Below are 141,231 nucleotides of genomic sequence, written 5' to 3' on the forward strand. Positions count from 1 at the left end.
TTGAAATGAATGGCTAGAAGGCTAAAACTTGTAGTCCTGAATATTCAGTTCTCCAGGGAGAGATTTGCAAAACCAAATCCCAGGGTCTTATGCCAGACCTATGGAACCAAGTGGATCTGGGTATTTCAAAAGCTGCTCCAGGTTGTCTTTTGAAGCTTGTTGAGAGATAAAACCAAAAGCCCTCTGTGTTTTGGGTAATCTCTTCTCCCATTTTGAGTTCTAAGAAATGGTTCATCTTAAAGGACTCCCATGCTCTAGACTATTCCAAGATAAGACCCATGCTTTCTTCAGTGACTCAGGTAAGACCTTCTCCCCTCTGAAACTCCAGACTGCTTCCTTTTCCTTGGTTGTCAAGGAGTGTTCTCCCTATCTTGGTCCATTTTCTGCCTCTGTGACAGAGTACTGGAGATTGGGAAATGTATCAAGAGCTGAGAGTTGTTTGGGTCTTGGCTCTGGAGAGAGAGGGACCAAACTGACTTTTATAACCAATCTACTTTTGCAATATTGACCCCACTCCTGGGACAACACCATGAATCCATCCATGAAGACAGAGTCCTGCTTGTCAACACGTTTGCATTAGGGATTTAGTTTCCAACACGTGAAGTTCAGGGTGCACATTCAAAGAATTGTACTTACAATTCTAAAGTCTGACACCATCGTCTGTTTGTCTCTCATGTTTCACTTATCCACTCTTCCTGGTGATTCTTTTTCTGTCATTAAGCATTTCACTGCGAGAGATCTGCTTCTCATAATCTATCAGAAATCCGGCTGACAGGTGGACAAGTGTGCACTTACACTTAATGCCTTTAAATTGTGTACTTAAAAGTGGTACAATTTATATGTATTTTGTTTTCATGAAGAAACCCAACTGACAGAGAAATACAAAGGAAATTATTCTAGTCAATACAATTATAGCCCCTACTACAGTCTATGGGTTAGGGATGGAGAATTGGGTGGAACCTAGGATAGGAAATGACTAAGACCTGCTTCCTGCGGTCCAGGAGCTCCCAGCCTTGCTAAGGAGACAAACACATAATCTGCTAATTGAGATCCAGAATTTCAGTGACACACATGCTAATAGATATGTGCACACCTGATTTGAGTCAGGCTGTGAAGGACCTCAAATGCCACATTAATAAGTTTGGATTGTATCTTATAGTAATTGGGGGTCATGGGTTATGCCATTTTTTTTTCCCCCCAAACACAGAGTGAGAAACTATGCTACTGTCTACTGCTTTGCTACTCAAATGTCAAGCTGGGGCTGGGCCACGTGGAAGCCAAGAGCTGGTAACTCCATTCAGGTCTCTTATGGCAGTGGCAGGGACCAACCTCTTGAACCATTACTCCTACCTCTCAGGGTATGTATGCATCAGCGGCAAGCTGAATGGGAAGTAGAGTCAGGACTCCATCCAGGCACTCCAATACGGGATGTGGGTATTCCATCAGTCAGTGTAAACACCGCCACGCATGTTGATCCTTCTGAATGTTGTCAGAACAGGCTGTAACACGAATAGATTCATTACAGTGCCTTGTTTCTTGTCACATGCATCTGCTTTGTGTGGAGTGTGTAAGAAACCAATGGCTGTGACAATTTTAATTTTATAAAGCCGATTCCTATGAAACCTGAAGCCATTCGTATTTAGATCTTTTACTACATATATTTTCTTTCCAGGAGAGAAACAATGTGATTACTCTGATCAAGCCGCTTGGGAAGACATAAACACAGATCTGGCATCTGTAAGGAATGTTCTAGAACTCAGAGAGCAGCATCTACGTGAGAAAGCAGGGACACCCTTAAACAGGTGGAGGAAGGGAGTCTCTGAGAGTCAGGCCAAGGGTGGATCAGGGTTAGATGGCAGAGGTCTTTGGGAGTCCAGCTGAAGGGCCTGAACCTCCTCCCAGGGGTGACAGCAAGCCTGCAAAGCCCTGTTAATAACAACAATGTTGTAACAGTGCTTCCCTACACACCCCACACTGTTGTCAGAAGCTTAACAAGATTGACCCAGTTATAACTTGCCACCAGCCGTGGTTGAACTTTGGTGAACATGTGTAAGAAACTGATCAGCAACACACATGTTGTGGTGTGAACAGCAAAGCAAGGGATGGAAATTTGGGCTCCTTCCATACTTTTGCACTCATCATGGTTTGTCTTATGGCCCAGACTATCACGGGAAATGTTTCCTTTGCAAGAGGAGATTGTCTCCCGTTGTCATTGGGTGGAGTTCCTATGAAATTGGCTGCTAGTACTGCTTGAGGATTTATAAATTCAATCATTTCCCAGCTACTGTAATTATTCAATTGTCTATTTCTCTCTCTCTTTTGTTTTTAATTGGAAAGGTATATCAGATTTACGGAGAGAAGAAGAGACAACAAGAAAGATCTTTCATCTGCTGATTTACTCTCCAAATGGCCTCAATAGCTGGAGCTGAGCTAACCTGAAGCCAGGAGCTTTTTCCAGGTCTCCCACGTGGGTGCAGGGTCCCAAGGCCTTTGGCTGTCCTCAATTGCTTTCCCAGGCCACAAAAGGAGCTGGATGGGAAGCGGAGCAGCCAGGACACCAACTGGCATCCATATGGGATACACTGGCACTTGTAAGGTGAGAGTTAGCCACTTGGCCATTGCACCAGGCCCCTCTTTTCAGTTCTGAATCCTGCAGACTGATAGCTCGGCAAAGACAAGGAGGTATGGGCCCGGCCCGATGGCGCAGTGGCTAAGTCCTCACCCTGCACGCCCAGGATCCCATATGGGCGCCGGTTCTATCCCAGCAGCCCCGCTTCCCTTCCAGCTCCCTGCCTGTGGCCCGGGAAAGCAGTCGAGGACGGCCCAGGGTTTTGGGACCCTGCACCCGCGTGGGAGACCCGGAAGAGGCTCCTGGCTTCGGATCGGCATAGCATTGGCCGTTGCACTCACTTGGGGAGTGAATCATCGGATGGAAGATCTTCCTCTCTGTCTCTCCTCTCTGTATATCCGCCTTTCCAATAAAAATAAAAAAATAAATCTTTAAAAAAAGAAAGACAAGGAGGTATTATGATAGAGAAGATGGAACGTTTGCTTGGGAATGGAAGAAACGCTCTATCTCTTTAAATTTACTCTACAAGGGAGGAACAGCAAGCTCCGAGCAGCTCAGGACAAATGCAAATAAGGAAGAGTGGTCATTCGCCACGCCCCTCTCCTTGGTTGGCACGGCAACTGATACACAAGCCAGCCAATCGGTGAGAAGCTCACCTGTCGGGGCGGGAGCTCGATGAGAACCAATGGGACTCTGGGTAAGTGATTCTACGGGCCAATGGGCAGGGCGACGGGGCGGGCTTTGGATGAAGGGACGGCGGTGGGAAAGATGGCGGCGACTTTGCGGGCCTCCGGCTGGTGGCACCGGTGGCTATGTCGTTTGTCGGCTCGGGATGGGTCCAGGATGTTACTCCTTTTCTTTTTGTTGGGGTCTGGGCAGGGGCCACGACAAGTCGGGGCGGGTCAGACGTTCGAATATTTGAAGCGGGAGCATTCGCTGTCGAAGCCCTACCAGGGTGAGGCACCCGGGGCGAGGTGGTCTTCCCGGGAGGTGGGGAGGGTTTGGGGACCTCTTGGCTATGGTCCAGGGGGGATGTAGCCTGGAAGAAACCGCCGGCACTTGGTGGAGGCGCTCGGGGACTCTCGGCCGCGCTTGGGAAGCCACAGGTCCAGAGGGCATTGCCCCTCCCGCCCCCCAAGAGCTTGGAAGTTTCCAGTAGGTCGAGGCGGAGCTCGCAGGTGCTTGTAGCGCCAGGTTGGGACCGGGTGGAGGTCGGAGTTACCTCTGGGGGAGTGTGAGGGGAGGAGAAGTGGAAGGCAGCTGGAAATGAGCCCCCCTTCTCGGGATGGAGCTGTGGAAAGCAAGCTGGAAGAACAGGGACGGAATTCAGTCGCGGTGAGACGACGGGAAGCCGTTATCCGTTAGAACACCGGCACCTCTCCAGTTCAGGAACCCTAGGGGTGAGAGGCTGGGCTCTGTTGAAGGTGTCATGGACCTGCTGATGATAGCTAATCTATCAGAAAGTTGATGCCAGTCAATGGGAATGGAGGACCAATCAGGGCAGATGGCTTCACTAACAGAAGTCTGTTTCCTCACCGAGGTGTGGATAGGGAGACGACAGTCAAAACCCCTCAAAGTGCACAAGAGCACCTCTGGACACGATTACTAGTAAAGGGGTTTATTCACTTAGCGGGTTCCTCCAGCTTGGCGTCACTGCTAATTACCAGGGCTTGCATAGGCACACACGGTTTGCACTCTGGAGGTGTTGGTAGTGTGAGGGGCACGGAAAGGGGTAGCCTCTGCTTGAAGGATTGTTTTAAAAAGAACATGGTGGAGACCTCCCTCCGACCTTAGAGTCAAGTTCTTTTGGGGATCACAGGAGAGTCCCTCCCTCCCCGCTCCTCCCCGAGTGTGCTAAAGTATGCTCACATTTAAGATGGAGAGGGCTGGATTTGAGCTCTAGTCCCTCCGGCAAACTGGCTGTGTCAGTGGGTTACTCTGATAGGCTGTAGCAGGTTCCAGCATTAAAAATGGTAAGAATAGAAAATCTGTTAAAGAAAAGGTGAGAGTTGAGCGCTGTGAGTGGGGAACACAGATGGAAATGATTGTCTTTCTGGTTCCTCTCCACAGGTGTGGGCACGAGCAGTTCCTCCCTGTGGAATCTGATGGGCAATGCCATGGTGATGACCCAGTATATCCGCCTTACCCCAGATATGCAAAGTAAACAAGGGGCCTTGTGGAACCGGGTGGTAAGAATCTCTTCCTCCTCTCTGGATGACCTAGAAAGTTGTTCAAGATTTCAGCAGCAGACTGTTCCTGTCAGTCCCCATGTGGCCAGTCTTCTGTAAATACCAAGGATCTCGCTGAGATTTATTGCTGACCCTCATTTTAAGTCAGAAATTTAGGATGCTTCAAGTTGCCCTAATTATAACAAGCAGTTCCTCTTAAATCTGTTTCTGAAATGTCTTTAATTCCTGATTTACCTGCTAGTGCTGCTTGTGGAGTTTAATAACAACCCCTGTTTAAATTACTTTGATTTGTGAAGCAGAAGACTATTAAGTTCTTCCCAGTCTCCATTTTGGTAGCCCTCCCTTTTATTTCACTTTCACTTTAATGAGTCTTTTTTTTTTAAAATCTGGGTGACTGGAGACTTGATGTTGACTGTGTCAGCCGATGGACATTGGGAGGGTTGCCTCATACTTGGATTGACGAAAATGACAACATTTCAGAACTATCCAAACCACCTGGTCAGAACCTTCAGAACATGCACTGCAACAGAATCCTGGGTTGATACTGGTTGGAGGTTCCCCATCCCTGGGTACTGGGACACCTTTATCTCTCCCCTTCCCCCAGAGACAGAAAGAAATAGAATTTGGAAACAATGATTTCACCCACCTTTTCCTATCGTTTAATCGTTCCCACCACTGTAATCATCATCATCAAAAAGGAAAAAAAAATATATATTTCTATTGGAAAGGGAGATTTACAGAGAGAAGGAGAGATGGAGATTAAGGATTTTCCATCCACTGGTTTACTTCTCAAATGGCTGCAGTGGCCAGAGGTGAGCTGATCCAAAGCCAGGAGCCAAGAGCTTCTTCCGAACCTGCCAAGTGGATGCAGGGACCCCAGAACTTGAGCCATCCTCCGCTGCTTTACCAGGCCGTAAGCAGGGAGCTGAATGAGAAGTAGCGCAGCTAGGACATGAACTGGTGCCCATATGGTATACAGGTGCTTGTAGGTGAAGGATTAGCCGGCTAAGTAACCACACTGGCCCCTGCAGAGTCTACCTCTGTTTCATTTCCAAGTGAAAGGCACTATAAACCGTTTGTTCCCCTCTGGACCTTTTTAAGCTAAATCTGTCTTCTTGGAGGTACCGGCAGTAAGAAGTGAGTGCAGCGTTTCGGATGTGGCTGCACTGTGTTTTTGTGTGAGTGTAAGATGATCCTTTCTTTTTGGTTTCCAGAAGTCTTTCTAAATCTTTTATGACCACCTTACTTTAGATGATGGCCTTGGCATCCTTTGCTGCTTATTCTTGGGCTTTCAGATGTAAAAAACATTTTTCCTCATTTGTTGTAACTAAGCTTCAGAAAAAACTTGTTTTCTTTTCCCTATTTGTTTTCTGTGGCAGAAAAGGAGCAGAGAGGAAAGAGAAGTTTCCATGGGAGCTATCTGCATATGCTGGCCTCTTAACCCAGATTGTATTGCTGAGCCCTAGTTCTGACAGAGTGGAACTTTGCCTGCACTCTGGTGGAAGGCGTAGAGGCCAGTCAGGACTAGCCGTCCAGCTCTGTTGTGGTCCCTGTGAGCTCGCTGGTTATTCAGCTTCTTGGTTTTTAGTTTTTCCTTCTGTCAGATGAACTTCCTGTTTTATTTGCCCCCTCAGGGTTTTTGTTGTGAAAATAAAATAATAGACCTGAAAAGACTTAGGCAAGTTAAAGTAGTTACAGAAACGTGTCTGTTATTGTACTTGAAAGTTTCATTGATGGGCCCTTGGGGCTTGCCAAGTGAGCTTTGCCATGTTGTTGTTGTCTTAACTCGATAAATTAGGAGTCATTAGAGGATCCAGTTCAGCCTCTTGTCACGTTTTCTGACATTTATATTCCAAGTTATCTGACCATCAGAATGAGCCATGAAGTTGTTAAGTCATGGAATAGAATGCATTTCTTTGAGCAGTTCTCGTATTGCTGCCTGTTGGAGTTCTATCCCTTTTTGGGCTTTTGAGGAGTGAGCTGGCAGATGGGAACGTTTGTTTTCAAATCGGTAGTTAAATGTGGCTTCTTGTTTGATTGGCTTGGTCATTGGGAGTTTTAGAAGCTCCCTAGGTAACTCTCCAGTAAAGTTTCAGATTGACTGGTCTGGTGCAGAGGCCAGAGTTGTGCCACCGTGGGCTAAGCTGCTACCTGTGATGTTAGCATCACATCTCAGAGCTCTGGTTTGAATCCAGGCTGTTCTACTTCTCTTCCAGCTCCTTGTTAATGTACCTGGGAAAGCAGCAGAAAATGTCCAAGGTTGAGTCCTTATTGTACCTGTGAGAGACCCAGATAGAATTTTTGGCTTTGGTCTGGTCCGGCCCTGGCTGTTGTGGCTATTAGAATAGAAGTCTAATAGATGGAAGTTCTCCTCCCCTCTTGTCTTTCCCTTTCTATCATTTTGCCTTTAAAAAAAATAAACAAATCTCTAAAAAAATATTTCACATAAAAATGAAACTCAAAAACTGAGTTTAAAAAAATAGCCCTGTATAAAGCTATGTCATTACCCTGTCCTGGGCCAAGACTTAGTGGCGGACACTTCTTGGTTCAGTGGCCGTGTCCTGGTCTGTGGATTTTACTGCTCATCTGCTGGAGACTGGGCACTTCCTGCCACTGTTTACTCTTGCCCTGAAATCTAAATGAAATAGCAGAGCAGTAAGTATTCAGAATGACAAGACAAGGACTGGACTCATCAAAGTAAGATGGAACTTCAGGGCTTGCAGAGGTACCCACCCTCTTTCATTTTTAAAAGAATTAATGATTTGAAGGGTCAGATAATGGAGAGAAAGGGAAAGAGGAGGGGAGATCTTCCATCTGCTGGTTCACTCCGCAAGTGCTAACAGCAGACAGGCCAAGTTAACACCAGGTGCCAGTAATTCCATCTGGGTGTCTCAGGGGGTGGCAGGACTCAAAGCACTTGAGCCATCACCTGCTGCTCCCACGTGTGTTGACAAGGAACTGGATTGGAAGTGAAGGAGTGGGGCTTGAAGCGGCTTTTCAGTGTGGATCTGGGCTACGCAGGGAGCAGTGTAACATACTGCAACATAACCCCTGCCTCGCCAGCCTCTTTTCATCTTGATGATGTATCCTAAATATTAACACTTTTGGAAAATATGCAAGAAAAGCAAAATTGGAAAATGGTATAGCAGTGTGTTGCTCAAAAGCCAAAAGGATCTGTTTGAAGAGTCTTTGGCTGAACCCAGCAGGTCAACCTGCTCCTGCCTGCCTTCTTTCTACACAGTCGCCTCCCTAAACCAAATACTGTACCTTCTCTGGTTTCTTTGAGAAACTCAACTATTCAGAGCACTCGGTGGTCTACCTATCTCCTCCATTTTTTTTGGTTACCACCCTCCTTTTTTCCCTCCAGAGGCTGTCCCTATGGGGGAGCTGGTAGTTTCTTCTGGTGTACTTAGGCTTCCTGGCCATGGCCATGAGCATCTGGGGGACTGTAACTTGCCCTACTTACTGGAACTCAGTGGCTGGCCCTTTAGCTTGGCGAGGAGCCAAGTTTAACTCATTAGAGTTGTTTGTAGCACCTGCTAATTATTCCTGGAAACCTTTGCATAAGGATTTTGCATTTCTTATTCTTTTGTAATGAATGAAGGTTTGACCTTTGAATCTAAGCTTTTTTAGAGTCATTCTGGTGGAGGAGTGATGAGAGATGTAAATGAGTATTGTTCAGCTGTCTGGATGCTATGGCTGAGCTGCCTGCTTGGCTGGATGCAGGATCCAGTAGTCTAATTGGTGTTCCCTTGTCCTTTGCATCTTGGGACTGCTATCCTGTTTCTGTTGGGAGGTCCTGAAGACAATCAGGTTATTCTCTTTTCATATTAAATCGTTTAAGCAGTTAAATATCTCAACCCATTTAATTTTGTGACATAAATAATTAGCAAGTCTTAGATTTCAGTTTTAACCCTTACCTTTTTGTTACCTGCATTTATTTTTTCCAAATCTGAAAACTCTTGGCAGCAAGCTCGCAGCATTTTACATTTTGTGTTGTTTATCAGTTTCTATGTCTTTTCCCCTGCAGCCGTGTTTCCTGAGAGACTGGGAGTTGCAGGTGCACTTCAAAATCCATGGGCAAGGAAAGAAGAATCTGCATGGGGATGGTCTGGCGATCTGGTACACGAAGGATCGGATGCAGCCAGGTATTGGGACCGTGGGTTGCTGTGGTAAGGGTGTGACAGGCCTTCCTGACAGTGACAGCAGTCTTCCTTCTGCTTGGTGTTTGAGGGTGAGCACTGGGACTGAGTCCTCCTAAACAGACACACTTTTCAGGGGGCAATTTCTTGCTTGCTAATTTTCTTCCGTGTTTCCCTGTGATATGTGGCCTCTTGGCCACGTGAAAGCACTGGCTGTCCCAAGCACTGATGATTGGTGAACTGGTTTCTTCTGGGTCTGTCCAGGGAATGATCTCAGCACATCTGAGTCAAGAGAAGAAGCACCCATTTTTCCTTGTGGTGTAGGAGCCACCGCTTCCAGTCGATGGCAGCCTCAGCCTGATTTGAGCTGAATCTCTTATGCAACACGAAATAGAGCTTGGGAATTCAGTTCTCTCTTGGGGGTGTAGTCCTTGCCTGGTGTTTGTAAAGCAGAATTCTGTAGGGGCTCCTTAGCAACCAGCTTGGATCAGGGAGCTGCCATAGTGCTAAGATGAGGTTACTGTGGCCTTCTGTCTCTTGCCCTGCCTTCAGCAACCAACCACAGGTGTTGCCTGGGCACTAGCTGCAGGCCATGTACTGTGCTGGGGCCTTTGATGTAAGTTTTCTCCTCTTAAGAGAAGCCTGGGAGTCATTTGAATTTCACTTTTTCCTCCATCATAGTGATATAGTATTCCTTTATCAACTCTTGGCTTTATTTCATTGTTCGTCATCTGTTCTCTCTCTCTAGGGCCTGTGTTTGGAAACATGGACAAATTTGTGGGGCTGGGAGTATTTGTAGACACGTACCCCAATGAGGAGAAGCAGCAAGAGGTAATGGCAAGTGTCAGAGCTTAGGTCAGCTGCACTGATGTCACACACTTTTTGTTCTCAGGAATGCTGTGCTGGAGGGAACAGGGGACAGGCAGGGGTGTTCATCCATTGAACTGAAGGCTAACGTCCCCATCAGTATTTTTTTTCTCCTAGCGACAGCTGTTCATGATCGCACAGTTCATTAGGAACGGCTGTCATGAACAGGACCTTTTTCCTGAGTGCTAACAATCTTCTCTCTTGGCGCACGTTAGGTAGCTACTGAAATTGAGCACGCTTGGCTGGTTAGTAGTTTGGCTGCTCGACCAGCACCAGGGAAGCTGGGGTTATGTAACTCAGCTCCCTTGACTTTGATTGCGTCACTGCTGTGTTCTCTTCTGCACCTTGCTCACCCTTTCCAGGCCCTTTTCTTCTTCCTCTTCTCAGACCTGAATGATAGCAGTTCTCCTGCCCTATTAAAGGCTATGACTAAAAGGAAATGGATGAAATCCATCATGTGGTTGGAACCTTGTTCCTTGGCAGAGCTTCTTGCCTTTTCTTAGCTGACCCCTCAGGATTCTTTAGTTTGACCTTCCACCGGGATGGATGACCAGGTTGCACTCTGTATCTTACAGTGTTGTCAGGTGATGAGATGATTGTGGCATGGTGTCAATGGTTATCTTGTAGCTAAAGAATTTTTAACAAGGCAGAATTAGTAATTGAGACAGAGGTCACATTGTCCATTGCCTCCCCACCCCACGAAGTTTATTGTGAAGAATTTTCAACTTGTAAAAAGAAATTTATATGCAATACCCTCATTTGACAGTTAACTTCTCCCACAAAGGAGAGGAAAGTGAGACCAGAGATAGGAAAATAACCTTTTGTCGTGGGTCTGTTGAGTTTCTTCTCCGTTTTTTTTCCTCTGCATCCATCAAGGTAGCAGGCATCTGAGTCAAGAGAAGAAGCACCCAGTAAGCATTCAGAAGAACTGAAAATGTTGGTAGGGGATTGTGGGGTGCTGTGGGAGAACTCAGCAGGGGCATTTAACATGGAGGGGGATGGCGTGGCAATGGCACCACTGGCCAGAGAGGGCTTCATACAACAAGTGACATCTCCATTGAGGTCTGTAGGATGAGGGAAAAGCATGTATTAGGGTGGTAAGTGAGAGATGAGTGCGAGGAATGGAAAGGGGATTTGGAGAAGAAGAAGGCTAGAAACAAGCAAGGCCAGCAGTCTTGCCTGGCTGGACAACGCCAGGAGCCATTGTTCCTGCTGCTTTCCTCAGTGTTAGCACTCTGTCCTCCTGGGTACTTGAGCTAGCCGCCGAGACTCAGCAGAGTCTGCTTGGTTTGCTAGTAGTTTCTTTAGACCAATACTAAAGTGTTCTGTCTGTATGTTTCATTCCTCATTCTTGCTGTGCCATGTAGGGCCAACCTTTGCAGGCTTGGGTTCCTGTTGAAGAGCCTGAACTTGATTCCAAGGGGGTGAATGCACTAAAGGATATAAGGAGAGGAGGGAGAGTCATGTCTGGATCTGCAGTCCTACTTAGGAATGGTGGTAGTTAGAAATGCCTTGAAGGGGTTGTGGCAGGTTTAAGTGGCCGTCGCAGTGCTAACATCCCATAGAAGCTCCAGTTCAAATCGCAACTGCTCCACTTCCAATCCAGCTTCCTGCTAATGTGCCTTAAAGAGCAGCCGAGGATGACCCCAGGCCTTGGGCCTCTGCATCCAAGTGGGAAACCTGGAAGAAGCTCCTGACTGCTGACTTTGGCCTAGCCCAGTCTCAGCATTGTGGCCATTTGGGGCCACAATCTTCCAGTAAGGAAGATCTGTCTCCTCTCTGTCTCCTTTGCTTTTCAAATAAATAAATAAATCTTAAAAACAAAAACAAAAAACATTTCAATAAGAGATGTAGGCTTCATGGCTTGAGCAGAAATTTATTTTAGATTTTTATTAAATCTAAATCAGAATTTGTATTAAAGATTTATTTATTTTTATTGGAAAGGCAGACTTACATAGAGATACAAAAAGATCTTGCATCTTCTGGTTCATTCCCCAAATGGCTGCAATGCCCGGAACTGAGCTGATATGAAGTTGGGAACCAGGAGCCTTCTCTGGTCCTCCCACACTGGCGTGGAATCCCAAGGTCTTGGATATTCCTCCACTGCTTTCCCAGACCACAGGCAGAGAGCTAGATGGGAAGTAGAGCAGCTGGGACATGAACCAGTACCAGTATGGATCTCGGTGGATGCAAGGTGAGGATTTAGGTACTAAGCTACTGCACCGGCCCCAAACTAGTTTTTATTTATTTTTTTTTTTTAAGATTTATTTGTTCTGTTGGGAAGGCAAATATACAGAGAGAAAAAAAGACAGAGAGGAAGATTCTCCACCCACTGATTCACTCCCCAAACATTTCTTCAGTTTCTTTTTTTCAGAGAACATGTGACTCTTGCTCAGGTTAACTCTGTGCAGTTGTTATGAGGAAATACTAGGGAAATAATGCAAACCAGTAATTTATCTAAGGAAGGGGCAAGAAAATTCAGTTTATGGTGGATCTTCAAAAAGTTAATGGAAAATACCTCTAATGAAACATTGCACAGACTTCAAAAATGTGTTCACTAAAATAAAGATAATTCCATCTCCATAAACTTTTTGACGTACCCTATTGTAAATTAAGTTTAAATCTGGAACTCTGAAATCAGGAGAGGTTTTTCACAGATATGTATCCTCAGTTTTCCATCAACAGTATAGCATTTGTGGTTGAGGTGGGTAAGTTAAGATCTTTAGTATTTGAAATATGAAGTATCACCTTGCCACAGTGCACTTGCTGGATCATAAACTGTTGTTGGAGTGCTAATTAAAGACACAACAGAGCATCTGAAAGGAAAAGAGGTTGAATTCATAGTAAAGAAAAGCTGGGGCTTAGATGGCTTCACTAGTGAACTTTACCAAATGTATAAGGAGTGGAGTTAGTACAGATAATTCTCAGACTCTTACTAAAATAAGAAGGAAGAGTAACCAGCTCATTCTGTGAGGTCATATTCAGATACCAAAGCCAGGCAGACAATCACAAGAAAACTGCAGACCTCTACAGATGTAAGCCGAGAAGTCTTTACTAAGATACTGATGAACCAGATCCAGCATCAGGAATTATATATTATAGTCAAGTGTGTTTATTCTAGAAATTCAAGTTTGGTTTAATTTCTGAAAATTAAAAAGATATACTGTAGACTAAAGGACAAAATATCAGTTGATAATCTTTTTTTTAAAGATTTATTTTTATTATTTTTTTATTGGAAAGGTGGATATACAGAGAGGAGAGACAGAGAGGAAGATCCTCCGTCCGATGATTCACTCCCCAAGTGAGTGCAACGGTCGATACTATGCCGATCCGAAGCCAGGAGCCTCTTCCGGGTCTCCCACGCAGGTGCAGGGTCCCAAAGCCTTGGGCCGTCCTTGACTGCTTTCCCAGGCCACAGGCAGGGAGCTGGAAGGGAAGCGGGGCTGCCGGGATAGAACTGGCGCCCATATGGGATCCCGGGCGTGCAAGATGAAGACCTTAACCACTTGAGCCACCACGCCGAGCCCTCAGTTGATAATCTTAACAAAGTGATAGAATTTAGTATCTCTGATTAGGAAAACACTCAATAAATTGGGAACATCTAATCTGATTGAAGTCATTCATTTAGAAAAACTGACGACTAACAGCATATATGGTGGCAAAATGGATGCTCTGTTCCTAAGGTCAGAAAAAAGGCACAGCTATACACACTTGGCGCTTCTATTGAATACTGTTTTGCAGGTTATAGCTAGGGCATGTAGATATGAAATGAAAGGCATCTGGATTGCAAAGGAAGTATTTATATCTTTAAAAAAGTTTCTATCTTTAAAAGAAAGGAATAGAAAATCCTAAATTAATCGCTTCTCGGCCTTTTGGCTAAGAGCAAGTGAAAATCCTAAATTATCCACACATTAAAAAAAAAAAAAAACTCCATAAGAATAACTGAAGTTGTCAGAGTTGCAGGGTACAGATACTATATAAAAAGTAGTTTCTGGGGCCTGATATGGTAGCCTAGTAGCTGAAGTCCTCGCCTTGCATGCACTGGGATTCCACGTGGGCACTAGTTCAAGTCTCGGCTGTTCCACTTGCCATCCAGCTCCCTATTTGTGGCCTAGGAGGGCAGTGGAGGACAGCCCAAAGCCTTGGGATCCTGCACCCAAGTTAGAAATCTGGGAAAAGCTCCTGGCTTCAGATTGGCTCAGCTCTGGCCATTGCAGCCACTTGAGGAGTGAACCAGCATATGAAAGACCTTTTTCTCTGTCTCTTCTGTAAATCTGACTTTCCAATAGTAACAATAAAAAATTGTTTCTGTGATTGGTGCCATTGGTAAATAGGTTAAGCCCTGACCTGCAGGGCTGGCATCCCATATGCCCACCAGTTTGAATTCCTGCTGCTCCACTTCCAATCCAGCTTCCTGCTAATGGTCTGGGAAGGCAGTAGAGAATTGTCCAAGTGCTCATGTCCCTACACCCATGTGGGAGACCTAGAGGAGGCTCCTGGGTCCTGGCTTTGGTTCAGACCAGTCCTAGCCATTGTGGCCGTTAGAGAAGTAATCCGGTAGATGGAAGATTGATTTCTTCTGTCTCTGTTGTAACTCTGTCTTTCTTTTCTTCCTTTCTTTTTTAAAGACTATTGTTATTGGAAAGTCAGATATACAGAAAGGAGGAGAAATAGAGAAGAAGATCTTCTGTTGCTGAATCATTCCACAAGCGACCGCCATGGTCGGAGCTGAGCCGATCCAGAGCCAGGAACCACGAGCTTTTTCCGGGTCTCCCATGCAGTGCAGGGTCCCAAGGGTTTGGGCCATCCTCTACTGCTTTCCCAGGCCACAAGCAGGGAGCTAGAAGGGAATTAGAGTAGCCAGGACTTGAGTTAGTGCCCATATGAGATCCCAGTGTGTGCAAGGTAAAGACTTTAGCTGCTAAGCTACCACATTGGGCCCATCAAAATCACCTTGAAGAAAGAATGAAATTGGAAAGCAAATCTTCTGGTTTCGAAGCTTTTAGCAAAGCAACACTAATTTAAAAAAATAGTAATAATGTGCTATTGGCATAAACTCTTACCTTTAATTTAACATTTTAAAAAATCTTATATTTGAGAGACAGTTTCTTTCACTGATTCATTCCCCAAACAGCAGGCAGGTCAGAGGCCAAAGCTTGGAATCAGGAACACCACTCGGATCTCCCATGTGGCTAGCAGCAACCCAGTAACTTTAACCAAAACTGCTGCCTTCCAGAATGTGTGCGAGTAAGAAGCTGAAATGAGGGACTATAGTCAGAAACTGAACCAAGGCACTCCAGTGGCTTAGCCAACATCTTAAGTGCTAGACTAAAGGACTCCCCTGTCAGTTGAATTTTTTAGAAAGGGTACCAAGGCATTTCAGGGAGGAGATAATCTTTTTTCTTTTTGTTTAGGATTTATTTATTTTTTTATTTGAAAGGCAGAGTTACAGAGAGGAGAGACTGAGATTTCCCAGTTGCTGGTTCACTCCCCAAATGGCCACAGTGGCCACAGCTGGGCTGGTGTGAAGCCAGGAGATGGGAACTTCTTTTGGGTCTTCCATAGTGGGTGCAGGAGCCTAAGCACTTGGACCATCCTCCTCTCCTTTCCCAGGTGCATTAGCAGGGAGCTGGATCTGAAGTGGAGCAGCTGGAAATCAAACCGGGAATTCCACAGGCAGAGGCCTTATGTGCTACACCAAAGCACCAGCCTCAATAATCGTTCTTTTAAACACATAGAGCAAGAACAACTGGTTATGCACATGCAAAATTATAGTTATCTGCTATCTTACCTTATTCAAGAATTTTAACCAAACTGGATCAAAAACTTAAAGTAAGAATTGAAACCATAAAATTCTGACTTAATTCTTTATGAATTTGAATTTGGCAGTGTTTCCTGTGATGCCAAAAGCAAAAATAACAAAGGAAAAAAAAGACCCTTAGGCCTCATCAAATATTTACAGGTTTCCAAGAACACCATACGAACATGAAAAGGGAATGCATAGATTGGAGAAAATGTATGCAAGACGTGTATCCTATTGGGAACTTGTTTCTTACATAGTTGAGGAACTCTTAACAGCTCACTTGTAATAAGCTATCCCAATTAAGAATGATCATAGGTCTGAGTAAAGACTTTTTTTTCAAGAAGATAAAACAAATGACCCACGTGTCATTTGAAATGAAAGCATGCTTAGCCATTAGGGAAAAAGCAAGTTGAAATGGCCATCAGACACCACTTCATACCCCCTGGGATGGCTAAAACAAACAGATAAGTGCTTGCAAGGTTGTATAGTGATTGAAACCTGCATACACTTCTGTTGGGAATGTAAAATTAGAAAAATAGTTTGGCACTTCTTCAAATGGTTGGATTTAATATGATCCAGCGATTCCACTTGTAGGTACAAAGCCAAGAGAAACAAGTCTACACAAATACTTCTATATAAATAATCATAGCAGCAGTGTTCACTGGAGCCAAAAAGATGAGCACAGCTCAATATTCTTCAGCTGGCTAGTGGATCAATGAAATACACATTTACACATGTAAGATTGTAGGCAAAGAAGTCGTGCAAGGTATATGACCCCATGCATATGCCTATGAAATGTCCAGAATAGGTAAATGCATAGAGATGCCTGAGTGTGGAGAGAGTGCTAGTGAACACCGGATTTCTTTCTGTGCTACAAAGCCTACCCAAGAGAGAACTTGGTTTTTGGGGAAAGTATGGAAATGTGTGACTTTCTGCATTTTATGAGAATGTCTCAAATTGACTTGTGCTAATCATGGTGTTAACTCCGAATGCACTGAAAGCCCCTGAAGATGGATTGTGTGGGATGTGAGCGTTCTTGGTTTTCTCCTGTGCATGCAGACAGTGGTGAGCAGTCTCAGGGAGCTCAGCAGCAGTGCTGGAGCAGGAACGTCTTCTCTCAGTTGAAACTGGAGTTCAGTGACAAGAATCCTTCCTGGAGCAAGAGCACAGAGGTGCAGTGCTTGGCAGGCGTGGCCCTCATTCTCTGTGAGGTATTTGGGCCTCACCCTGTGGAGGTGGTTGCAATGGAGGATGGAGAATGCGGAGAACAGCTCTCAGCTTCCTGGATGAAGCCAAACTGGCGGCTTGTTGGAGATACTCCCCATATATCTCTATATGCATATTCTGATGTTTTTTTTTCTTCTTTTGAATGAAAGTTAATACTGTGTGATCCAGTTTAAAAAGATACTGCCTGAAGTTATTATCTTGATGAAGATACGGGTCTCTTTACTATTAGTGGAGTCTTATGACTTCTTGGACATTTGCCTGGGTTTTTTCCTCAGTCCTGTGTTGGGTAGTGTTTTCCAAGAGAGAGACTTATCACCCACGCTTATGGTGTACATGTTTACAGCCTCTCTAGATGTGATTAAAAATTGAGACTGAGTTTCACTGAGGAATTTTTTTTTTTTTAATTTGGAAAACCAGAGTAAGAAGGAGTGCATACACTGCAGCTGTTTCCCAAAGTTGGTAACAGCTGGCCAGACCAGCCAAATCAGGAATCGGGGGGCTCCATCTGGGTCTCCTGTGTGGGTGGCAGGAACCCAAGGGCTAGAGTCAGTATCTGATGGCTCCCAGGCGTAACAGTAGGAAGCTGGGTTGGAAGTGTGGGCAGGACTTAATGCAGCTGGAACTTAAACTGCCACTCATGTGGTATACATACAGGATTGCACATAATGGCTTAGACCTGTTGTTTTACATACTCGGTCCTAAGGAACTTTTAAGTTTGAATATTTTTAAATAAGAAAATTGGGAGTATAGTGAATGCTAGTTAAGATGAATCTTTAAAAATTATTTTTTACAATCCTAGTTTCAGACTTAAGAAAGAATAGAAGGACCATGACTGAGGGTCTGGTATGTGTCTCACTCAGATTCCCTAGACTGTCCATGTGTGATTGTGTTTGTATTGCTGTGTGTCTGCTCAGGTGTTTCTGAACTTGCTGAATTACCTTCAGGGTGTCTCTTTTGTCCTAAATACTTACGCGTGGTTTCCTTCAAATCAGAGGATTATCTTATGCAGCCACAACAAGCACGTTGATCAAATCAGGGGCATCAGTGTTGATAAGTACACTATTATTTCATCTATGGACATCACTCAGATTTCAGCATTGTTCCACCATGTCCTTTCTAGCCAAAGAAGATCTGAAAGCCCATCTTGTACTCAGTTGATCTCTCTTTCCATTAGTTGGGACCATTCTGCCATATTCCGTGTTTCAGGGTACACACTGTGTAGATACCTGCATTTTTAAAAATAGTACTTAGGAAACCTGGTTTCTTATTTGTAGAGACTGAGGGCAATGAGCACATGATCAAGTGAAGCCTCTGCAGCCAGAGGGCCTGGTTTCGAACCCGATCTCACTGCTTAGTACCTGTGCTATTTTGGACAAGTGAAATAGGCATTCTACTACTACTGCCTCTTGGGGTATGAGAATCACGTGAATGCAGATGTGTTCAATCCTGAGTACCAGGCCTCATGTGGAGTAAGGAAACAGCTGCTGGCTGTTTCTGGCACCATTGAATAGGTTGCCAAGGGACATTTTGCAGCCATCTTGTCAGTAGCTACTGTGCCTCTCTTTTTGTCTTTGCCTGCCCATTTTTTTTCTTTTTAAGATTTGTTTATTTTTGTTGGAAAGGCAGGTATACAGAGAGGAGGAGAGGAAGCTCTTCCGTATGATGGTTCACTTCCCAAGTGGCAGCAACAGCTAGAGCTGAGCCAATCCAAAGCCAGGAGCCTCTTCCAGGTCTCCCAGCGGGTGCAGGGTCACACGGCTTTGTGCTACCCTCTGCTGCATTCCCAGGACACAAGCAGGGAGCTGGATGGGAAGTGGAGCAGCTGGGATTAGAACCTGCATCTATATGAAATCCTTGCACGTTCAAGGCAAGGACTTTAGCTGCTACACTATTGCGCCAGGCCCTGCCCATCTTTTTTCTCTTATGTTGTTTACATATTTGAGAGGGATGCATGCTCATGTGGCCCACCAATTATGGTGGGGAGGATTAATGAGTGGGAAAAAGTGGATGAGACAACTGTTTCCAATCTTTTTTCTTGTAGTGTTTAGGGAAAGTGGGGAGAGAAGGAAAGAGGGCCATTACCAGCAACCCAACTGCATCAGTACCCAGGAATGGGGGAAGGCCACCCAATATGCCAGGGTCCCCAAAGTGGCGCATTTTCCAAGGATACTGCTTAAGTGGTTTTGAGAGTTTTGAGGTGCTGTTGATTTCGTTGCTCCAAGGTTGAGGAAATCCTTCCAAGATCCATTGGCTAGCATATTCCACCTCAGAGTCTCAGTTTGCCCAGATGCTTGTCCAGGAGAGCTGTCTAGTTTGTTGTGCCCTCTATTGTACTAAATGTCCTCTGCAGGTATCAATGAACTGGTTGTCATGCCCCCCATGAGCATCTGGGCGTATTGTCTACTGCACATGCCTCAGCAGCCATGGAGACCTAGTTCTGATAGATGCACTCCATGGTCAGACAACATATCCTGTGATGTTCACCATGGTAGAGTTCTGAGTCCAGTGATCCAGTTGGAGGATCCACAAAGGAACCTCACCAGAGGTGACCTCAACCTGACTCCTGTGTCTGCCAGCCAGGGCAGGCTCTGACTCAGTCCATCACCCACATCAGCCTACACACAAACTGGTGGTTGCAGTCACCTGATCAGTTCTGTCCATAGCCCCATCTCATATGCAAACCAAAAGATGATGTGGTCCAGCCTAACCCTGCCCACTATACACTCTGCCCTCACATACATTAGTGGGAACTGCAGCCTAGTTGGAGCGGCCCCCAATAATCCCCACTAGGCCCACCTCCAGCCCTGGTTCCTGTGCATGCTGGCATGTGCGTAAGACAGGTGCAGTCTGTCCCATATCCCATTCAGGTCTTGTGCACATCAGTCTGCCCATCTTTTTTATACCTAGGTTCCAGGGAGCAGTTGGGGGGCTCACCAAGTTAGTATGATTTGGTTTGCAGAACAGCTCTGATAGTGGCTTCCACATGCTGGTTCATGAACACATATTAACAGAGAGTTTTCACTGATCTGAGAGAACAGTCAAGTCATCTTTTAGTAAGTGCTAAATGTGTTCAATTATTTTATTTTGAAATCACATAATAATTCTCATTCTTTTAGAATGCTGTTTATTGATTATTTTATCATTATTGCCTATAATGTATTTGGTAGGCAACAAAAAAAGAAAAAGAAATCAAATTCCTAATCCCCTATTTCTTTAGAAATTTATCTGTGAGGCCCGGTGGTGTGGCCTAGCAGCTAAAGTCCTCGCCTTGAACGCGCCAGGATCCCATATGGGCGCCGGTTCTAATCCTGGCAGCTCCACTTCCCATCCAGCTCCCTGCTTGTGGCCTGGGAAAGCAGTGGAGGACGATCCAAAGCCTTGGGACCCTGCACCCATGCGGGATACCTGGAAGAAGTTCCTGGATCCTGGCTTCGGATCTGCATAGCACCGGCCGTTGCGCTCACTTGAGGAGTGAATCATTGGACGAAAGATCTTCCTCTCTGTCTCTTCTCCTCTCTGTATATCTGACTTTGCAATAAAAATAAATAAATTAATTAAATAAATAAATAAAAGAAATTTATCTGTGACAATCAGAGCCCTAGGAATTACAGCTCTAATAGATACATGTTTGGCTTTGTGTTCATGTATGAGTGCCTGTAACCAGTATTTGTATCTAGAAACTAGTGTAGTTTAACCATTGACTCCTTCCTGAGTGCCAGATACTGTACTAAATGCTTTACATATCTCATTTCATCTTCATAATTAACCTTGTGAACTGTATATTCTCTCTGTGTATCTCAAAGAGGTGATATCATTTCCATCCAAAGTTATCCTGATTCAAATGGTGCAACTGCAGTTGGATTACAGGCTCCCTAAGGACAGTGGATGGTTGATCTTTTTTGTCTTGTTTATAACCTGTCAGCTTTTGACCTGTGGAATTTTAGCCTAGATTCTGTGCATACATGAGCTAATGATATTTTTTCCTTACTTTTTTTTTTCTTTTTAAAGGCATATTTATTTATTTGAAGGGCAGAGTGTCAGAGAGAGGGAGAGTTACAGACGTGAGAAAGACTGGTTCACTCCCCAAAGTGCTCCAACAGTCAACACTGAACCAAACCAAAGCCAGGAGCTTGAAGCACTCTCCTGGTCTCTTCTATCAGTTGCAGAGGCCAAAGCACCTGGTTTGTCTTCTGCTGCCTCCCCCAACCCACCTACCTCAGGAGACTGGATTGGTAGTGGAGCAACTGGGATTTGAACCAGCACTTCAGTATGACTGCTAGAGTCGCCAACAGTGGCCTGACCCAATGCTACACAGTGCCAGCTGCTATGGGTGTTTAAAATCAAGTTGCGCTGAAGGTGTATTTCTTGGGTAGGGAGTCCTTAATTTTTTTAAAAATTCATTTCCACTGGTTCACTCACCAAGTGGCTGCAATGGCCAGAGCCAAACCTATCTGAAGCCAAGAGCCCAGATCCTCTTCTGGGTCTCCCACGTGGGTGCAGGGTCCCAAAGCTTTGGGTTGTCCTCTACTGCTTTCCCAGGCCACAAGTAGGAAGGCAAGTGGAGCAGCCAGGGTATGAACTGGTGCCCATATGGGATTCTGGGCATGCAAGGTGAGGACTTTAGCCACTAGGCTTCCTTGTTGGGCCTGTAGTGTTAAAAAGTTTAAAACATTTCTTTATCCAGCAATACTAATAATCATTTGGATTCATTTCTGGTAACTCTTAAATTAAGAATCCAACTTGCCTGAATCATATTCTTCAATTTTGGTTCTAGTGTTGGCTGCTTTCCAGAGGTAGAAGATTTTTTGCTGCAGTGTGCAATTAGTGGCTATCCAAGAAACACTTCAAAAACTCCTGACTAAGAATAGAAAATAAGATGGCATTTAAAGACTTACTGCTAATGTGAGGTTAAAAGTTGAAGGCCAAGTCATGAGTTGCTGAAGTAGACAAATTGCAGTTGGAAAGTCGTGGGGCTCTGTGTCTGCTGCAGTGTTGCTGAAGTTGGCCACACATACTCGTGCTAGACCCGCTGACCGAGACTCCTGACCGAGGGACCCACACGTGCAGCTGGGGTGCTTTGCCAGGTGGTCCTGGACAATTGGATGTCATACCAGCTTTGGGTCTGGTCAGGCACCCTTAGGCTTGGGTTTGCTGTGCTCAGCACTCTGTGAAGTTAGAGCATCATCCTCTGATTACAGTTAGTGGACGTGATAAACGAAGCACACCTCGGGGTCATCAGAGCTCCCAAAGACATTTTGTCTGTTTGATTTTTTAAAAATTGATACATAATATACTCCCAGGACATTTTTTTTAGTCTCTTGCCAAAATGTTAACTAGAATAATGAGTTTTCTCTCAGAATCCCATTGCTCTAAATTGCTGCCCAGAATCCCCTAGCTATAATTTCCAGTTAAAGAAGAGTAAGTTCACAGCAATTTGATTATCTGCTGGTTGTGTCTTGTCCTTGGCTCGTACATGTGCTGCTGGTGTCATAGGAGACACACAGCTGGGGAACTGCTCAGAGGCTCCTGACTGGGGCTCCTGCTCACCTCACACCAGTTTTGTCCTCACCAGCTGCCTTCTAGTTCCTTGACTGGCCCAACTTCCTGCATCTTGTGTCCCAGATGTTTTGGTGGACTTCCTCAGTCTGTCATATTACCTATCTTATTTCCATTCTAGTGGAAATAAGTAATTTTTAGTAATCTGATGGTTTGTCACTCCCACCCCACTGTCCACTCTGGAAATGGACACATCCCTCCCTGTCTGTCTCATTTGCCGCTGGACCCCCAGCCTCTGGACCAGTACCTGACATGGTAGGTGCTGAGAATCAGAGGAGTGAATGCCTGGAGGTCTACCCTCTTGCTCACCCTTTCCTATAGTACAGACCCAAGCTGCATTGTGTGGCTAGTGTCTCTGGATGGTAGCTGAGAACTGTGGTAATTTTCTGAAGCATAGTTAATTACCTGTGAATTTGATGTTTTTTATGAATTTATGCTGCAAGGCTCCACGGAACTCCTTCCTTGGCCATGTGTTTTAGGTGAGAGTGACAGCAGTGATTTGGAAATATATGTCCATAAGACTTAGTTGGAGGGGTATATGATCTCTTTGGATTGGAGTTAATTTCATGGTCTTGTTAAGTAGTAGGGTTTTTGTCTTTGGGCAAGAGCTGGGTCCTGAGATCATGGGTATTAGAAAGCATCTTTAACTTGGGAGAATTTGGCCCTGATTATCTACCTCATCTCTCCATTTGCTATGGAAATATAGGTGTAGACCAAACTTGTTTCCTGAGCTGACTCCCAGAGACCCTAGCGGGCCCTGCCTATTGGGGTTTGTGAAGCTCCTTCAAGCTTCAGGGGCCTTCCGCAGGTTGAAGAGGTCTTCCTGTGGGCTGTTTGAGAATCTGCAGTACCTACCCTCAGAAAATGTATTAGCACCTGTGCATTCTATTTTGCATGATTTTAAGGGGTCCAGGGACTTGCTAAATGCTCCTTCTGGGCTATTTGGGGATTTAAGTTGGGAAGTTAGAGTTGTTCGCTTGTCCGTCACAGCTGGGTTGCAGATCTTCCATTGCTGTTTCTTTCTGACTTGGTCTTCTGTCTTCTGTGCCTTTTCTTGTTTTGTAATAACCTGCTGGACCCTTTCAGGCCCAGAAGAGGCGATACTCTCCAGGAGTGCAGGTACTCGGTTCTTGACCCACCATGACCATCCTTATTCCCTTGTGTTCACCCAACATTTGTTGCTATGTAGAACCCATGTGGCTCTTGTCTCTGAAGTCCCAAGGCTCCGGTCTCAGTTGCATTTCCACCTTGCATGTTGACCATCTGGGACAATGGGGAGTTCACCAAAAGGAGTGGCATGCCTCATGTTACCATCTCCTGTCAACACCCTCTGCACTGTTTTGGCACCGAGCTTGTCTTGCAGTGGTTTGTTCATGTCTCCAGAGGAATTTGCTCCTACAGCATTGGGACAGTGGGTGGGTTATGAAGCAGTGTTCAGTTTTCTTGCTCTGGGGGGAGAACCTTGTTCTGTTAGTGTTACTATTGGCAAAAGTTACATGTGCACGAGGTTTCAATGGGCTGCAAAGGGTGGATGAAGAGCAGCCCCTGTGGTTGCATGAGTCCACTCAGCAGCTGTGGCAGAGTTCTTTAGCAGTCCCACTCCATTTGGCATGCTTTATACTTACAAGTACTGTGCCATGTAGAAAGGTGTCCCTGCTAGTCAGTCAGGCATTTTCAGAGCACCTACTGTGTGCAGAACACTTACCCTGACAGGAAAGGAATGGAGCTGGAGACATCTAAGAAGCATGACACATGGTGATTTTCTCCAAGAAGCTCCCACGGCCATTGGGAGGTTGGTATATTTATGTAACAAGGGAACCTCCTGGTGTTCTAAGAGGATTGGAATCAGAACCTAAAGCTGTACAGGGAACACCTCAGGTCCCTTGTGCACTGGGACAAGGAGAACTACTTAACTACTTCAAGGCAGGTATGTCACCTCCTGGGCCTGCACCTGCTGCAGGACTATCAGAATGTGAGTGCTCGGGGGCTGCTCACGGTGAGGCAGAATGCTGGTCTGGTGCACTGTCATTTGCATGTGTACCATGATCCCAAATGTACTTCTCACTGTCTGTGTCTCCTTCCTTGCTTCCTAGCGGGTGTTCCCCTACATCTCAGCCATGGTGAACAATGGCTCCCTCAGCTATGACCATGAGCGAGACGGGCGGCCTACAGAACTGGGGGGCTGCACAGCCATTGTCCGCAACCTCCATTATGATACCTTCCTCGTGATTCGCTACGTCAAGAGGCATCTGACAGTGAGTGCCAGGCCAGGACCAGTTGGCAGGTTGGGGTGCGGCTTGACGCTTGCAGCTTGCTCTTGACTTATCTCTTTTAATTTTAGATCATGATGGATATCGATGGCAAGCATGAGTGGAGGGATTGCATTGAGGTGCCTGGGGTTCGTCTGCCCCGGGGCTACTACTTCGGCACCTCCTCCATCACTGGCGATCTATCAGGTACTCCCCCTGCACTCATCATTTTTCCTAAATTAGACCTCCTGGCCCACTTCTTGCAGGAGAGCACCAGATAAACAGAGCCAAGAGAGTCCTCTCCCTGCACCCTTGCATCCATAAAAAAGCCCCAGGCCCAAGCTTTCCTGGTTAATTGTCTCAGAGGAAAACAGGGCTGGCCTCTCATCAAGCCAGCCCTGCCAGCCTGTGTCTTGAGTTCCTTGTCTTCCCATTTGTGGTGCGCTTCCTTCTATTAGGCTGTTCCTACCTACTGTTGTCCCCAGTCATCTTCTTCACAGAGCTTTGTTTTTAAACTCTGCTGTCCCTGGGCCCAGCACGGTAGCGTAGTGGCTAAAACCTTGCATGTGCTGGGAGCCCATATAGATGCCAATTTGTGTCCTGACTGCTCCAGTTTCCATCCAGCTCCCTTCTTGTGGCCTGGGAAAGAGTCGAAGACGGCCCAAAGCCTTGGGACCCTGCTGCCATACAGGGCACTCAGAAGAAGCTCCTGGCTTTGGATCAGCTCAGCTTTGGGTGTTGCAGCCACTTGGGGAATGAACCAGCAGACAGAAGACCTTTCTGTCTCTCCTCTCTGCAAATCTTATTTTTCCAATAAAGATAAATAAATTTTAAACAACAACAGCTCTGCTGTCCCTCTCCAATGGACCCCTGCACTTATCTTTTTGGTGAGGCTTTTTTTTTAAAGGTTTACTTACTTTGTTTTTAATTGAAAAGATTTATAAAGAGTAGGAGAAATGACAGAAAGATCTTCCATCAGTTGGTTTATTTTCCAAGTGATCGCAAGGCTGGACCTGAGCTGATCCAAACCCAGGAGCCAGTCTCTTCTGAGTCTCCCATGCAGGTGCAGGGTCCCAAGGCTTTGGGCCATCTTTTGTTGCTTTCCCAGGACATAAACAGGGAGCTGGATGGGAAATAGAACGGGTGGGACGTGAGTTGATGCTCATATGAGATCCTGGCAGTTGCAAAGCAAGGATTTAACCATTAGACCACTGTGCTGGGCTCTTAATGAGACTTGTACAAATGTAATGAGACTTGTACTTGTAATGAGATTTGTACAAAATGGCACATTTGTACAAATGTCTTTAGCTCTTCCCCATCCTCCACTGCCCAACTGTACTCACATCCTTGACTCTGCTTTGCTGTTGCCATTCCTCTTCTGTGATGTACTTCTGTTCCTTTGTCATAGAGCTCTCTTGTCCTCATTCCTTGCTCCACTTCAGTTCATTTAACCAACTGCTGTGAAATTTCCACCTTAGGTAGCCTTAGCAGTGCATGGTTCTTTTTATGCTTCAGTTTTCTGTGGTTTCTCTTCCAGCCCATGTCCGATTTGGGAGTTTCCCTTTAAATGCTTATTCTCTTCCCTGGCTTTAGCCTCTGTACCAATAACTGTGTTCTGCCAGTGGCCTGTTAAACAGCTGCCGTGAGAGCTTTTCCTGTCTCATGTGACTGTGTGTGTGTGTGTGTGTGTGTGTGTGTGTGTCGGGGCGGGGTCCTTGCTGAGGAAGGAGAGTGGCAGAGAGAGGGGTAGACATGAGTGACAGGGGCCTAAGGGCTTGGACTGGCCTCCATTGCTTTCCCAGACACATTAGCAGGGAACTGGATGGGAAACAGAGCAGCTGGGGTTCAGACTGGCCCTGTGGTATGCAGTGTCAGCACCACAGTGCTGGCCACTCTGATTATTTGCTTCGGTGTCACTGCTAGTTAACTGCTAATTGATCAAAGGCTGGTCTAAGATACCTTTCTTTGAGGTTGCTGAATTGTTATATTCCTCTCTCTAGATAATCATGACGTCATCTCCCTGAAATTGTTTGAGCTGACGGTGGAAAGAACCCCAGAAGAGGAGAAGCTGCATCGAGATGTGTTCTTGCCCTCAGTGGACAACATGAAGCTGCCTGAGAGTAAGCATGGGGCATTCTGGGAAAAAGTCCCATGGGCAGGGAGAAGGTCACAGTGCATGGAGTTCTCCACCTTGCTTACTTGTGTTGCACCTGCCCTTTCACTTGGGCTCACTTTCTAGATGAGCTGAAGGAGGAAGGGGGGAATGTAAACTCTGGCTGCCCAGAGATAGTGTCAGAGCCCGGGAACTGGGCAGCTAGAGCTTGGTGCTCCCCCCGACCACTCACTTCTGACCCGCTTCTCTCTCGCTTCCTCAGTGACAGCACCACTGCCTCCCCTGAGCGGTTTGGCCCTCTTCCTCATCGTCTTCTTCTCTCTGGTGTTTTCTGTGTTTGCCATCGTCATCGGCATCATACTGTACAACAAATGGCAGGAACAGAGCCGAAAGCGCTTCTACTGAGTCCTGCTGCCATCACTTCTGTGACTGTCCCCGTGAGGTGTGGGAAGGGCAGGTGCTGGCCTGAGTGCGCAGCCTTGTGGATCTTCTTCAGTCTGCAACCATGATCAGGGCTCTGCTCCATCACCAGAGCTTCGGCTAGAGGGACCCCATGGTTCCCTGTTGGATGGTGGGACCCCATGTGCTCATGGTCTCCTACCAGGACATCTGACTCTGGTCCAGGAAGCCACCCACCCTAGGATAGTGCTGCTGTGATGTGCCTTTCCCTGCCATCCTTCTACTTGGGGGCAAGAAGGCATGGAGAGAATGTATGCTGTTGTGATGCTAAAACCACAGAACAGAATTTCATAGCCCAGAGTACTTTGGATTCAGTGGGCCCTTCTGCAAACTGTAGAAAACTGGTAGCTCCTCAAACACCCAGTCATTGGTTTTTGCTTTTTTTTTCCCAAGCTGTTATCCACCTGAGGATCTGGATGGGCACTTCTTCCCTGCCTTACCTTCCTTCCTCCTTTCATTATCCTTTCCGTGAGCAACTGGAGCTGGAAAAGACTTTTGGATACCTCTCTGTTGGGGCCTGGGGCTGCAGTGCACACTCCGCTTTCACTGAGCCTCACTGGTGGCCCCAGGAACTTTCCACTTGGCCACCACTCCAGCTTCTAATCTCCAGCAGGGGATTGGATCGGCAAGCTCTCTAATCAGATCCTTTCACGGCTTTAGTCAAGGTTGCTGGAAAGTCAGCGAGTGCACATCAAGAGGAGCTTGAAGGACTTTATGGATGCCATGAGATTAACTGTGAAACTGACCAGCTCCAGATTTGACACTGAAAACACCATCTGTCATGTGGTCTGAGCAGATGGGGATGTTTCAGGACACTTGGAGCCTGCACAGCTGCATGCTTTGTGTTGACCATGATTTTTGGAATCACACTTTGATTGTTGGAAGTATGGAAGCTTTCCTTTTATAACCTGGGCTTAGATATTTCCCCCAAGAGGAAATTTTTTTTTTCCTCGATGGAGACAGTTTCTGTGTAGTCGTGTTACAAGTCAGGGAGCAATAGACCCTCGTCATCCGGTGCCTGGAAGAACTCACGATCTTTGAGCAACAAGCCTGAGTGCTCTACGTGTCAGCCTTTACTCTACTGCCTTATCCGACAAGGGGTCACATGCTGCTCACCTGTCTGCCCTTTGGTAAAATTGCTTAGAGGCCAGAGCCTTCCAGGAGGGCCTGGAACTCTGAGCTCTCCTGTGGTCTTCTGTAGCCCAAGAGAAATTCTGAAAATGGCTGATGGAACCAAACAAACTTCTGACCACTTGTCCTTCCTCCAGGGGAAGGGGTGGGGGGGGATAGGGTCAGGCTAGGGTCCTTTATTTTGGAGCCTCAAGTCCATGAGTTCCAGCTGTGCCTTCTGGGTTGGGGAAGCCTTCAGCTCAGCCTGAAGAACAGGGGATGGTGCCCGTTGGCTGCGCACAGGTCTCTCTCCACTGTGGTCTCTGCCTTACCCGCATGCTTGTGATCCAGCAGTGCAGGCTGTCCTGCCATCCCGAAGGTGGGATGGAGGAAGAACAGAGACTAAAGGTATTCCTCCTAACTACATCCCCTCTGTGACAAGAGTGGCTCCAGGTACCAGAGGACAAATTTGGATCTAGACCTGGTCCAGGATCAGGGAAGCTGGTAGAAGCAATGGATGTTTGGTCTGAGTACAAGGGAAGATGGACCAGAACTGTGTGGTGTGAATGCCTGTGTGGGCTCCTTAGATGGCCAAGGAAGGGGTGTGGGAGGAGGGGATATTGCACGTCATGGGGTGGGGTGAGAAATTGAACCTGTGTGGTTGGTATGATTCTAGCTCAGGAACACTTGAGCTTTTTAAAATATGTGTACATGGGGACCTGGCACAGTAACCTAGTGGCTAAGTCCTCTCCTTGAACATGCTGGGATCCCATATGGGCACCAGTTCTAACACCGGCTGCTCCATTTCCCATCCAGTTTCCTGTTTGTGGCCTGGGAAAGCAGTCGAGGACGGCCCAAAGCCTTGGGACTCTGCACCCGTGTGGGAGACCTGAAAGAAGTTCCTGGATCCTTGCTTCTAATGGGCTCAGCTCTAGTCACTACTGCCACTTGGGGAGTGAATCATCGGACGGAAGATCTTCCTGTCTCTCTTCCTCTCTGTATGTCTGACTTTGCAATAAAAATAAATAAGTCTTTAACATACATATATATGTATACAATCTACTTATTTGAAAGGCAAAGTGAGAGAGTGAGAGGGAGACCTTCCATCTGCTGACTCAACTCTGCAAATGTGGACAAAAGCCTGGTTTTGGTCAGGCAGAAGCTAGGAGCCAAAAGCTTCTGTGTCTCCCACGTGAATGGCAGGGGTCCAAACATTTGGGTCACCTTCTCAGTTTCATTAGCAGGGAGCTGGATCAAAAGCAGAGCAGCCAGGATTCCAATTGGCACTCTAATATGGGTTGCTAGTGGTGTTGGCTTAACCCCCTGTGGCATAGTGCTGGCCCTACATATGATGCTTTGTTTTGTTTTAATATTAAAGATTGATTTATTATTTGAGTGGCATAGTCACAGAGAGGAAGAGGAGAGCGAGAGGTTCCATCTGCTAGTTCACTTCTCAAACAGCCACAGTAGCCAAGGACCAGGCCAAAGCCAGGAGCTTCTCTGGGCCTCCTACATAGGTACAGGGTCCCAAGAACTTGGACCATCTTCTACTGCTTTTCCTAAGCCATTAGCAGAGAGCTGGTTTGGTAGCGGAGCAACTAGAACATGAAGTAGTAGCTGGAAGGGATGCTGGTGTCACACGTGGCAGCTTTATCTGCTCTGTTATAACACCCCACCTGATTTAAAGAGACTGCAGCCACTTGGTCTGGCCTAGCATTATGTGTCCTGCCACAGTTTTTGCATTTTATTCTAGAAACAAGTGTTCTCTGTTGGGTTTGAAAGTGTTGTTCTGGGTGTTGGAGTCGGGGAGTGTGCTAGAGGAGAGGTGCCTAGGCGGCTGGATGGCTCTTTGTATTCACGGTGGATGCAGGCAGCAGCCTGGGCCTCTACTTATCCACATGACCAGCCCCCACTTCTTTCCTCCAGAGTGGCCTTTCCCTCCGACAGCAGTGTCCCCACCCCTTGGTGTGCAGGAGGCTGGAATTGTGTGGAGTAACACAGTTCCTTATCCCCTATGAGTCGCCTCTGAAAGGCTGGCGTTTTCGGTCCTTCCTGTTGTCTTCAGCTCCCAAATTATAAGATGGCTGCCTCTTACAAACCTTGTTTATTTTAGTGGAAAATTATAGCTCTGCTCTTGTTGGCAGTGGTTTCTGAACACAATAGTTAGAATATCCCTAGCTCCTTGAATTATGCCCTAGACAATAGAAACAGGGAGCTGGTAAGAATTCAGGGTTGGGGGGTGGTTTGAGGAGGGATTAGGGCTGTTAGTAAGCAGGAGGAAAGGCAGGTAAATGAGTCAATGAGCTTCATGGAGTTGGCAGTTCTGGGAAAATGTCATACATCTGATTCTTGGGTTCCTTGACGAGTTCCCATTGCTGCTCTGGGGTAGTCTCTGGGCTTGGCTTCTCGGTGATGAGGATGGAAGAGCTATCGTTGCTGGTGTTGGATGAACCAATGATATTGACTATTTTAATGGGAGGATTTAGCCGCATCTCAGGTTTGATCCAGTTCATGGCTAAGTAGTTCTAGAGAGAACAGAGCCATGCAGCAGGATGGAGGTGGCTTCCTCTGCTCACCCCCTGCTGTCTGTCCCTGTGCCCTTGGTTGCCACTCACCGGGGTTGAATAGATAAAGTGGAAGAGCATCAGCGCTATGCTCACTAGGATTGACAAGGCTATGATCTTGTAGCGGTAGCGTTTCCAGAAAACAAGGCAGAAGTTCTGAATTGGGGATCGCAACCATGAAAAAGAGGCATCCGGGCGTCTGCATGAACAGAGGTGGCATCAGAGGAGGGAGGGGGAATGAGGGGGATAGAGGAGCAAAGGGGAGCTTGCTCTTTCAAGAAAGTGACTCCGTGCCTCATGGCCCCACCCTAGTCTGTTCTCTCCAGACTCTGTGGTGGGCAGCAGCTGCCCTGTCCACAGTCACTGCCCTGTGAAACCCCAGAAGCCTTACAGTGGAGGGTGGAGTGTGGGATACTGATTAGGTTCCGACTGGCCTCGGCCTGCTGGCTTGATTAAGGCTTCCTTCTGTGACAGAATTTCCAGCGTCATCTTCACTTTGCCCTAGGAACATCACGGGTGGGGAACAGGGTGGGATGAGGGCATCTGCCCCAAACCTAGCAGGGAAAAGACATGAGCCAACATACCCCTTCCCACGCCCCAAAGTCCTCAGCCAGGCTGTATGATTCATAGGCCTGTTCCTCAGGTACCTTCCCCAGTTCCTACCGACTGGCGCCACTTGTCACCATCAAGGACCTGGCAAGGCCACCAGCCAGTTACAGTCGTCTTCTTAAAGAGAGAGAAGTGCTTGTGTTGAAGAAATTGGGGCCACTTGGGGTCCTGTTCCATCATCCTGAGGGAGCACTGCTTGGCGCTTTGGGCCGGGTAGGGCATGTCGGAGAGATCTAGCTCTAGGACCCCTGAAGCCAGAGAAACGCCATCAACAAGGAGCTCCGTTGTCCTGGGGGCCCAGGCCCTGGGCCAAGCCCTCACCTAGGAAGTCATCACTGGTGAAGGTATCATTGTCCCAGACCTGGATGATGAGCCGGGCTGGGAACTTCGTTGATGTGGGGTCCAGGCTCCATATGTAATCCTGGATTGTGGTGGAAGAGTGTGTTACTAACCCATGTCTAACATCTCCCTTGGACCCTAAGTAGCCTGCCACCCTGAAGTGTAGACAACCAATGAAGAGGGCTTCATCCTAATGTTTTGGTGTAACTGTCAGGTCCCAGAGGGCTGGGGGTTACGGGGTGAAGGAAGGATGCTCTTGCAGCCCAAAGACTACCCTGCCACCTGCACCACCAGGTCTGTCACCTTCTGGCTCTGGACGCACATACACTCTGCTGCCAGATAGTCCATGGAGAAGATGAACCGCCAGTTGAAGGTGCCCTCGCCATTTAAGGAGTGGTAGTGGATATCTGTCTTTTGCGTGTCTTTCTCCATCCCGAACAGCCACCTGTAGCCACAGCCTTTTGGCCTGCCGCTTGCATGTGTGTGGGTGGTCCCCACTCATGGCAGGCACAGGTTAGTGGCAGAAGAAAGAACTGGGGGAACCTGAGGGACTGGCGCCTCCTCACCCTTTGATGTAGATGTCACTCGTCTTCTCACTGGTCAGCGAAACGTCCACCAGGTCCACGTCGGCGGTTTTCCAGATGATACAGCGCAGCTCATACCTGTGGCCACTGTGCTCTGAGGCCCTGCTGAGGCCTGGTTCCCCAGCAGCAGCCTTGTTGGGGGGAGGCGGGCCAGAGGCTTCCCCCCAACCCCAAGTATTCCGACTAGATTTAGGGAGGTTCATGGGGAGGAGACCTCCTAGAGGAGCTTCCACCTATTTCCAATAGAGAAAGAATGACTAGAGCTCAGCACTTAGCATAGTGGTGTCCTGGGAGAGCTGAGCCATGAAACGAAGGGCCCCGGGGTGTGGGCTGTCACTCACCGTTTAGGCTTTCGGGGGCTGATGTTGACATGGGGGCCAGGAGGCCCCAGGTTCTTGGGAAAGATGTCCACCCACAGTTGCAGCTTTCCCTAGAGCCAGGACCAGTTATTGAGCTTCAGGTTGTTGGCCTCTCAGCAAGTTGACCCCGGGAAGCCCAATAACTAGCATTCAGGGGGCAGGACAACCACCCACCAAAGGTCCCCCTTGTTTCTTATTGTGAGAGCAAAGCAGAGAGATTGGGGATTATGGCTAGGCTTTTCTTTGTTAAGCAGCTTGGTGGCCCTGAGTAAGAGGGAACCTCAGATTTCCAGGCCATTCAATGTTATGTGATCACAACCCAAAGAGATGAAATGAGTGCAGAGGACTGAGAAGAGGAAAGATACAAATGGTGAATAAAGGAGAAAAGAGCAGGGGCGGAATAACTTAACTCTGGTATGTGAATGTGTTTTGTCTCAACCAGCTGGAGCTAATTTTAGTCTTTGGAAGCTAGCCCTGTTTAAGACAAGGGATTTCATGAGAAGCGTAGTTTTTTTGTTTTGTTTTCTGTTTTTTGTTTTTTTTTTTTTAAATGCTTGGCAGAGAGATGGAGAGAGTGAGAGGAGCCATTCTGGTGGCTGGAGAGAAGGTGGTAATTAGGGTGCCTTTGGGGATTTTCATTCCTGCATTTGGAGTTCCTTGCCTTGGAGAAGACAGCCTGCAATTAACAGCCAGCACCAGAGTTATAATGTCTGCCCCATCTGGCCTGAGGTGCCACCTCCTGTCCCTTTTGGGAGAGACCGGAGCAATGGAGGTGGTGGTAGGTAGGACTCCGTCACACTTCCTACACTGGTATGCAGCCTCCGTGCCTTGTCGATGACCTCTTCAGGTTACGAGAGTTTTAAAAGTGACAGCACCAGAACCTCTTGCTAATTAACATATGCAAAAACACGTGTGCTGTGCATGTTTATACCTGAATACTTGGCCTGCCCTCCCCCACACCATGCCCTTTTAACTCTCAAACCTGGTCAATGCCTGGCTGGCTATTACTGTACAGTGTGCGGGTCTCCACGTGCTCGGGGACCAGCCCCTGGGTGTTCAGGATGTACAGGGCCAGCCGTTCTTTCTTGGGTCCCAAACCAGGCACATTAGGGGGCTTAGGCTCTGTATTGGAGACAGATGGAAAGGGGGGTCCTGACGTCATTGGATGCCCCTCTCCCCTTTCCTGGGGACTGGATGTGCTGTCTTCTTCAGGAAAAAGGGAAAGTTGGGTTGCCTCCTTTTGCCTGACCCCATCCCAGTGTCTGAAGCAGCCAGCCCTTTCCAGAGCCTCCCTGGGGCAGAGTCCTGCAGCTGAACTGCTCACCAAAGCTCTGCAGTTTGAATTTTTCCCCATTGTATAAGACAGAATCTTCTTCCAGGCTGTACAAAGGTGGTGGCAGGCCCTTCTGCTTGGCAAAGCGCTCTAGCATGTGGCTGGGGGACATCTGGTCCCGCCACCTGAAGGGCCCTGTTCTGCAGGGATATGTGAAAGGCAGGTTCTGGGTCCCTTCTTCCCTACCCCCGCCACAGGAGCCTTGGGCTCACTACACCTCTCCCCGCTCCCATCCACCCCAGACTGGTCCATGCTCACTGGCAGTATGTTTTAGCAAGCCCACAACTAGCATGAAAGCCAGACAAGAGTCTGTCTTCCAGGTCGATTACTGTACTTCCAATCTCGTCATCAGCTGACACAAGGTCAAAGTCAAGTATCTGGATCTCCAGATCCTTCTCCAGGGGAATGTTGCAGGTGAGCTCAAACAACCTAGAGGAGAAAATGTTCTAGCCTGGAGATGACATGTGCTCTCTTGTCATCCTCACTGGTGTCTCTGCCCCTCATTTATTCATGGTTATTATAGAGAATAGAATGCAGGATAGACTGAGGCCTGTCAACAGCCATCCCCTGGATGTGGCTCAAAGTTAACTTCCTAAGCTAAACTTGATGGTAGAAGTGGAGGTCCCCCATCTGTTGAGAACCTAGAGTGTGTAGGGCACCATGCTAGGAATTTGTGGGCTGGGATGCAGGGCAGGAGTCTGCTTACTGGGACTGAAGGCCAACCAGCACAGTATAGAAGGTAGAGAGGACTGGGGGAGTTGAGGCAACTCACATGCCAAAGATGGGATCCAGGGTGTTGGGCCGGTACGTGTCCCGGTTGCCAAGCTTTGTCTGCCCCATTTTCAGGATCACATAAGGATCACACTGTCGTCACATGTGATGGTCGTGGCAGGGGGGAGGAAGTGGGGAATCAGATGTGGGGCAGAAATGAGCCCTGGCACCACATGGAGTGTGTGGGCAGTTGGGCATGGGCAGACTGAGGGATCTCCAGGAAAGGTTAGGGATTGGGCAGGGCATGGGAGGTTCCTGGGCTGGACAGGGCTACTCCTTACCAGGCCATTGTAGTCCTGGGGCTGCAGATTGATGGCTCGTACTATGTATACCCGCACCAGGCACTGCTGAGGGAAATCCTCTCTGTTGGGCCAAACCAAGAACTGGCGCGGGGGCTTGGGAGCCTCTGGATTCTCAGGAAAGGGGTAGATCCGGAAAAGGCCCTGTGGGATGAGGGGGTGTTGGGGACCCAACCCTCCAGGAAGGACTCCTGGCCTGAATTCCGTAGAGAGGGTCAGGTAGAGGATCATGGGGACTATAGCAGCAAACGCAGCACGGGGCTTCTGCAGGGATCACTGTGTTTACGAGGGGTCCTGGGGAAAGGGACTCAGGGTGCTTAGTTGATGATCGTGTTTCTGCTGAGGGAAACTCCTGCCTACCCCACCCCTCTATCCATTACTTCAAGCTTGAGTTTATCCTCAAGACAAAGTTTATGCTCAAGAGGGAAGGCCCTCACTCTTCCTGTGTGAGGGAAGGCATCTCCCTCCCGGAACTTCCTCAGGCCCTCCCTACCAGATCCTCACCATGAACATTTAGAGCCAGGGCTTTATATTAGGGTCTTCTGGGGGGACAGAGAGGGCACACAGATGGACAGCTGGGCACATACCTTGAACTCGCCTACCACAGGGCTGTCCACCTTGGGCTGCTCCTGGTAGAGTTTAAAGGTCTGACAGAAGTCCTGCAGGCCTTGGAAGGCTGGAACCGCCTCCAGCTCACAATCATACACCTGTCAGGGGAGGGGAGGGGGGAGGCCATTCCTGGGATCACCAGGGGCTTTCTCCAAAGTGTCCACCCAGGTGGTCCCAGCAGCAGAACCACCTGCTTCAGCCTTGGTACTAGTGGAGGTTTCCCTGGAGGACACTGTGGAAACTCCCATCTATACACTCTTGGAGGTTTCCAGAGGAAGCAAGCTGGACTTGGCTGGTAGTCTGAGTGGGAGGTTGCATCTTATCTCAGCATTCTCCTTCTCCACTCCTGATCTCCCAATCCCATCCCTTGAGGGTCTCCCAACCTTTAGGGTGAAGTAGTCTTTGTACTTATACTTCAGGGACTTGTCATCACGTGTGGCCCAGAAGAGCTTGCTCCACCAATCCACCTCATGGTCAAAATCATCCTGGCAAGGAAGAGGAGAATGACACCCCCCCCCCGCCAACATGCACACACCCGCTGCACTCCCTACCTCCTTGAACCAATAGGTGGTTCCCTGTACCCTGGGGCTAAATGTCCTTCACCTCATCTTTGCTGGACTTGTACCAGAACTTCTTGTAGAGATTTCCTAGGATCTGCAAAGTAGAGGGTGAGCAAGGTGTATACCCAGGCAGTCAGGGACTCAACCTACACTTCCTCTTTGGGCTCTAACTCTTGACTTTTGGGACACAGTCAAGGCTGAGGCGAGATGGATGGGAAGCATGGGACTCCAAGGGCCACTTGGAGTTTCAGTAGCTCCTGAACTGGAAAACACACCACAGCCATAGGGCTGGAGGAGGAAGGACTTAGAAAAGATGTCCTGGGGCCCAGGAATTCTGATGGAATCCTTCAGGGTCTTGAGTCTGTGACCATCTCAGGGGACTCTACAGTGTGGTCTAGGCTGAGAGTAACAGATTCAGCATTCCTATGCATCATTAGGGTGCAGGAGCCGAGAAAGAGTTAAGATAGAGAAGGCTGGGCTGGGTGCCCGAGCTCACCGCATTTTGCTTCTTCTCGACCAGCACTGTGTGGAGAGAATGCAGTTGGGAATCTCAGGTGGAGGCTGAGGAGGAGGGATGCCAACCCCAAAGGGAAGCCAAGCCCTTCCCCAACCCACAGCAGGAGACTCATGGTGGAGGCCTGAGGGAGGGAGCACAGAGCAAGGGGCCCGTACTTGGCAGCCGTGGGGGTACATAGTCCATAGCCCAGGGGTCACAAAAATATGGCTGGAGGAAGTCGATGTTGGCCTGACCCACCATGCTCCGCTGGCCATAGTCCTGGTTATCTACCACCTTGACCATGATGGGCAGTGCATAGGCTTCCTCTGTGGGCATGAGCTGCATGAGAGGCAGGAATGTGAGCCCCACTTCCCAGCCCCAGGAGAGGGCTGCCCCTGCCCTTGCTCCTCCTCCTCTAGGTGGCGGGGGGTCTCTTACCACCAGGAGGAAGAGGATGGGCTCAGGGAAATTGGGGTTGGTCTGGAAGTCCTTGATGGGTTCCGTCTTGATTGACTCCTCTCCACACTCCACCAGGAGTTGGGGGTAGTGCACCTTCTTCAAGTTCCGAAGGCCCCAGGCCAGGATCTACCAGGACCAAGGAGGGTGGGGCTGTGGCAGCCACCACCCCTTTCACAGAGGAATCCCAGGGGATGGTGGTGTCTCAGAAAGCCTGCAGGGCTAGACAGTGAGACTGAGGCACCCCCAGCCTGCACAAAGTCCACCAATGGCCTGAAGGCCTTCATGCCTCCCTTTGGGAAGAGTGTCTTCTAGCCAAGACCACAACCTCCACTGACCTCCAGGCCCTTGAGTGCTGATCCTGCCTCACCTGCTGCCTTTTCTGGCCTCCCATCCCTTCCCAGAGGAGAGGTGCTAAGTTTGGTTGCCTCTCAGGGCCACGTCCTCCCTGTGGCTCTATGACTCAGATGGGGGCTCCATGGATGCTCAATGACTGAGCTGCCCACAGACATGGGACATCCCAAGACATGTCTAGGCCCTGACTTCTGAAGGCCTTCCCAGGAGCCCAGAGGAAGGGACTAGCCAGGTGGCCTTCAGTCTCCTGAGCTCCTGGCTATCCTCTTTGCCCTCTGTCAGTCCCATGGCAGGGACGTATGGGTTCCAACCTGGATACTTCCAGGCTATACTCCAAACAGGAGTGAAGCCTGCCCTGGCATTTAGGATTGGGCAGCACTGGGTCTGGACTGTGGCTGTCACTTAGCCCCTGTATCAGTGTATGGAACATTTCTGCAAGTATTTTGGGCGGCATGGGACTTGAGCATGACAAACACTTGAGCCCTTCGCCTACTGCATATTGCAGAGCTTAGCAGTGAGCTCACTTATAGCATTAAATGACAGTCTCATTTCTCTCCCAACCCCATCTCTCACTGAGTGTCAATCTTGGGGCCCAAGCTTCAGGTCAGCAAGTAAGGAGGGCCCACAGCAGAGCCACTCCAGGCTGTTCTGGATGGTGCTTGAAGTGCCCACTCATCCTCTCCCCACCTGGCACACACCTCGATGGCCATCTTCTTCCGCGTGGGCTGGAGGCTCCTGGGCAGCATGTAGACCCCGTTCTTCAAGAGGACACTCAGGATTGGTGGCTGTGTCTCTCTGAGCTTCTGGAAGGGCCGAGGTGGGAGATCAGGGAACATGAGGGCCCATGAGGCAGATCCTAGGGCCCCCATCCCCAGCTCAACCAGGTTCCTCAGAGGCTGGGAAGGAATTACAAGGATTGGAGCTGGCAGGGAGGTGGGAGAGGGACTGAGCAGGTGCTATCCCTGAGCCCGGTGCCAGGCTTTTCCTGCTGCCTGCAGAAGATTGTGTTCAGGGGTGCCAGGGGAGGGGGCACTAAGCATTACCCTCTACCATTGTGTCCCGTTTCCCAGTACCTCCGTCTCCAGGATCAGTTCACAGGATGCCAAGACCTCACCCTCTTCCTCCCCCAAGTCTTTCACAAGTGGGTGCCACCGCATTGGGGGCAGGATCCGGTCTTGGAGATCCAGCCAGACCACAGGGGGCCATATGCTCCGTCCCCACAAGCTCTCCTTGCCCTAGAGGAGAAGAGACATTCACACAACCTGGAGACTAAGCTAGCACAGCATCAGCTCCTTGCTTGCCCTTGCTGTTGCCTGGCAAAGGGCAGTAACCAGCTGTGTTTGATATGGCACTCTTGGCACACTGGGCCTCCCTAAGTGTCAAGGCCGGAGAATCCTCAGCCACATTACCTGGGAATTGCGCTGCCACAGTTCCAGCACTAGGAGTGGAGGGCTCTCCTTGGTGTCCTGGGGGTTCTCATATAGAAGCAAGTGCTGGAAGATGAGTGTCTGGGCCCAAATGGGGGACGCAGAGCTGCGCACAGCTTGGGTGCACTGGCTGTGGTTTAAGAAGATGACACGGATGAAGGGCCCTGGGGGAGGGGCAAGGCAGGAAGTCATGAAGCCAGGCTCCTTCTGGCTGTTGCAATAGCTGGCTAGACCTGGGACCCCCAAGGCCAGACCAGGAGCCTGTTGCCAGTGGTTCATAGGCACCAGAAGCTGAGAGCGAGCCAATCGCTGATGCCAGGGGCCATGGATTTCCAGTCATGCACACTTCCCATGGCCCTCTCAGTGTGGGTGACAATGCCCAAGGGACACAGTCTCCAGGAGGCATCCTAGGAGCCCTTCACCCACCTCCTTGGCCCCCTACAACTGCCACTAACAGCACAGGCTAGGGCATGCACATCACCCATGGCTCTTCCTCCCAGGGCCTCCTCCCCACTCCTCGTTTTGTGTCTGACCACTGGTGGCAACTGTTTCCCAAAAATGTCACCCCTCTCTCTTGTTTTCTCATCTCACAAGTACTCTGCCAGGCAAACGCCTTGCTCTTCAAGGCCCAGCAGAGTGGTCACCTCTGGGGTGACATTCCCCTCTGGCATCTCTTCCCCTTTCTTATTCCACAGTCCAAGGTCTCTGATTCTGTCTTTTTCCCAAAACAAGGCTATAAGCTGCTTCAGAGATAGAGGAGGGTCTGCACCTTTGTCACACCCTTACCCCCAACCCGCTCTTTCCTTGCTGCATTCATTATTCTGCTAGATAGCCATGTTGTCAGGCCCCAGTGGGTGGCTGGAGGACAAGGGATGGTCCTACCCTGGAATGTCAGGATCTGGTTGGAAAGCAAGTTCCGGGCCTGGTAGATGTAGCAGAAGAGCTGGTAGTAGTGAGGCTCTAGGTAAAGAGGGGTTCCAGCTGTCACATGTCCCCAGGATCCCCCAGCTCTTCCTCATTCCCCTCAGGTCCTGGCCTCTGGGGCCACCCACGCAGACACTCAGGGTAGTGCTCACTGTTGATCAGGCAATAGATGAAGGGCATGTTGGGAGGCCGGGCCTCCATGGGGCGCTCCCTCCATGAGTCTCTGAACTGACTCCACCGGCCCAGCTTCTCATCTTCTTTCTTGTAACTATTCTTCAGATCCTTCCCCTGCACCCAGAACAGTGCCCTGCTGAGGCTCCTGCCTGCACCTGGCTCCTCCAGATGGGTTTAGGTCAATCCTGAGGAGCAGGCGCAGGCTTCCCCCTAGTCATGCCCCAAGGAGCAGTCCCAGACCTCCCCCTGGCCATACCCCCAGGCCAGGCCCTGGCTCCTGGGGAGTAGGGTGGGGTCAGAGGCTACCATCACCCAGGCCACTAAAGTTTTACCAAAGAGCCTTCCAGGAGGAAGATGGACGCAATGCCCCTGTCCTGGTCTGGGACCAGCTTGCGGTGCCAGCAACGACGGCGGAACTGACTGTTGGGCTGTGGGTCCAGGTGGAACTTGGAGCCAAAGGTGCCATACTCCCAACCCTCATCCTCCTTGTCCAGGCCCTGATGTGGGGGGCAGAAAAGCAGGGTCATGCTGCTGAGGTTGCAAGCCAAGATCCCCACCTCCCAGGTCCCGTACCTGCTGCAGGAAAGAGAGGGTTTCCTGCTCTTGACTCAGCTTCTCCGGATCCCGGTAACGCAGGCGCACCCATCGCCTGCGCCGGCGTGAGTGGTAGGTCTTCTCCACTGAGCTCCAGACCTGGGGCATGCCCGATGGCGGGATCCCCACTCCATACTCCCAGCCTGCAGGGGAGGACCATGACCTCAGTGCATCTCAGGTGCCTGTAAGCTGGGAGGCCTGACAAGGCCTGGAAGATGCACCTCTAGAAGGGACAGCTCTGTCATTTGTCACCTCAATGGTCTGTGCCAAGCTGCCCATCTTACAAATGGGAAAGGGTTGGCTCCTGTGTGAGACACAGGATGGGGCCGCTGAGAGTTTGGGCCCTAATGCCAGGCCTTCCTATCGCTCCTTCTCTGGAGCCATATTGGGTGAACTCAGGCTCCAGGGCCCAGTCCATGTTCACATGCACCTGTTAAGAGTTGCTATGGGCCAGGCCCACAGAGACACGTGGAATCTGAGGGCCCCTGAAAGGGGGTGAAGACTCAGCCCCTCAGAGGCTGGGGGACCTGCAGAACTCAGGCCTAGGCCACTTGCAAGCTTGCCCGTTCCAAGGCTGTGGAAAGTTTGGGAGCTTCCCTGCCTGCCCAGAAGCCAAGTGGAAAACCCAGGCTCTCCTCCCCTCAACCCTGAGCAGAGGACTGACCATCACTGTCCACGGCATGGCTCAGCTCTACAGTCCAATTCTTCTTAAAGTGCCAACCCGGGGGGCACTTCATACTCTCCCGGGCCTCAGCTGGCTGTCCATCCTATGGGCACAGAAAGGGCAAGGCCAAGGGCCCACAAATAGAGAAGGTGACTTTTGGGGACCACAAAGCAGTTGCTACATCTGATATCACCCAAGTCATCACCTAATATGCTTTTATACCTTGTAATTTTGGACTATAATGTGCTCTCTCCTTGTTGAAAACGAGAGAGGCTGGCATTGTGATATAATAGGTTAGCCAGCCACCTGCAGCATCAGCATCCCATTTGAGTGCTGGTTTGTAACCCAGCTGCTCCACTTCGGATCCAGCTCCCTGCTTACGTACCTGGGAAAGCAGCAAGGGATGGCCCGAGTGCTTAGGCCTAACGTGGGAGAACTGTACGAAGTTTGTGGCTCTTGACTTTGCCCTGACCCAACCCTGGCTGTTGCAACCATTTGGAGAATGAACGCAGATGGATGATATTTTTCTCTCTCTAAATCTGCCTTACAAATGCATCTTTAAAAAATAAAGATTTTTTTTTTATTGGAAGATCAGATATAGAGAGGAGGAGAGACAGACAGGAAGATCTTCCATATGGTGATTCACTCATCAAGTGGCCACCACAGCTGGATCTGAGCCAATCCAAAGCCAGGAGCCTCTTCTGGGTCTCTCATGCAGGTGTAGTTCCCAAGGCTTTGGGCTGTCCTCAACTGCTTTCCCAGGCCACAGGCAGGGAACTGGATGGGAAGTTGGGCTGCTGGGATATGAACTGGCACTCATATGAGATCCTGGCATGTATAAGGTAAGGACTTTAGCTGCTAGACTATTGCACCGGGCCCACAAATACATCTTTAAAAAGGAGGAAAGAAGCAGCCCAGCATGATGGCCTAGTGGCTAAATCCTCACCTCACAACCTCTGGGATCACATATGGATGTACTGGTTTGTGTTCCGGCTGCTCCACTTCCCATCCAGCTTCCTGCTTGTGGTCTGGGAAAGCAGTTGAGGATGCCCCAAGGCTTTGGGGCCCTATACCCATATGGGAGACCCAGAAAAAAACTCCTTTCTCCTAGCTTCAGATCAGCTTAGCTCTGGCCATTACAGCTACTTGGGGAGTGAACCAGAGATGGGAGATCTTTCTGTTTTTCCTCCTCTCTGTAAATCTTTCTTTCCAATAGAAATAAATAATTTTGAAAAAATTTTTAAAAAGGATGAGAAAATGAAAAATACAAGAAAGGGACTTCTGCCTCTTGTGTGGTTTGGTTTGCTTTCTTCATTTTTAAAAATGATTTTTATGTTTTTGGAAGGTGAATACAGAAATCTCCTATCTGCTAGTTCAGTCCTGAGATGCCTGTGATGGCTGGGGTTAGGTCAGGCCAGAGCCAGAGCCAGCACTCATTGAGCCAACTACTTGAACTGTCATCTGTTACTTCCCAGGGCACACGCTGGCAGGAAGCTACAATGGAGAATGGAGCTGGGGTTCAAACCTAGGCACTCTGGATATGGTAGCGAACATCCCAAGCAGCAAGTCAACTACTGTGCCATCCCCCTACTCTCCCGGCCCTTCTTCCCGTCTGACTTTAAGGCATCTCAGAGCTGCCATCTCGGAACATTCAATACCAGGAGGGGTTGCAGACTGAAGCTCTTCCCAATGGTTCCCCAGCCCTCGGGACCAGGAGCAGGTCTCAGGCCACAGTTCCTGTCACTGGGACATCCCAGCTTCCATGTCCCTGGCTGCCTCTCTTGCCCTCCCCTGTTCCCCTATTCCCTAAGGCAGTTTCATCCTGGCTCACCACATCCGTGTTAGGGATTTCTGCAGGCACCCAGACACCAGTTGCATCACGATCCTGGTTCTCGTATACCTGCTCCAGCACCTGGCTCTTGTTGATGTCAGTGTCCAAGAGGAGTCTGCGGGGAGCAAGACTCCAAGTTCCCATTGTGACTCCTGGATCCTACTAGTGCCTGGGACATCCTCTGTCATTAAGCTGCCCTCCAGCCCCCATCTGCCAAGACCCAGCCTCCAGGCAAGGAGACAGAATAAGGCATGTGCCTTGAGCATTCCACGCAGCCCACATGGGTCAGGTCCCATGACTCTGCCAGCTGGTACTCTGGGCTGATGGCATCTGGCCCTCTTGGGTGATGACAAGTGTCAGCTTCAGTGTGGCATACCCAGGGTCTTGGAGGCTCACAGCCTCTATGCCCCCACCTCACCTCCTCTGAGGCTCTATTGTCCACTTGTCCTGCCAGTGCCATCCTGTGGGTGTCTTGAAATCTGTCTTGGGGAGGGCCATGTGCCCTGTGACATCTGAGAAGTTGGGGCATCGGTACAGCCCCTGTGGCCCCCACTGGTCTTTCTGCTTGGCCTGATTCTCATACTGGAGGAGGGCAAGGGCATTAGCTTACCGCTTATCGTCTGTGGCCTCCAGCCCACAGCCTTAGTCTCTGCCACTTCCAGCAGACCCCTCTCAGATTTTGTCCGGAACCTCTTCCTCTGACTTCAGAGTTGGTCTTAGGCAGCCACACCCTCATTCCAGGGGCCACTGCCTCCCACTGCCCAGCAGGTCAGCCTCCTCCAGCCCACTCACCGTCTCCGCATAAACCACCAAGTTGCCCTGACGGGGCAGCTGCAGGTGCTGGCTGTGGGTGATGTTGCCAAACCACATGCAGACCCGGAGGTGGGCTGCGATCATGTCCTTCTCTCCTTCTCCCTCTGGGTACTAAGCCAGAAGCAGGTCAGGCTCTCAGGGGGTGCTAGTCCCATGGGGCCAGGAGGTGGCTGAGGGAGGGGCATGTACACCAGACTGGCCCACACCTGCCCCTTTCCATTGAGTCCCAATGCTGCATCCAAAAAGTGAATGGTCCACAATTGTGCCTGCCAGAGTGCGAGATGCCAGGCAAATGGCCTACCCTGTGACCCCCCCCCCCCAAGAGGGAGGTAAGGGAGTGGTAGGGGAGAAGGGCTCCTCAGGGCAGTGGTAGTAATAATGATGTCAACATTGATCATTCCCAAAGCATATGCAAGGGGTGGCATTGTACTAAGCCCCAAGTGTGTGACTGTGTCTGGATTCACACGCCCCATCTTGAGGCAGGCAGTGTTACCACCAAGTCCCACCTACACAGATGTGGTCAGAGTCAGCCCAAGGTTTGATTTGGTCAGCCCAAGTCAAGATTTGAGTCTCAGGGATTCTGGTAGGATGAGCGGGGCTCCCAGAGGGGTGGGAGAGGCTTTGAGTGACAGTGACAAGGCCTGGGTCACTGAAACCCAGTGTGGCCAGAGCGCTTTAGGGTATTGAGGGGCAACCATAGCCAGGCCTGGAAGGGTACACCTTCTTCAGGATACACTTTGTGGCTCAGAGGATGAAGAGAGAGCCCCTCTCCCAGCAGCCTCCCAGGGAGCAGGAGGCTGAGGTCAAGGCTGGGCAGTGTGCACAGGCTCCAGGCAGTCTTAGAGCCTGTAGGTTCTGCCTGCTATGGTAGGGGCAGCAAATGCCCTGGAGCTGACTTGGTCCCTCAGAAAATGACAGAGCTGAATTTTAGGATGGTAGGTGATAGATGTGGACATGGTGAGAGCTTTACATGCAGCCAGTCACAGGCCCCTGCTCCTCCGTGGACTCCTTAAGCCCCACCCATCCTGTAAAGGACCAGGGAGAGAGAAGGGGCCCCATGGGCTCAGGGCATGGGAGTTCAGGACACGCTCCTTTCTCTGAGGACTTTGGCTTCTCACCTGCAGCAGGAGTGACTGGATCTTCCCACAGAAGCAGCCGGACTGCAGCCTCCCCTCCGGGGAGAAAAGGATGGTGTGGGCAGGTACCCGAGCATAGGCCACTCGCTGTTCTTTGGCCATCAGCCAGATCATCACATCCGGGAAGTTCATCTGGGGCTGCAGGCAGGGTCAAGGTCAAGGGTTGTGTGGCCAGCTGCTAGCCCTGTACCTCAGCAGCCGCTATTGTCCAGCACACACCTCCGGGAGCACAGCATTGAGGCGGCGCAGCCAGCCCTCCCCTGTGGCCACCATGTTCCTGGGCTTGGCGTCCTTGGCCTTTTCAGCCACTTCCTGGAGGAGCAGGTTGCGGAGCTGCCACTTCTTCCTGTCCAGGTTGCTAGCTTTGGGCTCATCCGTCATGCAAGGCAGAGGACGCCTGGGGGCGAGACAGGGAGCAGGGGGCTGGACCCCTTATGCATCTCCCCATATCACAACTTCTGGACCGGCCGTGGCCAATGTGCCCTTCCTGGTCCCAAGATCCTGACCCAGGTGCCAATGGGCAGACTAGGGTGCCTCACTCCCCCGTAACTCCAAGCACCCTGCTCTACTGTGGGCCTGGTCCCAGGTTCTTCTCCAAGCCCCTCCTTCTGCTCAGTCTCTGCCATGTGCCCAAAGACTCCTTGGAGGAAAGTGTGTGTGCCATGAGATCCAGCCCATCCAGGGCTGGGGTGGGGGGCCAGGAGTGGCTGCCAGTGCATCCTACAGCCCCAGCCGAACCCTGAGGAGAGCTTCTTGGCAAGAATGAGCCACAAGGGAAACATGTGGACCCAGGGTCATTGTGGGTGCAGCTTGTATGAATGAAGGGAGAGGCTGGCTGGGTTGGGTCAGAGGTGAGGATAGGAGGGACTAGGTTAGAGGGGGAGGTCAGGGTTGTGGGAGGGGAAGAGGCTGTGGCTCTCCACCCACCAGCCCTGTTCTCCCTGGCTGTGGTTATGGTGGTGGGGGACCCCAGTCCTACTTGCAGTCTTCCACCAGCTCCCGCAGCAGCTTCCCCCACTGCTGGAGCAGAGCTGGGTCCTCTGGGTTCCGTATGGACTTCAGGGCGTCCAGATTGGCTTTCTAGAAAGAAAGTGTGCTGGCTTCAGCATGGCGTGTTCCTGAGATCTCCTTTGGGGTTCACTGGCTCACGATGTTTCCAGCCAGGCCCAGGGGAGCTTGCAGGAGTTTCCTGGTGATGATGGTCATCACTCACAAAGCTGCTAATGCACCCTTCCTATCTCCAACACAACAACAAGGTGGCAGGGAGAAGCCAGCATGGAGTGGGACCAGGAAGCAGGGGAGTCCTGACCACTGAGCTCCCATCAGCAGGCAATGAGAAAGCCATGTCTGAGATGAGCGTCCACTCCTCAACTGAGACCTAAGACCCTTTATGATCTGACTCTCCCCAGCTTCCCTGGCTTTAGCTCCAAATCACCTTCTATCACTCCTAATAGCTCACCATGGCTTGGCAAAATTGTTGCTTTCTTCCTCCCACCCCTCCCTACCAACTCCTACATGGTCTGCAAAACCCTGCTGCCATGCTACCTCCATCCCTCTCCCCTGCCCTCTCTGACCATGGTTCAGCTGCTTTGTACAGTAGCTATTGGTCCAGCCCTCTCCCAGAGAGTGAGGACAGGGCAGTGCTTATTCATTTCTGTGTTCCAAGCCTGCTGCTGCATTTGGCCCATGCCTCTCAGTGATGAGGATAAAGAAGTGAGCAGTGTGACTGGGTTTCCCTGCTGCCCACTCCCTGCCACCCACTCCTGTGCCACTCACCAGGCGGTTCCGAGTGATGTGGAGGAGGTTGAGGCAGTTCATGCGGAAGCCGATGTCCTCCCAGTTGGAGATGATGGCCACCACAGGCTTGGTGTTGTACCATGGTACATAATGGTACATGTTCCCTGAGACACAGACACACAGACTGTGGGCAGGATGGATCTGAGGCAGCCCTGGTGGGGCTCCTCTCCCTCAGGCCCCTAGCAGGACTGGCCCGGCTACTCCATTCCTCAAGGGTGCTTGCCTGCCAGCAATGCCAACAGGACCCCCCCATCAGCCAAGTGGCCTTGCTGTGCCCTTTGATGACCCTGGCTGACTTCTGATGGGCATGAACAGCACATCACTTTTAAGAATCTTGGGCTCATGGATGGGAGAATCCAGGTTTGAGGTGCCACAGGGTAGTGTGGTCAGCAGCAGGCACACAGGTGCAGGGCCCCATGGCATGAATCCCAGGTTGGTTCCCCAGGGGTGGAGGTGGGATGGCCTATCTCCACACTGGAGAGGAGGAGTAGGCTTCTGGAAGGGGCAGATGCCAGGGGTGAGCCCAGGAGGAGCTGCCCATGCAGAGAGCTGGCAAAGCAGCTGATGTGATGGGCTGGGTCCCTAGCAGTGTTTCTGTTATAAGGGAGGAGGTACATCTCTGAGGGCATATATCTGTCTTTGGTAACTGTAGGGGTACATGTCTCAGGCTGCTTGAGGTGGGCAGTCTAACAGTAGTGTCCCTCTGTATGTCACAGTCCTAAGCCTCCGGTGCTTGCAGAATGGGGCCTCTTTAGGGACCAGAGTCCCTGTAAATGTAATTAGTTCAGACAAGGACCCGGTGACTAGAGAGCCCCTAATCCAATCTGACTGATGCTTTCATAAGAAGGGAGGCAGACAGGGAAAGATGACAGCCATGCCAAGACAAACGACATGGGGACAGCGCCACAGGAAGATGGACGCAGCAACTGAAGTGGGGCAGCTAGAATGTAAGCAGCAACGTGCAGTGCTGGCCACTGCCGGAAGCAAGGAGGGCACCACGGGGCTAACTCTCCCTCTGGGGCCTTGGAAGGAATCAATACTGCCTGCCAGGGGGTGACACTTCCACCCTCCAGACTGTTTGTTCTGGAGAGAAGAAATTTCTGTTGCTTTATAGAGTACAAGGCTAGAGCTGGTGTTGGTGGCTCAGCAAGTTAAGCTCCCTATCACAATGCCAACATCCCATATAGATGATGGTTCAAGTCCCACCCAACCAGCTAATGTGCCTGGGAAAGCAGTAAAAGGTTGCCTCCAATTGCTTGGGACACTGCTGTCCAGATGGGAATTCTGGATGGAGTTTCTGGCTCCTGTCTTTGGCCTAGCCCAGCCTGGAATGGAAATGAATGGAGGAAGATCTCTCATTGTGCTGGGCCTGAGACAAATATTAAAAACAAAACAAAACAAAACAAAACAAAACAAAAAAACTGGGATACAGTCTGTGCTAAGTAGAACACTTATCTAAACTCTTTAATGAGAAGATATGGAAGAAATTATAGCCACTCCCAAAACACACACACACACATACACACAAAGAATAACAACAAAAAATTATAGCCCAGAAAGATGACAAGATGAGTAAAATTGGAAGCAAGATTTATAATCACAATGAGCACAATAAGAGGATCCGTAAGAGATAACAGAATAGTCCAGAAGGAGTTAGAAGACATAAGAACAGGAGGGGTGTGGGCTGTCCCACATCCTCAGGTACTGATGTGGTTAGGCTGCTGGGAGTGACCCTGTCCCTCCATCCTCCAGATACAGGAAGAATAGAAAGCAAGATTGGAAGCAGTTGTCTCATCCATTTTCTCCCATTCCTTGACCCTTCCCACCCTAACTGGTGGTCCACATGGGCATGCATCCTTCTCAACTTTGTAAACATCACCAAAAATAAAATCTATTATGAAGAAAAGACCATAAGATAATAACAGTGAGGGGGAAAAAGTAGGTAAGGGCAGAGTTTGACACAATAATGAAGATACCTTGAGACATCCACGTCTCAGGTTGGAGTGCCTGGGTTTGGACTGATGCTCTGCTTCTAATTCTGGGAAGACAGAAGATGGCCCAAGTACTGATGAACTTTTCACTCATGATCTGGATTAGAGTTCCTAGCTCTTGATTTTGGCCTGGCCCACTCTAAGCTCTTGCGGTCATTTTGGGGATTGAACCAACTTGCAGAAACTCTTACTTCGTCAGTCTTTCATTACATAAAAGTCAAAATTAAGAAAGAAGAAGAGATAACTTTTAAAGAGAAAATATTCTAGAATTTCCCAGAATTGCTGAAAGACACATGTCAAACCCCTGTTTAGCACTGGAATGATCAGCAGATGGAGAGCAACAAGTTGGGTTTCTCAGGAGGAGCATGGGATTCCAGGCGGCAATTTTCCTGTTTTACTTCTGGACAGCTTACAAAAGCAACAAGGACTAGGAAAGCAACTCCATTTTCAGCAAACAAGGAGACAGACCTAATCTGCAGACTCCAAATATACACGAGGAGTGCCAAAACCAACTCCGAAGGTCACGGGAGCACTGAGGGGTGAGGAAGCCAACTGAGGAGTCGGCAGTGAGAGGCCAGTCCAAGCACAGCCCGATGGGAGCAGCCACACCAAGTGCCAGCAAAAACACTCCCGGAAGGAACTTGAGGTGCCCAGGAGGGAAGTGAGCGCGCAGAACTCAGAAAACAAGTAGAAAGAAAAATAATCAGAGGAGGGAAGGCAACATTAAGAAGCCCGGGGAAGACTGGGTCCTGAATACAACTCAATGAATCACATAGAAATAGGAACCAAAGTAAGAAACACAACCGAAGTGAAATGGAAAGAGTCAAAAATGATCCAGGCAAAATACAGCAGATACAGCAGAAAACCAAAGAATGCTAAACCCATAAATGAAGCAAGTATGTGATAAACAGAATAAGGAACACAGAACTTCAGAAAGTTCACGTGCCAAGGGTAGCCTTTAAACAAATGATGCCCACACAGCTGACTAGGCACAAGCAAATTATTTCAAAATGAAGCATTGAGCTATGCCTAAATGTCAGTACTAAAACTACAAAAACTTTAGAAGAAAGTAATAGGAGGGTTTGGTGTTATGGCATGGTGGGCTAAGCCACAGATTACAGTGCCAGCATTCTTATCAGGGTACCAGTTCAAGGTCTAGCTACTCTGCTTTCAATCCAAGCTCCTGTTGATGTGCCTAGGAAGGCAATGGAGATGGCTCAGATACTTGAGCTGCTGTCAACCATGTGCGAGACCAGGATGGAGTTCCTGGATCTTGGCTTTGTCCTGACTGTTGTGACCACTTGGAGAGTGAATCAAAGGGCAGAAGATCTTCCTCTCTGTCTCTCCTCCTCTCGGTACAGCTGACTTTCCAATAAAAATAAACAAATCTTAAAAAAAAAATTAAAAGGCCATCTGTCTCTGTCATTATAACCCTGAAGGTCAAATAAATTGTTTGCTTGTTTTTTTAAAAAAAGATTTTATTTATTTTTATTGCAAAGTCAGATATACAGAGAGGAGGAGAGACAGAGAAGATCCTCCATCTGATGATTTATTCCCCAAGTGAGCCACAGTGGCTCGTGCTGTGCTAATCTGAAGCCAGGAGCCAGGAACCTCCTCCAGGTCTCCCACACGGGTGCAGGGTCCCAAAGTTTTGGGCCATCTTGGACTGCTTTCCCAGGCCACAAGCAGGGAGCTGGATGGGAAGTGGAGCAGCTAGGATTAGAACTGGCGCCCATATGGGATCCAGGTGTGCCCAAGGTAAGGACTTAAACCACTATGCTATCGTGCCAGGCCCAATAGTTTTCTTTTTTAAATAAAAGAAGATATATGAATGGTCAATACCCATGTGAATGTTTGCTGTCATTGATGACTAGAAAAAGTCAAATTCAAATTACAACTAGGAACAACTAGAGACCTACTAGAATGACTTATACGAAAAAGACTGTCCCTGCCAAAAGTTGGCAAGGATGTAGAATAGGTGGAAATCTCAAACAGTGCAATATAGCATATAAAATAGTATATCTTCTTTGCAAACATGTTAGGCGTTTTCTCACAAAATTCAAATTTTGTCCTTAAGTATTTACCCAAGAGAAATGCACGCAGGTTTTTCACAAAAATGATGTGTACAAGAATGTTCATAGCAGCTTTATTTATTTAAGAGAGAGAATCTCCCATCTACGGATTCATTTATAATATTCTGGGGCTGGTACAGTCTCATAGCAAGCTGATTCTCTGCCTATGGCTTTGGCATCCAATATAGGTGCCAGTTTGAGTCCTAGCTGCCCCACTTCCTGATCCAGCTCTCTGCTAATGGTTTGGGAAAGCAGTGAAGGCTGGCTCAAGGCCTTAGGTGTTTACATTCACATGGGAGACACAGAAGAAACCCTTGGCTCTCAGCTTTGAACCGACCTAGCCCTGGCTGTTGCAGCCATCTGGAGAGTGATCCAGTGGATAGAAGGACTCTCTGTCCCTCTCTTTCTCTCTGTAACTCTTTCAAGTAAAAATAAATACATCTTTTAAAAATATGCAGTATTCCAGGCCCAGCATGATGGCTCAATGGCTTAATGCTCACCATTAAAGCACCAGTGTCCCATTTGGGTGCCTATTCATGTCCTGATTGCTCCACTTCCCATTCAGTTCCCTGCCTATGGCCTGGAAAGCAGTAGAGGATGGATCAAAGCCTTGGGACCTTGTAACTGCATGGGAGACCCAGAGATTCCTGGTTCCTAGTTCTTGGCTATGGATTAGTTCAGTCTGGCCATCGTGGCTACTTGGGGAGTGAACCAGTGTACAGAAGATGTTTCTCTCCTTCTTGCTGTAAATCTACCCTTCCAATGAAAATGAATAAATCTTAAAAAAAACACCCTACTATATTCCAAAACTTGAATCAACCCATATGTCCATGAACAGGTGAATGGAATAATTTTTTTTTATTTGCTGGAATGTTAATAAAATAAATAAAGAAGGAAAGAGAATCTGACCTATGTAGTAACACAGATGAATTTCTTCAACATTACACTGAAAAAAAAAAAAGCCAGAGAGAACATTACCTTCATAGAAAGTTGTAGCCAAGGAAACCAAATCTATGAAGACAACAATCATGATGAATGTCCCAGGGACTGAAAGAGCTGACTGAAAAGAGGCACATATGAATTTTCTGCAAAATAGAAATTTTTAACAAAACTTCTCAATTTGTACACTTTAAATTGGTGCATTTAATTGCCACTAAAAGAATGAAAAGACAAGCTACAAACTCACAGAAGATGTCTACAGCACATTTGTCTGGCAAAAGATGTACTGTACAGATCAATAAAAATGCTAGGACCAAGTGGAAAAAACGAACAAAAGAAACAGTTAGGCTTTTTACAGATAAAGAAGAACAAGTGTCCATAGACCTATGAAGATGCTCAACTTTCAACTCTCACTACATCCATCACATTTGTCAGCACCAAGTGCTGGTGAGAATGTGGAGTAATAAGAATTCTCACAGCAGGATGATGAGAGCGTAATTTGGTATAATCTTGCATTTACGCCCAGGAGACATGTATACTAACAACAAAAAAAATAATCTAAATAGCTGCACATGTAATTTGTCATGTAATCATACAGTTGAATTTATAAAGAAATGAAAATAAAAAGCAGCCACACATACCCATATAAAATTTTGGCATTGAACAAAAGATGCAAGGATGTGAAACAGATGAATACAGTCTGGAAATGAACAACAATGTGCCGTTTAGGATTCCATATGGTGGTGATTAAAAATTAAGAAGAAAAGCAAAGGATGATTTAACATAAGAGTCAGGGTCATGGTTATCTCTTAGGTGAATAGATCTAGGAAGAAAAAACAATTATCTTTATTTCAAGCTGGGTGGGTAAGTTAAAAGGTACTCATGTTAGTCCTTAAATTGTACAATACATTTTATATACCTTTCTTATCTGATTTGAAAGTCAGAGAGACAGAGAAAGAAACAGACACACAGACTGAGAACACTTCCATGTGGTGTACTCCTCAGATGCCCACAACAGTGTTGGGGGGTGGGGCGGGAGTCCAAAGCCTGGAGCTGGACACTAAACCCAGGTCTCATATACAGATAACAGGCATCCGGTGACTTGAGTCATGACTGCTGCATCCTGGGGTTTGCATGGACAGGAAGCAGGAGTCAGCATCCAGCTGGGACTCAAATCCAGGTACTCTGCTATGGGACATAGGGGCATTAACCACCAGGCTAAACACTTGCTCCTTAGATACATTTCATATACAGACTTCTTAAAATAAAAAAACAAGCAGAACATTATGCTAAATAAAATTAGCTAGTCAGAAAAACTGTATGATGTATACAAAATACCCAGAAAAGGGAAAATTCATAGAGACAGAAAGCTGATGAAAAATGACAAAGTATGGTTCTCTGGGACAAGGAAGCTGGGAGAGAATTGGGGAGCAATTACCAAAGGGTACAGGATTTTTCCAGGGGATGAGGAATTTATTCTAGGATTGGGACTGTGGTGGTTGTATAATTCAATGCTAAGAACTGTAGTTGGACACTTCAGATAGCACAATTATATGATATGCTAATTGTATCTCAACAAAGACTTTATTTAAAACAAAAGTGGAAAAGTGGAATACCTAGAAAGGCTTTCAATAGTGAGACTGGCAGAGTTAGCAGGGAGATGGTGTTACTTGGTAACAGCAGCTCTTGAATTTCAGCATGTACCTGAATCACCTGGCCCACTCCACTTAGCCAGCCTAATTAAATGGTTGGATGGATGGATGAGTGGATTAGTAGATAAAAGGGTGGATGGAAAGGCAGTGGACAGTAATTGGAGGGATAAATCTATTGGTGGGTGTTGCGTATAGCTGGGAGGAGGGTCAGAGTAGTGGGTGAGAAGATGGGGTTGGGAAATGGCAGTGTGAAAAGATTTATTACCGAAAGCCTTGAAGTCAAGACCTGGTTCCAGCTCCTGGCTGGGTAGTGGCTGTGATGCCACTTTCATGAACTGACTTGCCTTCCCGTGTGAAAAGTGGGTACATGATTCCCACAAATGTTCCCTACGCACGCCCTTGAAGGAGCCCAGCACACAGCATGCAATGGCAGTACTCTATGATTGGGCTTTGACAATTACCATCATATATCACAGGGCTGTACTGTGTGGTTGAAACCAGAGGCTTGTAATTCATGTCCGTCTTGCTCCCGTAGTGGCCGATGCTGACTTCGAACTGGACCAGGTCCTTAAAGTTGGGCATCATGGTACAGGACAGGAAGATGACGCACAGCCCATATCTTAGGCGGTTCTGGTGCCTCTACAATGATAAACCCCCAACACCCTCAGGACATAAGCCAAGGGATGAACAGATTCAGACAGGGGTGCTGGGGGTGTGGGTGGTAATATTGTTCATGGTATAGAGCAAGGAGGAAAAGCGCAGTTATTTCCCAAAACTATAGTGCTTGTCTCCAGGGCAAACTAGACCTCAATGCCTTCTGAAAATCCACATGGCTGGCCACAGCATCTCCTCCCAGCATCTCCATCACCTGGTCCACTCCACTCAGCCAGCCCACTTCTTTTTAAACTTAGGTAGCAGATGAACTGTCAATTAAATGGCTCCTCCCCCAGGGTGTAGTTCCCCTCACCTGGGACCTCTGGGTAGTATCATGCAACCACGCCCCTTTCCAGGCCCAGGAAAAGTCTGGCACCAGGGAGGGGTACTCATTCTACCTGTGGACACAGGATGGAAACATCTCCCATTCTCCCACCTTCCCCTCCCAGCCCACTCTATCCCTCAACATGGAGCACTTGTGTCTTTGAGTTCTCCACCTTTTAGATAACATTAAAAAAAAAAAAAAATCAGGTAATGGAGTCATGTCCCTGGCCAGCTGGGCTCTGACTTGGACTACTGCATCCCCATCCTGATTTCAGGTATTGTGCCTTATTTTTCTCAACTTCCTTCTCAGAGAAGATAGTTGGGCAGGGGTGTGTCTAGCTAAGGACACAGACCCCCCCCCCCACCGGCACACACACACACCTGTTCCTACTGGCTCATCTCTGCAAGTTCCCCACATCCCCCCTCAATAGTTGAATCTTTTTACTTCCCACCCCAGCTGCCAACTATCCCGCTCACACGTCTGTTCCCACCTTGCCTTCCATCTGCCCTGAGCCTCAACCTATTATATCAGTCTCTCTGTTTCTTTTGCCATCCTCCGCCCTGTTCCTCAGTTTACCCTTCTGTTCATTTAGCTTAGGCCGCCCCCATCTTAAGAACCCACCCCCTTCTCCCACTTGAAGTCCCCTTTAGCTGCCACCTGTTGTCTCCCCTTCCATGTTTTCAGACAAGGTCTTTAAAGATTGCCTCCTTCAATGTCTTAGCCTTTCTCTCTGTCCCCTTCATAATCACTGATTAGCCCTTAATGCAACTCTCTCCTCCTCAGCCTGCCTCTTAGGCCACACTGTCCTCATGGGCTCTCTCCTTAGCTCCCTTCTCCTCGCACTCCACTGATTCCCTGAGAACTTTCTACCATGGGTCACAGGTTCAAATCTAATGGCCTTTTGGATCTCCCACATGGGATGAAAGAGGCCCATACCCTGCCTTGCAGGATCCAAGGTCATCAAGAACGACAACCAGGAGCACTGAGCGGTCTGCAGAAACAAAACAGTAAACTTCCTTCGGGACTAGGGAGAGGAGCTTTCTCTGGTCCTTGCCCGGTGCCAACTTTGGGTCCCCACCCTCTCTCGTAATGACCAGCAGGATCGCTCCAGAAACCCCCCAAAACAAACTAACAAACAAACAAACAAACAAAAAACACCCTAGAATAGATAGAGAACAGCAAGGAAAGCTTAGAAACAAGAAACGGGCAGTGAGGATGCACTTATAACTCACTGGGTGGGACACAAAGATTAGTTACTCCTCACTAGGGCATTGAAGATTTCTCTGCACACCCCTCCTAAAACTGTTCACCTAAACTGTTGACATATGTCTTGTTAGAGATAGAGTTAGACTACCCGAAAAACAGCCAGGTTCTGCAAAATCATGCTTCAACGCTATAAACTGCTAAATATTAAAATTAAAATAAACATGAGACAGATGAACAATAATCTATAGCCATTTTAAGGTGTATAGAACCCAGTTGTATATAAACTAATACTTGTAATGTCAATGTAGAAGTCATAGGATGTGGTTCAGAACTTGCACTCTTTTTTTTTCTCTCTCTCTTTCTCTTTGAACATGCTGGTTACACAATACCATGTCAACTAATTCCATTACATTATAAATTGTTACTGATGTAATGTCGGGGCTTTTAATTGATTGGGATGATACTCTGTTGGCTCTACCTTCAGACCAGAGATGGTCTCCCCAAGAAACTGTTGAACTTATCTGGACAATAAGATGCTGGACTCTATGCTTTGTAGATGCTTGCAAGGAAAGAATCTCAACTGAATTTGACCTGTGGTAATGCAACAAGAATCCACCATGGGTGGGGGCGGGTTATGGGGAGGGGAGGGAGAAATCCCAGTGCCTATAAAACTGTGTCACATAAAGCAATGTAATCAATAAAAAAAAAAATCTAATAGCCTGAGGGCTGGTCTATGTGGAAGTCTCATGAGTGTGGGTTGGAGATAGGATTTAGCACCCGGCATACACACACCTGCTCCTCTATCAGGGAGCCAGCCCATCATGGCACATGCTATCACTGACTACGACGATACCAAACACAGAAAGTGGACCTCTGCTTTGGGGAGGCAGCCTCCCTTTCCATGTCCTACAGGGGACCAGCTGTGACCCTCTGTTCCCTCAGGGGACTCAGGAGCCTGCCCCTACAGTTCTCTTCCATGGAGACTCTTGAGTGGGGGACCATGATTTACTTTCTGCCATTACACTGTTAGGACTGCTCCTCTTGCCGCTGCCTGCCTCAAAGCTCTTCCAATCACTTCAGAAAGAACTCCACAATCCTTAGATTATTTTACAGAGCCCAAAGCCCCAAGCTACTAGGTCACAAGCAAATGCCACCATTAAAAAACAGAACACCTGATGCCATCAGAAACTGGGGCCACAAGCAGGTAAAGGTCTTTGTTTTTCCTGGGCACTCCCTTTCCCATGGTTACCTCTATTTTGGCAACTTCCCGGGAGATATCCTTTATCCAAAACTCTTGCTGGGACTTGATTTTCGTTATTAACTCCAGGAAGATTCGTCCTCTATAATCTAAGCCATCCTTAACAGAGTCGGGTACACACTAGTGCCAACAGAAAGGACAATAGAGAGAACCAGCTGAGGGTAAAAAAAAGCAAGCTACCCCAACCCCTCCCAATTCTGCCACCCCACTCCCAAGTCCTGCAGCCACGACGAGGTTGTGCCCTAAAACTGCTTGCCAAAGATCTCTTTCCGGAGAATTCCAGATACCTGAGTGTCAGGAAACCTCTGAGCTCTAATCCTGTCTTCTGCTTCTTCCGCACCCACTGCTCTCCTTGAGGCATTCTACCTTAAGCCAACTTGCAGGATCTGTTTCAAGTTGTCATGGGATCTGTGACAACCACAAAATTTGGGCTCCCAAACTGGCGAATCAGAGCATGCCCCGCCTCCTAGGCAAAAGTGATTGGCCAAGAGGAGCAAACATAACCTGAAGGAGCCAATTAAAACGCTTCCCGGGCTTTGAGGGGCTCAGGTACTCAGCCCAGAGACCCACAGCATGTGTGAGAGCAGGAGGACACAATGACGGGAGAAAAAACCAGGTAAGAAGCGGAATGAGACTCATCCTCACTCAGAATCTTTCCTTGCCTCTGTAAGCTTTCGTTTAACCCAATTAAATCTCTGGCGTTTATAACTGGTCTTAAATATCCTGGCCTATTCTACATTTTCCTGTGCTTTGCATGTCCTTTTCATCTGTTGCAGGTCTTACCTGGAGTCTCATTTCAATGTCCCTCCCTAAGCAACCACGTAAAGCACACCACCTATTCCTGTACTGTGTATATACGTGGCTGCTTATGCACAGAATTCCCATCCTCTACTGGGGTGCAGTGGGCAGAGCCCTGGCGGCTCCCCTCATCCCTTCCGGGAGACAGCCAGAGCCTGTGCTTAACACAGAGTGGGTTTTACCTCCACCATCATACCATCACCTAGAGCTGACATGAGAAGCTTACCCCTTCTTCCTGGTTCCTGAAGGCAGCCTTTTTCCCCCCATGAAGAATCAGGAAGCTGGGGCCAAAGCAGGGTAGGAAGCCAGAATACATTCCTAGAAGGAAAGGAGTAAGAGGGGTGGAGCAGAGGTGGGAAGAAGTGTGTATTTGGGGTGGGTAGGGGCAGGGCTTTGCTTGCCTTCTATCTCTTCCCCTGTGGAGGAGATCTGATTGAGGGGCAAGCTCGCAGTCCCAATCTCATCATGGCAATCATATCTGGAGCTGGAGAGAAGCACTCTGAGGCTGAGGCCCTCATTGTCACTTCCCCTCCCATCACTTCCGTCTGTGCCCAGGGGCTCACCAATCCAAGACTCTGAACTTGATGTAGCTGGAGAGACAGGGCAGCTGCAACGGGGAATGTGAGAGGAACAGTGAGAGCATACTGGGATGTCTGACCTCCATGGAGATTCTGAGTGGATGGGAAGGAAGTCTTGAGTCTGGACTTGAGGTCTGGACTCAGATACCGAAGAGTCATTTACTCACAGACAAACTGGATTTACCACCCAGCTCACTCCTGTGCTTCCCCCTAACTCCCTATGTACTTGGGTTCCTTGAAAGGTCTTGGGAAGGGTCTGGGACTTGTCATATGATTCTTTTGTATTCTTGTTCTTTTCTTTGTTCAAAATGATTATTTATCAGTTTATTTATGACAGAGAGAGAAAGAGAGAGAGGGCCCAGCGGCATGGCCTAGTGTCTAAAAGTCCTCGCCTTGAACACGCACTGGTATCCCATATGGGTGCCAGTTCTAATCCTGGCAGCTCCACTTCCCATCCAGCTCCCTGCTTGTGTCCTGGGAAAGCAGTTGAGAACGGCCCAGTGCTTTGGGATCCTGCACCCGTGTGGGACACCTGGAGGAAGTTCCTGGTTCCTGGCTTCGGATTGGCACAGAACCGGCTATTGTACTTACTTGGGGAGTGAATCATCAGACGGAATATATGCCTCTCTGTCTCTCCTCCTCCTTTCTGTATATCTGACTTTGTAATAAAAATTAAAAAGAGAGAGAGAGAGAGAGAGAGAGAGAGAGAGAGAGAGAACAGAGAGCTCCTCCATCCAATGGTTCACTCTTCAAATACCTGCAATGGCCAGGTCTGGGTCAGGCTGCCATCAAGTAGGTGGCGGGAACTCAAAACCTTGGACCATCATCCCCTACCTTCCCAGGATGTGCATTAGCAAGAAGTTGGGTCAGCATTAGCACAGTAGCTGAGATTCCATGTGGCAGGCTGAGAGGGGATGTGGATGTCCCAAGTGGTGGCTTAACCCTGTATTCTTGTTTCTTAAAATGGTCGCCTAGTTGCCTAAACTTCAGTACCTGGGAGGTCTGAGTGCACAGTAACTGTGGATTTAACCATGATTAACACTCTGGCACAGTCCTTCGCAAACCATCTCATGGTAAGGTCATGAGCCTAGATTGCCTACATCTTACCTGGTGGTCAACTCTTTAGGCAGAAGGACACTGGTCTCCTTGAGGGGTGAAGAACAATATTTCTAGCTGCCACTCAAGGTCAGTATCTGCTGTCCATCCATGCGAGGTGTGCAATCTTCCCACACCAGCAGATGAAACCTCCCAACACACCAGTGAGGTACTGTAGTTATTCTGATGAAAAAACTAAGGGCCAGGGAGGCCGAATTCCTGAGGTCCTCATGCAGGAGCTGAGGCTTCAGAGGAAGGGCAGCCATTGTGCCTTTATACAGATGCCGGGGTGGAGGTTGCACTGTGGCATGGTGGATTAAGCTGGTCCCATAGCAGAGTGCTTGCAGTTCAGTCCTGTCTCTGCTTCTAATCCAGCTTCCAGCTAATCTGCTTGTGAGGCAGCAGTTGGTGGGTCAGGTGCTTAGGTTTCTGCCACCCATGTTGGATACCCACGTGGAGTCCCTAGCCCCTGGCTCCTGGCTCCTGACTTCAGCCTAGTCCAGCCCTGGTTGTTGTTGCCATTTGGGGAGTGAACCAGTGAAAGGAAACATACTTTTCCTCTCTCTCCCCACACCTCTGTGCCCCATACCTTTTTCTCTGCTTTTCAAATAAAATGAAGATACACTCATAAAACTTTTTTAAAAGTTCTCTTTCCTTCTTCCAGTTGTCCATCTTGACTTTTGTGTGCCATCTCTCTTGCCCAAGGCCATTGGATTAGCCATTGACACGGGATCATTTGTGGCAACACAACGCCCCAGACTTTGCTGCCCCTACAGCTGATCGCTACCATTTGTGTGGTCACTTTGCCTCTCCAGAAAGAGTCTCCCATCTTTGCTATGTTTTCAAGGGGTTGGTACCCACAGGGCTTGCATCCAGACAGCCTCTGCCCTGGAGACTGTGTTATGAGGACACAGCTGAGGGTTCAGGGGCGCTGAAAGGTGCTGGAAGTCTTGCCCAAGGATGAGGGAAGGTCTGACCTATGTATGCCATTGGTGCTGAGCTTGAGATGATAAACAGGAGGACTTCCCAATGTTCTCTAGCCAGGGAAAATGGGATTGACAAAGGTGAGGAATGGATTAGACCTCCTTTCTGAAATCTGCTTCTACTTTAAGAGTTTGTAAAATCATTCAAGGAGGTGGGCATTGTGAGGAATGACTGAAAATGATGACTCTCCAGGGGGCATGCTGGGGAAAGAAGCAAGGAAAGGAGTTTGAAAGAGGAAGGTTTAAAAAACAATGCATAAGAAAGTCCAATACTTTGGGTAGCCAAATCAATATTACACAAAGTTCTATGCACTCAGAGTTCAAATTCTCTCACAGAGGTGTTTACTCTTATTTTGCTTGCAGCTCTCAGAAGTCTGGCATGGAGTCAAAAGGCCATTAAGGCTTCAAGAAAACCATCATGCAATGGCAGCTGATGGATGCATGAGGAGGACTGAAAGGCTACAAACAGTCCAACTATAGAACCCCATAAAGAGCATCTTGGAGTCATTTAGTGTAGGAAGAGCAAGCCCTGAACCACCTATGGCTCCATATAACTATGTTCCCATCAGAGCTTTAAGACATCAGCAAAGAGCTATAATTATATTTGGGCATTTTGCCTGGAAGGTAAGAAAATGTATAATAATTTTAGAATGAATTTTTGAAATGGTTTTTGTTGTTTCATTTAAAAGGTTTTTAAAAATTATTACATCACTTTTTGGCCTTTAGCCAAGATCATGTATAAAAAAATTATTACATTTTCATTGTTTTTGAAAGGCAGAGAGAGATTGAGAGTGGGGAGGGGGGAGGGAGGGAGCAAGGGAGAGAGAGAGAGAGAGAGAGAGAGAGAGAAAGTCTTTCATCTGCTGGCTCACTACTCAGATGCTTGCAATAGCCAGTTCTAGGTCAAGCTGATGCCAGGAGCCCAGCCAGAACTCAAGCTGGGTATCCCATGCAGGTATCATGGTCCCAAGTACTTGGGCCATCACTTGCTACCTCTCAAAATGTGCATTAGTAAGAGGTTAAAATCAGGAGTACACCAACACTCCACCCAGGTATGCTGATTTAGCATGTGGGAGTCCCAACTGGCAGCTCAACAGCTGTGCCAAATATCTGCCCTTCTTATTATTTAATCTGGATGAAAGCTTACATTAAAATTCTCTGGAAAGATCAGTTGTATAACCCACTCACTTCTGAACACTGGACAAATAAAGTCATACACACACACACATACTCTCTCTCTCTCTCTCTCTCTCTCTCTCTCTCTCTCTCTCTCTCCATTTGGGGATAAGGCAGATGTGATAAGTAGCCATACCTGAATCTGAAAGGTCAGAATCTGGTTCCATATTGGGTTATCAGTGTGGTTCTGTACTTGTGTCCGGAGCTGGAAACATCCCAAGTCAGTATCCGTGCCAGTATCAGTGCCAGCCTGTCCCTCCCTCCCACCAGTGGTCTCTCCTCACCCATCCCTTCCTGTCTGGCCCACAGATGAATACTGCCTACAGCACAGACAGGGCCCTATCTTGGTCTAAAGACACTTAAATTACCATCTACACCTGTAGTCCTTTCTTTACTTAAAATTTATTGTTTGAGTACATACACATGGATTCTGCTAGATCAGTTTTAAGATTCCAACAGAAAAATGGGCTGGACCACAGCTGATGGCAGCACCACACCTCTTTGCAAATCATCAGTTGACTTAATGTTTAAATCTTGCCTGCCTTATTCTTAGCAATGATATCTGAGAAATCAAGTGTTCCTTTTTAAGGTAAACACACAACTATCAGCACTTCTGGGGGAAAAATGGATTTCATTTACTAGCTAAGAATTTCTCACCCAGCCCCCAGAGTGCCTCCACCTTGCACTGGGAAATAAATACTCAGTGTGGTGGTGATCTTAAATATGTATATGAGTTCTTTTTCATTCAAAAGGTGTTAATTCTCTTTCCCTTATGTTTGGGCTGGATTTAATGACCTGCTTCTGACAGAATGTGACAGAAATGATGGCTTGTGAACTGAGAAAAATCTGTTTAGCTTTAACTAGATACCCATTTCTACCCCAATTTTAACACCATGCCCTGGCCTGCACAAGACACCCATAAGCCCCCCTTAGGGAAATGCTACTCCATTTCCCCAAAGGTTCATGGAATGTCAGCGACTCTCTTGCCTGGGACTGTCACTTGACAGGTGAAGAAACTGAGGCCCAGGGGACATGGTGACCCTGTCAGTGCTATTCATTCATTATCGTTCTGCCTCATTCACTCATTCATTCCACCTCCATGCAGTCTCATCTTTGGTTCTTAATGGGCATCTCCTCCATGCAAGGCTCTCGACACCTTTGGCATGCAAAGTTTAACTAAGATATAGCCTTGTCCACAGAGTTCCAGGGCAGTGGTGCCACACTGCCTTTCAGAGCAGGCTGAGGTACGATTCTGGGGGTCCTGCCCACCAGCCCACTCTCCACCTCCACATGTCTTTTACTGGGTGCTAATTTCTCTAGATCTCAGACCCTAGCTGTACTTACCTTCTCCCCAATTATTTCCACTTCCAACACAGGACTCATTAAATGGTGTTTCTCTATGAACAGAAGTTATAAGACTTCAGTATTTTTTTTTTTTTAGAAGGAAAGGGAGAAGTGACAGAGTGACTTAAAAACCTCCCTGATCATTTAGTTTGGTACCCTCTGGGCAGATGTGTTTTTGGGTACACCCTGACGCTTCTGCATTTTCATTCACATAATGAGTAGGAGATTGGGGGCCACATAGGGAAGCTTGAATCTAGAATTGGCATCCAAGGCAGGTCAGCGACATTGGCACCCGGGGGTCAAGTTGTCCATTGAACCTTTGAGAAACAATTCTTGGTGGAGTTCAGTCTCATCCTGTCCACCCTCCCCAAGTCTTTAGTGTTCAACATACTGAGGAAGTTCCCTGAGGATCAGGGGAACCAAGGGGCTACTCCCTCCCTTGCCACCCTGACTGTAACTGAGTTGCAGGTCCTCCGCGCAGTAGATAAAGAACTGTAAGTAGGCTGCGTAGATGGGGACTCCTGTTGACTTGATGATTTGAATATCCTTTTCAGTCCCATACGTCAGCTTTTGATCTACCTGGGGAGACCAGAGTTGGACAGGGTCAGGGTCATGGGGAAGTTACAATCAAGGCCCTTAGTCTTTGCTTCCCCAACTCCCATGTGGTACAGGGGGAGGGGAAAAGTAGAAGTAGAGAAAAGTCTACTGTGGGACTCCAGAGGTGTCCCAAAGAAGCAGCCACAGTAGGACATAGTGGGGTGTGGGGGTAGCCTCACCAGAGCCTGGTCTCCCACACCCAGCACGCAGATGGTGACTTTCAGGTAGCCTCTCACGCCACTGATGGGTTTATTCGGCAGGCACAGGCCTAGCCATTTCCTTAGGAGTGTGTGACCTGGACAAGTAGAGGGACAGTGGAAGTCCCAACCCCAGTCTCCCTCTCCCTCTTCCCTGGAACCAGGCTTTGTTTCTTGGGGAGAAGGGAGAGGAAGCATATCTAGCATATCTTGTTCTCACCTTCATCCTCCCTGGTGACAGGGGAAATAGGAGTCTCTGCTACCATTAAGCAGTGACAGTGTGCTCACAAGTCTGCCAACTACAACCTCTAAAAAAGAGGGATCCCAGTTTTCAAACTGGATGCCTACTCTTATTCCTATCTGGAACCAAGATTTTTCCCAATCTGAAATCCAGATCTCAACCAGTTAGGTATGTTACTGCCATAGTAGAAACTTCTACACAAACGTCTGCCTCCCCATAGCAATCTCAAAAGAGAGAAAACCAGGAGAGAGTGTTGTGGTACAGCGAGTTTAAGCTGTGACTCAAAACTCCAGCATCTCATATTGGAATATCTGGTTCAAGTCCCAACTACTCCACCTTTCTTATCCAGCTTGTTACATGGGAAGCAGTGGATGATGGCCCAAGGAGGACTTCAGCTTCCATACAGCTATGTGGGAAACCTGGATGGTGTTCCTAGCTCTGGGCTTCAGCTTGGCTCAGTCCTGACTGTTGTAGGATTTTGGAGAATGAGCCAGTGAAAAATATCTCTCTTGAGCACTGGTTTGAATCCCAGCTACTCCACTTCTGATTCAGCTCCCTGCTAGTCTGCATGGGAAAGCAGCAGAAGATGGTCCCTAGGCTCAGGCTCCTGTACCCATATGGAAGACCTGGATGGGGCTTCAGGCCCTTGACTTTAGATAGGGCAGTCCCAAACATTGCAACCATTTGGGGAATGAACCAGTGGATGGAAGATCTCTCTCTGCCTCTCCCTCTCTCTCTGTACTTTGCCTTTCAAATAAATCAATACATTTTTTTTTTTAAAAAGGGGAGGATGTAAGGAGGAAAGGATAAAGAAATATAAACCAAGGCTTCAATAAAAAGTTAGCATCCTTCAGAGAAAGATGCAGTTATTAGAATATGATACCATTAAGTACAGTAAATTAGTTATCTTGTACAGAAAATAATTCACACCTGATACTTCCAAGCCCATATGTTGAGAATTTTGAGCTATGATAGTCCCTGACTAGGCTATTTTCAGAAGTCCCTCATATTCACAGCAACTGTTACTTACCTGGACAATGGTAAATAAACCCAATATCTGTCTGAAAATACAAGAATGGGATGAGGATTAGCTAGGATTGCCAGTTGACATTGTAAGACCAGTTTACCCATTGGCAATAATGGCTATTGGTGCTTGAATTTGTTCTATGACCTAACCCCTTTGGTTTTTACAAGCTAGAATGTATATCCACAAACACCATCACTCTATAGAAGACACTGAGTTTGGAGAAGTGTGCTGTGTTTTATAATTGCTGAGTGAAAAGATTCTTCATGTTATGCAGTGCTACCCAGCCTTGACCCTTCCCTACTTCTGGGTGGGTAAGGGTGTCCTTCATGCTTGTGGAAGAGGGTAGACAAGGTGGAGTTGGCAAAGAGAAATTTCCCTTTTCCCCTGGAATATGATTTCTGACAGAAACCTAGGGAATGTGATACAGGAGTCAAGACACTATCTGAAGGCCTGGCACAGTAGCCTCACAGCTAAAGTCCTCACCTTGCACATGCTGGAATCCCATATGGTTGCCGGTTCTAATCCCAGCAGCTCCATTTCCTATCCAGCTCCCTGCTTATGACCTGGGAAAGCAGTCGAGGATGGCCCAAAGCCTTGGGACCCTGAACCCCTGTAGGAGACCTGAAAGACGTTCCAGGCTCCTGGTTTTGGATTGGCGCAGCTCCAGATGTGCGCCACTTGGAGAGTAAATGGAAGATCTTCCTCTCTGTCTCTCTCTCTCTCCCTCTCTATATATCTGACTTTCCAATAAAAATAAATCTTAAAAAAAAGATACTATGTGCAGACCCAGGGCCACAAAGCAGTCTGGACTCCCATGTAAGGCACGTCTGAAATTTCCATAGATTGACCCCATATCCTGCATGTGGGCCTGCTATGAAACACAGTGGCCCCTTGAGTTATAGAAGCCTTCTTAGAACAACAGTTTTTAAGAGAAAAAAACTGATAAACTGGACTTGGTCAAATTCAAAATTTCTGCTCTTTTAAATATGCTACTGAAGTCAGGATTATAGCACAGTAATTTTAACCACCAATTGTGATGCCAGCTTCCCAGACTGAGCACCCATTCCAGTCCTGGCTGTTCCACATCCAATCCAGCTTCCCATTTCTGTGCCTGGGAAGGCAGCAGAAGCTGGCACAAGTATTTGGGACCCTGCTGCTCCTGTGGGGAACCAGGATGGAGCCCCTGGCTCCTGGCTTTAGCTTGACCCAGACCTATACTAGCCATTTGGGGAGTGAGCTAGCAGATGAAAGAGTTTCTATCTGTTTTTCAAATAAGTTTTTAAAATAATTTAAAAATAGGGCTTGGCGTGATAGTATAGTGGTTAAAGTCCTCGCCTTGAATGTGTTGAAATCCCATATGGGCTCCGGTTCTAATCCTGGTGGCCCTGATTGCCATTCAGCTCCCTGCCTGTGGCCTGGGAAAGCAATTGAGGATGGTCCAAAGCTTTGGAACCCTGCACTCATGTGGGAGACCTGGAAGAAGCTCCTGGTTCCTGGCTTCAGATTGGCTCAGCTCTGGCCATTGCAGCCACTTGGGGAGTGAACCATCGGATGGAAGATCTTCCTCTCTGCTTCCTCTCCTCGCCATATATCTGCCTTTCCAATAAAAATGAATCTTAAAAAAATTAAAAATAATAAACAAAACAGAGAGGACTAATTTTATCAGAAAGACCTAAAATGCATATTTAACCAACAGTAATGAATGGTCCTAATTTGTTTCCTGATTTGGAAAACATGTAAAAGAGATTTGTAGCATGGTTGGAGGCATGTGAGACTAAATATGTAATGCTATGTATAAATTATAAATGTTTTCAGATGTGATCACTGTGTTGTGGTTTAGAACCACATGCCTAATAAAATTTTCTTTCTAGAGATACATGCTGAAATGATTTTAAAAGGATGTGATGGTGCTCACTTTGGCAGCAGTGTGCTAAGACTGGAATAATACAAAGGTTTGCATGCCCCTTTGCAAAGATGTATGCAAATTTGTAAAGTCTTCTATATTTAAAAAATGCATACCATGGAAATTGGTTGATTATGCAAGATGCAGGTTAAAATATCCATACCCTGGATCCAGCGCAGTAGCTCGGTGGCTAAAGTCCTCGCCTTGCACATGCCAGGATCCAATATGGGCGCTGGTTCTAATCCCAGCAGCCCCACTTCCCAGCCAGCTAGCTCCCTGCTTGTGGCCTGGGAAAGCAGTCAAGGATGACCCAAGGCCTTGGGACCCCGCACCATGTGGAAGGCCAAGAAGAGCTCCTGGTTCCTGGCTTCAGATCGGCTCAGCTCTGGCTGTTGTGGCCACTTGGAAAGTGAGTCACTGGATGGAAGATCTTCCTCTCTGTCTCTCCTCCTCTCTATATATTTGACTTCCCAATAAAAATAAATAAATCTTAAAAATAAAAAAGGCATACATATTGTATGGTGAAGTGCCAGGATATACAGCTCTGGCTCACTGCTAGCAGTGCAGACCCCGGGTGATGACAGAAGCGGGTGGGTCTCTGTCACCTACATGGACGACCTGGACTGAGTTCCTGGCACCTGGCTCTATCACTAGCTCTTTCGGGTATCTGAGAAGTGAAGCAGTAAAGAGGAGCTCACTGTGAGACTGTCTATTTATCTCTCTGTCTCTTCAATGAGTTACCTGTTTGGTTTTTTTAACCTACTGATATCAAAATTATCTAGAATCTCAATGTCTTAAGCCTGAAGTACTGGGGGAAAGACAGGTCAACTTTCCATGTGATTATTCTAAGCAGTGGGAGAGAAATTTACTTCCGTTTATCTTAAATTTGCCTTTCCTTAGAGTGCCCTTTTTCACTGCTTGCAGATTTAGCCAATAAAAATGCAGAATGCCCACTGTAGTTCGAATTTCAGATAAACAATGACAATTTTTTTTAGTATACACATGTACCCTACAATGGTGAGCAGCCATGCAATTCTTGCAACATATTTACAATTATTATTAGCATTATCGGAGGCCATCATCTTGGACTGAGTCCCTGCCCGAGACCCCAGCATATCAGACTGAAAATCGAAGTGGAGTTCCAGTGCTAAGGTTTCACATCACAAAACTGAAATGAAATAGTAATGTGATATTTCAAGAAACCAGGAAGAGGAGAACCCAGTTTCCCAAACATATTGGTGTGTGACAATGAAGATCCTTTACTTTGATCCTCATCCTTTGGTCATTACAAAAGTAAGCTAGAGTGATCTGATGTTAATCAACCAGGTCCCTTTCTGTGATCTGCCTCCCTGTCTCTGCTGTACAAGTAATTTAGAAATGACCAATCTACTTTCTCAGTCTTGCTTCAATTACAAAATCAAATGATGTTTATCCTATCATCACACTTATTCTGTTTGTTCTGTTTTATGGAAAGAAGTGTTACCTGATTCTAGAATTACAAAATAAAGCCCAAAACCAGATCTTTATATTGTTGATTTTTTTCCCTTTTATAGATCTAAAAAGTATTATCTAAGATTCAGATATAACCAGGCATCCTGTGTTTAATCTAACAAGCTACCTTTCCTGATTTTCCTGGACTTGGAAAATATTAATGACTGTCATGACTGTGTAAACTCTACCTGTCTGTTAGCCTGTGGCTTTTCACTTGGTCATCAGAGGCACCCACTTTTCTCTGGCTTTCTTAGACATTTAAGTTGGCCTTTTGAATCTTCAGTTCTCATCCTGAAGATGGAGATCTAAACCCTGTCCACCAGATCATGAGTGTGGAGAATTCAACACAGCATCTAACACCTTCTTAAATGTTACATATTTACAATGACTCTGCCAGGTGGAGAGATACCCATTTTACAAATGAAGAATTTGCCTAAGTCACCCAGTTGGTAGGTGGATCTAAATCTGGATGTTTCCACATGAAAATCTGAAACTTTTCCCTAGACTCAGGCATGGAGCTATTCCATCAAGCCACCTGATACAGTGCTTACCTGGAACCTCCCAATCTCTGCATTGTATCTTATCACTGAAGAGTTCAACACCTGTAAGGGAGTTTGCAGAAAGATCTTTGTTGAATGAATGAAAGAGGAATCTGGCCTGATAGTGGGGAGAAGAAATGGTGGTGATGCTGCCTTGGGATCAGAAAGACAATATAAAGGGACCCTGGCTCTAAGGAAGTAAGCTGAGGGCTGAAATGCTTCCCAGTATTGAGGTGAGACAAGAAAATGGATCTATCGTGCAGGGTCCCTCACCTGGATTGAGATCATCTCATCAAAGAACTTTGAAGGAACCTCATAGAAATTCTGGAAGAAGATCTGAGGAAGAGAGAATTGGGGGAAGGTTGGAAGACGCTTTTCCTACCGCCCAACCCATGGACTCCAGTCAAGACATATTCCTGCCTGTCTACAGGGATACTCAACTTCTGGCAAGTGCATTTGTCCAATGTGCCCTGTTCAGCCCACCTCATTGAAGAAAGGGTTGTTTCCCATCTTGATCCGTGTGTTGTGCTGCTGACTTCCAATGATCACTTTCACCACAGGATTGATGTTGTTGCCCATGAGCTGTCGGGCTTCATACACCTTCACTCGAACCTACAGGAAGATCACAGTAGAGGACTGACCTTGGGCTCTCTTTCTCCAATTGGAATTCTCCTCTCATGAAAAAAAAAAAAAAAGTTTGGCTAAGAACCATTGTAGTTATCGTAAAGAGAGAATTCCCAGGAACAAGGATGGGAGGAGCTGGGTTCAGAGAGGGAAGCTTGATTCATCATTGTAAGGATCTGGGTTCGGGAGTGAGACAGTGTTTGGTACAATAGTTAAGGATGCCCATTTGGGACACCTACATCCCATATCTGAGTCTCTGAGCTTGAGTTCTAGCTCTGCTTTGTGTTCTAGCCTCTTGATAATACCCAAACTGGGAGATATCAAGTGAAGGCTCAAACATTTGAGTTCTTGCCACCCATGTGGGAGACCTGGATAGATTTCTACACTCTTGACTTCAGCCTAACCCTACCTCTGAGGAAATCAGTTAGCAGATGTAAAATTTCTGTCTGCCTGCCTGTCTCGTTCTGCCTTTCAAATAAAATAAATTTTAGAAAAAAATATAAGGAGCTGGATTTTGTGCTGAGGATGCTGGGGATTTATAAGCAGTTACAGGTCTCCATGAGAGCAACATCTCTGAAAGACCACCTTGATTAAAGAATTGGCAGGAGAGGGCTACTGGCATGGAGTTCAGGAGAGGTGATCCTGGGAAGCAAAAGTGGTGGCTCAGGCCAGGGAATGGAAGTGACAATGGAAAACTGGGAGCAATTGGATGACACAAAAAGCTGGGACTTGCCATGTACTGAATAGAAGAAGAGGGACATTCAGGGACAATTCGTACCCTCCTGGGTGTATAACAAGCTAGGGAGCATTAAAAACATGGTAGAAATGCCAGGCCTGAAGATCAGAGGGAAGCTGGTAAGGTGTAAGATGGGGCTGTCTGAATTCACATAGAAGTTGTGTAGTGGGGATCTGGAATCTAAAGCTCTGGTTTACCATGATTGTATGGAGTGCAGGGGATGTTCTGGGAATACATGGAGCTGTCAGGCAGGTTGCTAGACTTTCACGCTAGAGAGTCCTCACCTGAAAGTGCTGAGGCTTTGAGCACTGAACTCTGTGCGTGATAGGACTGGGAGCCATCAGCTTCTGTCTGGCCACTTCTCTTGCAGTTATGCCCAGGAGGTCCTCATCCCCTAAAGAAACACAATCTAGAGTGGGCCCAGAAGCTAGGGCTCAGGAAGCTTTGAGGTATTCTGTTCCCAGTGAGCAGCTCCTAACCAAAAACTGTGACCAAGAAGCTCCAATAAGGGTGCCCTTCCCAGAACACTGCCATCAGTCCCTCCCATGCTCATTAACTCAATCGCTAGACCCATAGAGGCTCTTGAAAACAGCCATCCCTATCTCTGCTGTAGACCATTGGAGGCTGGGCCTTATGTCTAGAGAGAACAAGTGCTGGGGTGACAGATGGCTTTAGATAGACATCTCGAGATCTGATTTCTAGATCCCTGTAGCTTCCAGGTACTCTGACCTGCTTAAACCCAAGGGTGGAGTCTTGCAGGGCCCAAAGAACCCATTCAGCTATGCCTGGGAAAAGGCAGGAGTAAACCCCAGAAATGACATACATGTCTTCTCAATATACTGGCTGGTCATCTGGGCCACCTGTAGGGTGACAGTACACTGCAAGACAAAGGTAAGGAAACAGTAAACCAGATGCTATGAACGGACCAAGTCACAGCGCCCAAGTGGTGCCCAGATTGTGTGGGTGCTCCTGGATAGGTGATACTGGCCATGGTATAGGGGCCAGACATACCATGAGTGAATGTAAAGTCTGAGAGGAAAGTTATAAAGTGGTGAGCAGAGTGCCATGGGTGCATTGAAAAGGTTTTTGTAAAATAAAGAAGCCACACTGCAGAGGTAAAGGCAGAAGAGGGATTCAATGAGGAAAGAAAAGGAATGACTTGGGTCTAGTCCAGAACCACAGGAGCTAACAGCTCTTTCCCTGGCCCAGCATCTCCTAACTTCATGTGAGACCTCCAGCAAACTCCTGTTAACGGACCACCTGCATCCAAGCAATTCTGTCCCTCTTCCTGTCTTCAAACCATTCTCAGGATTGTCCTCAGATATTCCCTAAGTGCCTGAAACCATCCAAAGTCATAACTCATGAGCACAGACCACAAGCCCCAGGCAGCCCACCCAGCATCAACTCTTTATCCATGTGCCAGCAGTGCAAGCACCCACCCTTCTTGAAATTGGCCATGTTCTCTACGCCTTTTATGTTCTTATCTGGGTTTGTCTTCCTTTCCCATGTACTTCCTGAAGATTCATCCAAGTATGGGATATATGAATGGACAATGAGCAGATCATATAGGGAAATATAAAGAACATGGTCCCACAAGCTATAGCAAATAGGCCAGGATTCCAGTGCATTATCCACAGTGTCCATCCCAGGAAACAAGTCTGCTCCCTGTCAGACTCTAAGAAAGCCAACTGCTGTCTCTAGCAACCATCAGGAAGCCAAAAATAATGATCAGTCCCAAATGGTCAGGATTTGATTAATAACACACAGCTGTTCTCATTTTTATCCTAACTTCTAACATAGAACCAACCGGTAAAAGCCAAATGTCTTCCCCTTATTAATCACATGGGATGGTGGGCTTCTAGTTAATCTACTTTTGCTTCCCCAGACCAAAAACTTTCATTACCTCCCACGTGGAACTAGCTATTGCCTCCAGACCTCAGAGGATTAATCCTACTGTGAATTACACAGAATGTTGGGGGCATGTGTCCCCAGGAGTAGGGCCCTCTGAAACACTCTGTGGGCTCCATTGCTTTCTGTATCCCAATGCTAAGAAAAATTACTGACTCTCAGTGGCATGTTAATTAGTCCAACTAACTAGGAGGGTGGGCCAATGAATGGGGGAGTCGGGAGACAATTGCTATGTGATGGGAATCTCCCAGGACCAGTGTAGAAAGTGCTCTTGTGGAATGGAGTACTGGGCCTGCCCCCCTGGAGTGAGAGACTCAGCTTGTTCTTTCAGCTGCCCTGTGTGGGCCTGACTCACATTTGTGGGCTTCATGGAATGGTTGAGCAGGGTCAGGTCCTTCACGTAAAGGACCTCTGTTCGCTGTTTCACCAGAGGATCCAGTATGACTGTGGCCAGGCCAATGAACCTGGGGAGACAAGAAGCAGGTATGAGATCTTGAGCCAAGCAGAAAAGGGTGTCCTCCCTGTCTTGGGAATAGCTTTAGCTAGAGAGTCTGTGTCATCAAACAGAAACTAAAGAAGAACACAGCGAAGTAGTAAGCATCCATCAAAGTTACGGGGCTCTCAACTCTGTGGGAATTGGTTTGAGGCTTGCAGGAGGGTAGATACCAACTCACTGGATCAAGGGAGGGACACCTGATGGATATTGGCCTATCTGATTCTCTGTTCTGGGAATTTTGATCTAGAATGCCTCAGCTTCAGACCCAGTGACATGTTAGTCTCAGTCAGGGGCTAGGATGGGGCCACAATGGGAAGACAATAGCTGAGCAGAGGGAGCAGAGAACTCTTGAGTTTTCCATTTCTTAGACCTGGCTGATTTCATACTCCTACCCTAATTTACAGTCTTTTTTTTTTTTTTAAGCTAGCTGGAGTAGGTCCTGGTCAATGTATCTGAATGAGTTATAGATTAGAATCAAGAGACACATCCACCCTCACTGCCTTGGTCAGAGAGTTAGCATCCTCCTGTCTGGTTGACTCACCTTTCTTTCTTCTTTGAGCCCATGTCCAGAAGGATAATTTGCAAGAAGGAGTCATTTTCCAAGGGCCGGTTCCGGAGGTGCCAAATGAGGGTCTATGGGAGACACAAAATGGTTAATATGCTTCCTCTGCCCTCCCTGTGTTTCCTAGAGAGTGATAAAAAGGCAGAGGCATTATATTTCTCTACAATTGAAGACTCTTCCTTGTATTTAATTTCCTAAAGAGATGGCATGGAGTTCTTTGCCTGTGTTTCCAAGGCTTCTACTGCAATATCTAAGTGTGCTAAGGATGATGCAGCAGGCAAGGGTAGGGTGGCGCATGAACAGAAGGAATATAAGAGAGACACCTGCAAGGGGATCCCCTTGCCTCTGTTTTGGGCTTCTAGGAATACTGGGATGATCCAGTCAGGACTAGCTGATGAGTCATGCCTTGGTTCATCCCCAAAGTGGAAGAGAAGAGCCAAGGACAACTGTGGGCAGGTCCATGGCATTGACAGCCTCGTCAGACCAGAAACTGCTCCTTCTGGGCCAAGATACCTCAATCTTGAGGAAAGTTTGGGGCTCCCCAGACCACAAAATCCCTGCCTGGACTCCACTCTTGTCCATTTGCTACTAAAGTAACTGTTTCTCCCTGAAGTTTACCTCATTCCATATGGGCTCGTTACCTTCCACCACACGAGTTTTCTTCTTGGTATCTGCAAAAACACAGAGGAGCTGGCAGTGGCAGGAGGAAACATTTCAACGTGTGGGTTTGAATGGGATAGAGAGGCAAGCCATAACCTACAAAGCTTCAGGTATAGGCATTGATGTTTCTTTTACTGGGGGTTTCAAAACTTTCACTTCTCATCACCTGGGTGACACAGAATGTGATGTGTTCACTTCATTTTCTTCCTGTTTATGTAATTCTCAGAAACTTGCAGCCACATGGAGCCATGTGAGGCACTTTAGCAGAGAGAATGTGGGAGCCCTTGCCAGGCAAATACTACTAAAATCCCTATAAAAGTCTTTATTTCCCTTCTCTCCTCTCCCCATAGCCACCCTCATGTTCTGCAGAGGGGTGTCAGGGTGACTTCACATTCACAAGGGACAAGCAGCTACAGAGAGCCACACAGGACAGCTGCCTGCACAGCACTAACATAGCTGCAAAAAACCAACTAAGCTTTGGAAGAACTGGACTGTGCCTACTTCATCACTGTGGCACACAGAATGTCTTTTACACAGCAGGATGCCCATCAGTCTATTCACTGATTACAAGCTGCCTCTTAGAGTACCTGCTTCCCATCTAGCATCCTGGATCTCACCTCGGAAGGCTATCGTCATGCAGGGTCTGGGTGGAGGGGTTAAGGGAGGCTCAATTTTGGCTGACTCCACAATAAGCCGCAGCATCTCTAAGACGCTTCCTCTTCTCCTTTCCTCTGCAGTGCTACAGCTTCCTTCTTGAGGCTTCTTGGTCCAAGGCTTCTCAGGACTCAGGGAGTGAGTGGAACTTAGCAACGGGGGGATGTCACAAACAGGGATGGTTCTTGGTTCTAAAGAGGAATCAGTGGGACTGAAAGGAGGAAGAAATATGCAGTACTTATGAAGTGAGTGACTTGAGGTCACTGGGTGTGGACAAACCAAGCAATTTGGCTGCTATGGTATTTCCTCTTTTTTCTGTTATTTTCGCTGATCTTTTGGGTTCAAGATCGGGCATAATGGTAATGTTTTCTCTTAACAGAAGCAAGTTGTCTGGAGTCAATCATTGCCAAAGTCACACACTGAGATGGAAAAACAAGAGGCATGAGGCCATTTAAGAAAAAGTACAAGGAAATCAGGAATATTTGAATAACATTTTGGGGAAGTCCTTCTAAAGGAGGAAATAAAACATTGAGTCCATCTTTCTAAAGGAAACCTAAGTTTAGGTCTGACACACTCTTTAATAATGAGAAATCAGCTTTTAAGTGAATGAGCACTTGGGGAGGACATTTGGCTTAGTAGTTAAGCGATGGGTCAGGATACTGACATCCCATATGACAGTGCCTGGGTTTGAGTCCTGGTTCCACTCTTGATTCCAGCTTCCTGCCAATGTGCATCCTGGGCAAAGCAAGTAATAGATCAAGTAGGTGGGTACCTGCCACCCACATGGGAAGACCTAGATTGAGTTATTGGTTCTTAACAGGTCCAACCCTATCCATTCAGGCATTGGGAAGTGAATTAGCATGTGGAAGTTCACTCTGTCTCAGAAAAAAAAAAAAGGAAGGAAGGAAGGAAGAAAAAAAGAAAAAAGAAAGAAATGGAAGTAGGACTCTTATACTGAGTTTAACATAAAGAAAACATCTCAAAGCCAATCTAGTTTTGCTGAGGCTGTCTTTATTGTTTTGGTAGCCACGGCACGTGCATATAGACATGGAGCAAATAATTTGCACCTGTTATTTGCATTAGGCCCAGTACATCTTATATCATGTCCAGTTTTTTTTTTTTTACTTCTATTTATTATTATCATTTTATGATACAGTTCCATAGGCCCTGGAATTTTCCTTATCCCCTCCCCAATTCCTTCCCCCCCTCACTGAGTTCCCCTATTTCATTACTATAGTATAGTTCTTCTTACACAGTCATATGTCCATCATGGCAGGCATGGGCAATGGCAGAGAGTCCAGCATCCTATTGTCAAGATATAGTTAACAGTTTCATTGGGATTCCATCTTTGGTCTGGAAGTAGAGATGCATACTGCATTGTATCTTCACATCTGGATATGATGGTCTCTATTACACAGTTACTATACATCCCCTTAAATGAAAAGCTACAAAACAAAATCAACAGGAAAAAAAAAATAACAACACCATGAAGTTAAATAACATGCTACTGAAAGACTAATGTGATGCTGAAGAAATGAAAAAGAACCTTCTTGAAAAAAATGATACTACTGTATGATCTATGAGTCACTGAAGAATTTGATCAGAAGAAAGTGTTTTGAAGACATGAAACTAACAAAAAAAAAAAAAGAAAATCCGTGAGATACAGTTTCCACTGATCTTTGTTGATGAAATGTGTCTCCTGTAGGCAACAAATAGATGGGTTTTGTTTTTTAATCCAGTCTACTAATCTATGACGTTTGATTGATGAGTTTAAGCCATTTACATTCAGGGTTAATACACATAGGTGGTAATTTGGTCCTGTCATTTCAGCAATAGATGTTCATTGCTTTAATCTTCTGTTGTTATTTTAATGGGATGTTCTTCGCATTTGCCTTTGGTTTTGGTGAGCACTATTCCTTTTCTCTGTCAAGAGAGCCTCTTTATCACTACTCGGCCTTTTGGCTATGATCAAGTGAAGAGAGCATCTTTACATACCATTTGTAGGGCAGGTTTGGAAAAGGCATATTCTTTTTTTTTTTTTTTAAGATTTATTTTATTTTTATTGCAAAGTCAGGTATACAGAGAGGAAGAGAGACAGAGAGGAAGATCTTACGTCCGATGATTCACTCCCCAAGTGGCCACAATGGCCTGTGCTGAGCTGATCCAAAGCCAGGAACCCAGATCCTCTTCTGGGTATCCCACACGGGTGCAGGGTCCCAAGGCTTTGGGCCATCCTTGACTGCTTTCCTAGGTAACAAGCAAGGAGCTGGATGGGAAATGGGGCTGCCGGGATTAGAACCGGTGCCCATATGGGATCCCGGAGTGTTCAAGGTGAGGACTTTAACTGCTAGGCCACCATGCTGAGCTCGAGGCATATTCTTTTAAATTTTCTTTCGTTTTTTTTTTTATTAATTTTTTTTAAAGATTTATTTTTATTATTTTTTATTGGAAAGGCGGATATACAGAGAGGAGAGACAGAGAGGAAGATCTTACATCCGATGATTCACTCCCCAAGTGAGCGCAACGGGCCGATACTATGCCGATCCGAAGCCAGGAGCCTCTTCCGGGTCTCCCACGCGGGTGCAGGGTCCCAAAGCTTTGGGCCGTCCTTGACTGCTTTCCCAGGCCACAGGCAGGGAGCTGGAAGGGAAGCGGGGCCACCGGGATTAGAACCGGCGCCCATATGGGATCCTGGGCGCGCAAGGTGAGGACCTTTAACCACTTGCGCCACCGCGCCGGGCCCCGTTTTTTTTTTTAAAAGATTTATTTATTTTTGATTACAACGTTAGATATACAGAGAGGAGGAGAGACAGAGAGGAAGATCTTTCGTCCGATGATTCACTCCCCAAGTGACCACAATGGCCGGTGCTGTGCCAATTCGGAGACAGGAGTCAGGAACTTCTTCCAGGTCTTCCACATGGGTGCAGGTTCCCAAAGCTTTGGGTCATCCTCAACTGCTTTCCCAGGCCACAAGCAGGGAGCTGGATGGGAAGTGGAGCTGCTGGGATTAGAACCGGCACCCATATGGGATCCTGGCATGTTCAAGGCTAGGACTTTAGCTGCTAGGCCACTGCGCCAGGCTGAAATTTTCTTTGATGTGGAAGAATTTTATTTCATTTTCAAAGACAAAGGAAAGTTTTGCTGGGTATGTTATCCTGGGCCGACAATTTTTTGCTTTTAGAATCTGGAATATGTTGCTCCATTCTCTTCTTGCCTGTAGGTCTTCCTGTGAAAGGTCTCCTGTGAGTTTAATTGGCATTTCTTTATATGACAGTTGATTTTTTTTTTTTTTAAAGATTTATTTTTTATTATTTTTTAATGGAAAGGCGGATATACAGAGAGGAGATACAGAGAGGAAGATCTTCCATCCGATGATTCACTCCCCAAGTGAGCCGCAACGGGTCGATACTATGCCGATCCGAAGCCAGGAGCCTCTTCCGGGTCTCCCACACGGGTGCAGGGTCCCAAAGCTTTGGGCCGTCCTCAACTGCCTTCCCAGGCCACAGGCAGGGAGCTGGAAGGGAAGTGGGGCTGCCAGGATTAGAACCGGCGCCCATATGGGATCCCGGGCGTGCAAGGCGAGGACTTAACCACTTGCGCCACCGCGCCGGGCCCTACAGTTGATTTTTTTAACATGCACATTTCAGGATCTTTTCCTTATGTTCGATTGAAGAGAGTTTGATTATCATGTGTTGTGGTGAAGATCGCTATTGGTCGATCCTGTTGGGAGTTCTGTGCCCTTCCTGCACGTTGTTTCCCAATTCTTTCTCCAGATTGGGGAAATTTTGCCTTATTATTTCATTAAATACACCTTTAATCCCAGTTTCTCTTTCTGCACCTTCTGGGACTCCCATACTCTTATATTTGGCTTTTTACTAGTGTCTTTCAATTCTTGAATACTTTTTTTGGCCTGATCCACCTTTGCTTCCAGCTTTTTGTTTTTTTCCCCTGGTGACAGGAAATATCCTCTAATTTTGAGATTCTTTCTTCTGCCTCCTTCATTCTATTTTGGAGACTCTCCACTGTACTTTTATTTTGCATCACTGTATTCTTCATTTCCGATATATCAGCTTTCATTTGATTTCATTTCCAGTGTGACATATTCCTTGAATTCGTTGAATGACTGCTTTATGTGCTTCTCGTTGTTGATAAAAAGCTTTGTAGCAAAAGTTTTGAATTCTGTATCCCCAGTTTCTAGATATTCCTCAGTTAACTCTGAGGTTGGAAAGGCTTTTTCTCCTTTGCAAGGGTCTTCAGTAATATCCATTGTGCCTCTGTCTCTTCTTTTACTCTGGGTCATTGTAACTTTGGTTATCAGATTCTTCTCCTTGGGGCAGGTTTCTAAGCTCTGTCACCCACAGGTCTAAAGTGTGATTCTACTTACTGCAGTTGGCACATGGCTGTTTGTAGTCAGTTGTACCACTCCCTCCACCATATTCCAAGTCTCGCTTCTTATATTAGATTTCCATCATGGTCTCCGTAGCCCAACTCCTGGCTCCCTAGTCTCCACCTCCTGTTATACCATGCTTAGGCTGTACCATTGTCCTTACAACTTTTCTCCCATTTCCGGTTGGAGCAGGTCCCAGGATTAGGGAGACATTGATCTTGCTGGAACCCGTTGGCCATTAGGTCTGAGGGCCACACAGACCTATTTTGACCCGTATGATGCCATAATCCGTATTATTTTCCTCTGGGACCAGTGCAATGCACTGAGTTCAGTGAGTTCTCACTGAGCTCAGAGCATGCGCAGCTCACTGTTGTCCCAGCAGTCTTAAAGTTTTTCCACACTGTACAAAATGTTGCCTGATGTGCCACTACTAGAGTTCTTGATCTACTGGCCATCAGGTCTGAGGGCTACCAGGACAAGTTTTGGGTGGAACCTGTAGGATGTCATGCTGTTGCAGTTCACTGAGCCAGAAATGAGTTCACTCCCAGCTTAGTGCATGCGCAGTCCTGCCCTATAGCCCTTGCCTCCTTAAACAAAATGGCACCTAATTCAGCTCTAGGGGGCTGACTTGGTTGTGAAATTCATCCTGTTCCTGTACTGCCCATCTGGGATCTGCCACTCTGCTCCTGGTCAAATCAAACAGACGAGCAGGATGGGAAGTTCTTTGTCTGGGTTCACCTCTGGAGCTGCCGGGTAATGTCCTTTCCCACCTTGTTGCTGGTGTAGTTCTGGCTATTGGTGGAGTTTAGATCCCCGTTTGCTGAATGCCACTGGGGTATCAGTCACTGCAATACCACACCGTTTTCGCTGCTTTCCTGTGTCTGTCAGGCTCCGGGTACCCCTCTGCTATTGTTCCATTCTCTCCTATTTCCCGGAATGTGCTCTCTCTTCTTCACACATATTTCTCCATCTGTTTAAACATGCCCTTACCCTATTCTGCCATCTTGATTCTCTCTTTGTGTCCAGCTTTGAGAATCAACATTAACGAATACTTTAAAATGTGTATTAGGGCCCGGAGTGGTGGCCTAGCAGCCAAAGTCCTAGCCTTGAACATGCCAAGATCCCATATGGGTGCCAGTTCTAATCCTGGCAGTTCCACTTCCCATCCAGCTCTCTGCTTGTGGCCTGCGAGGATGGCCCAAAGCCTTGGGACCCTGCACCCATGTGGGAGACCTGGAAAGAAGTTCCTGGCTCCTGTCTCTGAATCGGCACAGCACCAGCCGTTGCGGTCACTTGGGGAGTGAATCATCGGACGGAAGATCTTCCTCTCTGTCTCTCCTCCTTCTGTATACCTGACTTTGCAATAAAAATAAATAAATCTTATAAAAATGTGTATTAATTGATCAAAGAGATTAACAGTAACGTTCCTATGCGTTCAAAAAGATGCAACGTATTCAAACACTAGAATGCTACATGTGTGATGCCTCGTAGTGCAGAAAGCACTTTTAATTTTGAAGATTTACTTATTTTTATCTTGAAAGGCAACATTGTAAAGAGAAGTGGATGCAGGGAGAAAAATCTTTCATCTGTTGGTTCACTCCCCAAACGGCTGCAATGGCTAGAGCAGAGCTGATCCAAAGCCAGGACACAGAAGCTTGTTCCGGATCTCCCATGTGGGTCCCAAGATTCTGGGCCATCCTCGACTGCTTTCCCAGGTCATGAGCAGTGTGCTAGATCAGGAAATGGAGCAGCTGGGACACAAACTGCTACCCATACGGGATGCTGGTGTCACAGCATTAGCCTGATGTACTACCACGCTAGCCCTAGTTCGGCAGATTTTTTTAAAAAGATTTATTTTTATTATTTTTTTGTTGGAAAGGCGGATATACAGAGAGGAGAGACAGAGAGGAAGATCTTACATCCGATGATTCACTCCCCAAGTGAGCGCAACGGCCGATACTATGCCGATCCGAAGCCAGGAGCCTCTTCCGGGTCTCCCACGTGGGTGCAGGTTCCCAATGCTTTGGGCCGTCCTTGACTGCTTTCCCAGGCCACAGGCAGGGAGCTGGAAGGGAAGCGGGGCTGCCGGGATTAGAACCGGTGCCCATAAGATGTATTTATTTTTATTAGGCAGATTTATAGAAAAGGAGAGACAGATTCTCTATCCGTTGTTTATACTCCTTAAGTGGCTACAGTGGCTGGAGTTGAGCTGATCTGAAGCCAGAAGCTTCTTTGGCATCTCCCACACTAGAGCAGGGTCCTAAGGCTTTCAGGGGTTTAGGCCATCCTCTACTGCCTTCCCAGGCCACAAGCAGGAAGCTGGAAGGAAAGCAGAGCAGCCAGAATAAGAACCGGTGCCCATATGGGATCCTAGTGTGTGGGATCTTTAGGCTAAAGGTGAGGACTTTAGCCACTAGGCTATTGCATCAGGCTCCTCTGACAGTTTTTCTTTGTTTCTGATACAAAAGCAAATTAATGAAGCTGACATTATGGTGAAGTAGGATGGACCACTGATTTTAAGTACTGGTTGCTTCATTTCTGATCCAGCTTCCTACTAACACACCTGGGAAAGCAGCAAATGACTGTACAAGTACCTGGGACTTTGTCAGGAGACCAGGATGGAGTTTCTGGCTCTTGGTTTTGGTCTAACCTAACTTATGCTGTAGTAGCCATCTATGGAGCGAACCAGCAGATGGAAGATCTCTCTGCTTCTATGTCTTTGTAACTCCTCCTTTTATTATTATTATTTTTTTAAGTTCATGGAAAGTGGAATTAGAACAGTTTATTTTTAAAAAAAAAAAAGTCTCTTGCAAGCATGAGATCCCATATGGGCTCATCATCCCATATGATCCCATATGGGTTCATGTCCCAGCTGCTCTGTTTCTCATTCAGCTCCCTGCTTGTGGCCTGGGAAAACAGTAGAGCACAGCCCAAAGCCTTGAGACCCTGCAACCGTGTGGGTGGAGGAATTTCCTGGTTTCTGATCAGCAATGCTCTGGCAATGTGGTCACTTGGGGAGTGAACCAGTGGATGAAAGATCTTTTTGTATCTCCTCCCTGTAAATCTGATCTATTTTTTCAAAGTAAAGAAATCTTAAAAACTTAACTTAAAAGGGTCTGGAACAGTAGCCCAGCAGCTAAAGTCTTCACCTTGCAAGCACCAGGATCCCATATGGGCACCGGTTTGTGTTCCAGTGTCCCCTTTCCTGTCTAGCTCCCTGCTTGTGGCCTAGGAAAGCAGTCAAGGACGGTCCAAATCCTTGGGACCCTGTACCTGCGTGGGAGACCCAGAATTGCTCCTGGCTCCTGGCTTCGGATTGGCTCAGCTCTAGCTCCTGCGTTCATTTGGGGAGTGAACCATAGGATGGAGAATCTTCCTCTGTCTCTCCTGTCTGTATATCTGCCTTTCCAATAATAAAAAAAAAAAAGAGTAAATCTTTTTTTTTTAAAGATTTATTTTTTATTATTATTTTTTAATTGGAAAGGCGGATATACAGAGAGGAGAGACAGAGAGGAAGATCTTCCGTCCGATGATTCACTCCCCAAGTGAGCGCAACGGGCCGATACTATGCCGATCCGAAGCCAGGAGCCTCTTCCGGGTCTCCCACGCAGGTGCAGGTTCCCAAAGCTTTGGGCCGTCCTCTGCTGCTTTCCCAGGGCCACAGGCAGGGAGCTGGAAGGGAAGCGGGGCTGCCGGGATTAGAACCGGCGCCCATATGGGATCCCGGGCGTGCAAGGCGAGGACCTTTAACCACTTGCGCCACCGCGCCGGGCCCAAAAAGAGTAAATCTTAAAAAAAAAAGTTTCATTTATTTGAAAGGTACAGCAACAGAGGAGAAAGGTAGGGAAAGAGAGAGAGAGAAAGAGACCTTCCATCTGCTGGCTCACTCTCCGAATGCCTGCAACAGCCAGGGCAGAACCAGATGTTAACACCTGAGCCTGCCACATGGGTGACAGGAAGCCACCATGCCCTGCCTGCCAGGGGCTGCATCAGCAGGGAGCTGGATCATGAGCAGGAACTCTGGTATGGGATGTGGGCATCCCGAGTGATGAGTACCACAACGTCTGCTCTGGTTATTTCACATTTTAGCTATTGTGAATAATGCTACACTGAGCATGCATGTGTTGTTTTATATGGACATATATTTCAATTCTCTTGGGTATGAACTTAGGTGTGGAATTGCAAGGCTCTACAGTAATTCTATGTTTAACTTTGTGAGAAACTGGCAGACTGCATTCCAAAGTGGTTGTACCATTTCATAATCACTGCAGAAGTATATGACACTTTTACTTTCTTTATATACTAACACTTCTAGCATTCCTGTTGCTGTTGTCATGGTAGGATTTTTAGTTTACTGGACATAAAGCGGTAAACATTTATTTTTCATCTTGAACCAGGTCTCTTCCTTTCCTGCCTCTTGTCTCTTGGTGGCATGCTGTCAGTCAACTGATCATCCATCAGCTGAAACCTGGACCTGGCCATTGTGGTCACTTATCATTTGAAGAGCAAACCAATAGATGGAAAATCTCTTTTTCATATCTTTCTGCCTTTCGAATAAAAGAAAAAAGAATAAAGGAGGGGCTGGGAGTAATTCAAGGCAGAGGTCAGATCTGCAGTTTATAATCTCAGCTCCAATGTGAGCCTGACAAGAAGACCTCAGCTGTTTCCGAAAGGGCAGGAACTGAGGACAGCACTGGCCTTGTCCTCAGCGTGCATTCCAAGGCCCTCTGTGTGAAGGCCTGAAGCACAATAGCAACCCTACAGAAACTATGTTTTTTTTTTTTCTATGATATTGTTTAATTTATAAGTTAAGCACAGTAAGAGATGAGCAACACTAAAAACAAGGCACAACAACAACAATGTCCTTTTTCCTTCTCCACAGTTTCACAAAGAGATGATTCTTACCATAGATGTTAGCAATCTCAGCATCCAATTCTTTTTCTTTTCTTCATGAAGCACTTTCTGATATATTCAAATTGTCAGCATCAAAACTCTTGCTTTTGCGAACTAATTATTAAGTCAAGTAAGAATGACTCAAAGGCCACGTTCTGCAATTCTGCACAACCCAACTAATGTTCTAGGAGAGGAGCAAATAGGCCAGTGCAATAGATAGCATGGATTCGCTGGAGGAGGAATGCCATGGACAGGACAGAGCCTGAGCTGTGGACGCCCACGTGGCAACAGGCACCCAAGCCCTTAGCACCTGTTACTCCCGGGATGCTGGAAACTAAAGAGGATTCAAAACAAGGAACTCCTGAGAGCCTGTGCTTCCAGAGTTCGGTTCCCCTTTATCCTTTAACCTCCTTCAGGGCTGCTTCTTCGACGCAACAAGCGTGCCGCGAAGCTCCTGACACACTTTTTCGATCCTATTTTCCTCACTAAAAATGTTTTTAGAGTAGTTTTTGATTCCATTTCACTTCTTTTTCTAGACAATGTATCACTTTTTGGTGGTGGCTCCTTTCGCTAAGAGGAAACCTCTAAGCGGGTTCCTGGGAGTTCTGGCGGGTCCCTCTCCCTGGACAGCGGGCTGGGAGCGTGCTCTAGGAGGTGGCTTTGTCCTGCCCTCACTTGCCTGGCTGAAAAGGCAGGAGGCGGAAACTCTAGCCTCGGCGCTCGCCAGCTGCCCCCCGGGCCGTGCGCGAATTCCTCGCCGCCCTGCCGGCGACCGGGAGCGGAGGCCTGGCCGGGCCTTGCGGCTCACCGCCCCTTCCATTCCCCGCCAGCGATCTGCTTCCGCGTTTTCCTCAGCGCCTGGAGCCGCCGGGGCGTGGAGGCGGTAACGCGCACGCGCACAGACGGCAGGCCCGGGCCGAGCGCGCGGCCGGGCGACTGCGGGTGAGAGAAGGGGGTCGGCCCCGGCGGGGGTGGCGAGGCCTTGGGGGTCGCGGCGGCGGCCCGGGCGGGTGGGGGGCCTCGGCCAGGGCCCCCAGGGACCCGGGGGCATGCGGGGACCTGGGGCGGGAGCCGGGGGCCGGGGCAGCGGGGCGGGTTGGGCCGTGGCCGGGCGGAGACCGCGCTTGGGCCGCCGTGACGCGGGCGCCGAGCCCGGCCCGCGGGGGTCGGGGCGGGGGAGCGGAAGGGGGCGGGCGCCGGCTCGTCCTCGGCACGAACTCTCCCTGACCTTGGCCGGGTCTCTGTAATGCTCTGAACCGGCGCCACCGTCGGTAAAATGGAACTCCTGAGCCCCGCGTCCTCCAAGGGTCGTTTTGCGGCTCAGTGGCGGGAACCCCCTCACGGTGCCTTGGAGTAACCGGGCGGTTTGGCCGGGGACTCGACCACCTCCGGTGAGAGAAAAGAGCTGCCTGGCCGTCGAGTTGTGTCACAGGCTCTGCCTTGGGGGGCCGGGCGGGGAGACGCTCTCTCTTTTTTTTAAGTTGAAGAAAATCTAGAATATGACGAAGTAGTTGAAAAGCTGTGGTTTAACGTAGGACGGGGAGCTTGGAGGAACGGGGGGGCCCTGGCTCAGATGAGCCACGTTGAGGCCCATGCTGCGAACACGGCTCTCTGTTCGTCTTTCTCTTGTGAATAAGAGCCCCTTAGCTTTTGAAGAATTCCTATCGGTGATTCCTGTGGTTTGCCCAGACCCCTCCCACCCACGTAGAAACGTCTGGTGCTGGCCAGGCAAGTTCAGAGTGTTGCCCATGTGAGTTCTTTGTGTACCATGGGCCCAAGTCAGGGCATCCAGTACAGCCATACCGTGGATGACTGTGGGAATGTCGGGACCCCTCCCTCCCGTGGACATAAATAGGCCACAGAAAGGAAGCATATTGAAGAGGTTGGGAGAAATTTCAAATCTTTGAATTGGCTTAAACGGAAACTTTCCACCCCAGGTGACTGGCATGCAGATGCCCATGCTCTGACGTTGCTGCCCCTCTACTGACATGGCCCACCGGGGTGGGGAGAGGGACTTCCAGACTTCGGCTCGGCGCATGGGCACCTCGCTGCTCTTCCAGCTTTCAGTCCATGAACGGGAACTGGACCTGGTTTTTCTGGATCATAGCTATGCCAAGCCGTGGAGTGCCCACCCAGATGCCAGCAGTGCCCGCCCCACCCGCATGCTCTTTGTTACTCCCCGGCGACAGCATGAAGCTACCATGTGAGTTTGGGCTTTTTAAAAAGCTTTCCTTAGGGCTGATGGAGGAGGAGGGTTGTATGAGGAGCCCCGTTGTTTAACTCAGCCGTGTCAGGGCTGCATACAGCACATCTAACTCCATTTAGGAAAGCAGGGTGTGCAAAAGGAAGCAAACAGCCTCGGGGCGGTGAGGTGTGCTCAATCTGTGGTTGCCTAAGCAGAAACAGAATGAAGGGTTTGTCGCAGGCCTCATGGGGACCCACAGGTAAATATTCCCCATGCCTGAGTCTTAGCTAATAAAAGTGAGGGAAAAGGAAATGGAAGACGATGAAACTGGGGAAGAAAACGACTGAAAAGTTGACTTAACAACAGCGGTTAGCCAAAAAACTGCCACACAGGCTAAGATTCTTTGTCACTTTAGTCCAGTGTCCTGGTTTGCTTGACAGTAGCAACAGTGGCGCTTTTTTATGGTAATGAGTTTTGCTTTCCCTGGTTTCACTTGCAAAGAACAAGAGCATTTATCCAAGACATGGCTTTCTCTCTTAGTCATACCTGGGTTAATAGTCTAAACCCCTCTGCTGGAGGGAGGAGGGCCACACTGTGGTGTAGCAGGGTGGACTTTTGCCTGCAGTGTCAGCATCCCATATGGTGCTGATTTGTGTCCTGTTTGCTTCACATCCTATTAAACTCCTTGTTTAGGGTCTGGGAGAGCAGTGGAGGATAGCCGTAAGTCCTTGGGGCCATTGCACCCACATTGGAAACCCAGAGGAAGCTCTTGGCTTCAGATAGGCTCAGCTCCAGCTATTGTGGTCATCTGGGGAGTGAACCAATGAATGGCAGGTATCTTTGTCTCTCTTCACTGTGTAACTCTGCCTTTCAAGTAAAAATAAGTCTTTAAAAACAACTGTCAAACCCCTGTTAGCTGTAATTATATTTTCAGCTGCACTGTGTTACAGAGTTAGGAATTTTCATAGATTAACTGGATGTAGCTGACACCATTATAAGTGTCTAATGATTCCTGTATAACCATTCTTTTGAACTTTAAGGAATTACTTATATTTCAGGGTTTATTACATGCCTTATCCTGGTGATAAAACCATGCTTTTTAAAAGGTTATTATTATTTATTTTATTTAGATTTATTTATTTGTATTGCAAAGTCAGATACATAGAGAGAGGAAGAGAGACAGAGAAATATCTTCTGTCCGATGGTTCACTCCCCAAAGTGATTGCCTGGCCAGAGCTAAGCCGATCCAAAGCCAGGAGCCTGGAGCCTCTTCTGGGTCTCCCATGAGGGTGCAGGGTCCCAAGGCTTTGGGCCATCCTTGATTGCTTTCCCAAGCTACAAGCAGGGAGCTGGATGGGAAGCAAGGCTGCCAGGATCAGAACCGGCGCCCGGGATTCTGGCACGTTCAAGGCGAGGACTTATGCTGCTAGGCCACACTGCTGGACCCCAAGGTTATTATTTTTTTTTTAAGATTTTTTCAATTGGAAAGTCAGATTTACAGAGAGAAGGACAAAGAAAGATCTTCCATCTACTGGCTCACTCCCCAAGTGGCTGAAAAAACCAGAGTTGAGTCTTTCCAAATCGAGGAGCCAGGAGCTTCTTCTGGGTTCCCCACATGGGTACAGAGGCAGCCCAGAGTTTTGGGCCATCCTCCACCGCTTTTTTCAGTCCACCAGCAGGGAGCTGGATGGGAAACAGAGCAGCTGGGACATGAACTGGACCCCCTTTTTTTTTTTTGTAAGATTTATTTGTGTTTACTTGAAAGACAAAGTGACATTCCATCTGCTGGTTTACTCCGAAATGGTTGTGAGCTGGTGCTGAGTGGTGCTGAAGTTAGGAGCCTGGAACTCCAGCTGGGTATCCTACGTGACTGGTAGAGATCCAAGCAATTTAGGCCATCCTTCACTGCTTTCCCAGGCACATTGGCAGGGACCAGGATCAAAAGTGGAGCAGCTGGTACTCGTACTGGCACTTAAGGAATGCTGACATCATAGGCTGACTCCTTATTACTTACACTTAATACACTGACTCCTTATTACTTATACTGTAATTCTTATAATTATTCTATATAATTATTCTGTACTGTAATACTGCTTAATTCTGTAAGGTTGGGGCATTGTGGCACAGTGGCTTACACAAACACCTGCAATGTTGATGTCCCATGATTAACAATTAATTTTTAAATAATTTGTTTTTAAATAAATATTTATTTTACTTGTTTGAAAGGATCACAGATGTCTTCCTTTCTGGTTCAATCCTCAAATGGTCACAACAGGTGAGACTGAGTCAGCCAAAGTCAGTACCTTGGAATTCCGTCTCAGGCTCTCATGTGGGTGGCAAGAGCCCAAGTAGTTGGGTTACCTTCCACTGCTTTCCAAGTGCAGTAGCAGGGAACTGAATCAGAAATAGAGCAGCCAGGATTCGAACCAGCGTTCCTGTGGGATACTGGCATCACAGTATCTTCACCTGCTGCTCCATGATGCCAGTCCCTTTGTGTTTGTTTTTAATCTTACTTAATGTTTAATCTTTCCTCAAGTATGAATTTTACCTTCAGTGATAGAGAGCTTTTAATTTTTATTTTCTTAATCCCTTTCTCCATTCCATCTTTTCTTTGAAAGATGGAGAGACAAAGGGAGCTGGTTCATTCCCCAAGTGGGTGCAACAACCAGGCTAGGCAAGGCCAAAGCCAGGGGCTTGGGACTCCATCCATCGCAGTCTCCCACATGAGTGGTAAGGGCCTAAGTATGTGGGCCACGTTTTGCTGTCTTTTCCAAAAGTAGAAAGTTGAATCTAAAGCAGAACAGCCAGGACTTGAACCAGCACTCCCATATCGGGTGTCAGTAGTTCAAGCAGTGGATTTTTCTGCAGTGTCACTGGACTGATCCCCTCACTCTGCAGTGAAGGGTAGCCCAAGTGCTTGGGCCCTTGCTACACACTTGGGAGACTCAGGTGGAATTCCAGGCTTCATTGGGCTTAGTCCCAGCTGTTGTACCCATTTGGGTGTGAAACAACAGATGCAGGATCTCTTTATTTCTTTGCTTCTTTAGATCCTCTTATTGAATCATAATGAATTAGAGGTACCATGACATTGATTTTTTTTTTAAGATTTATTTATTTTTATTAGAAAGTCATTTACAAAAAGGAGGAGAGACAGAGGACAGTCTTACATCCACTGATTGACTTCCCAAGTGGCTACAACGGCCAGAGCTGAGCTGATCTGATGCCTGAATCCCTAAGCCTCTTCCAGGTCTCCCACGTGGGTGCAGGTTCCCAAGGCTTTGGCTCGTCCTCAACTGCTTTCCTGGGCCACAAGCAGGGAGCTGGATAGGAAGCGGGGCTGCTGGGACATGAACCAGCACCCATTTGGGATCCTGGTGTGCACGGCAAGGACTTTAGCTGCTAGACTATAACGGCGGGCCCGATGCCTGTAGAATGGTGTTTTTTTAATTTAATTTCCCAACAACGTTAGTAGTTTGTGGCCTCTTTTGGTTGTGCAGGGCACAGGAGCTGTTACTGTAGACAGTAATCTAGCATCTCCCTGATGATTTTGGCCTAGGGCATAACTGAAATAGTGCGTTAACTAAAATTTGAAATCATTTTTCTCTTTCTTGTATGACCTTGAGTGTCCTGTGTCCGTATCTTGTGACTTTTTCTTTTTTTAAGATTTTATTTGAAAGGCAGAGATAGACAGATCTTCCATTGGCTGGTTGATGACTCATATTGGCAACACTGACTGGGCCTGGGCTAAGCCAATGCCAGGAGCCAAGGGACTCCTTTAGGCCCATCCAGGTCTCCTAGGTGGGTAGCAGGTACTCAGGCCATCTTCTCTGCCGGGTATTCCCAAGGAGCTGGATTTGAAGTGGAACAGCCAGAAGTCAAATCAGTGCTCATATGGGATGTTTGCATTTCAGAAGGGGGCTTACCGCACTTTGCAACAATGCCAGCTTCTCATGTTATTTTAAAAAAAAAAAAAAAGTGAGATTCTGTGTACTTGGTTGTTCTGGTACTTAGAAAATCACTTCCTCTTACAAATCCTTTCTCTATATATAGGCCCTAAAAATAGGAATTTGACATGGTCCAGAAACTCTTAGGCTGCTGTGGTTAGAGTGTTGTGGCAGTAAATGTATGTAGAAGGTAGGGGTAAAGTGACAGACTGTCTTATACAGGATTTTGACTATGGGAAGAAGTCATTAAAGGATTTTTAGCCAGAGATCCAGTTCCTTTTTTAGGAAGATCACATTGGATCTTTGTTGAATAATTTATAGTATAAGAATGGGACTTAGTGCTTGGCGCTATGGCTCAGTGGCTGAAATTCTCACCTTGTAAGCTCCAGGATCCCATATGGGTGTCTGTTCGTATCCTGGCTGCTCCACTTTCCATCTAGCTCCTTGCTTGTGACCTGGGAAAGCAGTAGAGGATGGCAAAGGACATTGGGACCCCCTCGTAGGAGACCTGAAAGAAACTCCTAGCTCATGATTTTGGATTGGCTCAGCTCTGGGTGCTGCAGCCACTTGTGGAGTAAACCAGTCGATGGAGATCTTTCTGTCTCTACTCTCTGTAATCTGTCTTTCCAATAAAAATAAATCTTTTTAAAAAAAGAAAAAAGGTGGGATTTAGAGAGTCACTAAGAAGGCTGTTGGATAAGACCAAGAATGGATCTGAGATCATGTTAGGTTGCACAGAGATCAGAACAGTACAAACAGGAACTGGTACGATGGCTGAACTGGCTAGTCCTCTGCCTGTAAGTGCCAGCATCCCAGATAGGTGCTGGTTTGTGTCCTGGCTGCTCTATTTCTGATACAGCTCTCTACTTATGGCCTGGGAAAGCAGCAGAAGATGGCTCAAGTCACTTGGGGCCCCTGTGACTGCATGGGAGACTTGGGGGAGGCTCTTAGTGCTGGAGTTCTGACCAGCACAGCTCTGGATATTAACTGGGCAAGACTCGTAGAACCTAGGTATAAGATCGTGAGGAGTTCTTTTTTTTTTTTTTTTTTAAGATTTATTTATTTTTATTGCAAAGTCAGATATACAGAGAGGAGGAGAGACAGAGAGGAAGATCTTCTATCCAATGATTCACTCCCCAAGTGGCTGCAGTGGCTGGTGCTGCACCAATCTGAAACCAGGAGCCAGGAAATTCTTCCGGGTCTGCCACATGGGTGCAGGGTCCCAAGGCTTTGGGCCATCTTCAACTGCTTTCCCAGGCCACAAGCAGAGAGCTGGATGGGAAGTAGAGCTGCCAGGATTAGAACCGGTGTCCATATGGGATCCTGGCGCATTCAAGGTAAGGACTTTAGCCACTAGGCCACCCTGCCAGGCCCTCGTGAGGAGTTCTTTATGTTCAGTTGCCTAGCCCAATGTCTGCCCAGAAAAGATAATCAGTTCTTTTGTCTACCACCAAACCTATCTGCATATTACTTTTCTTCATTTCATAGTGATATAATTATTCAAGTCATTGGGAATGAATGCAATAAAATCATTGAGGTCATAAAGTAATTGTGATGCCTGACAGACAGCTGGTAGACCAGTTTGATTAGTACACTGTCAGGAGACAGAGTTGGTTAGATGTATTATGAAATGACAAAGGACCATTGTGGCACTAGAATTTCGTTAATGTTGTTTTAAAATATGGAAAGTCCCTTAGGTATCCATTCTGTTTTAGGCTCTATTCAAACTGAGTTAAATAGCTGAGGTGTCTGAATTTCAGGTGCTTTGTTTAAGCAGTCATGGGCTTTTACAAGCATGTTAATTACTAGTTTGCTTGATAATGAAAGGGAAAGTTTACAGGAGTTATTAAAATGCTAGACCTGCACTGTCAAATGGAATTCTTGGAAGTAATGGAAATGTCTATTCCTATTATGCCAGCAGTGTGACCAGTAGTTAAATTTTTTACAAAAGATTTTATTTATTTATTTATTGGAAAGTTAGATATACAGAGAGGAGGAGAGACAGAGAGGAAGATCTTCCTTCCGATGTTTCACTCCCCAAGTGAGTGAATAGCAACGGTCGATGCTGTGCTGATCCTAAGCCAGGATCCAGGAACTTCTTCCGGGTCTCCCACGCGGGTGCAGGGTCCCAAAGCTTTGGGCTGTCCTTGACTGCTTTCCCAGGCCACAAGCAGGGAGCTGGACGGGAAGTGGAGCTGCCAGGATTAGAACCGGCGCTCATATGGGATCCTGGCACATTCTAGGCGAGGACTTTAGCTGCTAGGCCACGCTGCTGGGCCCCAGTAGTTAAAATTTATCTGTTGACCATTTGGCTAGTGTGGCAGAGAAACTGAATTTCCAACTCTGTTTTTATTAATGTTTTTAAAGGTATATTTTATTTTTATTTGAAAGCAGGTTCACAAAGTGGAGGAGAGATAGAGAAGGTCTTTACCTGCTGATTCTTTCCCCATATGGCTGCAACGGCCAGAGCTGAGCTGATCCCAGGATGGGAGCCAGGATCTTCTGAGTCTCCCATGTGGGTACAGGGTCCTAAGGACTTAGGCCATTCTCCACTGCTTCCTCGGGCCACAAGAAGGGAGATGGATGGAAATTGGAGCATCTGGGATACAAACTGGTGCCCATATAGATTGGTGACACCATAGAATAGAAGATTAGCCTATTGAGCCATGGTGCTGGCCTTTAATTTCTTTTTCTTTTCTTTTTTCTTTTTAATTTTATTTTATTTGAAAGTCAGAGTTAGAGAGGAAGAGAGATAGAGAATCTTCCATCTGTTTGTTCACTCTCCAGATGGCTACAATGACCAGGACTGGACCAGGCTGAAGCCAGGAGCCAGGAGCTTCTTCTAGGTCTCCCACATGGGTGCAGGGACCCAGGGACTTGGGCCGCCTTCTGCTGCTTTTCCAGGCAATAAGCAGGGAGCTGGATTGGAAGTGGAACAGCCTGGACACCAACCAGCACCCATAAGGGATGTCGGCGCTGCAGACAGAAGCTTGGTCTACATACACCACATCCCTGGCCCCTATTACATTTCTTTAATTTTGGGTGGCTTACAGCTATTGTATTGCTCACTGTACTGGACAGCATGTTTGAGAAGTCGGTTATTTGCTTATGGAGTATATTTGTCTTCTGTTTGTTGGTCAGACTTATTTTTTTAAAATGACTTGTGTTCCTCCAGCACATACTACCTGCATGTCAGAGGGTAGGGGTATAGATAAATGTGAAAAAAAAGGCCTTTGATTCCAGATTCTCTTGTAGAGAAACAGTGTACTTATGCATAATTTAAAATTATTAAACTTGTGTAAAGTACATGTGGCCTGGTCCCATTCCCTCACTTGTTTACAGTGAATCAGACGTCCCAATAGATGTTGAGACCATCACGTCAGCCCCTGTACCGCTGTATGACAATCAGAAGGCACGCAGCGTGATGAATGAGTGTGAACGGCATGTCATCTTCGCCAGGACTGATGCGGATGCCCCTCCCCCTCCGGAGGACTGGGAGGAGCATGTCAACAGGTAGGCCAGTCCTCAGGAAGGTGGCTCACTTCAGGGCCAGTGCTTACCCTCCTGGAATTATTTTCTGTTGTTATCCTGATTGCGCTTACCAGGAGTTTGTTTCATTTATGGTCATGCAGATTTCTGCGTTATAATTCTTGGCGTACTCTGCTCTGAGCTCTGTGAGAGTGGCTCGGCTCCCAGCCATCTTTGTGTGTTCTTGCGTTAGGACACTGCCTGACAACATGCTATGCCCGTATTAAGTGTTGAATAAACAAAAAGCAAATGAATTGCTAGGTATGATAAACTAAGTTACTTATTTAAGACAGGTGCCTTACAAGGTTACCAAGGCTGAAAAAATGGACATCTTTAAGATGCTATGTTTATATGGTTTATAACTAGGATAATGGAAAGGGTTTTTTTTTTTTTAAGATTTATTTATTTTTTTATTGGAAAGACAGATATACAGAAAGGAGGAGAGACAGAGAGGAAGAGAGAGAGGAAGATCTTCCTTTGGTTCACTGCCCAAGGGGCCACAATGGCTGGAGCTGAGCCAATCCAAAGCCAGGAACCAGGAGCTTTCTCCCACACGGGTGCAGGGTCCCAAAGCCTTGGGCTGTCCTGGACTGCTTTCCCAGGCCACAGGCAGGGAGCTGGATGGGAAGCAGGGCCGCCTGAATTAGAACCAGTGCCCATATGGGATCCCAGCAGGTTCAGGGCAAGGACTTTAACCACTACAGTATCGCACTGGGCCCTGGAAAGGTTTTGAAGTTTCAGGAAAAGCTAACATGTTTGGGTGGTAGATGTGCAAACTGTGCTTCTTTTCCTTGTTTTGTTTTTAATCCTCACTGAGTTTGAGAGACAGAGAGTGAACTCCCATTCATTGGTTCATTCTCCAAATGCATGCGACGCTTGGGCTGGGTCAGGCTGAAGTCGGGAGCTAAAAATTCAAACCTCAGGTTTTCTCTGTGGGTGGCAGATAGCAAACTGCTTAAAGCACTGTCTCCTCCCAGGGTCCACATTGACAGGAAGCTAGGCTCGGGAGCTGGAACCAGAAACCAAACCCAGATATTGTGGTATGGCCTATGGGCACCTTAACTGGCATCCCAACCCTTAGACCAGTTGCCTGCTCTCAATCTGTGATATTTGAAGACATACCTAAGCCCATTTTCATGGGTTTCCTGGCTGGTTTTGTTCCCATGACTCAGCATTTCTGTCCATGTTATTTGTCTGTATTCATTTGCCAAGAATTTATTTATGTCATTATGTAACAGTTTTATAGAGATATTTACATGCGATACAATTCACTCATTTGATGTATATGGTTAGTAGTTTTTATTATATTCAAAATATTAGTATGTGTACCACAATTTGGTGAATGTTGTCATCTCCCTGAGAAAGGGACTCCATTTCTGTTAATCATACTCCTATTTCCTTTTTTTTAAAATTTTTTTTAATTATTATCATTTAATGGTACAGTTCCATAGGCCCTGGAACTTCCCTTGTCTCCTCCCCAATCTCCTCTCCCCTCACTGAGTTCCCCTATTTCGTTACTATAGCAGAGTTCTTCATACATAGTCATATGTTCATCATGGCAGGCATGGGCAATGGCAGAGAGTCCAGCATCCTATTGTCAAGATACAGTAAACAGTTTCATTGGGAGGCCATCTTTGTCTGGAAGTAGAGATACATACTGCATTGCATCCTCACATCTGGATATGATGGTCTCTATTACACATTTACTATACATTCCCTTAAACGAAAAGCCACAAAACAAAATCAGCAACCGGAATAAAAAAGAAATTAACAACTCCATGAAGTTAAATAACATGCTACTGAAACATTAATGTGTCGCTGAAGAAATGAAAAAAAAAATCATTAACCTTCTTGAAGAAAGTGATGCTACTGTATGATCTATCCTATCTCTTAATTCCTCCAGTTTCTGGGATCTGCTAATCTCCTTTCTGTCTCCTTAGCTTTGTCTTTCCTGGACATTTGCTGTAAATGCAGTGATGTGGTCTTTTGTGTCTGGTTTCTTTCATATAGTATTTTTAAGGTTCATCCTGATGATTGCTGAATGATAATCCATTGTATGTATATCCTATGTTTTATTTATGTGTTGGTCAGTTGCTAACAGTTGAAGTAGTTATGATTAAGACTGTTAATGAACAGTGGTGTATAAGTTTTTGTATAAATATCTGTTTTTAATTCTGTTGGATATATATGTGGGAGTGGAATTACTAGATGGTGTGGTAACCCTGTATTTAACTTTTGAGGAACTTCAAGACTGTTTTCCGAAATGATTTCAACATTTTATTATTATTATTATTATTATTATTAAAGATTTATTTATTTATTGCAAAGTCAGATCTACAGAAAGGAGGAGAGACAGAGAGGAAGATCTTACGTCCGATGATTCACTCCCCAAGTGAGTGCAACGGCCGATGCTATGCCGATCCTAAGCCAGGATCCAGGAACTTCTTCCGGGTCTCCCACGCTGGTGCAGCGTCCCAAAGCTTTGGGCTGTCCTTGACTGCCTTCCCAGGCCACAAGCAGGGAATGGATGGGAAGCGGGGCTGCCAGGATTAGAACCGGCGCTCATATGGGATCCCAGGCGTGCAAGGTGAGGACCTTAACCATTGCGCCACGCCGCTGGGCCCTTATTATTTTTTTTCTAAGATTTGCTCCCCAAATGGCTGCAATGAGCGAGGCTGGGCCAGGCCAAAGCTAGCAGCCAGGGACTTAAATCTGGAGTTCCCATATGGGTGCAGGGGTCCGAGTACTCAGGTCATCTTCTGCTTTCCTAGGTACATCAGCAAGGAAGTTAATTGGAATAGGACATCTGAGGCATGACCTGGTGCCCATATGGTGTGCTAGAGTTGCAGGAGTGGCTTAACATAACATCATCCTTCCATTTTGCATTCTTACCAGCAGTGTATGAAAATTGTAATTTCTCTACATCCTTGCCAACATTTGTTTATTTCTTTCTTTTCCTCTCCCTAAAAATAACCATTTTACTGTCTGTAAAGATGACATTTCAGGGTGGTTTTAATTTGCATCTTCTTGATAGCTGTCTAAATCTATTTATACATCTTATGTAGAACAATGTTACTCCTTACATCAGGAGTTGGTCTGTGGAGACAATGTTGGGAAAACCTTATTTTATAATAACAAAAGAGAAAAAAGGTGGAAAAAGGGGCAGGAAACTTTGAGGTAACTGGCCTGATTTGTGAGGCTGGTTGGAAGTTGGGAATGAACGTAAGCATATGCTGATGATCTGTGAAAGGAGAAGAGGCTCTGTGAAGAAGAGCTTGAGAAGTTGACTGAGTCTTGAATTCATATTAATGCTGTGACCTACAAAGGGGACCTGTCCTTCAGAGTTTAAGATCAAGAGAAAAACTGTGGGCCTGGTACGATAGCGCAGTGGGTAAAGTTCTTGCCTTGCATGTGCCAGGATCCCATATGGTCGCCAGTTCTAATCCCAGCAGACCTGCTTCCCATCCAGCTCCTTGCTTGTGGCCTGGGAAAGCAGTTGAGGATGACCCAAAAGCCTTGGGACCCTGCACCCACGTGGGAGACCCAGAATTGCTCCTGGCTTCAGATTGGCTCAGCTCTAGCCGTTGCGTTCATTTGGGGAGTGAACCATAGCACGGAGAATCTTCCTCTGCCTTTCCAATAAAAAATAAATAAATCTTTAAAAAAAAAGAAAAAGAAAAACTGCTGTGGGTGAGGATCAGCTACTAGAATATTGCTGGAGTCACTGAATTTGGCAAGAGGGTTTGTAATAATTAAAAAATTAATAATAAGAACAGCCAAAAAAAATCTCTTAATTCTGGTAACTCTCTTTGTATTTATTTATTACTTTTATAAAAGATGCATTTGTTTCTTTGAATGGTTGAGTTACAGAAAGAGGGAAAGACTAAGGAGAGAAATTTCCATTTGCTGTTTCAATCGCCAAGTGGCATCAGTGGCCAAGGGTAGGCCAGGCCAAAGCCAGAGCTGGAATCTTCATATGGGTATCCCATGGGGTGCAGAGGCCTAAGAACTTTGGGACACCTGCTGCTGCTGCCTGGGCAGAGGCTCCTGAGGATGAGAATAGGGGGAGCCATTCCACTCTGGAAGTGGACAGGCGAGTGAAGAGTCCACTCAAAGGCCCTGTCCTTCAGGATGGTGTGTGGCGTACCTCTCTTCCCTCTAGTCAAGGTGGGCACACAAAAGAGGCTGGGGCATTCCTTCACCTGCTCAGTCCTACAGAGAAGCACAAGTTCTTTTTATTTATTTGTAAATTGAAAAGCAGAGATACCAACAGAGGCAGGCACACAGAGGGAGCTCTTTCGACTACTTACTCCCCAAATGCCCACAAAAGCATAGGTTGGTCCTGTTCTCCTACCTGGATGGCAAGGACCCACATACTTGAGTCATTATCAGTCATTATCTGCTTCCTAATGTATGGGTGTGCATTACGGGAATCTGGAATCAGAAGTAGAGCCAGGCCTTGAACTCGGGCACTCTGGTATGGGATGTTGGCACTGCAAGCAGCATCTTAACCACTACATCAAATGCCTCTGCCTCAACAAATTATTTTTATTCTATTTAAAAAATTTTTATATACTTAAAAAAATTTTTTTTAGGTGATGTTTACATAGTTGATCATGGTGGGAATGGTTTAGGGCTGGGGAGAAGTGGGTGTGCTCATTGATTCCAAAGTTTCTATCTCTTCCATTTCTGAGGGGAGGAGAAACAACAGACAAATTTTTATCTTGCTCTGTTTTTCTATAATCTTGTGGACCTATGTCCTATTTTGTCATGTACTAGACTGATAGAATTTGGTAGAGCTCAGTTTATTTTTATATATTTTTTTTAGTGTTTGGTGAAATTTTGTCTTGGGTTTGCAAACCATCTCTTCTGGTAGGTCGCTTTTACGCATGGTTCATTTCATGATTTGATGATATTGAGGAGCTTCAGCTTGGGAAGAGGTCACCATTTGATGACCCTGTTCCTGTTTGGAGTTGGGAGTTCCCTTTGCTCTGATTATAATCATCTTGTTGCCATTCTTCCCCTTGACTTGATTGTTAAATTGCTGCTTCCTTTCTTCCTGTATAAAGTCATGTAAAATTACAGTTTCCCACATGAAGAACTCCGTTGACTATTGGATTGGTCTATAGAATGCTGATTTTTTTTTCCCCCCTGAGAGCTTACAGATTGTTCTCCATCTGTGGAGTTAAACTTAATTTCCTTTAGGGCTCATGTTCCCTCTGCCTGAATTATTTCAGTAGAAATTGTCTCCAGAGGGGCCAGTGTTGTGGCACAGCGGGGAATGGCTGTCTTTCTTACACTGACTTTCAAATAAACAAATCAATCTACCGACAAACAAAGCTGCCTCCAGATTCTGTGTGTATAGAAAATGAAGCCTCTCAGACCTGACTCTAGCTTTCTCCAGCAATGGCTGATACTTTGGGAAGTGGTTTATAAATCCCTCTTTGCTTGATTTAAGTCTGTAGATCGGAAATTGTCAAACTGACCTGTGGGCCAAATCTTGGTTTTTGCATTACATATTAAGTGTTTGTAAAAAAAAAATCCTGATGTGAAATTCAAATTTCAATATTCATTAGGTTTTATTGGATTACAGTGGTATTCTCATTAAGCTTGTTCATGGCTGCTTTTGCATTATATCTACAAAGTTGAACGTTGTGACAGAAAGCATATGGCTCTATAAACTTTAAAATAGTTACTACCCATCCTCTTATAAAAGAAGCTAAATGGCTAGGTTTGGATAATGTTTCTGTGTCTGCGTGTCACAGTCGTGAAACTTTGAGAATGGTTATTTACTGGCACAATGATATAATCTTGAAGATATTGGTCCAGCATTGTTTTTTCCTCTCTGTATGTTCGTGAAATACTTGCTTCATTAGATGTACAGTTTTTGAAAGACATTTAGCAAAACGTTTCTTTGATGAAATGGTCTATATCTATTTATGTTGAAAGTTGGAGTTACAGAGAGAAGTATTTCCATCCACTTGTTCATGTCTCAGCTCACCAGGTTGGCCTGGGCTGGGTTAGGCTGGAGTCAGGAGCTTCTTCCAGGTCCCTCTGCGGATGACAGAGGCCCAAACACTTCCCAGACCCCTAGCAGAGAGTAGGATCAGAAGTGGAGCATTCAGGGCACAAACCAGCGTCCATAAAGAATGTGACATCACAGAGCCATGATGCCTGCCCTTCTCATGTTTTAAATGATTTTTCTCAGCATTACTCAAGTGGGTTTTAGGATATTTCCAACACTTACGGGAAGAAATTAGTGTCATAAAGCAGGCTATTTTGTCTTAGGAATCCAGTCTGAATTCCAGCCGGAAGAAACCCATCCTTTCTTTGTGAATGTTTGTCATTTTCTTTTCCTTTTTAAAAAAAATTATTTATTTTATTTAAAAGAATTGTAGAGAGAAAGAGAGTCCATCCACTGCTTCACTTCCCAAATGTTCACAGTGGCCAGAACTGAGCTGATCTGAAGCTGGGTGCCAAGAGATTTTTCTATATGTCTCCCAATTGGGTGCAGGGTCATCCTGCTAGCTATGTTCTACTGCTTTCCCAGGCCATAAGCAGAGAGTTGGATTGGAAGTGGAACAACTAGGACTCAAACCAGTGTCCATATGGGATACTGGCACTGCAGGCATCGGATTAGTATGCTATACCACCATACTGACCCCATGTGAATTTTTTATAATTTTTCTATCTTAGTATTCTATATATCCAAAATTTAAGTATGTATCCAACATTAAGATTCTTGTGTAGGAATCTGAGTGTTGAATGTGTGAAATTCTAAGTTTAAGACCTTTGAGTTACTTTTTCTCCCCTCCCTTCCTCTATGCTTTTTGCTTTATACCTTCCTGTCTCAGAAGTGTGACTTATTAGTTTCTCTGATATTCCTTGTCATTCCCTGTTTAACTTGTGGCTTAAAAAAATATCCTGGGCTGGGCCAAGCACAGTAGCCTAGTGGCTAAAGTCCTTGCCTTGCATGTGCCAGGGTCCCATATAGGCACTGGTTTGTATCCCAGCTGCTCTACTTCCCATCCAGCTCTTTGCTTGTGGCCTGGGAAAGCAGTGGAGGGTAGCCCAAAGCGTTGGAATCCTGCACCACGTGGGAGACCCAGAAGAAGCTCCTGACTCCTGGATTTAGATCAGTTTAGTTCCAGCCATTACAGCCACTTGGGGAGTGAACTAGTAGATGAAAGATCTTTCACGATGTCTTCTCCTCTCTGTATATCTGCCTTACTAACAAAACAAAACAAAACAAATGCCCTGGGGCCATCTGCCATTTACAATGCCAGCATCCCATTTGGGTACTAGTTCAAATCTTGGCTGCTCCATTTCTAACCAAGTTTTCTGCTAATGGTCCTTGGAAAGTAGCAGAACATGACATAACTGCTTGAGATCCTGCATTCAATGTGGAAAACCTAGGTGAAGCTCCTGGCTTTGACTTGGTTCAGCCCTGGTCCAGCATTTTAGGTGGTGAACCAGCTCTTTTTCTCCCTCTTTCTTTCTGTCTTTCAAATAAATAAAACAAATCTTTTTAAAAGTCCCTTAGATCTTTTAACGTTGAATTCATCCCTCTTGAAACAGAGTCAAGGAAATAGAGTGCTTTTGAAAATGCCAGGTTGTTGCCGGACCCATGTGGCCTTTTTGGCTGTTTTGAATAAGATGAGCCAGAGGTCAACATATCATTCAGCTTCAGTCAGGGCATGGCAAACAAAAGATCATCTGATCTCATCTAGAAATGAAGAAAAGGCATTTTACACGCATGAAAAGGGAGTAGGTTTAGGTAGTGGGGAGCCAGTTGACTCACCGCAGTTCCCATCAGCTATTTGACTGTTTAGACTTGTATTTAAAATTCTGTCTCCTGTTTTTAAATTTTTCCTTAATTATATCTTTGCATGCTCTTTATCTTAATCTTGGGTTAGATCATTTTTCCCCCTTCTTAATTTTCCAGCCTCCCACGAAGCTGAAAAAATACAGAGAGCATGTTTCAGTTCTAGAATCATTTTGTTTTGTATTCAGTAACAATTCTAAGAACTTTTTCTTGGATTTTGGACTTGTCATCATTGTGGTTTTCAAAATTTAATTCTAGCTGTCATTAGCATATAGTGGTAATTTCTAAATTGCTTTTGAACTATTCTCCCCTTTTGTTCATGGCCTTTTGCTTGCTCTCATCTTTTTGGGTTTCCGAGTAAATATAGAGTAAGAAAAACAAATAGGGGAAACATCCTATTATATGCTAAATAATAGGGTCATTTTAGAAGTGCTATTGGTGTCTCATAAATCAATTACACCTCATTCTCTCTTTGGAATTAATGTTTGAAATGAGATTAATTGGCTTTGAGAAACCTCCAGACATTGTTGAAAGTGAATAAATGTATTCCTGGCTCAACCTGGTTGGCTATAAATGAGCATCATTGCTGGCAGTAAGGCTGCTCTGCCAATGCCACAGATTGATTATATGCATTGTTTCCTTTCTTAGAACTGCAAATTAAAATTTCTTAATCTTTTTTTGTTTGGTTTTTTTCTTTTTTTAAAAGATTTATTTTTATTGGAAGTAAGATATATATAGAGAGGAAGAGGGACAGAGAGGAAGATCTTCTGTCCAGTGATTCACTCCCCAAGTGACTGCAATGGCTAGAGCTGAGCCAGTCTAAAGTCCAGAGTCCTCTGGGTCTCCCATGCTAGTGCAGGGTCCCCAGGTTTTTGGCCGTCCTAATGCTTTCCCAGGGCAGAAGCAGGAAACTGAATGGGAAGCAGGGCTGCCAGGATTAGAACTGGTGCCTATATAGGATCCTGGTGCGTTCAGGTTGAGGACTTTAACCACTAGGCCACGCCGCCAGACCCCTAATTTTTTTTTTTAAAGATTTATCTTTATTGGAAAGGCAGACTTAGAGAGAAGGAGAGACAGAGAGAAAAACCTTCCTTTCATCTGCTACTTCACTCACCAAGCGGCCACAACCGCCAGAACTGAGCCAATCCAAAACCAGGAGCCTGGAATCTCTTTCAGGTCTCCCACATGGGTGCAGGGTCCCAAGTCCTTGGGTCATCCTCAACTGCTTTCTCAGGCCACAGGCTTCCTGGGAAGCGGGACTGCTGGGATTAGAACCAGCACCCATATGGGATCACGGTACATTCAAGGCGAGGACTTTAACCGTTACACTATCGTACCGGGCCCATTAGAAACAAATCTTAAAGGAAAACAAATATATATGTAAATTTTTACTCTATGAACATCTCTAACTCTCACTTGGAAATCAGTCTTCAAGATGAAAAAAGGTTCTTGCAAAAACATTTTAATTGCCAGCAATATTATTACTATTAAAAATATGGATTAATTTCACAAAGAAATCACATACTGCCTTTATAGCTGTTCTCTTGCTGTTGCAGTAGATAGTGTAGGATCCCAGTTAGGCTTGGATACATCTGTGTGTTTGTTTTTACTTGCACAGTAGATAGGCAGATCCCATCTGCCAGTTCACTCTCCCCTCAAAAGGTGAGGCTGATGGGTGTCAGAGCCAGGCGTCTTGGCCCTCACTGAGGTTTCTCATTGACAGGAATCTGATTACTTGAATCTTCACTGTTGGCCTCCCAGAGTGTGCACTGACAGGAAGCTACAATAAGGAACTAGAGCTGGGAATCGAATTCAGGAGTTCTGTTGTGAGATCATCTTAGTCACTAGACCAAATACCTATTCCTTGTTGTATCTTTGTGTTATTTTCATTTTACTTAAACAACAGAGAGACAGGAATCTTGTTCCCTCCACCCCACTCCACCCTAAATTCCCACAACTGCCATCACTGGACCAAAGCTAAGCTAAGCCTCGAACTCAGTTTTGGTTTCCCATCATCTGCTTTCTTCATAGGATTCACATTGGCAAGGAAGCAGAGTTGGAATTGAAACCAGTTATTCCACTGAACCCAGGAGCCTCGGCCTCTCAAGCGGGTGCAGGGTCCCAAGGCTTTGGGCCATCTTTGACTGCTTTCCCAGGCCACAAGCAGGGAGCTGGATGGGAAGTGGGGCTGCTGGGATTAGAACCAGTGCCCATATGGGACCCCAGCGCATGCAAGGCAAGGACTTTAGCCTCTAGGCTATCACACCAGGACTCCTAGAGGCCTTTGAAGGGCAACACTAAATGTCCCCCACCCTACCCCTTAATTGTTCAGGGGACTCAAGGTACATGGGCATCTCTTGCAGAGCTGGATGTGGGCCTGGCTCCTAGCTGGAATTCTCTTGGATTCTGCAAGTGAAAAATTGTAAGGAAAGGGGACATTTTCTTCTTAGATAATTTACAGTTTTTGATGACACCAGAATCACTGTACATGTGAATAACAAAGGGTAGTTTGTCTTTTGTTTGCTGGCTCTGGGCCATGCCACTGTTGTTCCTAGAGGGATGCCCTATAGGAATTAGGCTATCTGTGGTATGGTATGATGGAAGTGATGCTGGTTTGTTGGGAAGTAAGAGGAGGGAAATTGTTGGTTCACTGCACCTTGAGCAGCTTCGTACAATGAAGAACTCTTTACCAGTGAGAAGAGCATGTTTCCATTTTCCTGTGCTCGTGTGCTTAGTAAAGCATAAAGTGCAAGGCTTTGAATTTGGACCGTTACTTACAGAATGCACCATACACACAACCCTCCACAGTTTCATAGGCTGATTTTCATGAGCTGAGGTTGCATCATTTAAACAAAACTGACAAAAATCCCATCCATCCTGGCCTTTAAAATCTGCAGAGGGAGACAAAATAAAAAAATTGATAAAATGGGTAATGTCTCAGATGGCAATGTGAGTAGAAAAGAGAGTAAAGGAGTCTTTGAATAGGTTTGGGATTCAGATAGGGTTAAGTCAAACAAAGCTGTGACTGTGACATTTGAATAATGACCTGAAGAAGCTGAGTGAAGGAGCCATTGTTTCAGATTGAGAACAGGAGTGGCCCAATCTGTAATGCAGGAGTGTGCTGGTGTGCATGGCAAGGTAGGGGACATGATGTGCTGCATGACTAAAGCAAAGTAATTGAGGGGCAGTTGCCTTGCTGGAGGTTGGAGAGGTGGTGAGGGCCACACACAGCCCTTTTGGCTTTTAATTGATTGATTTGGGACCACTCAAGGACTCTGAGGAGAATGTGACAGAGTGTGGTTTAGGTTTTGTGATTTCTTTCCCAAAATGATTTTTCCATAATGACTTTTTAAAAGTCAGCTGCTGTATTTCCACCAATGGAATATGGAGTAGTATGTTTTCATATGCCCTTGCAGCATAGTATTAATTTTTATCCATTTGCAAAATGGAAAGTAATACTTTATTATCTTAATTTGTATTTGGTTAATTTATTTTATTTGGAAGGCAGAGCTATAGAGAGGGAAGTCTTCCATCTTCTGATTTACTCACCAATATAGCATAGCTGAGGATGGGCCAGGTGGAAACTGGCAGCTAGGAGCCTCTTCTGAGTTTCCCATGTGGATGTGCAGGCCCAAACGCTTGCACCATCTTCCCCTGCTTTCCTGGACATTAACAGGTTTCTGGTTTGCAAGTAGAGCATCCAGGACTGAAAGTGGTGTCCATATGGATGCCTAGAGTCAAAGCAGTGGCTTAAATCACATGGCCATAGCACCAACCTTGTATTTCCTAATTTTGTTGCTTTTCTTTTCATGTTCTTTGACTGTAAAAATTCCATCTTTGTAAAATTTCATAGAGCCTCTTTGAATTTTAGTGAAATGATCATTTTCCCACCATTTTGAGTTTATGAATTTTTAAAAGATTTATTTTTTTTTACTTGAAAAAGTTAGAGACAAAGGGGAAGGGGAAAGAGAGAAAGCTTCTGTCTACTGATTCACTCTCCAAAAGGCCACAATGGCCAGAGTTTGACTGGTCCAAAGCTGGGAGCCAGGAGCTTCTTCCAGGTCTTCCCACAAGGATGCAGAAGCTCAAGGATTTGGGCCATCCTCCATTGCTTTCTCAGACCACAAGCAGGGAGCTGGATTGGAAGTGGAGCAGCTGATACATGAGCTGTTACCTATAGGGGTTGCCTTTGGCAGGTAAAGCCGCCACCTAGGTGCCAGTTCAAGCCCCTGTTGAACCATTTCCTTTGAATCCAGCTCCCTGCTGGGAAAGCAGTGGAGAATAACCCAAGTACATGGGCCCATGTACCCTCCTGGGAGACCTGCGTGAAACTTCTGGCTCTTAGCTTTGGACTGTCCAGCTCTGGCCATTGCAGCCATTTGGGGAGTGAATCATTGGATGGGAGATCTCTCTGTCTCTCCTTCTCTCTCTCTCTCTCTCTCTTTTTCTCTCTCTCTCATGTTACCTTTCAAAAGAAAAAAAAAAGATGAAATCTTTAAGTAAAAAAAATGGTAACTTATGTGGGGCAGGCTGTTCAAAAATAAGTTTGCTGTTTGGCATATATAAAAGAAAACGAAAAAATAGGTGAAAAAGTTAGAGGAATTAGTGTGGTGTAGAATATTAGGAAGTGAAATAATGTCCACTTTCTCAGTTATATGTCTATTAAATTTCTACTTTAAATAGAACTCTTTTTTTTTTTTAAGTTTTACTTATTTTTATTGGAAAGTCAGAATTACAGAGAGAGAAGAGACAGAAAGATCTTCCATCCATTGATTCACTCCATAAGTGACCACAGTGGCCAGAGCTGATCCAATTTGAAGCCAGGAGCTGCTTCTGTGTCTCTCACGCAGGTGCAGGGTCCCAAGAATTTAGGGACTTTGGACCATCCTCTACTGCCTTCCCAAGCCACAAGCAGGGAGCTGGAAGGGAAGTGGAGCAGCCAGAATACGGACTGTGCCCATATGGGATCCCAGTAGTTGCAAGGCGAGAACTTTAGCCACTAGGCTACCTCACTGGGCCCTTAAATAGAACTTACTTTAGTCTTAACTTTTAGTACAGAAAAATACTTTCTGAACCTGTCTCTTTTTATGTATAATATAAAGTTTATGAACTGAAAATGCATTCGTATAATGCTATCAAGCTTCTGTTTACTAATGCTTGCTTTGGCCAGTACATAAATCATTAGCCTTCCTTGCACCAAAAGATTGCCTTGTGACTGACCAGTCTTGCCTTTTACAGTGTGTGTATTAATACAAATATATCCCCATTTGACTCCTTGGTCATACTGGGACCAGAATTTAGGTCTTCTGTTTTTACCTCAGATATTTAGATTTTGGTTATATTTGAGTTGTAGTCTTTCATAGTGGATACAAAACAAAAACATAATCTTTGTAGGGTGGACCTTTGTGGGGAGTGTCCCAGGGTGTGACTTTAATTCCTCAGAGTTTCCGTTATAGGACTGGCTGGACAGTGGCCCAGAACAAGCTATTCAACAAGACCCTCAAAGCCCTGCAGTGTGACCGGCTTGCCCGCCTGGCCAATGAAGGGGTAAGATACCGGAATCTGCCCACGGTGGGCTCTTCCTGGCTCAGGCCTCACTGGCTGACTCACTTATCCTTCCCATAACCAAGTGATTCCTGTGTTTCATCACTTCCACTTATCTTTCAGGCTTGTAATGAGCCAGTGCTGCGCCGTGTTGCCGTGGACAAGTGTGCAAGGAGAGTACGACAGGCCCTGGCAAGTGTAAGCTGGGACACCAAGCTGATCCAGTGGCTACATACTACCCTCGTGGAGACCTTGAGTCTGCCCATGCTGGCAGCCTACCTGGATGCTTTGCAGACGCTGAAAGGGAAGGTATGGCTGTGGTTGGTACCTGCCCTGTCCTAGTGATAGCCAGTTTCTTCTTCAGTGGGTTCAAGATGTGGATTGGATAAAGTCACTGCCTGTCCAGCCTGGATGATACATCTAGAACCTACAGGCTCAGTATTGGATAGGAGGCAGAATGTCATCTCAGGTGAGTGTCTTCAGCCCTACCATCTCCAGGATGAGCTGTGGATCTAAAAATCAGAGTTATTGTAGCCTTGCAGCTGTGGCTTGAGTCATTGCGGAGTCAGATTGTCCCAGGGAAGATGCAGGCTCATTAGCGAGGGTATGTGAATGGTGTAGGAAGCCAGCATACAGTGCTAAGTGCCGAGGGATTACAGAATAGGGCAGTGAGTTTCTGGTCTCCATTACAGGATGAGTCTTCAGGAGCACCACTTGGGCTCTAATAACTTGTTAGAAATATATCATGATGTTTCCCTGCTTTCTTGGTTTTGCACAGTAATGCCTTTAGGGCTTGCTGTCATGTTGGGGTCCAGGTTAGGCTGTCCTCGTAGAGAAACGGTGCAGGTTCTGGCTGATTCGATTTTTTTCACTGATCATCTGTGTGAACTCAGCCTAGATTCTCCTTGATTCTCCTCTAAAATGAGGCTGATGATAATACCTATTTAACAGTTTTAAGAAAATTTAATTAATTAATATAAGTAGAGTGTTGGGCACAACATTGAACATGTAATAAACCTAATCAAAACTGTTAATGATCTGTAATAGCTTCCTCAAAGCATCTGGAAATATTTGTACATTTTGCTCCAATGTAAACTAGCTGTGGACAACTTGAATTAACAGCTTTTTCTTTAACAGATAAACTTTTTGTATGAAAATTTATTTTTATTTATTTTGAAAAACAGTGTTAGAGAAAGAGATCTTCCAGTCACTGGTTCACTCCCCAAATAGCCACAGCACTCAGGGATGCCTCATACTGAAGTAAGGAGCCTGGAGCTTCTTCCGGGACTCCCGTGCGGGTGCAGGGGCCCAAGGACCAGGGCTGTCCTCCAGCTTTCCCAGGGCATTAGCAGAGAGCTGGGTGAACAACCAGGTCTTGAAACAACTTCCACATGGGGTGTAGGTATTTCAGGTAGTGACTTTTTATCTGCTAGGCCACAACACCAGTCCCAGATTAATTCAGTTCTTGACTTTTTTTCATCAATAGTTTTTCCTTCTCTTTGGCAGGAAGCTGGCCTTTCTTGCTACTGTAAGTTGCCTGGCTGACTGCTTCCACCAGCTATATCCCCAGAATTTTTAGACATCACTTGGGACACTCCATTTCCAGTCCAGATTCCTGATAATGTGCACCTTGGGAGGAGTGGATAGTGGCTCAGGTGTTTGGATCCTTGCCACCCACAAGGGAATTCATTCCAGGTCTTCCATGTGGATGGCTTGAGTCTTTTTAACTAGCTCAAGATCCTCGTACTTCCTTACTAGCATCCCCACCTGTGCTTACAGTAAACTCCACACTCTCTCATCCCTTGCTGGTACCTATGACTAGAAAGTTATTCTCTCATCTCCTTCTGTTGGAGTCCTGCCTGTTCTAAAGAGCCTGTCTCACTTCACATGCTGTGCTTTATTTACTTTTAAATAATATGTATTTTTTTTTTCAGTTTTCTTTTATATTGCAAAATCAGATATATAGAGAGGAGAGAGACAGAAAGAGCTTCCATCTGATGATTCACTCCCCAATGGCCAGTGCTGTGTGCCGATCCAGGAGCCAGGAACTTCCTCCACATAGGTGCAGGGTCCCAAGGATTTGGCCTGTCCTTAACAGCTTTCCCAGGCCACAAGCAGGGAGCTGGATGGGAAATGGAACTGCCGGGATTAGAACCGGCACCCATATGGGATCCTGGAAGGCGAGGACTTTAGCCGCTAGGCCACGCCGCCAGGCCCACATGCTGTGCTTTAGATGAAAATTAGCTGTGAAATCTTTTTTGTTCTGGACAGTTTGTGTTAGCAGTGTATTTCACTTCCTTTCATGGCAGTTGTCAGCTTTTCCGCAATGTTACCCTAGAGTTTAACTTTTTTTTTTGAAAAAATGGGGTTTTTTTGAGATTTATTTTTATTTGAAAGGTAGAATTCTATACATAGAGAGAGATTGCCATCCACTGATTCATTTCGCTGATGGTCACAATAACCGGAGCTAAGTCAAAACAAAGCCAGGAGCTTCTGAATGTCACTTGTGGGTGCAGGGGCTCAAGGACTGGCCATCCCATTGCTTTCCTAGGCCATAAACAAGGAGTATGATTGGAAGTGGAGCAGCCAGGACTCAGACTGATGCCCATACATGATGCCATTGCCACAGGCTGGAACTTATCCAACTATGCCATGGCACACCAGCCCCCTGTGTGTTTGTTTTTATTGTCATTTGTAGATTAAATATATCTATAGTACTAGCGTGGTGCCTATATCTACAGCGTTTTGTTGTTGAGATTTCATTATTATTTTTAAGGCAGAGTTACAGAAAGGGAGAGACACAGAAACGGGTCTTCCATGTACTGATTTATTCCACACATGGCTTCACAAGCCAGGTCTGGGCCAGGCCAAAGGAAGGAGCTTAGAACTCTACCTGGATCTTCCACTTGTGGTAGGCACCCAAGTACTTGGGCCATGTTTTACTGTGGAGGTGCGTTAGGAGGAAGCTGGGTTGAAAGTGGAGCAGTTGGCAGTCATCGGTGCTTATGTCGGATTCTAGCATCCAGGCAGTGACTTAACACACTGTGCCACAATGCAGGCTCCAGCAGCTCTTGCCTAAACATTTGCTTCATGGGTTAAACTGAGAGCATAGTTACAATCTCTTAGTCTCTCCTGTGGAAATCTTTTTTAGTGTCTTCTAAAATTGAAGCAGCTTATCTTTTTTGAGCTCTTACAGCCTGTGTTAAACTATAGTACTCTTTTATTTTCCTGTTTCACAAAAGTGTCTTTTGCTTTTCTGAAAATCATTTCTAATTAATTAAATTTTCTCTATATCACTGTGACGTTTTGTGGGTAGAATGAATTTCACAAGGTGTTTCAGTGAAGACATCAGCGTGTGAAACCTTTATTTATTTATTTATTTAAGATTTATTTATTTTTTATTACAAAGTCAGATATACAAAGAGGAGGAGAGACAGAGAGGAAGATCTTTCGTCCGATGATTCACTCCCCAAAGTGAGCGCAACAGCTGGTGCTATGCCGATCCGAAGCCAGGATCCAGGAACTTCTTCCGGGTCTCCCACACAGGTGCAGGGTCCCAAAGCTTTGGGCCGTCCTCGACTGCTTTCCCAGGCCACAAGCAGGGAGCTGGATGGGAAGTGGAGCTGCTGGGATTAGAACCGGCACCCATATGGGATCCTGGCGCGTTCAAGGCGAGGACTTTAGCTGCTAGGCCACGCCGCCAGGCCCTGAAACCTATATTTATATACCTATGAAATCACATTTTTAATGAATAGCAAAACTAGATCTGGCATAAATTACAGTATAGTAGGATGCATTTCTGGATACAGTAATACATTTTTTTTTAAAAAAAAGATTTATTTTTATTGGGAATTCAGATATACAGAGAGGAGGAGAGACAGAGGAAGATCTTCCATCTGATGATTCACTCCCCATGTGGCTGCAATGGCTAGAGTTGAGCCCATTTGAAGCCAGCAGCCAAAAGTCTTCCAGGTCTCCCACATGGGTGCAGAGTCCCACGGCTTTGGGCCATCCTTGACTGCTTTCCTAGGCCAGAAGCAGGGAGCTGGATGGGAAGCAGGGCTGCTAGGTGGGAAATAGGGCTGCCAGGGAAGCAGGGCTCCCACACAAAACAAGGATGCAGATCCTCAGACCAGGCGCTAACAACTCCACATCCAGAGAAAAGTTCAGCGCCCAAGCCACTTTCAGCTACCATGGAAAACCACTGCTCTGGCAGCACATATGCCTGAAAGTGTATGTGATCCCTGGGGAACTGAGTGTGTTGGTGAATGGCAACATTCGAAAAGGGCAGCACAGGTCTTCCAGTGCCAAAATGGGATCCTGGTGCATGTAAGGTGAGGACTTTAGCCACTAGGCTACTGCACCAGGCACAGTAACAGATTTCTTTAACATGCTAAACTTGAAAGCAGTTCTGTAGGTAAAAAGGCAGGGGTTCTTTTTTTGGTTTTTTGTTTTTGTTTTTAGTTAGTGATGATCATTGAGAAAATTTACAAGATACAGAAACCTATAATTAAAAATTTCACCTATCACTATTAACATTTTTTTATCCTTTTTTTCTGAGTGTAAATAATTTTATTTTGTTTTATCCAACATTTTAGCAAAATTGCTTCTGTATGTTATTAATGAATTCTTACAAGCATTTGAAAGTGATCCTTAATTTATAGTTAGATGGGTGCAATCACAGTGACTCAGCTGGCTAATCCTCTGCCTACAAGTGTTGGCATCCCATGTGGGTACAGTTTGTGTCTCAGTTACTTTCAGTCCAGCTCCCTGGTTGTGGCTGGGAAGATAGTAGATGACGACCCAAAGCCTTGAACCTTGCACACACACATGTGGGAGACCCAGAAAAAGCTCCTGACTTCGGATAGGCTTAGCTTTGGCCATTGTCGCCATCTGAGGAGTGAACCAGTGGATGGATCTTTCTCTGTCTCTTCTCTGTATAACCTGCCTTCCCAATAAAAATTAATATTTGAATAAACAAAAAAAGATATATATATATATTTTCTTCAAGTAGATGGATAATTTGCCTTAACTACTCTGTTACATATACATTTAGATTTCTTCAGCGTTTTGTATTATTGGTGATGAATTCAGAGTCTATGTAATTTTACCCTGGTGTATTTGTGTTTTTAAGATTTATTTGCTTATTTTTGTTTCATTAAAAACAGAGTTACAGAGAGAGATTCCATCTTGTATCATTCCCCAGTTGGCCTCAGTGGCTGGAACTGGGCCAGCCAAGAACTTAATCTGGATCTCCCATATCAGTGGCAGGAGCTCAAGTACTTGGGCCATAGTCCACTATTTTCCCCCCAAGACTGAAATTGATCCTCATATTGGACAGCAGTGTTGTGGTTTAACTTACTGTTCCATAATGCTGGCTTGTGTGTGTGTATGTGTGTGTTTGCTTGTTTGTTTCTTCCTTCCTTCATTTCCTAGGAAAAGATGGTAGAAGTGGAATCTCGCATTTATACCACTAGATTACTTTGCAAAATATTACAGCCATGTACTTTTCATGGCGGGAACATGCTTTTCAGAGGAGTGTTTATTTGTACTTTTGCTTCCAAGGAAGGCTTACAAGACTTAGCTTAAGTCTTTTATGGCTTATGATGGCTCTTTCTCCTAAGAGCCTGATTGTTGGTGGTGGGAAAGTCTCATTTCACAACACAAGTGTTGCCATTCTAGCTTCCAGATATTTCCAATTTCCTAGAGCAGTTACTGGCTGACTCCCAGCAACCCTGGGAACAACGAGTATGGGAAACAGCCTCCTTCTCACACTCCTATCTTTCACACTCAGCTGGACCAGATTAATCAGAAAACTTGGGGTTTGGATGTGTCTGGGACATGTATACAAACTGAAAGATGCACAAATGAAAAACAATAAAGAAGGGCTTCCTTGACATTCTGGAAAGGGGCTGCACAGGAACACAACAGCATCTTTGTTCTTCCTTCATCCTAGATCCCAACCTTGATTGACCGAATGCTTGTGTCTTCCAACACAAAGACTGGGGCTGCGGGAGCTGAGGCCTTGTCCCTTCTCCTCAAGCGGCCATGGGACCCTGCCATCGGGGTGCTTTCTCACAACAAACCAGTAAGTTGGACAGCTCACAACTAAACTGGCAAATGGTGTTTTATACTGAAACCTTAGAACTTTGGCAGGAAGATAACAGATGCCTTATCTAATCCTTTTTTTGTTATGTGTTTTTTACTTTATAACTTGTTTTATGTAGTGCTGAACCCAGTTTCATAAACAAAGGGTTCTTGGTTAGAATGAGAAAGATACAGTCCTTGGATTTTGTGGAAGAGCACTTTACAATCACGAATTTGTGGGCGTTTTTGTTTGTTTGTTTGTTTTTTGTTTTTTTCCCCCACAGAGCAAACTCCCAGGCTCTCCTCTGATCCTCATCGCCTCCTCGGGCCCCTCCAGCTCTGTGTTCCCCACCTCACGTCGTCACCGCTTCTGGCAGTCTCAGCTCTCCTGCTTAGGCAAGGTATGTGTGAGAGCAATAGGAGCTCTCTCCTGGATGGGGAGATAGCCTTGTAAGATTATTTAAGAGAAAAAGTGCTGAAGGAGGTCAGAGTAGATGAACTCATGTGTGAGGCATTCTTGCCTTCTTGTATTTGATAATCAAATGATACTTTTCAGGGTTGAAGGGATTTTAGAGTGGATTAAGCAGAATTGTGAGATTTGAAGCTTAGCTCTGCTGGCTTTTCTCCTCCAGGTCATCCCTGTAGCCACTCATCTGTTGAACAATGGCAGTGGGGTAGGAGTTCTGCAGTGTCTTGAGCATATGATTGGAGCAGTGAGAAGCAAAGTGCTGGAGGTGAGAATGCCCCCACTTTAGTTCATTGGCACGGCCATCCTTCTGGGCTTGTTCTCCATCCATCTGGGCCCTTAACCTAACTGTCTTCTTTCTTTTCCCATAAAGATTCACAGCCATTTTCCACATAAACCAATTATCTTGATTGGTTGGAACACAGGAGCTTTGGTGGCCTGTCACGTAAGTAATTTCCATCTTATTTGAGGGTTGTTGAGAAACTGGACATTGTCCTAGGATCAGCTGTTACTGCTGCCAGTGCTGCTACTGCTACTGTGACTGCTACATGGATTGCTCCATTGAGGCCTTTGCTGTGCGGCAGACACTGAGCTAGATGCTTTCCTTTTATGATTGCATTGTAGATTGGGGAAGACAAAGTTTAGTGTAACTTTATTGTGGAAAGTTTTAGGCAGAAACAAAAGCAGGGAGAGTAAAGCAGTGTAATAAATCCCTTGGGCCTTTGGCTTAGATTGACAGATGATTAGTTCTTGCACTCCAGGCTTGTTTCACCTTACCCCTGGTGGATTTCTCTTTTCCCTCAGATTATTTTAATGAAAATCACAAGTATATAATTTCATTTATGTGCATTTCAGAATGTGTTACTAAAATAAATTCCTTGTTCTCTGAATGTAAGTACCATACTATTTTCCACCTAAAAATTAACAAAGAATTTTCAGAGGTAAAAATTAATAGCTCTGGAATTTGCTGTTGTGTTCCTGTGCCCTTCTTTATTGTTTTTCATTTGTGCATCTTTCAGTTTGTATACATGTCCCAGACACATCCAAACCCCAAGTTTTCTGATTGATTTGGTCCAGCTGAGTGTGAAAGATAGGAGTGTGAGAAGGAGGCTGTTTCCCATACTCGTTGTTCCCAGGGTTGCTGGGAGTCAGCCAGTAACTGCTCTAGGAAATTGGAAATATCTGGAAGCTAGAATGGCAACGTTTGTGTTGTCTTGTTTATATTTAGCACTCATGAAGAGAAAGGGAGCAGAATGCTTTCAACTGAGGGGCCTGACAGGGTAGCACTATCAGACCTCTCAAACAGATTCAGCCATCTGCCAGGATACTCTTGGGATTTTATTTACCAAGGTGTGGGCTGCTTTGGAAAGATGGTGGTCTCTCTGATCTTCCTGCTGAGTTAGAACAGGAGAGGAGAGAGGGTAGAACAGGTTGGGAGATCTAGGTCCTTCCTGGATTCTGAGTAGGCTAACAGTAAAAATCGGTTGTCCTTTAGACAAGCCATGCTGTTTTTGACAGGTGTCGGTGATGGAGTGTGTCACTGCAGTTGTCTGCCTTGGGTTTCCTCTCCTCACTGTGGATGGCCCCAGAGGGGTAAGAATGGGGCGAAGCTGACTGCTGGGTCCTTGGCCATGGGAGTGGGGGCATGTGTGCCTCGTCCACACCAGTATGGAGGCACCTGCAGTTGCACGCTGACTTACTGATTCCCGAGTAGAGTCCAGGTCAGTGCTTTGTGAGTTTGAGCTGGCTGAATCTAAAACCTGAACTTTTTCTAGGATGTGGATGATCCACTTTTGGATATGAAGACTCCAGTCCTCTTTGTCATTGGTCAGAATTCCCTGCAGTGTCACCCTGAAGCCATGGAGGACTTCCGGGAGAAGATTCGGGCTGAGAACAGCTTGGTGGTGGTTGGAGGCGCTGATGACAATCTCAGGTGAGTGGTTTCTGCCAGAGGCATAGGAGTACCATGTCACAGGTTAGAGAAATGCTGTGTGACAGCAAGATAGCTAGACTAATCTTGTTCAGTTCTGAGTGAAAAGGAAATATTAATTTTTACATTGTTAATTAATTTTAGATTTGTAAGAGGTTGAAATAGTACAGAACATGTTCATAACACCTTTCAGCTGAGTTTTCTGTATGCTAACATGTTATATAACCAAAGTATAATTCTCAAAATCAACATGGGTGTGAAATGTTAATCTACAGACTCGGATGTTTCGCTAATGACCTTTTCCTAGCTCTGAACTCAATCCAGGACCACACATTACATTAAATAACATGATTTCTCTGTTTTGTTTAATTTCATGCACTTTATCCATCTTTCTTTCATGACTGTGACATTCTTGAAGATTGCTGACCAATAGTTTTGTGCACTGCCCCTCAATTGAAGTTTTTGAGATTATTATGATTATGGTGAGGTGTGAATTTTTGGTCAGAGTGCCTCAGAGATGTTATAAATTTCCCCATATGTCCCATCAGGGGATACCTGTAGGTGCTGTCTTATCACTGCTGATAATAACCTGGATTACACGGTTATGGTATTCTGCCAAGTTCTCCACTGTAAAATTACTACTTTTCTCTTTGTAACTAGTAGTTATTTTGTGGTGAGAAAATCCTTTGAGATCATAAGCATGTTCTTTGTCATACTTTGGTTAGGATAGACATGTACAATTAAAGTAATTTTCACAATTATTTTTATTGTTTTGAGGGGGAGAGACAGAGCTCCCATCCACTCGTTCATTCCCCAAATGTCTGCAGCAGCTGGGGCTGAGCCAGGCAGAAGACTAGAATCAGGAACTCAATGGGGTTTGCCATAGAGATGGCAGGAACCCAAATATTGCTGTACCCCAGAGTACATATCGATAGGAACCTGGATTCCGAAGTGGGACCAGGCTTTCAACCCAGGCACTCCATATGGGAGGTAGTGTCCCAAGCGAGGCTAAAATTGCTACACCAAGTGTTCTCCCTGGCCTTTGAAAGCTCTTTGAAAAACAGTTATGGAGCAGTTCACTCCAAATAGCTGCAGAAGCCAGGTCTGGGGCAGGTCAAGCAAAATCAAGACCCAGACCCAGGTTCTTAGGCCATCTTCTGCTGCCCTCTCAGATGCTTAGGTAAGAGCTGGACTGGAAGCTTGAAGCTGGAACTCAAACTGGCACCACAGTAAGGGCTGCCTGTAGTCCTGGCACCTCGAGCCTTCTTTTTTATAGTTCAGTTTTAGAGGTTAATTTCAGGTGTATGTTCTGCCTAGAGTGCTTAAAGCAGTTGCAGCAAATTGTCTCTGTTTTGTCAGCAAGTTTTGGAAAAATCATTCTGACTTTGTCATTTACCAGCTTGTTAGGAATTTAGTATCTGGTCTTTTGATACTCAAGCCAGTCTTTTTGTGTAAATGCTTGTTTTTCATGATGATTGAGACTTTATTTTCTGAATGTTGAATATGACACCATTGGGGGATACTGCCTCAAAGTATTCCTACTGTGGGGACGTGGTCCATTCATTAAGAAAATCCCAGGCAAAATACATTTTTGAAGTAACACTGTTCCATAGTAGACTGTGTTGAGTTGCTGTGAGGGAATGGGGGCAAGATGAGAGTGCTGTTCTTGGGCTGAGAATTCAGAGTGCTCTTGCTTGGAGGCTTTGGTATGTTGCTTAGATTCTGCCACTCTCTGTAAAATGAAGATGTTCTGTAAGATCAGAAACCAGCATCCAGTCAATTCAGATGTCAGAATTTGGAGGCTTAGGAATGTTCCCCATCTTGTCACTTGGTGCTTTTTTTTTCTCTTCTGAGACACCCTCTCCTCCCCTCATAAGAAGCTAGGATCTTACTACTGATTTTTAAAGAAGCGAATGCAGCTGGCTGTTGTCATTTGCTCTTATCCATTTATTTATTATGTTTGTTTGCTTATAAAAAATTTATTCATTTGGAAGGCGGGTTACAGAGAGAAAGAGGGAGAGACAGGAATCTTTCATCTGCTTGTTCACTCCCCAAATGGCTGCAATGGCCTGAGCTAGGCCAGTCTGCAGTCAGGAGCAAGGAACTTTTTCTGGTCTCCCAAGTGGGTGGAAGGGCCCAAGCAATTGGACCATGCTCTATTGCTTTCCCAGACACATTGTCAGGAAGCTTGATCAGAAGTGGAGCAGGCAGGACTGAAACCAGCACCCATAAGGGATTCCGGTGCCTCAGAAAGTGCCTTTATCCACCGTGCCACAGTGCCAGGCCCGTCTTACCCTTTCAGACTGACTATAATCACCTTTTCTTTTCTCCTTCTCATCTAGTTCAGTAATCCTCCGTAATCTGAGGCTGTGAGACTGTTGGAGAACTCTAGATGAAGTCCTAATAATACACAGGTAGTGCTTATTGTGAAGCCCTAGGTTTGGATGTGGGCCTTCTAGAGTGGATCTTCATGGTCTTCACATTTGTTATTTGTTGTTCATAATGACATTATTCATTCACATTCTGTAAATGTGGCAACAGGTTCAGAGCTTAGCTCTGAGGGCTCCTATCAATCTTCCTTGGCCTAGAAAATAACCAGCGTGAATAAAAAGTCCATTTTTACTCTCATGGGATGCTTTGGATTTTTAAAAGGTAAATCATTGGGACTGGTGGCTTGGCATAGTAGCCTAAGCTTCCACCTACACTGCTAGCATCCCATGTGGGCACTGTCTCAAGTCTTGGTTGCTCCACTTCCAACCCAGCTCCCTGTGATTATGGTCTGGGAATGCAGCAAAGGATGGCTCAAGTCCTTGGGGCTTGAACCCATGAAACCCAGAAAAACCTACTGGTTTCTGGCTTCAGATTTAGATTGGTCCTGGCCATTATGGCTGTCTGTGAGGTGAACTGGCAGATGGAAGATCTTTCTCTCTGTTTTTCTCTTTCTGTTTCCTCTCAGTAACTTCATCTTCCAAGTAAAAATTCACAAATTCTCGGGCATGGTGTAATGGCTCAGTGGCTAAATCCTTGCTTTGCATGTGCTGAGATCCCTTATGGTCTCTGGTTCGTGTCCTGGTTGTTCTACTTCCCATCCAGCTCCCTGCTTGTGGCCTGGATAAAGGATGTCCCATAGCCTTGGGACCCTGCACCAACATGGGAGACCTGAAAGAAGCTCCTGGCTTTGGATTGGCTCAGCCCTGGCTGTTACAGCCATTTGGAGGATGAACCAGCAGACTGAAGATCTTTTTCTCTGTCTTTCCTTCTCTCTGTAAATCTGCCTTTCCAACAAAAATAAGTAAATCTCTCAATTTAAAAAATACATTTTTAAATAAAATTTTTTTAAAAGGTAACCATTAATGTCTTTTTGTCTCTTAGAATAAGCAAAGCAAAGAAGAAATCAGAAGGCTTGACTCAGAGCATGGTGGACAGATGTATTCAGGTAAACATGGTTTTCTGCTCTGGGCTCTCCGTTTTAGATTTAGCCTTCTTGTCAGCAGCTTAAAGAGTAATTGGGGCCACTGGTAGGTATAAAAAGGAAGCAAAGTAGAAGAAGAGAGTGGGAAGAAGAGTGGCAAGCTGAGGTGTGAGTGATGCATGGGGAGAAAGGGGCTGTTGGAAGAGTGGTAGAGTGCAGCATGGCTGCCCTAAGGGCAGTAAGTGTCCACTCTGTGTGAAGACCACTGTGTCTGGGTGCCAAAGCCAAGATGGAGTTGTTCTAGTTTGAAGTAATCAAGGAGGCTTCAGCTGTGATAGGCCTAACAGGTTGGGTTTACACTAGGATGAGATTGTGGACTTCCTGACGGGAGTGCTCACTCGCACTGAAGGCCCTGTGGGCTCTGAGCCTCGGGATTTGGATGCTGAGAAGAAGAAGAAGCCTCGTGATGTCGCCCGTCGGGACCTGGCCTTTGAAATTCCGGAGCGGGGCAGTCGGCCTGCCTCCCCTGCTGCCAAGCTGCCAGCCTCACCCTCAGGCTCAGAGGTAGTGGGCGTGAGCGAGGAGGCTGGGCGGGAGAATTTAGGCAGGGGAATCTGAACTGTAGAATTGGTTTCTGTCTGCCTTGTCAGTGCTGTGGGCCTGTGGTTTCTTATCAGCGGTGTTCCAGGGAACTGACCTCCACTTGTATCTTGACCTTCTCACCCTACTTAGGATCTTTCCAGTGTGTCCAGCAGTCCCACCTCCAGTCCCAAGACCAAAGTGACCACAGTCCCCTCTGCCCAGAAGTCTAGTCAGATTGGCAGCTCTCAGCTGCTGAAGAGACACGTGCAGCGGACAGAGGCTGTGCTGACCCACAAACAAGCCCAAGGTAAAGGGTGGGTCAGTGGCCCTTTGGAGTTCAGTCTTGTGCAATTGATGCCACAAGGCAGCTGGGATATATAGGCATCAGACTGTCTCAGGGGTAAGAGGTGCTTTTCCTCCACATTTCTGTCTAGGCAAAGTTAAGTTGAAGTCCAAAGAGCTATGTATTATTAATAGGGTGTTTAACAGCTTTTCTGTCTTGGTGTTCTGGAGAGATTGGGCTTTATGAGCTGCCTACCTGTGTACCAGCCTAAACTCTTTTCTAACTACTAAGTGGGGTTGCTCTTTTTCTGCCTAATTCTGCCAATCATCCCTGCAGTCAGGGAGCTCTGAAATAGGGTGACTGATTTTATCCATCAGATTCCAAGACAATTCAACTCATGTCATGCCTTTTCTTTGTCTTGCTCTTAGAAAATAAAGATTCCCATACTAGGACCTCCAACAAAGTTTATTGTGGTTCTCTGCAGATAGGGTTGAGAGGGGACTAGAAAGTATTTGTATGTTTAGAATTTATTTGAAGAACTGCAGATTCTACGTAAAGGTAGTATTTTAATAAATAGAAATAAATAATAAATAAATAAGTAGAAAGGTGAAAAAACAGTGTTCTTCAGACAAGGTTTCTTGGGCATCAGTGTTTGATGATAGACCAAGAACTTGCCTGAGGGTCTTGGGAATAAGAATGTCGAACGAGGCAACAAGTGGAGCCACTGTAGAGCAGAGAGGTAGGGGCGATAGGAGACTGCTGTGCCAGCTACCCTGTGGGTTTTTTTTTTAAGAGGAGTTCAAGGGCCAGAACTTAACCCAGGCCTCTTGTGAGGCTGCTTCTAACAGTGGTGTTAACGGAGAAGAAAAGTATGAGTGGATGGGTAAAGGCAAACCAGAGGCCAGTGCCCTGCATCTCATATGGATGCTCTGTGAGTTGGATCTTCTTGCGTAGTGGTCAGAGCCAAGTTCTGAGTGGACTGTGACTCCTTGTACTTTTGATGAAGATCCAGTGACCAGTTGTGTCTGAAGGACATGATTGATTGAGAATCTAAGTTTTGGAAAGCCCATTGATGAACTGGATTTGCAACAGGACCCACAGCATTATGGGGAAAATTTGCCATGCAACACAATACTCAAGGCAGGCAAGGATTAGTAGTAGTTAAATTAGTGAGGCTCTTACTACACTTCTGTGCCCTCTTCTTAGGACTTAAATCTTGGTAACAGCCACATGTTACTATCTTCATAAAAAATTTCATCCTTATAGATGATTCCGTGGAACTGCTAATGGCAGAGTCAGGTTTCCGATCCATGCAGGATCAGAGAGCTCTTGTTGACTAAATCCTAGGAACTTTTTCATCTTTTTTCTTATTCCATGTCATTTTCTCCTTTCTCTGGCTGGCTGTGATTCTGTAATTCTTTCTGATTCATTCCAGCACAGTTTGCTGCTTTTCTGAAACAAAATATGCTGGTGAGGAAAGCTCTTCCTCCTGGCGCCTCCTCCTGTCTCTTTGGTGAGTATTGCTCTTTCTCTCACTTTTTTCGTCCTCTGCTTTCACCCTTAACCCCTTATATTTCTTTCCCATTTCTGCTTCTCATCTGCCTCTTAACATGTTTGGTTTCCTATTCTTTCTTCTGTGCAATTCTTTGTCTACAGGCTTATTTTTTGTGTCTCCATTCTTCCTGCTTGCTTCTTTCCATGTGTTGTCCTTTTCTTGTGTTGTGGTTCTCAGTTCTGCTTCTCCTTTACTTACCTGTGCCATTGATATGTGCCTTACTCCCCGCCTGACTTTTTGTTTCTGTCGTGGCAGCTGCAAGCACACGAGCACTCATCAACATAAATCCTGTAGATTCCTTGTCTCTCCCATTCCTTTCTGCTCTGATTTAGTGAGTGCAGTCATCCTTTAGAAGGTGCTGTCCCACATCAACTGCCTGTGTCCTGACTGTGGTCTCATGCCAGGACCGCTCATGCTTGTGGCTGCTACCTTTTCTCCCATCTCCACTCCTGCTTGCCTTTGTAAAGAAGAGGGGCTGGGGAACTTCTTGGTTGAAAGCTGAGGAAATTTGTGAGGAAGCCTGAAGGATAACTTCCAAGTCCAGAAAGCTGGGCTCCCAGCACCATGAGTGTGTAGTGTTATGTGTGAACAGATAGCCTTCCTGTATACTTATACAGATGTCCTAGGGACCCGGTTGTAACATGGACCACTGTTAACCCTGTTACGTTTGGACATAATCTTTGAGGTTGCCAGGGCCGGGAGCCTCCTGCAGCAGCCTAACGCCCTGGAGGTTGTCCTCCTTGCTCCCTGAGCCTCAGGCTCTTAGAACAGAGTGGGACTCCTCATAGCCATGTGGAAACTGTTAGGACTGGGTGGTCTGCTCCTCCTCCTGGGTTCTTCATAGGATGTTTGTATCTCCTGGCTGTGTGATGACATGGGGGAGGGCTTCGGATTGCAGAGTGATCACTGTTTAGTTCCATCGTGATGAGTCCCATCATTATTTTTCTTTTGGTGTTTGCTAGACAGACAGATGTCTTCTGTCTTGTTCCAAGCAACTCAGTGCTTCTTCCCTTTCCACTTAAATGCAGATTGAGGGATAAGGATGGGGCCATTCTCTGAGAAGGGCAAGGTGGGCTTCTGTTCGGGGGGTGCTTCAATGGGGCGGAACTGAAATGGGGGCAGTCTTCTGTAAAGTATGGCCTGTGTATGGAGTGATCCTCCTGTGTGTTCCCACACACTGCCCTTGGTCAATAGTATCTATCAGGCTTTCTTAGACTGTACAGAATCTCACCTTAGTCCATATGTTAGTTCCCATTTCATCAGAACCAACGGAGGAGGCAGAGAAAGAGGATCTTAGGGTCCAGCTGAAGCGACACCACCCCTCCAGTCCTCTGCCTGGCAGTAAGACCTGCAAGCGACCAAAGATCAAGGTGTCCCTTATCTCCCAAGGGGACACCCCTTCCCAAGGAGGTGCCGAAGGTGAGTTTCTCTAGCCCATTTAAATCCAGACAGCTCAGCCTCTGCTTCAGTGTGAGAAACCTGGAGCAGAAGCAGTACATTTAGAGTTAAATGGGCAGTGATTTCCAGGGGACCAAGACCAGGAGGCAGGAAACCAGAGGATGTTGTGGGATCATCAGAACATGATACATGTATGTCAGTGTGTTGGTTTCAAGTAGGTAAAATATTCCAGAAAAGTTTGAAATTGGAAAAAGTCACTCTAACTCTCCCTCCTCTAACATGGTTATTTTTGTTTTTATTTTTTGTCTTTAAGTCCTTGTCCCTGATATATTGTATTTAACTGGGGCTGGTGGAACCTGGAAAAGTAGGAGCCAAATAGCTCTGAGTGGTGTGTCTTACAGCTTTCTATTTGCAGTTGCAGGAGGGAAACCCATCACCATGACACTAGGACAGGCTTCAGCAGGGGCCAAGGAGCTCACCGGACTGCTCTCCACAACCAGGTGAGTCTTTCCTTGGTTGTTGTCATCTCTTGCCTTCTTGCACGTCACTCCTTTTCTGTCTCATGTAGTGCTTTGGAAAGATGATAGCTTCTGGAGTCTGTCATTTGTGCAAATACAAATTCTTTCTGTTTGAAGATTTTGTATTGCTTTTGGGTCAGTTCACAGTTCTCTTGGCTCTTGCCCTAAGACTTGAGGGCTTTACTCTAGATCTGACTTTTAACAGATTGAGTTCAGGAGGTGGGACAGACCTTGGGTCCAGTGCTAAAAGCCTTGCCATGCCTCACTCTGGTCCCTTCCCTGTGTTGCTAGGATCTATAATCCTCTGCCCTTTGGATGAAGGAGCTCCTTTCTTTATCTGCAGGTCAAGTGCTTCTGAAGGTGGAATCGCAGCTGGCCCAACCCCCTCAATGGTCTCCAGCAGCACCACACCCAGCACCTTGCACACACTCCAGAGCCGACTGGTGGCCACCTCTACAGGCAGCTCCCTCCCAGGTATCTTCTAACCCAGCATTCTGCTTTCCTAGCAAAGTCCTTTTACACTGCTGCTCGGGGGTGGTACCAGGCCAGTAGGCACAGAGGCTAACATGGAGCTGGAATTAGTTTAAGTTGGGAAATTTGTTGGCCTTGATGCATAAGTAAGTGAATGTCCACAGTCTGCAGGGGCTCTATATTATACTTAGAAGGAGGGGAAGCAGTAGTTAATGGGAAATGTATGTGTTGTGTTCCATTTTGGTGTATTAAACACATCTGACTGAAGAAAATTGGTAGTGGTAGTATACTGGACTTTAGCAAAAGCAAGACACTTTTCTTTCTGTGTGTTTCTTGCTTTCTCCGCTACCACCTCACCATGCCCCATTACAAGCCTTCTTGCTTCAACCCAGCTGGGTCAGGCATCACAGATACCCTTCTGCAAGAGACCTTTCCTTTTGATTTTGAGGCACCTGGACTGTGTGTGTAAAGTGGAGTGTAAGTCAGACACTTGGAATTCTTCTGGCTTCCTCTTCCTGGGAATTAGAGGATTTAAATTGGTTTCTTGGAAAGTGTAATTTGGGCTCTCTTGAGTTTGCCTGAAGTGTAGTCCTGATGGTTTGGAGCAGAGTGAATCCCAAGGTGGTGTCCTAGTTCAGTGCTTTTCTTCATGGGGCAGCCAGTGTGTATGTGCCTGGAGAGACCTTTTTGGTGTTTCTCTAGAGAGTTAAGCAATGCCCAAGAGCATTGGGGTTGTAGTCAGTGATAACGGTAGACAAACATGGCTGCTCTTGGGATGCATGCTAGTGATTGAGCTTATTATGTCCTCTCCTAGGGGCTACATCAGCCAGCAGCCTTCTCCAAGGCCTCAGCTTCAGCTTGCAGGATATCAGCAGCAAGACCTCTGGCCTCCCTGCAAATCCTTCCCCAGGGCCCGCTCCACAGGTGCACATCTGCCTTCCACTGGGCTGGGCAGGCATAGGAAGGAGGCCTCCTCAGTTTAGCTGATCTTTGCAGGGAGACTGGGTCTGGAGTCAGAGGGTCCATGCCAAACAGCCTTCTATCTGCACAGCTAGGGAGCTACCAAGAAATCAGGTTCATCACTTACTGTGTGACCTTAAACAAGTTTCTTGACCTCTCTTTGTTTCCTTGTCTGAAATTCCCTCATGGAATTGCTGTAAGCATTTCTTAAGGTAATCTATGTAAAATGCCTGGAAGAGTACCTTGCATGTAATAAACAATCAACACATGTTAGTATTTAATATGCTATGGGCCCTCCAAACTCGAACGTTGCTGTTGGGTGACAGACAGCTTCTGATCACCTGGGCTTGTGTGTCCCACAGGCCACCAGTGTGAAGTTGCCCACCCCCATGCAGAGCCTGGGTGCCATCACCACGGGCACCAGCACCATTGTCCGTACCATTCCTGTGGCCACCACTCTCTCCTCCTTGGGTGCCACTCCTGGTGGGAAGCCCACAGCCATCCACCAGCTGCTGACCAATGGGGGCCTCGCTAAGTTGGCAAGCAGCCTCCCTGGCCTGGCTCAGATCTCTAACCAAGCATCAGGTGAGTCTCATGAGAACTGTGGGGACTCCCAGATATGGGATCTTCCCCGAGGACCTTCCCATCTCATGTGGGCAAGGTCTGATGTGCAGACCCATCCCCTAGAGAGGTCGAGAGGACACAGGCTGTTTCCTGTTGCCTTTCAGATTGACTGATAGGGTGCAGCTGACCCAGCTGGGGAGGAGGCCAAAATGGGTGTGTTACGTGGGGGAAGAAAATCTCCAGAAAACAAAAGCTTTAACAGACAGCAGAGACTGGGACCAGAAAATCTTGCTTGTCTGTCTCTCTCAGGCTTGAAGGTCCCCACCACCATTACACTGACTCTGCGTGGCCAGCCAAGCAGAATTACCACACTGAGCCCTATGGGCTCAGGAGCAGCCCTATCTGAGGAGCCCACTTCCCAGGTGCCACCCTCCAGCTCTCAGGTGAGTCGACCTGGAAAGACAGAGGGTATGAGCTCCAACGTGGGGAGAGTCTGGGGTTGGTCAGTTGGCTGATCTAAGGGAGCTGCTGTTGCACTGACTTTATAGGCAGACTAATTTTAAATCCAGACTCTGGGATTTGTAGCTTTATATCCTGAGCAAGCCCTGGGCCTCCTTGAATTTCTTCTATAACACTGCCCTGGATGTTGTGAGGATTAAATTTGTAAATGTCTTCAAGTGTGGAGTAGCACCTGGTTTGTAGTGGCTTTTCTCTCTCCTTTTCTGTTTCATCACTCATCAGTTATAAGTGAATCTTGTAGCTCATATTTTTTTCTTTGACTTCCTGGTTCTTCACTATGTCTTCCCAGATTTTCCTGTTGTTGTCTTTTTATAGCACAGCTTGGCTTTTAAACCTGTTACTGTCAACAAAGACCTCATCAGTTCATTTTAGCTCATCTGATTTCCATTGTGACCTCCCAATTAAAACGTAATCTTAAAATGTAATCTGAGGAGCCACCCAAAGATGAAGATTAAATAAAACAAACAGTTTGAGCCTAGTAAAAGTTTACTGCTGTTTCAAACCAGGCCTTGCTACGTATGGGCTAGCACTGTGCAGTCTGTGTGACTGAAGGCTCCGAGTCCCAGTCCTCCCTGCCACCCCGAGTCTCCTGGGAACGAAGTCAGGCTCTACTGCCAGGGTGTAGTTCCTGAGCCATTCTCCGTGCTCTTCTGTCTCTTCCTCTTTAGGGGGAAAACACTTCCCATTCATTAGGATCAAAACTACTATTTGTGAAAAACTGGAGCTGTTTCTATTTCCGTTTTTCGATTACACAAATTATTGTGCTCATTTTAAATTACTCACACATTACAGAAATAATAGACTTAAGAAAGTGAAGATTTCCCTTGATGCTACTACCTGGGGTGATACTTGCTATGGACCTTTTCAAATTCCTCTTCCCACAGAAGTATATATACACACACATACTGCTTTTGGGCAGAAGTGCATGCATGAACTCCTGTAACTAGCCTGCTTTATGAATCATGACACGTTTGTTGAGTGGGCAGCTGTTGAAAGTTGAGGCATGTTTTGGGTGTTGATGTAAGGAGTGCTGCAGTGAACGCCCTCGCTCACGATTGTTGGGTTGCTCTGGAGCATTTCTGTAGGCTGGAGACCAGCAAGTGGAAGGTCTGAGTGTCTGACACTGGCCGTCTGCTGATTGCCCTTCCAGCAGTTGCTCGTAGTTCTAGCAACAGTGATGAGAACAACTGTTTTCCTACACCTTTGTCAATTGTGAAGCATCTGTGTTTTTTAATTATATTAATTTGATGGGTGAAAATGTATATTTTCCTCATTACTTAGGAAGTTGTAGGTTATATGACTTCATTGTCATGTTTATATGTCTATCTTTTATGAAGTATACAAGGTGCAATATACTGTAGAGTTTTAGTGGCGTTTTTTTTCCCCCTTTGATGTTCTGAGACTTTTGTTTTTTAACTTTTTTTTTAAAAGATTTATTTATTTTTATTGGAAAGTCAAATATATAGAGAGAGGAGGAGAGAGAGAGAGAGAAAGATCTTCCGTCTGATGATTCACTCCCCAAGTGACCACAATCTCCGGTGCTGAGCCAATCCAAAGCCAGGAGCCAAGAACTTCCTCCAGGTCTCCCACACGGGTGCAGAGTCCCAAGGCTTTCCCAGGCCACAAGCAGGGAGCTAAATGGAAGTGGAGCTGCTGGGATTAGAACTGGCGCCCATATGGGATCCCGGTGCATCCAAGGCGAGGACTTTAACCACTAGGCCATGGCGCCAGGCCCTTTTAATTTTTGTTTTTGCATATTTTATCATAAAGAAGTTTAATTATTTTGTATAATGAAATCTCAAATACTTCTGTTTATGGCTCCAAAATTTTATATCCTAAGAAAGCTGTTCCTATCACAAGAATATCTGTTTGTTTCCTTTTTCTAATTTTAATTGTGGTAGACTATAACATACAACACACTGTTTTAGTCCTGTTTAGTCAAGCAGTTCAAAGCATTAAGTGTGTTCATGTCAACATGCAACTGGCATCACCATTCCTCTCCAGATTTTTTGTCGCCACATACTAAAACTGTTTTTATGTTTTCTTACAAAGCATTTGTTTTCTTTAGTTCCCTAATCCTCTTCCAGCTCATATTTGTGTGCTAAATGTGGGAAAGAGGTCCTTCCTGTACACTTTTAAAAAACTACATTCATGGTCTTGTTTTTTTCAGCTTGACCTGTCTCTTGCCACATTAGCTTTGTTATTTGATAATGCTCTTGTAAGGAAGTGATGAATTCTGTTTCTAGCTTGCTGAGATCATCTTCATTCTTGGACTATCTTTTGATAACTAATGTGTTTTGAATTTTGTTCATTGCCCTTTTATAATCAAATGAAATGAGTAAGCTTTAATGTTTCCTTTGACTCAGTTACAAAGGTGAATTGCTTACTACATTTTCTAATGTCAGACTAAATTCTAGATGAAGGGATTTATTTAGTAGTTCATATTTTCTTTTTGTATATCACCTAATTTATTTTTATTGTGCAAGCAAAGAAAGCAAGACTTTTAAAAAGAGCAAGGGGCAGCTGTTGTAGCCAGGAGGAAAGATAGCAGTTGGAGCAGTCACGTCCTACGTGGGTGTGGCTGGCTTTTGGCCCTGAATCTGCTCGGCTTCTGTCTTCCTGCTGATACACACCCTTGGGAGGTCGCAGACAGTCAGGTCATTGAGTCCCTGCGACTCATGTAGGCGACCTGGACTGAGTTCCCAGTTCCTGGCTTTGGCCTAGTACAATCTTGGCTGTTGCAGGCATTTGGGGACTAAACCAACAGATGAGAACATGCTGTCTCTGTTTCTGCAGTATATAAATTATTTATTCTTCGTTTAAAGAAATATAGAATGAAAAAAAGAAACTGTTTTGGAAAAGAAATATCCCCACTTTTTTTTCTCTTTTAAATTTGGTTTTAATTTACTCAAATGTTTGGTCTCTGTTTATTAGAAATATTGGTCTGATTTTCCTCCATTCACAAGTGTGAGTGCACTTGTGTGCACACGCATATGCATACATTTCCCTTATTCAGTTTATGTAAAACTGGTAATTATGTTCTTGTAGAATGGGATGGGAAGTGTTTATTTTTTTACTCATTCTGTAAGACAATTATACATTATGGAAATGGCCTGTTCATTGGTGGTTTGAGGGGCCTATATAGGTCAAGTCATTCTTACCTTTGATGAGCCCTGCTGGTGACAGAACATAAGATTTGCCCAGTGGTGCCTGGCTGCTCCATCGGGTGGTCCCCCTCTCTCACTGTTGCAGGGGGGTTGAGGAGAGGGGAGCTGAGAGAGAGGACAGAGACCGCGGAGAGTCCTCTGTTTCCATGACTACATGGAAGCACCGAATAGTGAACTAGGCCTGGCCTTCTGCCTGGCAGTGTTCACACCAGAGATTCGTTTTCATCTTGCTCAAGTGGGTGTGTGATTCATGTCTAACAGGTGTTGTTAGGCAAAGGCTTAGCTGACTCGAAAGCCTGGAATGCTTGCCTCAGGGTTCAGACTGCCAGACAGTGTGTTGCTGAGGAAGAGCAGTAGCTGGGCCCTTGTCTGTGTGCATATGATCCAGGCCAACTCACCTCCCCACTCTGGAAATTGGTTTTGCCATCAAGTGTAGCAAGAAAGTTGGTTTATGTTGGTGATTGTTGTAATGGCAATGTTAGTAGTGGTTCCATTTTGTCAGGCTTTAGAAACACAAGTATTCAGTACTGAGAAACCACCACTTCAACATTTGGGAGACCTTTGGAAATTTGAACACCATGTAGTTGCTCATATTAAGGAAATTTTTTTTAAAGATTTATTTATTTTTATTACAAAGTCAGATATACAGAGAGGAGGAGAGAGAGAGAAGAAGATCTTCCATCCGATGATTCACTCCCCAAGTGAGCACAACGGCCGGTGCTGTGCCGATCCGAAGCTGGGTACCAGAAACCTCTTCTGGGTCTCCCACACGGGTGCAGGGTCCCAAAGCCTTGGGCCGTTCTCAACTGCTTTCCCAGGCCACAAGCAAGGAGCTAAATGGGAAGTGGAGCTGCTGGGATTAGAACCGGCGCCCATATGGGATCCTGGCGCGTTCAAAGTTTCTTCTTTATTTCTCATTGGAAAGGCAGATTTACAGAGAGACAAGAGAGAATGTTCTTCCATATGCTGGTTCACTCCCCAAATGATCAGTGGCTGGAGCTAAACCAGTCTGGAGCCAGAAGCCTCTTCCAGGTCTCCCACAGGGTGCAGGGCCCCAAGGTTTTGGACCAAGCTCTACTGCTTTCCCAGGTCACAAGCAGGGAGCTAGATGGGAAATGGAGCATCCAGGATATTAACCAGCACCCATGTGGGATGCTGACACTTGGAGGTGGAGGAATAGCTAGTTGAGCCATCATACCAGTCCCAATTGTTTACTTTTTTGTGTGGCAATAATGTGTAAGTTTTAAATGCCCTTTTATATTTTGGAATTACATGCTATAATATTTATGAGTGGAATACATTTAAAAATTTTTATAAACACCAGACTTCCTAAGGCCTATAAATGCACTTAAATCTCTGTTGTTTCTGGCACTGGTTAGTACACCATGTGTCTTCTTCATGGGAATGCACTTTTGAATATCCCTACAATGGAACAATTATGGGGAAAAAATGACACAGACCATGTTTTGTCACGCACTCAGTGTCTACACTTAGATTTAACCTTGTCACAGCTCTCTCCTCCCTATCCTCTTGGCTACACCATGACCTTGTTAGGCTGGCAGGCAGCCCTCTAGCTGCCAGCCTGTGACGGGGGCCTCACTGCCGCCTTATGGCTGCCTTAGGTCACCACATCCAAGTGATCCAACCAGTGGGCTCAGGGGTGCGAGTGTTTTTAATCAGGACAGAGTAATCACCTGTGCACAGCCTTTCTTCATTGCTCCCTTCTTGGACTCTCCTGCCCCTGCCTTCTACACTCATATGAGCCTCTTTTTCCAAGGATGAACCTACATTACTAAAGAAAGTCCTGGTGAGAAAACTCCAGCCCTCTCTGCTTTGCTTCCTTCTTCCTAAGCTGCAATGCCCAACAATTTTTGACACCCTCCATTCGCCTACAAGACATCCAAGAACTTTAAAAATATTGTCGGAGCGTTCTCCTCTGTCACCCTTGACAACCCACCTGTTTCCTCTTCTCTGCATATCCTTCCTGTCCTTGTGCATGATGTAGCAGCTGACCTTGTGGTGGGACAGATACTACATTCCAGGTGCTTTATGGGAGTTGTCTCATTTAATCTTCACAATGGCCCTGGGCAGTTGATGCTGTTGTCTGCATCCCACACATGTGGGAAATGGCTCGGAAAATCTCAGCTACTTGCTGTTAAGTGGTTTGGTGAGTGACTCCAAAAGCTAGAGTCTGTTAATCGCTAGATTGCAGGAATACACATGTCCTCATACATCCAGCTTCTTTCCTGTTGAGTTACTTCTTTGGAATAAATTCTTAAAAGAGTTGGGTGATAGGTCAGAGGGGCTGGATGTGAAGTCTTGGCAAAGCTTTGACCTTTTTCACTGCCTCTTCTGCCATAGCGCCTGCCTCCAGCACCCTGAAGATGCTGTGTGATATATCTTCCTTACCAGTTGGTGATGGCCTCACGGTGGGCCCTGGGCACATATGTGGTCCTGCTGAGCTGTCCAGGTGTCTGAAGACCTCTCTAAGACAGTCATTTTTGCTCTCTGCCAGCTGTCTTCAGGCTGGGCCTCTGGGTCTTACAAAACGTCGGTCTAAGAGATTATGCACCCATCAGGGGAGCAACACCCTCCAGGATCTGCAAGTCTGGTTCCTACAGTCTCCAGCGTCCTTTGTAGATCTGGCTGTGTATGGGTCATAGGCACTCCACCCCCTCCATCAGCTGTGATTTCACCCAGGTGTCACTGTGGAGAGGCTTATTGAGTCTGGTAATGAATTGTCCTTTTGGAAGGCTGTCCTCTGAGCATGCCCAGCTGGAAGGAGAAAACCACGTGCTCTGAGCTGTAGGTGTCATTGAGATTGAGAACTTGGGTCATCTTGGCCCACAGCTGCTGGTTCCAGACCAGGAGGGCTTGTTGTGAGAGCCTCACTGTGGCCTTCACTGGCAACCATGGAAAACTCCCTCAAACCACATCAGACATCGAGCGACCTGCCACTCTAGATTGTGATCAGCAGTGGTACCAGGAAGAGAAAGTGGACCCATTTCTTTTTTTTACTATGCTCTGAGAGGCTCCTGTATCCAGAGAGCCGGCAGTTCCAAAAGCTGAAGAAGAGGAATGGACAAGAAGAGGCATTTGTGGCAGGTCATGCCAGGGAGTCCTCCACAGGAACCTCTAGGCATGGGATTCAGGTTGAGGCACCTGAGGAACTGGTGAGCTGGTGATGAGAAGTAGAATTTTCCAAGTCAAAGGGAAGAAACTCCAGTCCTCAGAAGTCCTGTCTCCAGTGCCTGGAGGTGGAACAGTGGCAGACGGTTGAGCTGATGTCCTTGCTGGCACAGGAAGCTGAGAGGGCATCAGGAGGACAAAGGCTACACTTCAGTGTTTATTCCTCAGAATTTTAATCTTCCTCTTTCAAAGTGGGAAGATTACTGGCAGTGACTCTACTATGTAGGGCTCTTGGTAGCAGCCTAAGCCCTGTAGGTTACAGTGCCTGGAAGAGGGGTCAGTGAGGAACTCTGACCCTTCCGCCTTACCTAGTCACAACACTTGTATGCAAAGGTAGTTTTAGGTTTGCTTTGAACATGTCCCCTCCAGAGCAGAGTGTTTCAAGTCAAGGTGACAGGTTAAGTAACCCGGGTGTGGCTCTGTATTCTAGATAAAGCCTGCCCGTAATATGGCTCAAATTGGAGTCCAGGGTTCTGACCCACAGTGCAGTGTATATCTATTTCAGGTTACCTGTGTGCAACCCAGGGGCCTCACATGTGATCTGAGTGGCAGCCAGGAGAAAGGAGTGAGCTGAGGAGTCTCAGCAGGTCATAGTGTTAGGAGTGAGGAGAGGTGTGTGTGTGAGAGAGAGAGTGGGATGGAGGGGTACAGGTCACAGTGTTAGGAGTGAGGAGAGGTGTGTGTGAGAGAGAGAGAGAGAGAGAGAGAGAGAGAGAGATGGGATGGTGGGGTACCAGAAACACCACACCTTCCCTTGCTGACCTGCAGAGTTGGTCTCTGTGGTGACTCACTCACACAGAACTAGGCTGCACTTTCTGAATCATCTGTTAAGTAGCTGCTTTCTGAAATTCAGGAGGCACTTAGTGAATTTGAGGAAGCTATGAAATCTGCAAGAGACCTCCAGGGCTTAGGAGTTTTGATAGCTTTACAGACAGGAACAAAACAGTCGAGAGTGGCCTGTGAGGCTCAGTGAAGCTCTGAGAAATCTCAGAAGATCCTGAACAACCCAGGATGTAGGAGAGCAGCCTGGGCAGTGCTGGGGAACTGCTCTGGGGAGATGCTAGCCCAGTATGTGCTGGGACCAAAGGAAAACAACACATGATCCTACTTTTGTGGCTAATCCTAGTGTACTTCCCCTGAGTGGGTAAGGCTGTACGCTTTGAAGACTTCCACACCTGGAAAAGGGGAGCTGCGAGAGCAACTGGTGGCTCTTCACTGTGGAGGCACGAGCTAATGGACATGGCAGAAGTCATAGAGTTGTGTGTTACCCAATTCCCTTCTCAAACCACACTGCTTGAAATGTGAAAGGAAGCTTTACCTGTCTCATGGCAGACCTGGAATCTGACCTTAGAAGGTGATGCTGTTGCTGGAAAATATAGAAGGATCAAGCAGTCTTTAAATTTTTGGATGATAGAGCATGTTCGTGCCCTATGGAAGATGCTCTTGGGCTTGGAGAAGAGATCACTGAGAGGAAGACCTTCTGTTCATTCCTGGTCCCACCACTGGACTGGGCTTGGGTGGGCAGGCCAGAGTGGAGCTCCAGGGATGGTGGTTCTTATGTTAGCCAAAATAAAATTTTGAAAAAACCCAATTTTGGGATTGCTTCAGCATATTTTCACTTGACTTCTCACGTTTATTCTGGTACCGACCCAGGGGAAAGGGGCAGAGAAGATGCAGCTAAGATGTAATGCTAGTGGTGCTGAGTGGAGGTGGACACTGGGATTCCTTTTCTTACAGGTGAGGAAACCGAGGGGTAGAGGAGTCACTGGGTAGGAGGTAGCAGAGCAGGGCTGGACCCAGGCACTTAGAGCCAGGTTCCTGCTCTGCACCCTGCTGGGGTTCTGTGATTGGAGCCTGACGGTGGAGAATAGCCCAGGAGAGGAGGTGCAGATGTGGTCCACTTGTGAATTATGAAAGGCCAAGGGTGAGAGACGCAGATGCAGCCTCTTACTCTTGAGAGATTGGTGCCCCTTTGCACATCCCATTCCCCTTTACTGAATATAGATAGATGCTTGGGGATGGATGATTTTGAACATCTAGGTTTTTGGTGAATTTGTGTCAAGAAAACCTTCTGATCCTTAAATTCCAGGTCCGTATACTTGATAGTGGAATCCTGTGTTCTGGTGTCCTACAGGGAGTATCTGGTACACCTAGGGTTATCCTAGCCATCCTTATAACACTTTCCATCCCTCAGGTTTCTGTGGTTCCAGTGAGTCTGATGAAAAAGACAGATTAAATGATAGCTGCCTTACACTTGGAAGGGAGAGGACCTTAGGAAATTATGGTGCAGGAAGTCTGTTTTCATCTTTTTGTCTTAAGATTTATTTACGTATTTGAAAGGCAGAGCTACAGAGAGAAGACAGGGAGAGAAAAGATCTTCCATCTGCCCACAGCAGCTGGAGTTGGGCCAGTCCAAAGCCAGGAGCCAGGAATTTTCCAGAATCCACATGGTACAAAGCCCAAGCACGCAGTCCATCTCTGCTGGTTTCGCAGGCACATTAACAGGGAGCTGCATTGGAAATGGAGCAGCTGGGACTCAAGCAGGTGCCCACATGGGATGCTGGCACTACAGGCAATGACCTTACCCACTAGACCACAGAGGTGACCGCTTTTATCTCCTTTTTTAAGTATAAGTTTTAGACAGGATTGGTGGTTGCAAACAGCAAAATAACTGGAAGGGTGGATCTCAGACATGCTGTTAGCACCAGTGTTGGCTGCTTGTCCCATGGCTTCAACTGACTTGGACTTGCTGGGAACCAGTTTTCCTTCTGTTAGGAATTTTCAGCTGCAGAGTTCCTCACAGGTGGCTGCTCTGACAACTATGAAAATGCCTGACTCAGACCACTTCTGGGTTGTTAAATATCCTTGAGTTCTTTAACATCTTTGCCAATTTTCTCTAAAGATGTTCTGTCAATTGTTGAGCAAATTATATTGAAATATCCAACTATAATTGTAGAATCATCTGCGTCAGTATTTGCTTCACACATTTTGTAGTTCTGCTATTTTGTACACATGTATTTAGGATTGCTGGGTTTTTTGGTAGATATTATATAATGCTCTTCTGTGTTCCCCCTCGTTTTCTCTGTCTTAAAGTCATATTCAGGGCCTGGCGCAGTGGCCTAGTGGCTAAAGTCCTTGCCTTCAATGCGCTGGGATCCCTTATGGACGCCGGTTCTAATCCCAGCAGTTCCACTTCCCATCCAGCTCCCTGCTTGTGGCCTGGGGAAACAGTTGAGGACAGCCCAAGGCTTTGAGACCCTGCACCCGTGTGGGAGACCTGAAAGAAGTTCCTGGCTCCTGGCTTTGGATAGGCACAGCACCAGCCATTGAGCTCACTTGGGGAGTGAATCATCAGATGGAAGATCTTCCTCTGCCTCTCCTCCTCTCTGTGTATCTGACTTTGTAATAAAAATAAATAAATATTTTTAAAAAAAGTCATCTTCATCTGATGTTGGCATAGTTGCTCTTGCGTTTTTAAAAATTATTGTTGCTTGTATATATATATTTTTTAATTTATTTTTATTGGAAAGTCAGATATAGAGAAAGGAAGAGAGAGGAAGATCTTCCATCTGTTGATTCACTCACCAGGCAGCTGCAGCGGCAGAAGCTGTGCCAATCTGAAGTCAGGAGCCAGGAGCCTCTTCCAAGTCTCCCACGTGGGTGCAGGGTCCCAAGGCTTTGGGCCGTCCTTGACTGCTTTCCCAGGCCACAAGCAGGGAGCTGGATGGGAAGTGGGGCTGCTAGGACACAAACCAGTGTCCATTGGATCCCGGTGTGTGCAAGGCAAGGACTTTAGCCACTAAGGCTATAGTGCCGTGCCCTGCTTGTATATTTTCTTTATTTAGCCTACCTATATCATTACATTTCAAGTGTCTTATAGACTGATTGCAAATAGCATGATTTTTTTCCTCTGCTGATCTTTGTATTTTAATTGGTGCTTTTAGGCTTTCCATTTTGTATAATTGTAGAAATGCTTGCGTTTGGGCTGCCATTTTATTTTTTGTTTTATGTTTCTATATTTTCTATTTTCTTTCAAGTGGATTACTTGAACAGTTTTTTTTTTTTTCTTGAGTGTTTTTGAATGAATAGGTTATTTGAGTGTTGCTCTAGTTTGTAACATTAAGCAGAGGAAGAAAGCATCTGGCCCATGGGCTATAGAAGTCCTGTGAAGTCACTTAGTCTGGTCCTGCAACACAGCTGCAGGCAGGACTTGAAATTCAGTAAAGCTATAGATGGCTAGTGTTTTCTAAGTTGATAATTATGTATGGTTTATAACTGATGTTATAAATATCCAAACAAACTTTGATAGAAAAAAGGGTCCCCCACCCCTGCCGTTTGTGTACATGACTTTAGTCTACTGGTACCCGCGTCTTGTCAGCTTGAAGGACGTAGGAAGTCCCTCTCTCTCTTCCTTTACTCGCTCTCACTTTGGAAATGATTGTGCAAGTACTGTGAGACCTGTACCGCGGGCCCGGTGCTGTGGCCTAGTGGCTAAAGTCCTTGCCTTGAATACACCAGGATCCCATATGGGCACTGGTTCTGATCCCAGCAGCTCTACTTCCCATCCAGCTCCCTGCTTGTGGCCTGGGAAAACAGCAGAGAACGGCCCAAGGCTTTGGGACCCTGCACCACGTGGGAGACCCGGAAAGAGGTTCTGGCTCTTTGTTTCGGATTGGCGCAGCACCAGTTGTTGTGCTCACTTGGGGAGTGAATCATCGACAGAAGATCTTCCTCTCTGTCTCTCCTCCTCTCTGTACATCTGCCTTTCCAATAAAATAAATAAATACATCTTTTTAAAAAGATTCTATGTTTAAAGAAATTTATGGGCCCAGAGGCGTGGTCTAGTGGCTAAAGTCCTCACCTTGAACGTGCCGGGATCCCATATGGGCACCGGTTCTCATCCTGGCAGCTCCACTTCCCATCCAGCTCCCTGCTTGTGGCCTGAGAAAACAGTCAAGGACGCCCAAAGTTTTGGGACTCTGCACCCTCGTGGGAGACCTGGAAAGAAGTTCCTGGTACCCAGCTTCAGATCGGCGCAGCACCGGCCTCTGCGGTCATTTGGGGAGTGAATCATCAGACGAAGATCTTCCTGTCTGTCTGTCCTCCTCTCTGTATATCTGACTTTGTAATAAAAATAAATAATTCTTTAACAACAACAAAAAAAGATTTACTATATTTTTTGTTGGGAAATCATATATAGAGAGAGGAGGTCAGAGAGGAAGAACTTCTGTCCATTGATTCATTCCCCAAGTGCCGCAATGGCTCAAGCTGAGCCAATCCGGAGCCAGGAGCCAGGAGCTTCTTCCAGGTCTCCCTCGCGGGTGCAGGGTCCCAAAGCTTTTTGCCATCCTCAACTGCTTTCCCAGGCCACCCACAAGTAGGGAGCTGGAAAGAAAGCGGGGCTGCCGGGATATGAGCCAGCGCCAATATGGGATCCTGGCACATAGAAGCCAAGGACTTTAGCCACTAGACTACTTCACTGGGCTCAACAACTCTATTTTTAATGTTAAGTTTATTTGACTTTTAATATTATTTATGTAGTTGAGAAGGATGCATACCTGTGTGGGTCTCTGACTAGAATGGGAAGTCAGATGTGGACGAAGGAGGGTAGGACAAATGTCTTTTTTTTCTCCTGTGTCCTCAAGGGTGGATAAGAAAGGGGCTGTTCGTTGCTGTTCAACAATATCAGCACCCAGGAGAGGGGAATGGTTGTTTGATCACACCTTAGAGACCCCAGTGTGGGAAAGAGTGTTATTTGAGTGGTGTTAGTTCTGAGACAACGTTGGCTTCATGGCACCAGGGTTGAGAAAACTTTTCCAAGGTCTGTTGGCTGATGAAGTCCACCTCTGTACATCCACAGACCTAGGAACATGCTCAAAAGCTTGGCCAGGGTGTGGTGCAACTTGTTTGGCCTTCCGTCCTCTGCTAGCCCAGACGAACTGGCTGTCGTGTCCCCTGTGTGCATCTGGGCATGTTGACCATAGCACAAGCATCAGCAAGTGAGGCAACCCAGTCACAGCACACACACTCCAAGGTTAGAACACACACCTTGTGGTTTTCCCTGTAACCGGGGTTTGACTCCCAACAGTCTTGTTGGGGAGTCCTCCAAGAAACCTTTCCTGGAATGACCTCAGACTTGACTCTTGTGTATGCCAGCCAGGGCAGGGTTAGATTTGGTCCATCATCTGCACCAGCCAATGGACATACTAGTGGATGCAGCTGTCTGGTCAGCTTGGCCCCTGTCTAGAGCCCGCATCTGTCACACAAACCAGTGGGTGCTGCTGTCCAGCCCAGCCAGCCACCATAGACCCAGTCTTCAAGTATAGCAGTATGTGCTACAGCCAAGTTGGGACAACGTCCAATAATCCCCATCAGCCCACCCCAGCCCCAGTTTTTGCATGTTCCAGCATGTTCTGTGGCCTAACCCAATTTGTCCCACATCCCATCTGGCTCTTGTGCATACCCGTGGGTGATACAGCTTAGCCCAACCCAACCTGCCCCAGACCCCTCCCACACACCTGCCAACTGGTACTAATGCCTTGCCCAATTCTGTCCCAAGCCCTGGCTCTTATGCTTACCAGCAGGAGCTGCAGCCTAGCAGAGTAGTATCCACAGTCTCCCTACCAAACCTGCTCCTTGTCCCAGATCTTAGATTTTCCAAGGGTACTGCAGTCCAGCCTGACACAACTTGCGCTCTATCCTGGCACTTAGGTGCTGGGGCCTAGTTGGCCAGCCTGCACCCATTCTGACTCACATGCAGCAGCTTAGCCCAGCCTGGCTCGCTCCCAGACTGACCCACCTCCAGTTGCAGCTCTCACACTCACCAGTGGAAGCAGCAACCCAGCCAGAGAGTCCTCAACTTTCCTCTACCATGCTTGTTTCCAGCCTCAGGTCTTGTGTGTACCAGTAGGTGCTACAGGCTAGATGGAAATGGTCCACCTCAAGTCTCAGCATTCACCAGCAGGTGCTGCAGCTTGTGGCCTGCCCCCAGTCCCAGCCCTCACATATACTGAGGAGTACTGCAGCCTAGCCTCTCTGACCTACCCCAGCCCAGGCTCTCATTCATCAGCAATTGCTGCTGCCTAAATTTCTCTACCAGGCCTGCTCCCAACCCTGACTTTCTTGTCCACAGACCAGCCTGACATGGCCATCTCCCAGTCTTGGCACTCAGCATTGGGTGCTACAGCCTAGCCTGACTGGCCCACACCCAATCTGGCTCTCACTAGCAGGTGCTACAGCCTGTCCCACACTCATTCTGGCTCTTGTGAGCACCAGCACATACTAGAACCTAGCCCAGTCTGCTCTGCCACAAAACTCAGCTCACATACATGCCAATGGGTGTTGCAGCCTTTCCCAGCCCAGTCCACCCCTGCCCCAGCTCTTGCACTCACAAACGAGGGTACAGCCTAGCAGAGGAGTCACCATAGTTCCCCTACCAGACCTATTCCCAGCCCTGGATCTTGCACATGCTGGTGGGTGCTACAACCCAGGCTGGCCTGACCCACCCACAATCTGTTCTTGCTGGCGGTGTTGCAGACTAGCCCAGCTAGACACATCCTACCCCCTGTCCTGGCAGTGGATGCTGCAGTCAGGCCCAGCCTAGCCTGGCCCGCCCTCAGCACTGTCTATTGTACCCACCCCCCAGAGGGAGCTGAGGCCTGTTAGGGGAGTTCCCCAAGTTCCCCTACCAGGATCAGGTGACATGCCAGTGGGTGCTGTGGCCCTGCTTGGCATGGTCTGCCCTCAGTCCCTGCCTTTGCATGTGCTGGCAGGTGCTGCAGCCTGGCTGGCCTTCTCCTAGCCTCAACTAATGCAAGTGTCAGGTGAGTTCCATGGTCCAATCTGACTCAGTCCATCAGTATCCCCAGCTCTCCACACAAACCGGAGGATGCTGCAGTCCCACAAAAGTGAGCCCATACGTCCCCTACAAAATCTGCCCACCCACCCCCCGCCCGATCTGTCCTGGTGGGTGCTGAGGCCCTGCCTGACATTACCCATCCCATGCTCCAATGGTTGTGGGTGGGTTCTATGGTTTGGCTTTACCCGGCATGTCCCCCAAGCCCCAGCCTTTGCATGTGCCAGTGGGTGGCAGGTAATGCTATTTAGCCCAGCCCCAGTCTCCCACGTGGGTAGGTGCCTTGGCCTGACCAGGCATGCCCTCCACTTTCTCTGCTCTGAAACCAGGCTATTTCAGCTCCTTGTGAGTGCAATGGCTGGATTCATGTAATCCCCCAGAAGTCTTTGCTCCCTTTTCAAACATGTCCTCAGCAGCTCCCCTCCAGTATATTCCCAGACCCTCTTTGCCAGGCAATCTGCAGCCATGGAGGATGGGGTGGTATGTCCCAGCCCAGCATTCCCACCTTCCCCACATATATTCTTTAAAATAAAAATATAGTAGAATAGGCAATTATGCTGGCACACTGGCATAGCTAACACAAGTTTGGCATTAACTAGGTCCAAAGAGCCCACCAGCCTTGGCTGCTTTTCTCTCAGCAAGGTAACACTTCCCTGGATACAAGGCAACCGAGACAGTTGCCTACAGCAGGGGATCAGACAACTCTAATATTGGTCGTTTCAATGTTTGTTTTTTTAAATTTTTTAAAATTTAAGTAAAGGGAATAAATAGCATGTATTTAATAAATACAGATTGAAGGATGCAATGAATCTTTTCCGTATTCATGTTGAAACCTTCTTGGTGTTAGAAATGCTCTGAATGGGCCCAGCACTGTAGCCTAGTGGCTAAAGCCCTCACCCTGCATGCACCAGAATCCCATATCCCACCTGCTCCATTTCCCTTCCAGCTCCCTGCTTGTGGCCTGAGAAAGCAGTAGAGGACGGCCCAAGGTCTTGGAACCCTGCACCCACATGGGAGACCCAGAAGAAACTCCTGGCTCCTGGCATCAGATCGGCTCAGCTACAGCTGTTGTGGCCACTTGGGGAGTGAATCAGCGGATGGAAGATTTTTCTCTTTGTATCTCCTTCTTTTTGTAAATCTGCCTTTCCATTAAATATTTTTAAAATAAATCTTTTTTAAAATGCTGAGTGCTTTAGAGTGAAACCTGAACATTTGGGATATTATTTGTGAGACTTTGAGTCGTATTTAAGGCTTGTGTTTCAGCAGGCCTCATCTAACACTTTTGC

The 141,231-nt window shown here is 46.6% G+C and overlaps 3 protein-coding genes across 9 annotated transcripts; 2 read left to right on the forward strand and 1 right to left on the reverse strand.

Moving 5' to 3' along the window:
* The first annotated feature begins 3,291 nt into the window (after positions 1–3,291).
* On the forward strand, positions 3,292–28,412 carry LMAN2L (lectin, mannose binding 2 like). Of its 3 annotated transcripts, XM_040993491.1 has the most exons (9): positions 3,301–3,524; positions 4,640–4,758; positions 8,789–8,906; positions 9,649–9,731; positions 23,440–23,472; positions 24,447–24,608; positions 24,695–24,809; positions 26,603–26,722; positions 26,978–28,412. In XM_040993491.1, exons 1-9 carry the CDS (start codon positions 3,338–3,340, stop codon positions 27,118–27,120), a joined length of 1,080 nt encoding a protein of 359 aa, XP_040849425.1. In that variant the 5' UTR covers positions 3,301–3,337; the 3' UTR covers positions 27,121–28,412. The 3 variants fall into 3 exon arrangements, with proteins under 3 accessions (XP_040849426.1, XP_040849425.1, XP_040849427.1); XM_040993492.1 differs by lacking the exon at positions 23,440–23,472 and having other exon boundaries at positions 3,292–3,524; XM_040993493.1 differs by lacking the exons at positions 3,301–3,524; positions 9,649–9,731; positions 23,440–23,472 and having other exon boundaries at positions 4,669–4,758.
* Positions 28,413–30,426: 2,014 nt separating this feature from the next.
* FER1L5 (fer-1 like family member 5) lies at positions 30,427–74,804 on the reverse strand. The gene is made up of 53 exons (XM_040993349.1): positions 74,647–74,804; positions 73,988–74,040; positions 73,349–73,440; positions 72,667–72,775; positions 71,227–71,281; positions 70,688–70,797; positions 69,527–69,655; positions 69,317–69,379; positions 69,056–69,106; positions 65,114–65,144; positions 63,825–63,940; positions 63,507–63,627; positions 63,049–63,101; positions 61,841–61,909; positions 58,436–58,479; positions 58,274–58,356; positions 58,099–58,190; positions 57,066–57,194; positions 54,093–54,270; positions 46,957–47,081; positions 46,160–46,260; positions 45,400–45,577; positions 45,163–45,318; positions 44,024–44,155; positions 43,650–43,813; positions 43,232–43,346; positions 41,401–41,503; positions 40,716–40,879; positions 40,475–40,639; positions 40,121–40,256; positions 39,927–40,004; positions 39,027–39,208; positions 38,691–38,852; positions 38,316–38,420; positions 37,246–37,392; positions 36,984–37,146; positions 36,808–36,833; positions 36,355–36,405; positions 36,135–36,236; positions 35,730–35,849; positions 35,125–35,286; positions 34,845–34,936; positions 34,331–34,501; positions 34,064–34,212; positions 33,722–33,861; positions 32,722–32,810; positions 32,363–32,458; positions 32,100–32,241; positions 31,779–31,878; positions 31,512–31,705; positions 31,240–31,349; positions 30,900–31,047; positions 30,427–30,809 (listed from the first exon to the last, which is right to left on the reverse strand). Exons 1-53 carry the CDS (start codon positions 74,729–74,731, stop codon positions 30,591–30,593), a joined length of 6,150 nt encoding a protein of 2,049 aa, XP_040849283.1. The 5' UTR covers positions 74,732–74,804; the 3' UTR covers positions 30,427–30,590.
* Positions 74,805–84,876: 10,072 nt separating this feature from the next.
* Positions 84,877–132,668, forward strand: KANSL3 (KAT8 regulatory NSL complex subunit 3). 5 transcript variants are annotated; one of them, XM_040993497.1, is made up of 21 exons: positions 84,877–84,905; positions 85,901–86,166; positions 93,435–93,605; positions 106,902–106,992; positions 107,113–107,298; positions 112,946–113,077; positions 113,361–113,477; positions 113,709–113,810; positions 113,916–113,987; positions 115,061–115,135; positions 115,318–115,475; positions 118,845–118,908; positions 119,248–119,448; positions 119,617–119,773; positions 122,553–122,723; positions 123,118–123,202; positions 123,564–123,694; positions 124,506–124,615; positions 125,014–125,236; positions 125,525–125,658; positions 131,263–132,668. In XM_040993497.1, the coding sequence occupies exons 2-21, from the start codon at positions 85,952–85,954 to the stop codon at positions 131,281–131,283; spliced, it is 2,616 nt and encodes an 871-aa protein (XP_040849431.1). In that variant the 5' UTR covers positions 84,877–84,905; positions 85,901–85,951; the 3' UTR covers positions 131,284–132,668. The 5 variants fall into 5 exon arrangements, with proteins under 5 accessions (XP_040849431.1, XP_040849432.1, XP_040849433.1 ...); XM_040993495.1 differs by lacking the exon at positions 84,877–84,905 and adding an exon at positions 121,185–121,262 and having other exon boundaries at positions 85,158–86,166; XM_040993496.1 differs by lacking the exon at positions 84,877–84,905 and adding an exon at positions 121,185–121,262 and having other exon boundaries at positions 85,158–86,166; positions 122,568–122,723.
* The last annotated feature ends 8,563 nt before the right edge of the window (positions 132,669–141,231 follow it).

The sequence above is a fragment of the Ochotona curzoniae genome, unplaced genomic scaffold (assembly GCF_017591425.1).
Source record: "Ochotona curzoniae isolate NIBS_2020 unplaced genomic scaffold, NIBS_Ocur_1.0 contig_883, whole genome shotgun sequence".
In the NCBI taxonomy this organism is placed as follows: Eukaryota; Metazoa; Chordata; class Mammalia; order Lagomorpha; family Ochotonidae; genus Ochotona; species Ochotona curzoniae.

Coding starts and splice junctions, on each gene's coding strand:
- FER1L5 (XM_040993349.1), bottom strand. CDS start 74,731: ATGCTGCGGCTTATTGTGGAGTCAGCCAAAATTGAGCCTCCCTTAACC. Junction 41,504..43,231: donor AAATCCCTAACACGGATGTG/GTGAGCCAGGAT, acceptor CTGTGCCCATAG/GATGGACAGCCAGCTGAGGC. Junction 31,879..32,099: donor TGTGCGTCCAGAGCCAGAAG/GTGACAGACCTG, acceptor ACCACAATCCAG/GATTACATATGGAGCCTGGA.
- KANSL3 (XM_040993495.1), top strand. CDS start 85,952: ATGGCCCACCGGGGTGGGGAGAGGGACTTCCAGACTTCGGCTCGGCGC. Junction 113,811..113,915: donor TGAGAAGCAAAGTGCTGGAG/GTGAGAATGCCC, acceptor TTTCCCATAAAG/ATTCACAGCCATTTTCCACA. Junction 118,909..119,247: donor TGGTGGACAGATGTATTCAG/GTAAACATGGTT, acceptor GGTTTACACTAG/GATGAGATTGTGGACTTCCT.
- LMAN2L (XM_040993491.1), top strand. CDS start 3,338: ATGGCGGCGACTTTGCGGGCCTCCGGCTGGTGGCACCGGTGGCTATGT. Junction 4,759..8,788: donor GGGCCTTGTGGAACCGGGTG/GTAAGAATCTCT, acceptor TTTCCCCTGCAG/CCGTGTTTCCTGAGAGACTG. Junction 26,723..26,977: donor CAACATGAAGCTGCCTGAGA/GTAAGCATGGGG, acceptor TCGCTTCCTCAG/TGACAGCACCACTGCCTCCC.